The sequence below is a fragment of the Amblyomma mixtum genome, chromosome 1, assembly GCF_055824585.1.
Source record: "Amblyomma mixtum isolate Tamu chromosome 1, ASM5582458v1, whole genome shotgun sequence".
NCBI classification, from domain to species: domain Eukaryota; kingdom Metazoa; phylum Arthropoda; class Arachnida; order Ixodida; family Ixodidae; genus Amblyomma; species Amblyomma mixtum.
In genome coordinates, this window is record NC_143012.1 from 310,739,281 (window position 1) to 310,882,686 (window position 143,406).

A 143,406-nucleotide genomic window follows, 5' to 3' on the forward strand; every position below is an offset into this window, starting at 1 on the left:
CGAGTATTTTGCATTCCGCAGAAATGCCAATGACTGGATTCTTGACAGCTCGTATTAAATGATATAAAAAATATTTGCAGCAGCTGCGCGACTTTGACTGCCTGCTTGCCTGCTGAGAAAGTTTTTTTTATATTTTGATGTTGTCCGACATATAATACAGCTAGCACCGGCAGCGATGAACTGCTAAGGTCGCCTGAAACGGCGGCGCGCGGTTTGTTTTCTTAAAACGGACCTTCGAAAAGAAAACACATTGTATGTTGGTAATTAAATAACATTAATTAATTGGAACTTTGTAGCTGGAAGCTTTGTATCTGTTGAAAAACACAGAGAGATCGATGTGCATGTTCTCCAACAAAAAAAAAAAAAAAGGAAAAAGATATCTCCGTGATATTAACCGAAAGCTACTTCACCAATATAGGCTGTTTCTGAGTCGTTAAAGTAATACGGATCATGAAAAGCTGTCATTCCTTAAGCATGTATGCATTATATTGTAAAACGCTCTGCAAATGTTCCATAGCCCTATTAAACAACCACTGATCTCTCGTGCGACTTCCTCAAGCCAGGCTAATGACGCTCTTCTCGTGTGAAATCGGAAAAGTTTCGTTTATATACGGCTACTGGCTTGATGTAAACCAGGAACAGATGTTTGGTACCCGCAAATCGTCGTAGCTGTCCTAATCATTAGCTTAATTAAGCCTCCATCACCAAATCATCACTAAACCCTTGCTCTTTACACAACTGCCTTGTTCACGCCTACCTGTCTAATGTCAGAGACATCAAAATGGCTGCCCATGGCAGCCAACGAAAAAACGTTTGGTCATGCATGACGAAAGCATTTCACAAGGCCACACGATATGTCTGCCCGAGTTTTATCGTTTGGCCCGTCGCGCCCTAAATCAAAAGTTAGTGCGTGATTATCCATAGGCAGTGTCCCAAACATTCTCCAACTCACCGCATTTCCCACAACAGGAGGGTATGTTTCGCTGAAAAAGAACACAATAGAATAATAGGAAGTCCGTATATTGCATCAAGTACATTGGTGGGAGAAAGCGGGGTTGTTCAAGGACGAAAGTAGAAGGCTTAGGTGAGCTGACACGGGGATCCGACGCGAGTCCAGGCAGGCCGGTTGGCAGGTAGCAACAGAGCGATGCTGTACACAGGACGTGCGCGATCGGCAACGACGCAGGAGTACATAATACGCCCCGGAGAACAACACAACAGGCCCGACCGACCGGACTTCGGCGGCGACGGCGGCGACTCCCGTTTCGAACCGGCGCTCACGTAACCCGAGCGCTACCCGGGACTGGTCCTTCCTAGCACGGCGGCCGGCGCCGTCGCCGACGGGGCGTCCCGCGAGACGAACGTACCAAATGCGCACCGGAGCGGCCGGCTCTGGGTAATCGGTGAAGAGAAAGCCTCGCTTTGCATATATACTGTACACGCACCGGATAAAGAAATGCGGAGGGCGAGATGGGCTTTCACCCCGCGCGAAAAAAGTCCATGTTGTTATTGTTGATGATGATGATGAATTGACAGAGGGATTGGAAGTTAAAATAGCGTCGATACCCTGCACACGCACTCATGCACACATTACCCAGATATAATCTCATAATTATCATCATCACAGGCTCATTTGTGTGTAGTGCGCCGATGCTCCGCTAGGGCAGTGTTTGTGCCAACTATCAAAATTAGTGCGTGACAGCATTGCGCAACAAGTAGGCACTGTCGTGGAAAAAGACAATAACGACAAAATGGCGAAATGCCAAGCGAACAGAAGAAATTGAAACTGAAAAACCTTACTGATGCCCCATTTTTTGCACTTCTAGAGGTTGACTTCCGGGACAAGCTCATTTACTTCCGGTGGCTTCACTTCAGGGCGCCCGATGCGCCATCCAGCCCCCTAGTGGAGATCAGCGGTGCCAACTGTCAAGGTTAGTGCGTCACTGCAAGAGGAGGCAGAGAACAAGGACGAGATCAGGCAAGCCCGCGGCGATAGGATAACCGCGGTTGTCAGAGGACAGGTCTGATTGGATATCGCGATGGCAGCGAACGCAAACCGCCTAACGTGTTCACGATGATGCTGAAAAAATAAGGACGACAGTGGGGATAACGATAGTCTTTATTAAGCACTCTTGCAGAGCGGGCACACCTGGACGGTACCGTGAAGGAAATGATAAGGCGAGCAATTAAAAAAAAAACAGACAATGCCTTGCTCTGAGTTTCAAGACTTACGCAACATTGTTTAAGCGTAGTCTTTTCTCTTTTCTTTCTATAAATGATCGTAATTACGCTTGCTTTTCTTACTGTTAGCTTATTCCTGGATGGCGCCTGGTGTCTTCGTCTAGCATAGCCCGCTATTTTTTTACTTGTCACTCGTTTTTCCAGTTTTACTCCGCATCCGGCCGAAATTGGGCCGCACCCAAGACACGAGCGAAGCACAGCGTCCAAATTGCTCGAGCTAACCCCGCGTCACCCGACAGCCGCGCGCACGGTGGAGAGAGGCGCACATCCTGCTCACGCCGTTAACCGCAGGGACTGATTTGCAGAAACCTGAGCTTTAGGCCTTGCCACTGATGTCGTTCAAGTTGACACTAGCGCCACTTTGCAGCCCGTTTGCTTCGAAGCACCGAAAATGGCACTTGCAGAACCGTCTGTCTCAACCTTCAAGAGAGAAAACACCGAAATAAATTCGTATGGCGCGGCATAGTATGGTACGGTACGGTACGGTACGGTACGGTACGGTACGGTACGGTATGGTATGGAGTGTTCGGAAACTGCGCCTGTGCTATGAGAGATGCCATAGTGAAGTGTTCTAGATTAATTTCGGCCACCTGGGGTCGAAGTACGCTGTAAAGATTTTGTAAGCGATGGTTGGCGTCGTAACAGTGGAGGCGGCGGGTGATAATGATCGATGTGCCGAGGTTTCATTTTTGTCATTTGGAAGAACGCGCCTGCGTGCTGTGCTATGTCTGCACACGTAAAAGAAGCACAGAGGTCACCAGAGTTATGACCGAGGTGCAAACCTAACCTAACGCAGCGATCTAATAGTCGCCTTCAGCGCAAACCTACGCCAGGAAACCTCGACGCCATGGCTGTTCACGTCGCTAGCACGTCGATAGCGCCGGGGGTTCATGCACTCAGTGTACCAACAGCAGCGGAGCGACCGCCTCCGCTTCCCGTGAAAGCCTTTTCCGTGCGTATTCAAATGACGGAACGGGCGTGGTCAGCCGAGCGTGCGATATACGGATCGTCTCGCTGCCTCCCTCGCCTGCACATCAAGCTGTTTCTCCATATACGTTGCCCGCCGTCGGGGAAGTACTTTCCACAGAAAAACGGCTGAAGGCGACGAGATGAAGAGTTTGTTGTTCTTGCTCGGAGATGAGCGTGGTATTAATGGGTTATACACGCCGGGGTTTTCACCGTCGTGGAGAAACGATGCAGATTCGGAGAACAGCGCGTACAGGCTGCTTGCGGGTTGTAGACTGTGTCCCGAAAGGCCAAGTGATTCGTCGGCGCATATGCTCCAGTAGGCCGTTACGCGGGCGTTTCCGCAATTCGCCACCCTCTCCGCCACGCGGGGGAAGGAAGATTGACTCGTGTACGGTCGGTGGCTGTGGTGTATAGGACACACGCACTGTGCAGGGCCCTGGGCGGCAGAAATTGTTGCTTCCCCGACGCGACTCCTGTCACGTAGACGCCGGGGCGAATTCGGGGCGGCCGAGGTGTCATTAGCACGTGGAAGGAAAAGGGTGTTAGCATGTCAGGTGTATTCTTGCGAACGTTCTAGTTATACTTTGCTCTGCACGCGTTATATGCCAGCCTCTGCCGTGTTTCCCCGTTTCGCTCGCTGCCCACCAAGACTGTGGAGTACAAGTAGTTGAAATCAAGTGGTGGTTTGTGTGACCAACAAGAAGTTAGACGTAATTTAACGCGATGTGATTTGTGGGACGCCGTAGTGGAGGGTTAATTTCGTCCCCCTTGGGTTTTTTAACGAGCACTGAAATCGCACAGCGCACGGACGTGCTTTCATTTCGCCTCTAGCGAAATGTGGCCGCCACAGCCGAGATTCGGGATTCAAGTAATCGCGCTTGCGGATGAATGCGAAACCGCGATCTTTGAATATTTCGATGAAGCGTTTGTGCTTTCACGCGGCTAAGCGGGGTAGTAGTTACTAGAGCATTTAATATTGGTAAATTCGCGCCATATGGTGGCATTAGGCCAGAGTACACTCTTACAACTCAATTTCGCATGTGTCTATAATACTGGAAGTCTTGCTTTGATTACGCACGATTAAGAAAGAGAACTTTTTTTTTAATGAGTATGCTGTTGAAGCCTTTCCCCTTAACTATCCCCTTCGGTCAAGGTGTCATCTTCCGTGCACGTAACCAGTTTTGCACCGGTTTCGCGGTTACCGCTTTACGGTACGATATGCGGCGAATGGCTGGATATTGCATTTCGAACCATTTGTGTCAACCTTTGTAGAACCAGCTCAAGACAGGTGTGCGAAATGAACAAAGAAAGCTGATTTTAATGTGAACATCTCCGCGTTTTACATGAGTGCTATAGTGTGGCTCCGGGAAGTGTGTGCCCATGGGCGTCCGGAAGGGGGGGCAAGGGGGGGCGGTTGCCCCCCCTTGGAATTACGGATATTATTTATGCACTAGTAGAAAACAACTACATAGCTGCCGCCTCCCCCATAACCGGCCATCGGGTGCACCCCCCTGGAAAAAGTTCTGCGGACGCCCTTGTGTGTGCCTCTGTTTGTTTGGTTTGATCGCATCATCGTTTTCAAAGGTTTTGAAAGAAGAAAGCTGTATCGTTATCTGTAGTACCCAATGGCAAACCGATGAGTGCCTGGTGGCATTGGGCTTCGAGCCCAGCATCTTGCACATATGAGTCGACTGCACTGCTACGAACAGCAACTGCAATACACATATATGTTTTAACATAGAATGCATATAACTTATATAAAATTTGCGGCAGAGACTTAAACAACGCCCTTATGTTTTAGCACAAAAGAATAAAGCACGATAGTGGAATTCCGGGTCAGGCAGGTTGACGCCGTGAGAATCATAACGCTTTGCTGCACAAGATGATACCGGCGATGCAATACTGAACCGCGCGTCCTACTGTTGCCTCTACTGCGTAAAAGCTTTTACGTGTGAAAGCCTACTTTTGTTTCTCTCTGTCGCCTCGTCTTGGGTCAAGGAGTCTTATATAATTACCTCTTCGAGTGTGTATATATAACGGTGTGAACAATGCCTGGAGTGGATTGGACGGGTTTGTCCATCGAAGGAAAAACCAGCTGCTCGAAGACGCGCTAAGATCACGTAAGGCGAGCGATAGAAGCCCACTTCGACGCAACACATGGGAAACCGAGCTGTGCGGAAAGGTCAGCGTCTTCGCTCTGCGACCACCGGGCGAAGATAAGCCGGAGGTGTCACTCTGGCGGAGAAACACAGCTACAAGTGCTTCTTGGTGTAATCTGGGACATGGGAAATACCCGACACATGAGGAACAAAAAAGTGGTGCAATAGTTTCCAAATGAGGAAACGTAGGTGAAAAATTAATTGAAGAAATATTAAGGGTAGGTTTACTTTGGAGGAAGTAGCATGTAGAGCATCGCAGCAGTGATAGCTTTGAATGTAACGAATTAAGCATTGCACTCACTCACTCACTCACTCACTCACTCACTCACTCACTCACTCACTCACTCACTCACTCACTCACTCACTCACTCACTCACTCACTCACTCACTCACTCACTCACTCACTCACTCACTCACTCACTCACTTAAACGTATAACATCACAGGCCATAACGCCATCCTGCATTATATTTACGGCACTTCGTTTTCGGGTTTTATTTTTTTCCGAATTCGGGGAGTAAAAATCGGGCGATATAATATTTAGTTCAAATTCGGGTACATATCAGGTAATTCAGCAAAATTTTTCCATAAATCGGGTAGTAGTTAATGTGATACGTGTTTGTGCGTATGCTCGCGTCCTCACATTTTCAATGCGATGCTCAAGATCAGGCTAGAGTAATTCAAGGCCAGCGGAAAACAGCAAGCTCCACTTCGTACGATGCTGAAAGTTAGCTTCGGAAAGTTTCCACGCATGTGCTTTGAGAAGGCGCAACGCACATGGAGCAACGTTTGTCCATCTCCTGTGCCATGATCACATGCTAGTCCACGGTGGAAAAGTACGACGTTTTACGTTTCTAGGCTGTTTACCTCACATATGATTGAGGAGAGCTGTGTATAAGCGCAAAAAAAAAAAAAAAGTTAAAAGGATGGCGTAAAAAATAATAAAAGAAGGAAACGTACGAAGCACTGCTCTCACTAATAAACATGTGCTTGCTCGGATAGGACAAACATGCCCTCTGCGTAGTCCACGCCTGACGTCAGCAGCGCCATTTCTGCGTAGCAGAGCTCGCAGCTTTTTCGGAAATCTTTTATAAAAGATCGGCAAATAAGGTCACGTTCCTATTGCTTTTCTCTAGCGCACACAATAGCTTCGGCATAGAGCCATTTGCTCTATGACGTTTCCACTTATTTGCATCGCGCGTGACACGACTGAAAAATAATTCGACATTTTATTGCGGTATAGTTTTTCTGGACATCTTTCGAAGACGCGCTACCGCGGCGTACAAACAACCCGTAAAGATCGCCCCACTTGTGCCGCATCTGTATTCGAAAGACGGAGAAAAAGAAAAACGTGACTCTCGGACAGCGATGCACGTGCGTGTGACTTCAGCGGAGGGTCCGCTAGATTCGTGCCGATAGTGCGCAGCTGTTCACGACGATCGCGTAAACAATAGCACGTGGTCGTCACGTCACGAAAGTGACGAAGGCGCGGAAATGAATGCAAAAAGACGAAGGAGGAGTGAAAGTACGGCCGACAGCGGAGGTGGAGGAGGTTCGACCATGTGCACGAGGTTGCACATGGTCGACACCGCGACGCAATCCCTCGGGGACCCTTCGCGGGAACCAGAGCGTCCCAGGAACGTGCACCATACACTGTTTACCCGGGACGGTGGGGCAATTGCAGCTGAAACGTGTCAGCGCGTGGCGAGCAGAACCCCGTGCGCTGGCGGGGAAGCCAGGGGCAAACCACCACAGACCGACGGGCCTCTCCCCACCGTCTCCGGCGTCGACCTTGGTCGCTGCGCCGGCGGCCGCGTTGGAGAGAGAGAGGGAACGGGAGGATAGTGAGGGAAGGCAGAAAACCCGCGCCGGCGCTCGCCGCCGCGTCGTCGCTACCGCTTCTGGCGGGACCGATCCAGCCGCCGTCACGTGACCTGCGCCGGAGCGTTTGAAAAACGCCGCGCCGGCCCCTGTCGCAGCCAGATCGAGCCTCGACGGCGCAGTGATCGGATCGCACTCTCTGCGTCTCTCTTGTCTCTGCCAACCCTCTGCGTACTTCGCGCTTCACGCCGTGCTCAGCAGCGATGGAAGTCGCCATGCCTCCCGCTGTCCACCAACGCCTCTCGTTGCCCACCACCGCCCGGCTTCCGTGCATCGCGGAGGAATCCGCCTGGAGGCCCGACGCCGGAGAAGTTCTGTCCGGTCCCCTGGACATCATGGGCAACGTCCCCGGCGCCTCCAGGCGCGTGTTCGTTCGTGTCTACCGCACAAGCCGGGAGCACTTTGCCGTGCTGCTGCCGATGCGTGGCCTCGCTAGCGCCTGCAAGCCCTTAGCCAGCCTGAACCTGAGGACGTGCGCCATCCTGCAGACTTCGCACGACGAATTCCGCGTGTCCCCACGACCCCTGGAAGGCGCCACGCTGTGCTTCAAGTCGCCGACCGGATCGCCTCCGGTGGCCCTCTGGATCGCCGCTCTGCAGGAGCCGCGACACCAGCGTGGTCGGTGCCCCGGCTCGCCGCTTCTGTCTGTCCACAAGATGCCCGCCTTGCTCGAGGAGGATATGCAGCCCGTGTGTTGAAGAGCTTCAGCGAGAGCGGAACTAACGCCGCTTCTTTAATCCTGGGGACTGTGCAACTCCCAACAACCTCGAGTTCTTTTTTTTTTTTTCACCACGAACAAGTTGTCGGCTTCCACCTCCCGACAACCGTGGAGGCACGACTTGGTGAGCCTCGCGGACGTCCGTGGATGACCCACTTGGACGAGCAGTTGTTGTCTGACCACCACCACCAGCAACAATACTGCTGCTCCTAGACGCCCGGCCTGGTAGTCGGCCAACCCGTCCTCCACAAAACCGCCGATCGCGTCCTGGGCTACCAGCTGTACAAACGTTTCTTCGGGCATTCTCTGGAGCGGGCGACCTTTCCTCGGAGGCTTGACCTACTCTCCGCGGAAGAAAACCAAAGCTGCAAGGCCAAAGTGCGCGTGTGTTTGTTGTGTATATAGCTTGTTCGATAATGAGGGACCTGTTTTACACTGATATGGAACTCGCTACGCTTTCGGTGCCCCGGCGGACTCGAATGAACGCTCTCCTCCACAAGGTGCCGCAGGCGTTGTTGTTGGGCGCGCGCTCTTCGCTCCGTTGTCTGCTGCCGGTTTCTGACGACCTGCGCTGCTACCCGCAGCCAAGCCAGCCCTCGGATAGCGTGCGCTTCTGCCCGCCCTCTCCGTCGTCAGCCACGGCTGCGAGGAAAACAACTAGACGACGCAGCTGCTGGGGCGTGCAGTCGCCGGCCACCGTAGCGGAAGCCAGCCGCGATTAGGGCGGCATCCTGTGATAGAGACACCTGCACGGAGGGCATCGTTAGCAGTCAGCGTACGGACCATGTGGGAATAATAAAACCACTTTTCTTTTGTTAACTCTTGGTGTACTTGCACTTTTCTTCGAGCACTTGCTCTAGGAACTCGTTCGCAGCTATAGATTGCTCTCCTCAGCAGAGCCGGTGTTATGATGACCTCATACGACAATCGGCCGCTGCGGAAACGAACGTACGGGATGTGTGTGTTTTGACGGACGTAGCATATCAGGGGTCGAGCGACTCGTTGCTTTTTACGGACCGCATAGCTGCATGGGACGTTGCGGGGCCTCGTCTCAAACTGTCGCCAATACACGGTAGCAGAAATAGAAACACGAACGTAATTTCCCGGAACGCCAGATCAAACAACGGCTTCGGCTGGGACGTTTCAGGACACTAATGATACGCCACGGGAGTACGGATCAATACTAGAAATGCTAGACAGCTAGCTATCGAATCGCTATCGAACGCAGACAGGCTGCGACGGAGTATGCCATTTGTCTCGTCTGCCATGTAATTACGAGTCGGAAGGGAAAGTACAAGGAAAGCGGTTTCAGCGCCTACACGCGGGGTGCTGTTTTTTTTTTTAGCTCGACGAGCCGTGCACGTCTTCGAGAAAAGTAACGTTCTGCGATCGGACGTTCCGGCTGCTATCTGAAACCGTGCGTCGCACGTATGGGAGGGGCAAGGGCCATTCAGACGGTGCGAAAAACAGGCGAGGTGATAAACAGCTCCCTTATGGGCTGCTCCACGAATGCGCCAGCGTATCTTCCGATCGACAGCTCAGCCCTTTTGCTTTCTATTATCCGACAATGCGTCTCTGTGCGTGACTAACGACAGCGAAAACGAGCGAAGCTGGTCGCCGTTTAATGCGACGCAACAACAAGCGCTGTAATATGTCCACTACATAGACTGCCAACAGATTATATCTATCCTTCCACCTGTAAGCTTATTAACCTTATCGCACGTCATTATTTGTCGAAAGCAGAAAACAACAGATAGGTGAAGATTGCTTAGGTAAGGTGTTGCTTGCAGTGGAGATAGAAACAGAGGAAAACAAGGAAAAAGGCGAGCCAGTCAGCGCCCAAATGAATGTTCTGTACTTGCTGATGGAATTGTTTGGGTCAAGGGGCAATGTACAACCTACGCACTTGGGGAAAAGGACAGCGGCAGTTTCCAGAGTATCACAGCAATAACCACGTAGCTTTCTCAGACCGGACAAACTAATATCCGCAGATGAAATGGTGTACGGGATTTATAAGGGGTAATCCCCGGCGCAGTTCATTCAGAATACTCAGGTGTCCCGTTGACTGGGACTTTGGTTCTCTGTCTCCAGCGTTTTGTCTTTTCCGGGAGTAGTCCGACGCGCTTAATTAGCGTAGACGAACAAGAACTTGAATCGGGTGAACACTGTTCACGGTGTCGTCACAGAACTCGCAATGTGTTGCCTTAGAGCTAAACACCGTGATGTCATGCGTTATATGGATGTTTTGGGCCACTCCGTGTAAACGTTATCTTTCTCTCTTGCTCGGATTCCCTATATCTCTCGTTATCATTGTATATAATTCACAAAACAGTCTTGCTAATGGTTGCCACTATGTTTTTATTCTTTCTATCCATTTTCCTGGTCCTAACGCTGGAGCTCTGTGCGTGTTTTTTTTTTTTTTCATTCAGGTATGACCGATCATTTCAGAATTCTTTTTTCTTGCAGTGAGCCTAACTCGGCATGGCGGGTGATAATGAGCCATCAACAACGAAGGAAAAAAAAAACGCGTTGGAAAACGTTAGCCTCGTCAAGTTACGTTAAGATCAACCATGTCCAACATTCTCGGGAAAAAATTTTTAAAATTGAAAAATTGTAAGATACTGTTATGGAAATATATAGAAGGTAACGGTCCATTCTTCCGATATGTAGCAAAATCATTCTTTTAATTTGTTTCCATCAATCGCATCGAACAGCTATGATTGCCTTAGAAAACCAATAGGGAAAACTTGTGACGATAGCAAGAACGTTAATAAAAAAAATCAAGACTGCCGTCGGGTGATCTACGGGTATATTGATTGTTATAGTTAAATCTTTCATTCTATGAAACAAATTGCGTTCATCAATGGTTTCGCGTTCAAAAATGGGTTTGTCCAGAATTGATGGGTATGCCTAAAGGTATACTTCACTGCCTTGAAAAATATCCGGCTTCGCAAGAAATGTCCAAGTTTTTGTCGCAAGATCGCTTGTCGCTGCATTTAGGGCAAAAAAAAAGTTCTAGGTTATGCCCGATTGTGCTAACCGAACACCAAATCCTTTTCACGCCACCCTGGGCAGCTGAGTATTTTACCCTTTGGTCAAGGCATGTAGCCAGAACTGTTTGCGGGAGGGCCTAAGGAAAATTCTTGTATAGATGCCAGTCGGTGCTTTCCCAACGAGTGCATTATTGCCAAAAGAGAATCGGGAGGTTGGTGGAGATGCGCCTGACTCGGGGGGGGGGGGGGGGGGGGGGGCTTGGATTGGCCCTATGGAAATGACTGAAGAGCAGGTCGACCTCTACTCCCAATGGCACCACCGATTCTAAAGAATGCTGCTACCAACAGGAAATTTTCATTAGGAAAACCGCATGAGCCCTTATATTTCGAAGGAAGAAGGAAAGTTAAGTGCGTCCCCCCCCAAGAGTTGCCCATGGATCCGTCCCTGACTTCTACAAGTTTAAACCGCCTCACGCGGGGTGGTGAACTTTCTTGTAGTTGAATCGCAATATGCTTTCGCTGCAAGAAACAAAGCAAAATTTTAACTCAGATTTCTTTTATGCGCACAGAAAGACGACACAATAAGACAGGGTAGAAAGGACGGAGCGCTCCGTCCTGTCTACCTTGTCTTATTGTGTCGTCTTTCTGTGCGCATAAACGAAATCTGAGTTTGAACCAACTAGCCCCACAACGTATATTACCAAATTTTAACACAACAAAAACATCGTATTAGAGTACGAACACAAATATGCTCTCATACAATAAAAAATAATCCTTTTTTGTAGTCAGTAAAACACGAAGAGAGGGTTGCAAACTCGCCAGCAGAGGAGTCGCGCACTTAAGGTCATCACGTCGTGAGCTCTTCTACGCAGCAAGGGAAATGAGGCCAACGGAGCAGACCGGTGCATATGTTTAAGGGGCTTCATTTTGTTTTACGGGTTTCCGTTCGGTCGTTCTTTGTATCTCTCCTTTTGCCGTTGTTTTAATCGTGACCAAAGAGGATCAGGGAGAAGCCGTACGGAGATTGCGGAGCTCTGCTCGTTCTTACCCAGGGCTCTGCTGATGCCCGCCCATTCCGAGCTTTTGAACAAGACTACCATCAGAGGCCGATTAGCGGCGACTTCTGCGTAAACACAGTTTGAGCCATTATTTGTTGATGTATTGCGCAATAACTCTGGGAATTATTCCTGCTCAGAAATTTGCAATTTATCGTAATGTTAACAGCTTTAATTCTCTGTGCGACATATGGAATAGATTTATAAGTTGTTATGACTTAGAGAGGTGTTTTTTTACCGCAATATTACGATAAATCGCAGTGCATACAGCTTCGTTTAAATATCAGTTTACTGCTCAGTGCTACATAGCTTTGTGTAAAGATAGGAAGTTTCTTTTATCCCTGAATTTATGCCTGATTTGTCGGAATTACTTGCGACGTATGGCGAAGGAAATATAAGCTACGCGTAGTTCAGAATTACTCCTTCTCTGTGCGATATATTTAACGCATTTATAAGTTATGATTTAGAGAGGTGTTTTTAGGTTTGGTTTGGTGTATGGGGTTTAACGTCCCGAAGCGACTAAGGCTATGAGAGACGCCGTAGTGGAGGGCTCCGGAAATTTCGACCACCTGGGGTTCTTTAACGTGCACTGACATCGCACAGCACACAGGCCTCTAGAATTTCTCCTCCAAAGAAATTCGGCCGCCACGGCCGGGATCGAACCCGCGTCTTTCGGGTCAGCAGCCGAGCACCATAACCACTTAGCCACCGCGGCGGCCAGAGAGGTGTTTTTATACAGCAATATTACGATAAATCACAGTGCATTTAGCTTCATTTAATAATCAATTTACTGCTCAGTACTACTAGCTTCAAGTACAGGTAGGCAGTTGCTTTTACCGGAGTTTATATCTGATTTGTTGGAATTACTTGCGACGTATAGCGAAGGAAATATAAGCTAAGCATAGTCCAGAATTACTCCTTATGCCACAGCTTGAAACGCGCCACCAGAATGCGTCTCGCGAGGCAGGCTATCTAGCACTACAGCGTTCTGCCCTTACGCAACAGAGCGCGCAGGTGAAGCCTTTAAGAAGGCCGCTAGACTAAGCGCGCTAGACAGAGTATGTGCGTGTTTGTGTGTGTGTTTGTTGCAGAGGACGTTTTTGTTCCTAGTGCAGGCACTCTGAAATTGCAAAACGCTCGCGCTGTTGCATTTTGCATCTTTCTTGTGCCAAAATGCAACCGCCTGCGGCTGAAAATAGAGCGCACTGGACGCGAGGTCGTTCCTTCAGGCGCCCTAATCGTACCGTCTTTCGTCGTCCCGCTCACTGGAGGACGCGCAGAGGACGCACCCCTTTCACAAGCCGGAGTTGATGCTCAGTGTTTGCGGGAAGTTTATTCGGAGCGTCTACTCGAAATGAAATGTTGGTGGCTCAGCTAAGCTACAGTGGTCTGCGTCTCGCAGGAACAAACACAGTGCAAGATACGCAGTGCTTGGCGTGTGCGTGTGGAGCCGTCAGAATCCTTATCCAAAAGAGAGATAGCGCCGTCTCCGGCCAGCTAGATCCTCGTCGCCCAACTGAAAGTTTCCAGAGAGGAAATTGCACTCCTTTTCTTGGGGGTTTCACGGCGGCAGTGAGCGAGAAATAATCAGAGTGCGCTTAATATAGGCTCGATGCCGTCAGTATAGTAGCCAAGTGCACTTCACTTATTCGACGGTCATCCCTCCTTTCTTGATTTTCCCCTTCCAGCGCTGGATGCTCGAAATCAGGTGCTGACTGAAGCGCAGTGTGCGGCTCGAACCTTTCGTTGTGGGATGGCCTATAGGACTCTCGGCAAAGTTATTCACTTAATTGCGCAAGAAAATGCGAATAAATGTGCCCATTAAAGCAGTTTCTCATGACTACAATCAAGTTCTTGCGTACAGCCAGCCTTAAGGCACGTGCCTGCGCAGGCACATTTTATGCGCCCTTCTCGGTGATGATGCTCAACGCAGCGGTTGTTCACGTTGTTTACTCACTGCCCGATGACGTAGAATGAAAATTACTGTTAGCAGTCAGTCAGTCCGTTGTCATAGCTGGTTCAGTACACTTAGCGCAAACGCTGTCAAGCACGACACATGTATTTACTGTATATATATATATATATATATATATATATATATATATATATATATATACATAAACCGCTCATTAATGCCACAGGCGCGCAAGGTGTGACCACGCAGTGAGGTAGGCTGGCGGTAAACGTTACCAGTTGCTTTTTTTAAACTCTATTCGAATTTGTTAATAAATGCAGACAAAAAGACAACGAACGGAACAATAAAGAAGTGCAAAACTGCAACTGAAAGTTCCCACGCAAGTTCAGTGTCGCGTGACGCAGTCAGTTTTGTTCCATATGTGGCGCCCTGTTTAAAAAATCACAACAGAAAATTTTCTGTTCACACATCAGATCTTCCCATAGTATTTTGGGATCTGGCAACAGAAATTCTGTTGGCAAGAACAGGACTTTCTGTATTGTGCAGTTCCCTCTCGTAGCGACAAAGACAGTTCTGTCGCAACAACAGCTAACTTTGCAGTAGTAAAGAAAAATCTGTGCAAACGACAGGAGGACAAAAAATGGTGTATTTTAGGACCGACTCTGTCGATCGTATTGCAAAAGCATCGATTGCAGTCAATATTTTTGTGTTCTGTGCTGTAAACAGCAAACACAGACCGGATTTCAAGCCATATGATCTGTTTTCTCGAATAAACAAAAAAAAGAAAGCCAATAAATGGATTTGTTTAGGCAGTTAGTCCCTCACTGCGATTTTTCGGTATCGCACTGAAAAAAGACAGCCTGAACGAGACAGATGTTTTGGTTTATTGCTATCTCTCAGAACTCCAGACGAACTCGCACACATGACGACTGTTCGGTATGACAGACTTACGAAGGTACTATTGTGCGTTGTGGACTGCAGCCTTTTTAGTCTTATCACTGCCTACGTACGCATTCTTAAGAGCAGCAGCTTGAATGCATGAGTGGGGCAGAGATATGTGACACTCGTACGACTTAAGCTTGCGAAGCCTACCGTTGCCGATCCTATATGAACGGGCAGACGATGCGACCATCTATGGACTACCAAGTCAAGTCAGTTAATACTACTCTCAGTGAAATAATAGTGCAGAAATAGCATGCCTATCAAATTAATTAGCTGCGGCGGTTTTGAGTGTTTTGAAACGTGTTTCGTTATTTAGAGATAACGGGAAAAGATTCCTTGAAATGCTCGCCTTTAGCCTCGGTATTAGAAGCTCATGTTAAACTCAATAAAGCGAGTGATATTCTTAAAGTCGGTACGGGATTTTCACCACTGCGCAGGTCTGTCTTATCTGTGCCACACACTGTCTCTTGATATAATAAGTGTTTTTAACCGGTTCGTTAATTAACTCCTGCGAAGCAATAACTTGGTTATGTAGTAAGTGCACCGTTATATCCTTCATAGTTCTAGCATCTGGGCACCTTGACCGCCTTGAACAGAAGTACAGATGGTTTGAGTCGAACAAAGAAAATGCTGCTCAAAGAACGTACTTAAACGTTTCAAAATTGGATGCACTTTCCAGGTGGTCATCTATATTTACTTTTCGCCTGTTTCAACGGAAAGGGAAGCGAGGAAGTAACACGGAATCCTAAGAGACCAACGCGGTCGGGGTTGCCCTGAAGTTGGCCTTCACAACGCAACATCCGCGAAAACGACGACGCGACCGTTCTAAGTTGTCTAACAGACGCCGGAAGGCGCCCCCGCAATTCTCGCAATCATAAGGGCGCATGCAGTCTCGGCGCGACACGCCTACGGGAGTTCTTTCTTTCAGCCCACGGGCGCAAGGTTGTCGGACCCCGGTATAGAAACCGAGCGCTGACGCCTGCCTTCGCTGACGGTGACTCTGGGGCCCGCGGGAGTGTCCCCCACCGCGTCACGAGGCTGTCGCGATTGGCTATCAGCGCGACAACACTCAGCATTCCGCTGCTCCAGCGCACGATCTGTGCGGGCAATTGTGTGCAGTAAAGAGGAAAGCTGATTACCGAAACGGTCTCCATTCAGGGCAGGTACAGGCCATTCGGACCTGCACTGCTATCTTCGCACCATTGCCAGTGGATGGTTTTAATTGTTTCTGTGTCAAGTTACGCGTTTCCATGGAATCAAAGGGCCTTGCCTGATATGTGCCTGCAGCTGATATGAGCTGCAGCGGCGTACCAGACAAGCCTTTACTCTAAGTTGCAAGGTTTTCCTAATGCAATGCTGGGGCGGCATAACGCAATTCTTTTCATTCATTCCATTCAGCTGTTGTCATCGTTTGTGCCGATTGATTGATACCACCGATAGCGAGGGCGTGGTAGTGCCTGAGCCAGTTAGGACGAGCTGAAAGGAATAGGATTGGAATGGAATCGTTCCAGCACAGCATGCATTTCTTCACACAGGAACAGCTGCGTGTGCACAACCCCTCATGACACAGCAGCTATCCAGTCAAGATGTTCGTCCACCTTCATGCGTGAGATCGAACCCTGACAATTGACCAGTCCCCGCGTACTGACCAATCACGACAACCCGCGAGAGAGATGACCGGTGGCGCGATTAGTCCACGACTGGCCGGTAAGTGCATCAAACGAGGTGACAGCCAAGGCAACGGTCGGTCAAGTACCGATTCCACGCGCAGGATACCTTCAGTAAATCCAGCACCAGCGATGCCACTATGTACTGCGCGCAACTCTGGTGGGCTTTGGTGAGCGTGTGCATAGTGTGTGCACAAAGCGACGGCCCTTGTACCCGGCGGCCCTCGCGACCGGAGCGCTTCGGCGAGGCCGCGATAAGCGCTGCTGTGCGGCTTCGGGGGGCCCGGCCGGCAGCGCGTCGGGATTGCGCAGGCCTCGAGGAATGCGGCGGCGGAGGCGAGCGTCCCTCCGGAAACTTCGCGGCTACTCGCCACCGCAGAACGCGACGGGAATGCAGTGAAACGGCTACAAAAGAAGGGAAAAAATAAAAAAAAAAGAACGTGAAGAGATGATCGCAGCAAAAGGAAAAGTAGGAGCCAGAGCACGCGATGCGCTGGGTAGGAGGAACAGAAAGAAGACATCGGTGAATGAACGAATTTACGAGAAAATAAAAAAAAGAGAGGAGGAAAGAGGAAGAGTGCGGTGGCAATGGCGAATGCAGCTGTAGTGACCGGAAGGTTGTCGCTCGCAGGCTCTCAGAAAGCGCGTGTCCCGGGGGAGGCAATGAAAGCGTCATCGCGCTGTAATTAGGGGCGTGATCTTGGCCGGAGAGGCGCGTCGGGACACGTCATGCCAGCAGCGTCTGTCATGAAATTCGAGGAGTGAGTGCGATCTACAACCGTAACGTGTGGTCTCTCGAATGCACGGCATGCAGTCAGCAGACGTGGCGTAGCCAGAAATTTTGTTCGGAGGGGGGGGCTCATGCTGCAGCGCGACCTCCTCTTAGAATTTGTGGAGGGATAAAACGCAAGAATAATAACTGCACTGCCATTGGCAATGCCATTGTGTCATACATAACGCACGCTGCTTACTGTCTCGACAAGTGAATATATGTACTCGTATGCCGTAAAAATCGTGGCAGACATAACTGATACCAATGCTTCCATGTTTCTTGCGTATTTAATAAGTAAAGAAAATACCACACGAAGTCTACAACTATATCAGTCCGAAACCAGCAAAGTAGTGCATGTCGCTGATATGAAAAACGTAAAGGCGATGAAATGAGCAAGTAGAGGACAAATATTTTTATGAATCTTTATCGTTCAAGAGCCTTTGCGTTTTTCTACATATGCAACGGCCAGGGAAAAATCTCAATGACGCTGTCATTCGTTCCAGTGTACTGCGCAGCAGCAGCTGTCACCGGTCATGTACTGCGAGTAATTGCACCGAAATTTTAGTCGCATCAGCCAGCATATGTGTAAACGAGGAGTTCTGCAAAATATGTATTAGAAGTGCGAAGATAAAATGGAGTATTAGAAATGCGAAGATGCAATTTGATAAAGGACAAACAAGTGTCAATGGAAACAAAGTCACTTTATGTATACACAAAACCTCGCAACAAGATATTTAAATACACGTATATATGTCTCCATTAAATCTACATATCTAAGCAAAAGCCACTCAATATAATGCGCGAAACAAGGCAAATAAACAACTCACGCAGATCACAGATAGTAAATTTTACGCGTGGAAAGACATACGATCCAGGCAAGAACAAAACTATGATAGCAGAAGTCGCAATATGTACTTGGGCCATGCTGCGGTCGCGACAGCACCATATGGTTAGAATAATAGAGGAACAATGCAGACATCAATACGAAAGTACGTATTTTTTTAACTGCCTGCACGGCGACAATTATTCTGCACCTATAATTACTGCAGGGTATTCCTTTGGTTCAAAGAAAAAGTAAAAGCATTTAGCTAGAAAGGAAAGAGAAGGACAAACGAAAGCCATGAATGATGCCGCGAGTAGTAGTAGTAGTGGTTTTTATTTTGCATTGAATATGGAAGGTAAAAGAATTTTTGCTACCCCGGCATCTGCTATTGCGGCTGGAAGCACCTGAGCTGGGGCAGCGGAAATAAAGGATAGCAGGCAGTGTGTAGAAGTGAAAAGAAGGAAATAACCAATATCCGAGTGTGTATGTGGGGAAACGCCGCGTGGGCAGGGCTTTCAGTAAGCAAGGTCAATCAAGATCGGTTATTGATGTCCTCAAAGTTTTCGTATTTGCGTAGTAATTTAGATCAAGATGCTAACTGATGCTTGCGTTACGTGACTCCAGGTGCATGGGCGTTGCCACGAAATCCGACCCGAGTTAGCAATGTTCGCGCCAAAATGCCTTTTCTAGTCTGAAAAAGACATTCTAGGTGACAAAATCCAGAATGACTTCCGGCGCCGGTGGTTGTTTTTGTCAGCGGTGCGTGACAGTTCGAAAAAACTTCGGGGGAGAACTAAGCCCCATAAGAGCCCCCCCCCCCCCCCCCCCCCCCCCCCCCCCCCCCGTTCTTCTGGCTACGCCCCTGGTCAGCAGTGTTTGTACAAGATGCATGCGATACAGCAACCTTCAGTGGGGGCAACTGTTGACTCTATATACCGACCCCGCTTTTTTCCACGTGCAGTGGCTCTCGATCCTCCGTCCTTAACCCAGTTTTTTTTTCTCTCTCTTTTTTGAGCGTTGTCTCAAGTTACAAGTGCAGCTTCAACAAGGACACGCTGCGCTCGCCAACAAGCGGATCTTTAACAGCGTATGCACATTGAAGGTCTACTCAAGACGCTTCAAACGATTATACGATTTTCACTGCATGCAGTGCACATTCCTACAGCGGACACTTGATCTCGAGCAGCAGTAGAAAAATACTGCTCGAGTGGCGACAGCCAATTATCGAACGATGAAGAGGGCAAGGCTCGCTGCTATCTTGACTTCGGAACGCAGTGTTTCGACACGGAACGACGTGTTGACATTGGCGCGTGTCTTCTAGCTAACGAATACTCTCTTTGTTATTCGAGCTTGTTCCTGGAAATCATGCACAGCTCTTCGTCAGCTGCGGGGGCGAGATAACGGCGTGCCCAAACACGCCTCCGTCAGCGATATCTGGAGAGTGGCGTGCGCTGCGGAAAGAAAAACAAATATCCACGCACGAACGGAATGTAAGAAGATGTATGGCGTGTACAGTCGTGAGCAGTATCACAGGGAACAAACTTTTGCACAAGACTGCGAATTTTCTGGTTACTTCTCTAGAAAATTTGAGAGTTACTTTTGGGTGTTATACGCCAGGAGGAAAACTATTTAAAAAACACACAAAAAATTCTGCTTGCCATACTTGTCATACATAATTTGGAACAGTCAGTAAATGAATGTTCAAACTTTGTTCACTCTTATATTGCTCGTGTCTGTATACGCAGGACCAGCTTGGAAACGTCTATAGTGGAAGAGCGCTGATGTTCCTGCTTCACTTCTAATCCAGTTATTGCGCTGTTCCACAGTGTACTGAAAACACAGCCGGACATGCATCTGTATCGCGTTTCAGGCACTGAAACGCTTTAAAAAGCGGTAGCACGGAGTACAATAACTTTTTTCTTTCTGGAGAACCTACACGAACGTTGGCAAATAATTAATCATCATAATCATCATCAGCCTGACTATGCCCACTCCAGGGCAAAGGCCTCTCAAATGTCTGTCAAATTAACCCGTCGGTGGTTCAGTGGTATAGAATACTCGCCTGCCTGCCAAATAATTGTAATGACCAAAAATAAACAAAAATGCTTCAGTTAATCTCAGCTTTGTGACAAGGTTTCATAATATTGCCGGGCAAAAAGTTGGAGTAAATAGGGGTGATGGTTTAGCGATACTGGCTTCTAGTGGGGATGTGCGGTCTTCACTCTAGAAGAGCGAGTTGTCTACGTAACCCTAACGCGAAGCGGCTGGCTTGCCAGATCGAGAGCCCGTTGCTCCCGGCTTGGCGAAAATGAGAAATCGCAAGACGCAAGAAATCAGCGAGGGGCTTGTGGTATAATACAGCGCGCGATGATGCATGCAAGGCTCCGGGCGCGTCCTCGCTTTCTCCCAAGGTTGCAAGCACTGGTGAAGGATCAGGCTTCCTTCTCCTTCTTTGTTTGTTTGTATTTTTCTGCTAGACACGGTTCCATCATTCTGCAACGGCGCAGCAAGGACAAGGGTGCGCACACATGCTGGCAAACGAATAGGAGTGATTTCGACTTCCGAAGGGCTCTAAATACAAAGAAAAACCGAGTACAGGAAGTCCTGTTCGTGCCACAGCATGACTGTAGCAGGCTATGCCGGTTTGACATATGTACAGCGCTAAGTAAAATAAAGTGCAAATAAAGAAACGTAACCAGTTATCTTCATATTCATATTTTGGAGCGGAACACAAAAACGTATTCGAGTGTTATGCGTGAGTAGCGTGATTGAGCGTTACGTTGGGCGAGTTAGCAAACGAAATCCCCCCCCCCCCTCCCCCTCCTACTTTTTAAAACTGATTACAAGAGGTATGAGACTCAAATAAGAATTGAAGTTCTCTCAAACCTGTCTTCATACTGCGGTTTTAGTTTGTGGGATGCTTCAGTAATTTGCGTCTGCTGATGATACACTTCTTTGACTCCTAGTGGTTCTCATTTGGAGTTGAATGCATTCCTGCACTAAACGAAAGATAGGGCAGAGCTATTTGCCGCAGTCTATCGAGCCCTCACGCCCGCTCCACCAGAATCCAGATATCACAAATTTCGAACATATTGTTAGTGAATGACACGTGCCGGTCGAAGGATTCACTCCTCATAGAAAAAAAGAAAAAAAAGGAATAAAGGTTGCCTTTTTTCGTTTAAATCTCCATTCCTGGCTCAACTACTATCGCTGTCTCCATCTTGCACGATACTTTGAAACAATTGTCGATATGCAGGGTACAAGCAGATTTCAAAACGAGAGTATACTACTGGAGTCAGGGTAAATTTAAAATCCAGATGGTTTGGTTTATGGTTGATGGCGGTTCAACGTTCCAAAGCGACTCAGGCTATGAGGGACGCCGTAGCGAAGGGCTCCGGAAATTTCAACCATCTGGGGTTCTTTAACGTGCACTGACATCGCACAGTACACGGGCCTCTAGAATTTCCCCTCCATGGAAATTAGACCGCCGCGGCCGCGTGATCGAACCCGCGTCTTTCGGGTCAGCAGCCAAGCACCATAACCAAAAAGCCAACGCGGCGGCTAAAATCCAGTTGTCGTTCGTCTATTTATTAATGCTACTATTCCCGGATTTTTATCGAATGACCATCTATCGATCTGAGAGTTATGCAGGGTGGTGATCACGCATGCCGAAAAGAGAAGTCCCTGGGCGGACTTAGCTAAGTTTTCCTATAGTCGCGGGAAGCCCCGCACGATCAGTACGCGTACACGCAACACAGCAGGAAATTTCGGTGTTTACCGAAGCGCGCCGGGGAAGCACATACAAAACCAAGCGTGACGGATGCATATGTACTACGGCGCGATACATACACAAATACACGCGGAGAGGAAGGCATACGTGTGACACAGACGTTGTTTGAGACTTCGCTTGCTCGAGCACGTTCTCTGAAGCCTTGAGAGCCGTGTGCAGGGTCGGTATTTTACACACCTTATACTTGGAAACAGAAGGAATTTGTCGAAGCGTTGCGAACGAAAAATCGCAACGTTACCAGGGGACATACCCAGAAATTAGTTTTTTTTTTTTTTTTCATGGAACTTGTTTTGCGAACGCAGTTTTTCGCGCTCGTAAGGTTGCACCTTAACAATCAATATATCCACAGTCCCCTCCTCGGGACGCCTGCAGTTTTCTGGTATTCATTGTCAGGAACGCTCCCCATTGGTTTCTTGAGCAGTCTTAACTACTCGATGCGAGAGCAGGACAAACTTTAAAAGCAAGATTTTGTTAAGGTCGGAAGGTTAGGCCATTCCCATAATGGCTGTGATAGTGTCTTACAATATTCCATAGTTTCCTAATCCTCACAATTAAAAGTGATTTTCCAAGAAAGCTGACCTGCAATATTATATAATTACCAAAAAGGACTGGAAATATCTGGCAGGCACTATCTGGTTATGAATAGCAGCGTACCAACGCCGCGGTGGCTCTGTGGTTATGCTGTTCGGTTGCTGACCGGGAAGACGCGGGTTCGATCCCGGCCGCGGCGGTCTAATTTCGATGGAGGCGAAATGCTAGAGGCCCGTGTACTCTGCGATGTCAGAGCACGTTAAAGAACCCCAGGTGGTCGAAATTTCCGGAGCCCTCCACTACGGCGTCCCTCATAGCCTGAGTCGGCACCTTAAAGCCCATAAACTAAACCAAAACAAACCAACATCCCTCAGAAGAAAAGTCAATGGCTGTCGCACCGGGCGTATATTCAGCTATGAGGCCGGGTCTTGAAGGCTAGCGAAAATTTACGTATCAAGTAGAGGACACTGGATTTCGGTATGGGTTAACTTTAAGGGACAGAAAGAGAGTAGTGCGGGCTATAGACCAAACGTTAGCTAATTGTACTGTAATGGAAATCAAGAGACAGAAACGGACTTTGATTGGACGTGTACCGTAGTGTACAAAGAACTGATGGTATCTGTGGGCACCAGAGTGAATTCCAGGGGAAGGAAAACGTAGCAGACTGTGACAGATAACTCAAGTGGGGAGATAAGGTTAGAGGATTTTCTGGCATAGTATGGCCGTGGTTGGCGGAGGGAGGGAATAATTGGCAATCACTGATCCCCAATGACTGATTCTGAACTGAACTGATTCTGACTCCTTTTGTCTTGCGATATACGTAACATCGCTCACGATGAAGGTAAATCGCAACATCCATTTGAGAGGAGCCGTATAGGTGCAGAGGTGATACATATAGATGCTTCGAATTTTCTTAGTTGCAGGAAAGCCGGTAAGTCTCGGGATCTAATGGCCGGTCGATAAACCAATCGCTCTACAAAAAGGGCTAATGCACGTGTTTAACTGATGACTTGCTGAGGTCAAATCTATCCTACTCATAGAAGGTGTAATACTGCGACTTTGATGCGTTTATCTAGTCTTGTGTTAAATATTTACAAGCCTTCATCGTCACATCATACCCTTATGTGCCTCCACCCTCCCACCCCACGTCCCCTCATTTGATACTTATGGCTTGTCGGTCAGTTTGCTTACATTTAAATGGAAGTTTTATCAGCGAAAGCAAATAACGGACCCAGTTGTTTCTCGCGCGTTGGAACGCTGCATAACCCCACTTCTGCTAACGTAGGCAGAACTATCCTGATTTGTAAAAGGGGATGGGCAGAGCCATCTATGAGCTGCACGTTCTACGCGAGACGCTTTGAGCATTTGCCCCTCAACTGTTGGCATCAGATACGGCTTTCGCTTTATTGCGAGTAAATTTTTAGTCATTTATTGATTAGTGGTCGTACATTTTGTAACAATTCTTTACCTAGTCTATTCTTTGCCGTCTTCGCCACTGCTCAACCGCGTAGTAAAATCAGAACTGGCGAATGACAATGATGACTCACCATCAGCCCCGATGCCTTAATTATAAAGAATCCTAATTAAGCACTGACGACGGCGTAGAAGATACAAGGATGCAGAGAGACATACAGGCTCTAGTCCAGCACATATACACGTTTTAGTTGTCTATTTTACTACTGATTTCGGCTCCTAAAAGCAATTACAAACACAAACCACACAACAGATGCGCCCCAAAGCACAATGGCATTCCGAGACTATGATTCATGGCGTACACGGAAAGGCTTGCCATTGACTTCTATCAGCGTCCGGAATTCCTGTGTGCGCACCGCCGGACGCGAAAGGTCCTATACTTCGGCCTCGTTTGCGGAATCCGCGACCTGGCAGTGTGGCAGGAAGGAGCCACGTCATGAAGGGGATCAAAGCGAGCCGGCGGGGCTTCCAGATGCGCGCGCGGATGAAGCAGCATCCGCGCTTCCCGAATCCGGCTTCGGAGGCCGCTGCCGAGTGCATTGCTCTCTCACAGGCGCGCGCCCAAACCGTGCCGCATTCCATTGCCGCCGACTCTCTCGTGCACCGGCGCGAGCAGCCGCGGCCGCAGTTTATCTGGCCGCCAATCTCTCGACGGAGAAGAGCACCTATATACTCTTCGGCCCAGACCTGGGTCCGTTCTAGACTACACCTCCAGTGAACGTGGCTCTAATCAAACACGCAACGCAGTCAGCTTCTGTCTAACGGGCGTCATGTGAGGTGACGTCCAGCTTAGAACAGTTTACAGAGCTAGTAGGCGGTCATATTCCGTAATTTGTGAAGGGAGACACAGATGAAACCAATGACAGGTGATGACACTTTGATGGGGTGCGTGTCGTAGCAATCTCGTTTGCCCTCACTTTGTTGAAGGCAGAGCTTCGCTCACAAGAGCACTTTCCTTCTCCTTCGTAACCTATAGCTTCCCAGCTAAGACAGTTGTCACGATTCTCCGCCCCAAATGCTTCACAGCAGCCGTGCGCTGGGACAAGACAGCACCGCGCCTCAGTGCGCTAACCACGGCAAGCCTCCTTCCTATGTATTGTAGCACCACGCTCTGTACGCATCGGTGCCCTCCCTGCAGGTATAAAAGGGAAGCATGCGTGCGAGACCCAGTCACGTGGGCGCGACGTTCGGCTTCGGTAGCCCCGCCGCCGCGCATTTGTATCAGGGCCGATGAGTCAGCGGAGGAGCCGGCGAAAGCCGCCCAGGTGACTCGGTCCACGCCTTTTGTGTCCCGATTCGGCGCAGCGCATTACATCACGCGCGGACGCTCCTCCACCGAGCGAGTCTAGACTGGCCGCCGGAGCAGCCCGTCCACTCGCACGGCGCGAGCGCTTTTCTGCAGGCTTGGAGCGTCGTACAGGCATGAGTTGGCGGGGACACCGGATGCAGGTGGCCGGTGCGAAGAGTGCGCGGCGCGCCCACGTCAGCCCCGACACAATGCGGCGTAAGAGACAGCCCTATAAAGAAGGGCAGCAGACAGTCCTGCCTTGCGCGCACACTTACGGGTGCGCGAAGCCTTCAGCAAGGGCCTCGATAGCGCGCAAGACGCCTCTGCACTCGGAGAACGTCGCTAAACCGTCTGGAGCGAGACTCAAGAGACTTCACTTACGTCAGAGAGCCGCGTGACTGCCCGGCACTCGACTTGGGGACAATCTTGTTAGAAATTTGACGAGAATCACTGATCGTAGCCTGGCCCACCGGCAACATTGATTAAGCCGAAAAAAATTTCTCTTAATCTCAGCGTATACTCTTATACGCGACTTTCCATTGAGTCATGGCAAGATTGGTTTCTGGACTGGGATTAAATTTCGCCTCTCACATTCGTCGTGCCGTCGAGTGAAAACAATAAAACCTTTTTCTTTCAGAGAGTCGGTGTTCAAGATTAGAGCTCTCTGATGAGTTGTGCAGTATTGTTTGCGGACATGAGGATCGAAATTAAACCACTTTGAAAGATTACTGGGGCTCCTTTCGGAACGCTGCGCCGATGAAAAGATTAAGCAGAGCAAGTAAACCAGCCGGTCGCAATCAAGAATACAAATGGAGCGGCGCAGTTTCATCCCGTGCAACATCAACGTCCGCCACGTTCGTTCTCGGTGCCGCCTAAATCGTCATTCTTAATCAGTCTTGTACACGTTACAGAAAAGAAGTAACCATTATAGTTACTTCACCTGAAATGTAACTGATCTCAGTTCAGTTACAAGAGAGTAATCAGTTACAATAGTATTACGTTAATTGTCTTCCCACAATTATTAGCGTGAAACAAATATACAAGGACTAGAATGAGCCTATGCTGCTTCTTTTATATGTTGCCTGTTACAATTCATACGCTGCTAGCTTTTACCAGGAGTTGTTTCTCCAAGTTTTCGTTGCTATTTTTTCTGCGTTCCCTTGACAAAACATCAGCAGCGACATTGAAGATACTCTCAGTGTACGCGCTGGAGAGAACGACGGAGTTGTAACGTAGGAAGACTTTGTGCAACACCAGCTCGTAGTCAAAACCGCAAATGCTTCTTGGCATCTCACTTTTCTCATGTTATTATGCCCGTCACGTTATAGCTCACTTTACAGAGTGCATATTATGCGTATGATGTCGTTTTCAAATGTGAAGTTCGCGTGATTTCTACCTATAATTCACGCATGCATACTCAAAAAAATGCTTCATACTGCGAAGATGCTTCTGCAGATGCCATCATAAGTGTCACTCATTTTCATTAAATAAATTAAACGTTTAAATGCCGTCCTTGAAATAGTTATTGCCTGTTACACATGCTCACAGCTGTAAAGTTTGAGTGCAGCCAGTAAGCCCTGTAGTGCCTCTCTGCTTCAATCTTGCGTTCGTTGTTCTTTACTTTCGGCTCTGTGTTTTTGAACTCTTCACATAACAATTAAAGGAACGCCCTTGCTGCGTGGCATCAAAGAAGCCCATTCGCGCCATAAAAAGCACGCATAGAAAATTTCCTGCATTTCAAGAGCACGTGTGTTTGTAATTTCAGGCTTCAGAAAGAGAAAGGTATACGGCGAAGATGGGTTCGAAAACACTTCTATAAAACGGCGCACGCGGGCAACCCAGAAACTAAGCCATCGTCGTCAATGCGTGACCATCCGCGCATGTGGCTCGGATTCCCCTCAAGCCTTTCTCTTTTTCTTTCCTTGACTGTTCCCCTCCGCAGACAGCCTTCTGCACTACAGGACGTACAAGAAGAGGAGATTGGCTCTCTACTTGCTGGGAGGAAAAAATAAAACGCCCGTTCGGCTCGGTTTATGGCGTCCTCTGCACTCAATAACGAAGAAAGCAGAAGGCGACACGTGTCGTCTCACACTGCTCACTTCTCTCAGCAGGCTGTTGCCAAGCGAAAAAAAAAATAAAAACAAATCACTAAAAAAAAAGAAGTGCGCTCGCGCGTGGAGTAAGTTGGTCGAGGGCGAGCCAGCAGCGAAGCTCCCAGGTGGGTTCAGGGCTCCCACCCCCCTCCCCCCCTCGCCAGAGCTAGTTCTGTGGCATTGAAGTATTGAAGTGGAACTCATATACAGTCTGGCGCCAAAAAAAAAAAAAAAAAGAGTACAACTTACAAAACCGTTCACGGACCATCCTGTAAAGTGAATCCGTAATCAGCGCTTACAACCAGTATGGAAGCGTTCTGTATCGCGTCGCGTGAAGAAGGCTGTGCAAAGAACCACTCCTGGTGTGACTGTCGCTTGATATTACATATAGAAGTGACAGTGAAGGATAGAGGAACGGACGGGACAGTTGTGCCGAGGAATTTATTCAACCTTCTTTCAAAATGAACAGCGGGGGAGAGCTTGAATCACACTTCTAGTGATCAGCTTTCACATCGATTCTCGATAACTTAGGTTGTCATACATTGCGGTCAAAGTGACAGGATTTTGCCTGTTACGGGCTTTCTCACATGAGTGACGCTTTCAGCATGTAGCTGACGAACGGCTGTAAAATACTTAGTGGGTCTCACACTTAGAAGGACTGAACCGTCATCGTTGCCTGATCGAGATTATTCGCTGAACTTCTCACCCCTACATGAACGGATTGAATTTACAATCGGAGTTATGGGATGGTCGGTGTCAGTGTGTGAGAGTAGCCTACATATCACCTAAGAGAGGGAGAGAACTTTGTTGCATCCATTCCTGCACTCCCAAGTTTCCACTTTCATCGTCGAGCACGCTGCCGATGATGCTGTATCAAGAGCGACCAAATGATTCGGAACTGAAGCCATCCGAGGACTAAATGAAGGCGACTGTTTACAGTGTGAGGTGTAGAGAGGACAGACGCAATATGGGTTTGGGTCTTGGGGCAGCATCCGTTGTGCAAACTGTCTGTGTGGTTTTGAAGCTTTAAGACTTCGTGAAACACTAAAAACAGATTACACAGGACGTGGCCACAGCACTGGAACACAACGAGACACAAACACTTGAGCGCACTGGTGGCGGTGACCGCTAAGAACTCGTGCATGCAGACAAGTTTTTATCTTTCTCTATCGCTGGACTTCCTTTCTGCTCTTTCATCGCCAAGTGTCATTTGAGTCCAGTAATGTGTTTCTCAAGAGCCTTAACCCCTTTTTCGTGCGATGTGCGTGGTTCGCTTATTCGCGTAGTTGTTGAAACATAATAGAGTGATTGCTATGCGAGGGATCTTCCCCGGAGTAGACGGCGTCATCGTCGGTATCATAGTACGCTCAAAGCGAGCTCACTCTTCGAGGTTATGTTGCTCAGGTGGATTTCAGCCACAAGGAGTGTGTGTATCGGAAAGCATAACTTCTCAGAAGCACGCCACTTACTGTCACGTGGTTCAGGCTTACTGGTAAGGCGCCTACTCCAGGGGTAGCACAGAGTATAGCATGGTATAGATGTCCCTATTGCTCTCCCCTCGCGTGACTTCGAGAAAAACTAAATGTCGTTGAGTGCTTTTAACGTGCCGCATAAAGGTAAGGGGCAGCGGCATATATATCAACCTTTAGTCAAAAAAGACGCCCTTGGCTATAGCTCCGCCGTGAAACGAAGATAACCACGTATTACAAAAAAAAAAACGTGCATGGCAGTTTGTCAAAAATGAGTTTGTCAGGGCATTGCCCATTCGCATCGCGTGTTTTTAAGCCTCACGATGAAAATCGTGTTTTCGGGTCCACTGCTTCAAGGGTGATTGCACGAGTTCAGTGAGTAACAAACTTTGCGGATCCGCGCAGTCGGCACGCTTTTGTTGCTGGATCGTCTGTGGGTCGAACGGCGTCAGTGGTGGCGGCGTAAACAGATCACCTGACTGGAGAGAAGGACGAAGCTGTTCGCGCCTGGCACCGAACAGTGTGTTCGGTTGTTGAGAAGAGAAAGACGAAAACATTCGCACTCCCACGCTCCTGACTTCCGCAACCGCTTGACATTCGGCTTAGATGTAGACGTTATGCGTCGGTTAGGAAATAGAGCAAAATGGCTACAATATTTATACTCGATAATGCGTACTAAGACTGCAGATGATTTGCTAGTAGCATAAAATAAAACAAAATGTCTGCACAACCAAGGTACCACTTTGGAAGCGGCTCAGGCAGAAGCGAAGTGCCGGTGCAGCCAAGATTCCGCCGTTCGAGCCATCGAGAATGACGCGCCGCCAGTGATTGCGCTACACACTAAGTGAGGCCTGCGTGCCGGGGGCGGGGAGCAGTGTCTTTCCTGATGGAAGCAATGGTTTTTCAATCAATCAATCAATCAATCAATCAATCAATCAATCAATCAATCAATCAATCAATCAATCAATCGATCGATCGATCGATCGATCGATCAATCCCTACACACCCTGTTTTTTTAAGCCACCTCCTTAATTCATAACTTTTTATTTTAGACACAACGGGAAATTCTGTCATCTTTGCCATGAATGTTGGAGTCAAACATCGCTAAGCCTACGCGACACATCAACGACATTAAATATTAAATATGTGTTCTGCTTCTCCTCTACTCTCAACCCCCCACCATAATTTCGATTCCTGGGGAAACCCCTACACACAGCGCCGGCGTCAGCAGTGAGGACATATGAAAACAATTAAAATACATAAATGTCAGCACAACTGCGCTGTAATTACGCATTACCGAGTGTCGTAATAATCCAGTGATTTTTTTTTTTTTTTTTACGCACAGCTTCGAAAACAAAAACCGTTCAGACATTTCAGAAAACCTCGGACCATTTGCAGTTGCTTCAAATGGCTTTCTCCTTTCTTCCAGATGAAGGAATAAAATAATTTTAAGTTACTCATTAATTTAAGGACAAGTGCATCAACATTTAGAACTACACATATACCGGGTGTTTCAGCGAACACTTTGTAAAATTTTCAAAAATAGTCATTTTGGGGTAAAAATATGGCTTTTGCGACAGTGTCAGTGGACACCAGAAAACCGATTAATCGTTTTAAGTAGTAAGCTGATTAACTAATTTTTAATAACTAACTTTTTAACTAGTATAGTTAGGCACCTAGTTGCAATTAGAGATTTGTAGCCGCTCGTTAGTAATAGCCATATCAGTTTTCAGAACTTCGAAAACACGGTTACCTTTCGCGCTGTGATTCGACAAAATTAGGTTTTTTCGACTAGTTACGCGCACTGGAGGGGTTGCTTTGCCTACGTGCTTTCGAAAGCACACGTATTTCAGCACGATGCAGCCAAATTTTGTCGAGCCACAGGGGCGAGGGTAATCGCGTTTTTGAAATCCTAAAAACTGATATGGCTCTTACTAACGAGCGGCTACAAACCTCTAATTGCAACTAGGCGGCTAATTCAACTTGAACTAGCCGAGTTAGTTATTAAAGTAAAGTTAATTATTAAAAATTAGTTAACCAGCTTAGCACTTAAGACGATTCCTCGGTTTTCTGGTGTCCACCAACACTGGTGACACTATGCCGCGAAAGCCATATTTTTACCCCAGAGAGCCTACTTTTGAAAGTGTTCACTGCAACACCCGGTATCTGTTCATAAAGTTTATCTAATTTTCATAACCTCAGATCAAACACGCCAAAGAGGTCCGTGACGTCAGTTTACTTTGTGACCGGCTGAAGCAGGTGAGCTGGGCTCTCGACTTGCCCATTCGCATCCATTTGCATATTGCCCACTGACATTAATATAACTTGCATACTTACGAAAACCCTCGTCAATTTGTCCTCCGTTACAAAAACATTCACTTGCTTTCTGGAGATTTGGATGAAAAGTCAGATCTTATTGACATTAAAAGTTGTCATGCTTCTTTGAAACGGCCTGGTCCGCATCTTATATCACACTTGTGGACAGCCATGTATCGTCCAAGCGGCAAAGCTTACGCCGCACAAAGGATCTGACCAAAATTCCTATCCTGATTGAATGTTACGAAATATATTTTCGGAGTTTTTTCCCGTGAAACGAAAACAAAAAAACGACCAAGGAGGGAATGGGCTGTGTTGCGAAATTCCTGTTACGAACGTCAGATGTACGCATATATAGAAGGGGTATTGCTTTGGCGAGGCCTCAACAAGCTGGTTGCGGGAGGGGTTTCGTTCGTGTTCTGCGCGTGCTAGTTTGTGCGCATAAGCTGCAACAGCACTAGACGAAGACACTCGTACAGCCTTCCAGAGTTCTGCCTCGCGGTCCCCTGATCTCTTGCGAGGCAGATCAAGTATAGAATAAATTAAACGAGAAAAAGAAAAGCATACAAACGTGAAGAGAGCAGAATTACGTAATTTATTTACGACCGTACTTGCCCTTACGTGTTGTGTTGCTGTTATATATACGGATGCCCCCACGTGCCTAGACCAAACAGCGCCTGCGCAAGCGAGCAATTAACGAGGAGAGAGCCATAAAGCCGGTCCCGAGAAGACGCGGTGTCAGGCATCAGCTGAGCGACGCCTCCGAGTTGGACAACGATAAGGGCGCTGGGCGGGAATGGGGAGTGAGGGGGGGGGGGGGGGGGGGGGGCAGACATCGTTTCGCCACAAACAGGCTCCGACAGGGCTGGCTGCGCCATTATCCGTTATACGGCGTACAGCGTTTCCGCGAATTGCGTCACACGTCCAACGGCGAGGGGCTCACACACCGCGCGAGCGCGTGATAATTAGCGACGCCTGACTACACCACCAGAACTTCACCTGAGCATAAGGGTGCGATGCTGCCAGTGATGAAACCTTGCAGTGCTGTCCACGCCTGTGGTGCCGCAGCTCAGCTTTCGATCAGTCACATGTATTGACCAGTCGGTGCCGGCTTCGTGCTGCACATGCCGCTGCACGCTTTGTGTGGACCGTAGTTGCGTGCAGTAGCTTCAGTTCTATGCACTGGTACGGAAGCCGAGCCGAGAAAGTAACCAGGCAACAGGTCTTGCTTCTCTGCCGTATAGTGGAGTCCTTACAGTCTTTCACAGAGCAAAAAGGTCTCTCAAGGTGAAGATAAGGATTCTCCTTACCTTGCTGCGCTGATTCAGAGCTTAAGAGGTGCCATAAGTGCTCCACTATACGTTTAAGAAATAAATCTCGTTGGTTGGTTACTTCTGGAGAAAACAGTACTTCAGTAACACTAGCCTGAGGTTTATCCGTATATAAGTAGAGCCCGTCCTCACCCCCACCTCACCTTAGTGACTCCGATAAACGGGGAGAAGGACGGAGCACCAACCAAGCTGACTGGCTTTAAAAAAAATAATTAATTGTGGGGTTTAACGTCCCAAAACAACACATGGGCTATGAGGGACACCGCAGTGAAGGGCACCGGGCATTCCAGACTCGACCGCTTGTTTAATAAAATAGTGAGGTAATAAAGGTCCACTTATAGACTCATGTAAAGACGCACCTCTACGTCTTCGTTGAACCACGATGTTTCAGGCACGCTGGTCTTGTAAATGGCTTCCAAGCACTTTTACGACTAGGCAAATTTGCACGACCTAGGCTGAGCAGCAGAACGTAGCTGCACGTCAGGTCAAGACTTTCTTTGTGAAATGGCGCATTGAAATGCGCCACTTGCACGGATGCGAAATTTAAGGAAAATATGAGTGGCTTCAACAAAAAAAGTTTTTTTCCAAGAAAAATTGGAAATTTCGGAAGAAATTAAGAACACGACAAAATCAGATCTTTATTTGCTTAAAAGCAGAAACATCAATACTATTGCTCAGTAGTTCAGACGAATATGCAGGTATAAATGTCATATTTATGGAACGAAGTTCTTGCTTTACTGCATCGAGAAAGCAAACATAAAAATCCACCACTAAGGCACTCCATATCGGACTCGGAGCCACTGTCGCAAGATGCAGCACTACGTGCAGCAACACTGATTGAAATTGTGCCCACAGCTATAGGTTCGACTGTGCATACACAAGCTTTCGAACGCGTTCCGCTGTGAGCCTGTTGTGAAGCTTTATATAGACTTTTCCGAAATGTGAGCAGTTGCGTTCGCATCTGGCAGTTGTCGGTGGTATCTGCAGCAGTCTGCATGCCAGAGGCGTGAGCGGCTGGTTGCCGCCCCACCTTGTTTTGCTCGCATTTGCTTATCTAAAAAACGCTGTCTGACACCAGCGACGACGATAGCTCTCCAACCGTTCGTCGATGTACGCTGTAGTTGTTTTCAAACCAAAAAAATGAAGCAAAATATAAGCAAGAACACGTAAAACTTTAAAATGTTATTCGGAAATCTTCGATTTTTTTCGCCTTTTTCTCAGTTGAAAAGGGAAAAAAAAAACATTTTCTTTTTTTCAAGATTTCCGTGCTTTTTTTTTTTCCGCCGTCGCATCTCTACTTCTGCCACGTGTTGGGAACTTGGGAAGCTCTTGTGTTCGCTCTGAATCGCCTAAACGCAGCGAGAGGATTACCAAATGGCCCACAGTGTGCACTACTACCTGACTACGGCAACCGCAGCTTCTAATGGGTGAAAGCCAGGCATGCTAAGTAGGGACGGAAACGCACTTCACACAACGGAGCTATTTCCTGCCTCCTGTTTCTGTCCCTCTCTCCTTTCACCTGCCACCTGTCCCTGTTATGCACCTGCCATGTCCCTGTGCTGTGAATGTCTTGTCCTTGTCCTCTTTTTCTCGTCTTTAGTTCTCCGTTTTCATTGAATTATGATTGAGCCTTCGATATATGGCACCCTCAAAACAGCAAACTGAATTCTTGCCGGAGGACCGCTTGCTGACGACTGTGCAGACTCTCGAGGCGTTGTTATGTTTTGCCGTACTAGTAGCGTGTCCCACCAGGCATCGGGTCCAAGATCACCGCCGCACTGCCGAAGGAGGAAGGAAAGTGGGCCGGAGACGGGGAGTAGGGGAAGTGAAGGAAAAACGCTTTATACACTTATTTACATTATTTACATAGAGCGGGACTGAGAATGGCTCTCAGTGGAAGGGGAACGTCTTCGTCAACCGTAGTCGACTGGAGCTAGCAGGCTTCCCTCGGCCACACTCACGGCCGAGTTAAATATCGTTCGGTTTCCCCAGATCCCTGGCTGGGGAATAATGTTCGACGAGCACTGTCCAATCGTATGGACCGAAGGGGACGTTCTTGTTACCACCCACGGCTGGGCAGGTGCGGGCTTTTCCACTCTCTCGCAGCTGGGTCGATGAGAGGGGGAGATGCTGACTCATCCAGGAATCTCCCGAAGTCTTCCAGCAGGTGAATGAACTTGCTTCCCCGCCGAATGTCCAGAACACGAGACGGGAACACAGAAGTCTTCAATTAACTGCCAGCGTGACTGGCGCCGGCACGTCGCCTCCGCCGTGGTCGCTCGGACAATACCTCCGGCGCGTCTCCGGCCTTCGCCGCTATAGTGGTCACCTCCGCTCAAGGAATTTCGCTGGGGTTGCTGCTGACAATGGCCCTTGACATTCCTGCTACACTAATCCGCTGAGGCTCGGAGGGGCATTCCAAGCATCCCACTTCCCACCGCCGACGCGAGGTTGTCGGCCTCGTTGATTGTTCACGGTAGCTGCCTGATCAGGCCCACGTGGTCAGAAGTACGGTCACAACAGCGTACAGCATTGACGTAAGTAGTACATTCGCTTGTTCTTCGCACATTTCTGGTGCGGTAGAAACAGGCCACCCTTTGCAGAACCAAGCGGTTGTCCGTTGGCGCTGTACCCGTACGCTTCCTGTTTTGCGCGCCGCGATTGGCTCTAACCTCTCAGCGCACCCTTGCCATTACGCAACAGCTGCAGCCAACTTTTTCCTAGCACTTTTGTCACTCAACGAACATGCTGCCGCAGCTTACGGAGCACTGAACACGACTGCTGACGCGAAGCATTGCATGCGAGGCGTCGGCTTGCAGTATAGACGGGATGCGCGTTATGTTTGCACAGCGGGGCCCGCTGACGTCAGAGCGGAGGTAGCTGTTGCTGGGGTGTGCATGCGTGCAGACTCACGCGGTGCTGAGCTGCGGGACTCGCTGTGCCTGCTAATCCCGCTACTGCAACTAAATACTGCCCGGGGAAAGCTATTTGCGCCCGCCCGTCGGAAGGAGAGGATTGAGTGACGCGATGCAAAGCTTGGAGGCCAGGAGGCGAGGGGGCGAAGACACGTGTACCAACACGCGGACAATTGGATGCGTGTCTGATTGCGTCGTAATTAGGCACGTGCACCTCGTTTGAGCCCGAGAGCGTGACATCGCTTCTGACTGACAATACGCAATAAGCGTTAATGGAGGAAAGCAGGGCGCTATGAGCCAGCATGTCTGTGATATACAACGATGCGGTGGCGATGGCGGAAAAGTGTTGGATGCAGGGTTGACTTGACCCCTACCCCCATAGAACGGCATACGTCATAATTGATTCGTAGTATACTAAACACTGTGAAATATAGGCACGATGTAGGGGGGCCACATTGTATGCTAATAAACGATTTGTGCCCCGTTAACCCTGGCGTCCCTACTTCCGCAGCTTCCTCGAGGCGCGTAGGTCCTCGTATATAGAAACTACAGGCCCAAAAGAGGGCACAGATCAAGAAGACGGTCAAGCCTCACCTGAACAACCGTTACTTTGTTAGAGGCCACCTTGTTACCGGATGATTTACCACCTACTGAAGGAGTAAGTTGGGCTGCAGAAAATCTGCGCCCAACACTTTACCCCTCACGTTTGCACCTTACTGGACTGGATACTAACTCAGAGCTCGATCCGCTTGCGCCGGGGACACGCTTCTATCATTGCCGGATTTTGCTCGCGCCATCGGCGTTGACTGCCGTACGAGATCTTTCTTTTTATGCACCCCCTACCAATAACTTCGTTCTAATAAGTTCGTTACATCCGAGCTCCAGGCACGAAATTTCGTTATATATGCGAGGTGGCATACTTATGTTCGTTATATCCGAGATAACAAACGGAAGTTTCGTTATATCCTAGGCGGAATACTAAGGTTCATTACATCCGAGGTAGTATACTAAGTTCGTTCGTGGCCCTGTGGATCCCCTGCCACTGGCTACTGACAGACGGCGGTCGCCATTCCGGCTTAGCACAGACCCTTCTAATGTTAACGCTATAAAAGAGATTCAATCAATCATTCAAGAAGGAATAGTGATGATGTTGATGGGGTGCTGTTCTGGTGGTGATGATGGTTACAAACGAACATCGTGAAGATATATAAGTGCTTTTAGTAATAGTAAATTCATACCAGCGTAATCATTTTGAAGCGTCACTCTGTTAGGTAAAGCCGGGTACCACTGTGTGTGGAACATGAGTCTAGCAGGTGGTGTCCGAAGAGCAACCTAGGAGGCAGGTGGGCCAACTAGGTCACGCTTAACCGCTGCACCACTGTGCCAGGAGTGGAATGAGGACTCCGAGGGATCTGTGAATGTAAAGTATAGAATGACATTCCGCATATATGGTAATTAACCCACTAAGCTATCGCGTCATATTCTTAAGGCGGACCTTAAGTGTCCCCTCTTTTTTTACCATTGGTCAAGCTGGAGGATGAGTCACGATGCAGCTTAATCCACATTTAGACTGAATAGGTTAGAGCCCAGCAGTGAATGATGACTCCACGAAAAAGGCTCTTGTTTCCGCCGACTCCACATCCTAGCTCAAAAGACATATACGAACGGCCACACCCCCTAGATTGTTATTATGAGATGAAAATATTAACTACAGCATTGCGCCACTGGTCACGGCAGAAGAAAAACACTTCATTTTCGCAGAAAGGAGAGTAAACAAAGTCCTCTATCCAATCGTCCTACAGCTATGAGATCCTTTTTTTTTAAGATTGAGTTTGATATAAGATACCAAGATCTACAGGCCGGTTGTTATTACACGCACGCGTGCGGACGCAACAAATTTGAGGCTCCCAAGGTTCCAGGCAAGACGGCGCATTTGTGATGGCGCGTGTATGCAAAAGCAAGGACGAAACTTGCTGCAGCCAAGGTCAGTCGTTTTTTGGCACAAGACACCGAGAAAGCGCGGTGGCTTCCGTGGCCCGGACGCCGCTTTTGCTAGTGTGCAGTGGGGTTCTGTGGCCCTGTAAATCACTCTCACGCCGAGGGAGAAAGGTCGCGACCGACTGTCAAGCACAAAGCCCGTTAGAAAAAGAAAAAACTAAAGCCAAAAATGTATTGTTTTCACTTTATTTTCAAGGTGAGACAAGAGCACTGTGCTAGTCAATGGGTGAACAGCAGAGCACAAAGCGTTTGGCAATAGGCGACTGTTAGCCAATAGGCGTAGAAGAGGTATGTCAACCCGATACCTTTATTTGAAAGCAGTTAAAAATGTTATCGCGAAAACGGAAATGTTTCTCACTTGCGCGTCACGAGCACGAAGTACACAGCTTAGGACACGCCGGATGTGCACTTGGAGGGGAAATCCAGTCCTAACTTGCGGTTAGCAGGATATGCTCTGGGCGGAAACAGGCGGGATTTTCTGAACTTGTCTTGAAGAAGATTTCCGTTGGACCAGGTTTTTAACGCGATAGAATTAAAGGCCCCGTTTCGCAGAAAATCCGGTGTCGGCGCTGTCGTCGTTGAGAGCGATAAACAGGGTGGCGTAGGCGTAGCCACCACCAGAGAAGCAGCCTAGGTGGGCAACCCAGGTCACGTGACGTTGTGTGGCCATCACAACTTAGAGACCGCACTTTGAGAAAACTAACCATGCTGGCAGGCGGCAGTTAAATCAAAGCTTGCTCTGCGGGAGGTTTCATGGCAAGAGCAATTTGGGTCGCACGAGACACGACGGTGGCAACACCTACAATCGCAGTGCAGTGGCGCATCCCTTAACCGCTGCACCATTGCCCAGGGAGTGGTATGAGGACTCCCAGGGAGATATGAATTTGAAGGGAAGAATGGTCAACTCCCCATATATGGGCATCGCTCTAGCGTCATATCCTAAAGACGGAGTTTAAGTGTCCCCTCCATTTTTTTTTTGTACGCAGTTATTCAGCACAGTCCATTTTAGGAGACACAACGTCATTCTGGATTCATTGCTTTCACAAGGTTACACTTTTTATTGAGGCTGATTTTCTAATTTTCGTGCCTTTAAATTATTTTTAGTTGCAATGGTTGGATTTTTGCACCTAGGTCACGATGTCACGTGACCTTTCGACCAATCAGAGAATTTCATGATAGTGAAGCCGAATTTTTTTTTCTCCGTGAGATGACGGTTTTCGAATTAATAATCATTATTTTTGTGTGTGTGTGTGTGTGTGTGTGTGTGTGTGTGTGTGTGTGTGTGTGCGCGCGCGTGTGTGTGTGTGTGTGTGTGTGTGTGTGTGTGTGTGTGTGTGTGTGTGTGTGTGTGTGTGTGTGTGTGTGTGTGTGTGTGTGTGTGTGTGTGTGTGTGTGTGTGTGTGTGTGTGTGTGTGTGTGTGTGTGTGTGTGTGTGTGTGTTTCAATACAAATGCATTCACATGTCACTGTTCTATCACGGCATCAGAAGTACGTCAGCATGTGCAAGTTTTCACTCGGGTTCCCAACTGTGAGCAGCTGTAGTACTCATAGGCCGATGAGTGGGCAAGTTTTTCGGCAGCTTCTTTTCCGCATCTTTCGCCGCCTTTGTGGCTCTCTTGTTATCAAGGTATATGGTGGGCCAAATAAATTGTTGGCAGCTTGCCGAAGCTGAACGTACGTCATTCTGTTATCTTGACATGGAAGGAGAGACAAGCAGACCTGACGCCCATACTATCAGTTTATCGGATTAGTTTGCAGACAGAATGCCTGCCGTAAAGATTATTGATAGGACGAACTTAGGTGCAGATGCCCCTCCGAACCCGCTGCTCTTAATATCGGCGATAATGGTACGAAACTTGGGCACCTCGCAGAGCATGACTTTGTCTTCTAATCTGATTTAGTTATGGTTATATGATGGTATAAGTGAGGCTTCATGTATGCATTGCAAAAAAAGACACCCCGTGCTTTCCACCACTGCTGCTCCAAATGGTACCCACAAAGAGATTTAGCTTAGCGCAGACGTACTCACGCAAACGCACACACGATTAGTGGTAGCCTGCTGCTAGGGAGCAATTACTCTTTAACATTCGCCTCAGCGCAGCCATACGGCTACTATGAAAGCATACACAGCTTTGAAGGAAAACTCGCCCAGGTCCGCCGGTCGAACCCGAGACCACAACCTATTCGGGGCAGTCAGGTGAGATTCTCACCTTCCACTGTGCATTCGCAACAGGCTTCCGCTAACCAAAAGCTCTCATCTAAATCCTCCCTTTCTATACATCTGTGACAGCTCGTCCCTGAAGCGCGGGAAGCCGCAAGACTCCGACTGAACTGTTGATCACTATGACGTGTACAATATAGCGTTCCTGACTGCATCGACCGGACGGGGCTAGAACCCGCGATCTCGCTCCAGCAGAACGCCTTTTAGCCGCTAGCGACAACGTTCGTCGTGAGAGCGGCCGTGTTGCATGGTAGACCAACTTGTCCATGCTCCAGCTTCCACACCACACAACGGACCACCCACATCAGAACAACACGCACGCTTCCCGACACAACAAAAGCAGCCTCGCACGGGTTCCGCTTAGTGTTTCTCTCTTTCGACGCGAGGAAGCCTTCGTTACCAGGAAACGGAGACACCGCGCCGGCCTTGGCGCTAAGCCCCGGCGACGACGACGGGTCTTGCGGGCGGATTTCGCCTCTTCCCGGCGCAACGGCTCGGCGCATCGGCGGAGCTATTCTCGGAATATCAAAGCCGAAGGCTGCCATGAGCGGCCCTGGGTCGTGACCATGTGATGGCTAATCAGGAAGCGAGCGCGCTAATCGCCAGCGCGGGATGTGGCGAAAGACGACGGCGTCCGTTAATCGATGTTAACGACCTGCGCTTTTATGCGCCTCTCTGCGCACGCGCGTCTCCCATAAGGTGCGTCGCGCCTGTGCAATATGGTTGCAAAACGGAGAGAGATGCGAAGTTTGTTCGCGCGCCTTCCGTGAGAAGCTGTGAACCGGGGCTATATTGTGTCTGCATGGCAACAACTTCGGTTTATGCGAAAGTTGAACCTGCGCAATGTTTTCAAGGGCGCTCTAGTTGCCATGACAGCCGGATCTCTTTGTCACGGAAGCGCTCGGAATCACGGTTTCCTTTTTGTCGCCACGGAATGACTATACGACTGTCCCAGGCAAATTTTAACTATATTATCCACAGCGTCGCACCAAAATTTTGCATCGCCAGTGATTATAATACAGGGGGGGGGGGATAATAATATGTAATTCTGAGATTATTGATTGAGACAGCCCGTCGATTTGGTGAAACAAACCTCTTTTTTCAAACCCTCCTGCTATTGATTTGCCCTTCTGCGCGTATAGTCGTGCAATAACGAAGATTCCTTGGCTGTCCCCCCAAAATACCGGCACTCAGCAGACAATTTTTTTCTTTTTCTTTGGAGCAGATTCACGTAACGTCATTCAGTGTTTTAAATGCTGCCTCGACAGCTACGTGTATATTGATGAATGTATGTTTCGTACCGTGGCTGTCACGAACTCCAGACTGCGATAAAGCATCGCCAAACACTGCACGGGAACGTCCTGTCGCGTGCGCATATAGGCGACAGTCAACAATCGCAGCACCCATTGCCCGCTCAACTAATTCAGAAATTCGAATAAAAATTGTGAATTTCGGCTTTAACTTCTCGAGGCGACTCATGGGTTATAAGGGATTGGACTATTCAGTTTTTATTCTATTTTTTGAGAATTTTGCGACATTTTTCCGGAATTATCTCAGAACGCGAGCTTCTGTTTTTTTTTTTTCGAGCAACTAAGATTTTCGACGAATGAATTGCTGACTTCTTTCGCTCATATGACGTGAAAATCCTGTGCAGTTAAATGTCATTTAGAGTCTACCTTTGAATTTTTGTCAGCAGTTTTTTACTAGTGTAAAATGGAACCGTTGCAGTAATTGTAGCTGTTCTTGCAGAAGAAATTGCTATCGTCATTAAAAATTCCCGCGAGTTAAAGAGACACCGGCAGACAAAAAAATCAAGGGAAAACTTACGTGATCTAGTTTGACATGCTATTGCTGGGTTGTCTAACTGGGTTGAGCGAGAGGGCGGAGCGTCACGTGGTCTGCGTGCTGAAGGCAGCAATGGAGCTCCCGCTGAATTGTCGTGGTAGCCAGAACATGCGTTTTCTTGATGCACGCGTGCATTGTTTCGTCTAAGTGTCCTACATGCAGTTGATGAACGCCCTTAAACGACCAACTGCTCTAAGCAGATTATGATAGTGATTAAACAGTGTTTAGCTAGCAGGCGATTAGGAAGTGCTCCTTACCGGTCTGCAGAGGCGTGTAAACTACTGGAGCAATACCTCAAATAAAACAACTCCGCATGCTTATCCAATAATACCACCGCTGCATCACGCCACTGGCTTCCCTGCTTCGTTAATTTCAACTCTGGTGTCACTCGTACTCAACAGCCAGCTAGCAGAGAATGATGACCTTTTAGGGTTAAAACCAAATTTCAAAAACTAAATTCGGAGCACTTTTATCGGTCTATTCCGGTTTAAACCGAAAATCCCAAACCCCAGGTGTGAGCCGCCGTATGGTTGAAGGCTCGGGATTAATTAAACTGCTTATTGGGTTCTTTAACGAACACTGACATCGCTCAGCACACGGAGGCCTTTTTCGTGTCGCCTTCCCACGAAACGCGGCCGCTTCGGCCGAGATTGAATCCGGATCCGCCGGCTCAGTAGCCGAGGGCGTCTAACCTTTAAGCCACCGCGGCAATGCATGGCGACCTATAATGAGTCTTCGGACAGTGCTCCATTACGAGTGCATGTCCGCCCACGCTTAAATTCCCTGATCCGAAAATAAACCGTTCTAATTCAGCGCTGCTGTAGCTGCTCGCGTGAACTTATCCTACTCGCCGCTCATCAGCGGGGACGTCCAACTACTTTAAATGGAAATGCTGCATCCCTAACGGAACTCCTACATTTACATTTTCGTGGAAACTGCTCCCAGGCTCGCCCCAAACGTGTGCTGGAAGTAAAAAACCTTTGGCCTAACATTTGGCCTGAGGCAGACGATAAGAGTGGCGCTTGCCAGCCGTGACGTCACCTCTGAAGTTATGACGTAATATTAGGGAGGGTTACCAGTCTTATCCAACCACCCACGCTCGTTCGTCTCCACAACCGGCCTCCATTTTACGCCCACAGGGGTAATCACAGGCGTGCTTCTTCGCCGCACTGTGCGACAACAAACCGTGCTCTGGGAACGTGATGGGAAGCGACTCCCACGTGATGCTCATTACGAGGCCGATCCTCGGTGTCTGTTTGCCTTAGACAAGCCAAACACGAGACACGCGCAGAGACGAGAGAGAAAGCGTGTTGTAAACGGAAACGCAGTTGCAAAATTATTGTCTAAGCAGCGGGTTAGTACAGAGAAGCTGGAAAAGCTCCAAAAGGGATCTCTTGAGCACTGCAAGGTCCAAAGGCAAAGGAAAGCCTAAAGGCGAACAAAAGAAAGATAGAAAGAAAAGAAGAAAATATTCTTACGAAAGGACAAGAAAAAGAAAGAAAGAAAGAAAGAAAGAAAGAAAAGAAAGAAAGAAAGAAAGAAAGAAAGAAAAGAAAGAAAGAAAGGAAGAAAAGAAAGAAAGAAAGAAAGAAAGAAAGAAAGAAAGAAAGAAAGAAAGAAAGAAAGAAAGAAAGAAAGAAAGAAAGAAAGAAAGAAAGAAAGAAAGAAAGAAAGAAAGAAAGAAGGAAAGAAAGAAAGAAAGAAAGAGTCGCAAGTGGCTTGTTAACAAGCATGTCCAGATCATCGGCTAAACATACGGCAGCAAAGAATTGCTCGGGTTAACGCCGTCTCTGTTGCAACGAATGGTACTGAATGTTTCGTTGCAAGGCGGAGATGCAAATTTAGTGCCTTATGAAGCCACTCTTTCGAATTAATGAGAAGGGCTAGATCCAGCGACCACGAAGTGATGTAGCGAGCTAATTCTGTGTCGCAGTGTCGTTCTTAAGAATAATTTCGAGTATAAGATTTAGGCTGTGTGTATGTTCAAGAGAGCCAGAAAAGGAATGTAAATGAACTGCTCGTAATTCCGCGAACGGCGTCATCTTATAATTTTTAGTCTTTGATATATATACAGGCACTTTACAGCCCCGAGCTCCATAGAGTAAAAAATGAAGTTACTGAAAACGACATCTTTGTCGAACACCTCATAGCCGCCAGCATTGCCTCGTTACTGAGCTGAGCGGATGGTTTCCGATGCATAATTTCGGAACTTAACTCGTAAATTAAAAAGGTGGTGATAAAAATTAATATTTTAGTTTCTACTCCCAAATATGGCTCTTTTAGTGCACGCTGATAGACGCGTAGTGCAACCAAAAAAAAAAAAAAACCTTGTTGGATGTGCGCGTCGCACGACAATAATGCTCTTATGCTGTTTTCGCATTCACAAATGTTTTCCTAAGAAGTGCACATCTCCTAATGAAATCCCCCGTTATAGAGACAGCTCTCGTCCGTGCATATTTGTTTCTTGTCTTTTTATATCGCGCTGTCGTTGGAAATTGATGAAGCAGCACAAACTGTAGCCAACACTTGCATATCCCTCATCCGAAATATTACAAAACTGCTGCGTTCAAGGGAACTTCGTCAAGTTAGCTTGGGACGGCTGGTTTTGAGCCATTCGTCTTGACGGCGATCGTGTCGTCTACTTCATTGCTTTTGTCTTCCGCGCCGTTCAACATTAACGGGCGCAACTTCGATTTGCTCCCCTCAATGCAACAGCTCGTATGCTTTTAGAGGGGGTGTTGAAGTATGCACGATATATACACTCTAAACAAAAGGGAGTAAAAAGGGAGTGAACTGTCCTCTAGGGCACACCCTTTTGTAAAAGGGCGGGCGCTATAGGACAACTTACTCCATTTTTTACTCCCCCATGGACGTATTCGTGATTGGAGCGTAGTTGATCCGCCATTTTGAGAAAGGAGAACGGCGCACGACAATCAACGCACCGTAATGAAAGGCAGACAAGGACAAGCGCTGACTTACACCTGAATCTTATTTGTTCTAAAATTTCATCCATAAATGTTATGCTTTGAATCCATCCGTTAGCGGCCAATGACCCCCGTGGGCACACGCCATGTTTCAAGAGCACATGAACAACATTTCAATAGAACTGAGGTGCTTTGAGAATGCGATTGTCTTTTGTCTCCAGCTCATCTGGCTGAGTTTATTCTCGTTTATTCTTGAGAACAAACCGCGTTCCCAGCCGGCGCTGCAGTTCTCCGAAGCAGGACGACGCTTTCTTCTCCGCCTTGCGTGCAGATAAGAGCGAGGAGTGCCGGGCCTCGGCTGCTGCAGTCCGGCCTGCGCAAGCGGAGGAAACAAACCTTCGCGGAAGGAAGCTGTCACGCGCGGTGCGGCTCCCTTCTTCTCGGGACGGCGGCGAGACGGGCGCTAGACCAATGCCTCCTCGGGCTATTTGCGTGCGACACCGCGCTCTCCGAAGGGTGCTGACTGCTGCGACTGGCGCAACCGACCCACCCTGAGCGGGGCTTGCCAGAGCCTGGGTGCGCGATCGCTTTTCGCCCCAGCTGCGCCAATAGTTGTAAACAGTCCGCGACGCACATGTGCTACGCTATATCGAGTGTCACACTGCGCGCTGCGTGTGCGCAGTATACCCGCCCCGAGAGCGCGTCGTTTCGATAACCCCGTTCGCCTGCAGCTGTGTTTATCGAGATGAGATTTAACTCCCCGCCACGTGTACTACAAAATTGCACGCCAACGAGACGTCTCTTTGCTGGGTTAAACCCATGCGAATGTCAGCCAACCGCATGTTTAGTCTAGTCGGCGCGTGGAAGACGGTTATAAGTTTTGCGCAGCTAAGCTTACGCGTTCTTTTTTTGAATCCCGTCTGTCAGCCTACAGCGCTGTTTACCGGTGTGAGCGAGTATATATACTACGAGTTTCCATCTCCCCGTCTGCATCGCATAAGCATCTTCTCCTCATAACGCTGCGGATCGGAAGCCAACGCGCTTTATCGAATGCTGAGGCCGGCCTTAAGTATGTCAACCGAGTGCGATCAAGGTCGCGGCTTCGGTCGAACTATACGGCTGTGTCTTGATCAGATCAGTTTGCACGAGTTGCTCCCCATGAAAGAGCTCGAGGGCCCCAGAAGCCCTGAATTCTTTCGAACCCTTCAAGCCACAGCCGTTGATGAGCGCTTTATTTCTCTCGCAGTTTACAGTTGTAGGCAATCACGCATCTACGAAAGACAACTCATAAACTATATATACGTTATCCAAAGTTATCAAAAGGAGCATGCTGCAGGAGCATATGTATTTCTTCTTTCGCACTGACTTTCACTCTAAGGCATTGGGAGTCAAGTGCGTGTCAATTGGTCCCATTCATAGTTTCAGTACTTATTGGGCTTGCACTCATAACTAAGCATAAAACAACCGCAAATATACTGGCTGACTGCCGGCATGCAGTTCCCACAACAGGCACTAAGTAGAGTGATAGATATCACACAGTTTGCAACCGCCTGTTACAACTGCTATAGCATTCACTATACAGTGCAGAAATTGCGACAGGACCCCAGGGAAAGTCTCTGACAACACTACAAAACTAGGTCGATTCAGAAAGCTTATATATATATATATATATATATATATATATATATATATATATATATATATATATATATATATATATATATCCGAGACAACGCTAAGACGTCCTGAGTCTGACCTAAGGATGTCCGCGTCAGGACCCATTTGTCCTGAGATTCATTTGTTAATCCGTTGCGCATACTAGGGATGCCTTGAGGATCATGTTTGGGGACGTTTTCAGTACGTCTTCAGGATTTGTATCAAAAGCTTTTTTTTTCCTCGTGGGAGTGCCGTATTCAAAGTTAATGTAAGCGAAGGTAACCAGAATAAGCAAAAAGAACGGGTTTAGCAAGGGCTGCGGAGAGTATCTCTCTGGAGTTGAATTCTGCTGCCTGAAAAAAAAGATGAGTTGCCCCAAAATCTGAACAGTCCAACCCTATCAGAAGCATGCGATGCATAAGACCAGGTGTAAAAGCAAAAATATCTTAAGATACCTCTTCAAGACATATAATTTTTGGGGCCACAATGGTTTCTTTCATTAGATCACTATTGTACAAGCATATCGTTTAATAAACCTGCAGTTTTTAATTAATGAGAGGCAAGTGCGACAGATGAAGATGGCTTGATCTCAGGTCGGTTCCACAGTATTATCCTGCGACAGGACGATTGTAGGAAACTTGAGGAATTTTCATCCTCGAGCCGTCCAGCAAAGTAAATACTGAGGACATCCTGATGAGGAAATTTAGCCATCGATGCACTCGAAAGGTGCTCAGAATTTCCTGTTCGGGATTAGGACGTTCTGATTATTTGAGGACGTCCTCAGGACGTTTGATGTTGTCTGAGTGTATCGAAATTGGAAACTATATGTATGGAAGCGTATAAATATCGAAATTTTCACCCTTTTGCAAAGAAACTATAATAGGAGCATGGTGCGCGACAGTGCACTGCATGTTAAGTGGCTTTAGACCTGGGCAGAGACGGGCTTGCGCAATGACAAAGCAGGGGCAGAAAAATAATGCTCCACTAAGCTGTGCACGGGCACGTTAAACTTAGAGCAATCGACGCGGCGACTCGGTACCTCTGCTCGCCGCATCGGCCACTAGCGGAGTGGCGCGATAACAGCGTCGTCGTTCGCCCGCGTGACCGGTGACCGCAAGGATCCGGTTCTCATCCATATCTTTCGGTTTACTCAGCTCGAACAGGGCGTAGCTGAGCAACGAAGATTGGAATACGCGCTCTATTATTAGCAAGCTCGAGAGCTTTGGCAGCGAAAAGTACGAGAAACTAGAGAACAACGGAAGGCATTTGTTCGCGCCCCTAACACCGCGAAAGCGCTGCAGGCAGGCAGCTCGCTTCGCGGAACGCGAGCGATTCTAGGGCCTCTTTATTCCCAATAAAGTTTTCTCTCTCTCCTTCTTTCTTGGCACACTCACCCGCTCTGGGGGAAGGGGAAGAGGCGCGTACCTTGACCCGATTTATGCGTGCTTAGCGAGGAAGAGGCGTTCGGAATGCAGTACCAGTGGCTTGTTTCTACGCCACCATGGAACACCCGTACTGAGCCCTTGTATATACACGGCCGCTAGCACTGAACAATCGAGAGCACGCCTCTAGCTCGATATAGCGCCGAGTGGCAGGATTTCCCGAGTTTGCGGAGTTGGTCCTATCGTTCATTGGTCGGTAGAGTCGAGTGCACAGTGCGAGGCCGCGAGCAGTATCAGAAACGACACGAAAAAAGAGAAGAAGCTTGAGAACCGAAACTTCCGTGTGCGCACTCCGAGTCCAGTTATTTCCAGTTTTTGTTCTAACCCGCGGAGCGTCTTGAATTCGCAACCGACGCGGCGGCGGTCCCCTATCGGAACGGGAAGGGTCTTCGCGGCGTCATTTGTCTCTCAGCACGCAGTCCAGTCTCGTGTATATATATAGCAACCGGAAAATATTTATACACGTGTATAGCGCTGCGAGAAAAATAAAAGAAAAACGAAACATGCGCTTGCTTTTCTTCGCACGCTATATTACACGGGAAACTGTATACCATCGAGGCTTAGCATATGCGAGCAGACGAGCGAGGGTAAGAAACGCTTCACTGAGCATACTGATGCACATACGTCAGCGCCGCAGGAATCTGTAGCGGAAGAAAGAAGAAGCAAAAAAAAAAACGCATGCGGCTTCGCGCAGTTAATGCGGAGTTTTTATTCGTCTCAAAGCGTCGGATTTTGCCGGCCAACGGAACCTCTTAATTCAGAGTCAAGTTAGCGGAATTAATTGGCATGCAGAGGACTATACGAGAAGCATCCGAAGAAGGAAAGCAAGGGATCACGGAGATGGTGCAACACACGAAAGCTCGATTTGAAAAGCAATGCTGAAAAATCTTTTCCAGGAACGTCTGGACATTCACCGCTATTTAACATTACGATAACGTCAGGCTTTTGCGTAGCTAAAATAAGACTGAACCAGCCGGTGTTCGGATGACAAGGTCGGGGCAACGTATGAAGAATAAAGGAGCCTGGGAATTAACTGCGCGTTCTAAGGAAAAGGCCGTAGGAGTGACGACACAAGACAAGGATGGCTTGCAACCCCTAGAACGCTGTAATTTTCCTAGTAAGTTACGCCAACTAGCTCACGTAAAACCTATGAAAGGAGACAGTGCTTGCACTGTTCGTCGATATCTTTTTTCTTTCTATCTGTCATGCTGCACGGGGAATCTAGAAAAGGAAACGTGCAGTCTCCTCAAGAATGCAGCCCCCTGAAGCAATGAAGCTTCATCTTTCAAATCAAATGCGATACCGAAGACGCAAGAAATTCACGTCGGGAAAATATATGAGGCTGAGCTTAAGTATACCACTGACGACGGATGACGTGCATCGCCAGTCGGAATTAACATAACTTATGCGGCATTCCACAGCGCGCATCCCGAAGACAAGATACAAGTTATGGACCCACACAGAAGGACGCCTCTCCTCTGGTTCATCCAGATGCGCAACTGGAGGGCTACATCTAGGAGGGTCTGTCCTGCCTCCCACTTCCAGCACTAGTCTTCCTCCGCCTTTGCCTGGCATGCTCTCATTCTCTTCATAAATAATGTCGTCACATGCACACACATAGAAAAGCGGAGGAGGCGCTGAATGAACTTTCCGTCTCTCCTGATGCGACGGAAGGCTCACTGACGACAGTCTAAAGGCCTTTACTGGACAAAAATGTAAGGCCTACAGTTCATAGCAACGCTGTTAGCAAAGGTACTTTTATTTTACAAGGAATATGCTCGCGCATATAACGACTCCTTCTATTCGGTCACGCGCGATTGGCTGCAGCCACTCGGTTCGATGTAACTGCGCTTGCTTACCTCTAGCAGGTAGTTGTAGTGGCAGATTTGCCTTGAACGCGCTGGAAATGTGACATTTCACGGGTGAGGGGGCACAAAACTTAGGCTGCTACAAAGAGTTAACATTTTTTAGGCAAAACTGCGCCGTCATGCGGCTCCTCCTCTACGGTGCAAGTAAGGACAGCTCGGAGTAATCGACTCGCTATGGGCGTCCAAAGCCTACTCTGCTCGCCTGTGTGCCCTGTGCGCCGTACATTGAAAGCACGGATTTGCGCGAGCTGTGGCCCGCGCGGCACAAAACCGAATCTTTGCTGGTCCGGCGAACGGTGTCAAAGGGGGGGGGGGGGGGGGATGGAAGGGGAAGGTAGATGCGGTACATGCACGAGAAGAGACTGCTTTCTGGTTCAGCAGCAGAGAGGATTCTGCTGGAAAAGTCGTCGCAGTTTCAAGCAGTCCATCGCAGTTTTCAGAAATAGCTTACACGTGACACGAGGACTTTCAACATTGTCAGTCCGACAACAAGAGTTTTAATAATATTCGCACCCGATACAACAGGAATGTCATCGCTTGGACAGGGCATATCTGTGAACTGCGCTGCCCAAGGATATGCAAAGGCACCGAGTACGTATGAAACTCTTTTTCATTATCACCTGAGAGTGACTGTCATCAGAGAGCGGCTGTGAGCAGCTACTCACAATGTGCGCACGCAATGTTAGTTTCATATCAGCACGCCATATCATGAAGCCGAGTTCCAGGCTCTGCATACGTCGCCGAAAATGAGACTAGAAACACTAATTTACCACGTACATGGGCTTAAGTGGGCCTGCTTGAGCTAACAAAGAACATGGGGTCACATGAGCCATGGACCAAAAATTCAAAGGGCACTTAATACTGCTTACGCGCTGTGAAGGTCAAAGCATTACTGTGTCATCGTGAGCATTCGGCCTCGACGCAGGTTGTGCACTGAGAAATGAAACGAAGAAGCGCCTCCGAACGCTGATTCCGCAAAGGTCCGAGTGGAACATTCGCGCACTGGGTTCGAATACCTGCCGCAAGCTGGCCTCCAGATATGGCTAAGAGGAGTATGCTATATGCAACCATAAATCGAATGGCACCACCCGCAAAAGTGCACGATGAACGGTTGCGACACAATTCTGAAACGAAAATTCGTTTTTGAGGGAAGGAATTGCGCACTAACTGTCTCGCATCTCGGTGGGCACCTCAATCGCGCCTCAAGGGAAGTGGTAGTCTGGGAAGGCAAACAATTTAGGTACAGATTTCGTCGGTTCGAATCCCTGTCGCAAGCTAGCCTTCAACTTGACTTGCACATGCAAGCTATGCAACGAGAAATCGTATATATGACACCACTTGCAACGCTGTACAACAAACGATTGCTGACAATTTCGGTACGTATGTAGTCTGGAAAACTGGCGCCATATTGACGTCAGCCAGCGGGGTATATATAGACGAACGAACACGAACATTTTATGACTGTCGTAGCAATGGGATCGTGGGGTGATTAGTCTTGTTACAGCCGGCACCGTCGCTTCGGCGGACGCGGTTGTTGCGACACGCGCCTGTTCTTTACCTAGCCGCCGTGGTGGCTCAGCGGTTATGGTGCTCGGCTGCTGACCCGAAAGACGCGGGTTCGAACCCGGCCGCGGCGGTTGAATTTCTTTGGAGGAGAAATTCTAGAGGCCCGTGTACTGTGCGATGTCAGTGCACGTTAAAGAACCCCAGGTGGTCGAAATTTCCGGAGCCCTCCACTACGGCGTCTCCCATAGCCTTAGTCGCTTTGGGACGTTAAACCCCATAAACTAAACTATCCTTCAACTCTCCTCTGTCTGTCTGCACGTGGCAGCGATAGTGGCTCAGCTCGAGCAAGTCGGCAGGCCCGTGCACTTTCCTTTTCAACATTCCTTCAGTCGCAACAACATGAGTATGACTGTCTGAAATGTTGCTCGGCTTGCCGTGTGCGCCCGACGGCCGCTTGATGCCGTCGTCCTATTTTTCTTGCCATCACAGATTAAATGCACCACCCGATAGTACACACATACTAAAATACCGACACACGCCGCCGGCTTTTTCTTTAAATTTCATGAAATATAAATGAGTACATATTAAGCGTGCGGATTTTCATGCTCATGCGCATGTGATCGATCGAATGTAAGTTTGCGTCATTGCAGCAGATTTGCATGTGCACGTGCAGGTGCGCGCATAGCAGTGAGTGAGTGTGGGTCTGATGAAGCATGTAGTTGAACGAACATATAATCAAAGAAAAGTCACGTGTGCTTATTTCAGCTGCTCGTAATTTCGTTCATACATTTCGACAAATCCTGGCTCGTTATCACTTTTCGCCTATTTCAGACGGACAGTCCCGGTGGCCGCTTTTTTAAGACAGATCAGGCACTGTGAGTATAAGAGCAATATTTAGGCACCACGGTGCTGGAATGCTAGTGAATGAATATCGATGGGTGTAGTTGAATACTCGGGAATTTGTCTGAGCAAATTTCTTCCAAAAATAAACTAAAACTATTCTGATCTACAGTATTAAGCGTCTATTCTGCCTCGAGTACATTAAGGTTGTTCCCCAGTGGATCAAAGGCTGGCGCAAGAGACTGCGGGATCCTAACTGAGCAACCTTCCATTACTTTTTCTGCTGCACCATGGCACACGCGGGATGAGCCTGAACAGCAGCGGGGCTGTCGATAATCCGCGCGTGCAGCACACTGCCCGCGGAGGGCGACTTGGCGCCGCTGCAGCGCTTGGTCAGCGTCTCCTTGAGGCTACTGAGCATGGGCGACTTGGGCCGGAAGATGCTGCGCTCCGCCAGCAGAGCCTCGGCCAGCCGGGTGTGCCGCTCGGACCGGATGGCCGCGTCCATCAGCAGCAGGTCGAAGACGTCGCGCTGCGCGTTGCTGCCGCCGATGCGCAGCATGTCGTAGCGTACGGCCGCCAACTTCTCGGCCGCGTCGTCGAAGCGCCGCTGGCTGTGGGCCACCATGGCTTGCATGACCGGAACGCCAACTTCGGCCATGATCCGCTGCTGGTCGGCGGGCCATCCTCCGTCCTCGCGTCTGCCTAGGTCCCGTAGCGGCGGCAGGTTCATCAGGGTCTCGGGGTCGTCGCCGATGCCCAGGTAGGCCATGAGGAAGTGCAGTTGGTTGAAGACTAGGATGCGGTCGTCGTGGTGTCCCTGCGCCACATCCCAGACGCCCGGCCAGCGGGTCGCCAGCTTCTCCTGAGGCACGTTGCGCAGCTGCAGCCGGTAAAGCAGAGACGCGGCGTCCACGTAGTCCAGCATGGCGCCCGAGCCGTGCAGCCGCTTGGTGACCTGACCGTCGAAGAGGTCCAACGCCGCCTCCACCTCGCCCTTCTCGACGTGGTAGACGGCCCAGTGCCAGAAGTTGTGGCATGCGAGCATGGCGCACGGCTCCCAGTCGGTCAGCGTGCGGCTCATGAAGGCGATGCCGCCATCCGGGTCGCCCTGCATCTCGTGCACGTGTGCCAGCGCGTGCGTCGCCCATGCATCATGGCGGTTCAGGTGCAGTGCCTCCTCGGCCGACTTGCGCGCGTCTTCGAACAGGTTCGTCTCGCACTGACCAAAGGCCAGCATGCCATGCAGGTATGAGTACAGCGGCGCCGACGGCTTATACCGCGGAAGCACGCGCGCGACAGAGTCGCGCATCTGGCGCTGGTAGCCCAGGTAAAAGTAGGTGTCGTGCGCGAACTTGAGCGCCAGCATGTCGGTCGGGTTGTCGATCAGAATGTCTTCCCAAAGCGACGCGGCTCGTGACATTCGGCCCCGGGACCAGGCCAGCACGGCGTCGACGTGAAGCTGCTCGCGGTGCGGCAGTAGGCCTCGGCTAGCGACTGAGTCCAGTACATCGAGGTCACCGGAGAGTTGTGCGTTCTTGAACACGGAGTCTCCGGAGCCTATGAGTGTCAGTCCAACGTTCAGTACCTGCCCCATGGTGAAGTGTGGGTCGGCTTTTTTCAGGCTGTCCAGGGTTCCCGACAGCCCGCCCAGGGCCGGGTCATCGTACCAGCCCACGTACTGGCTGAGCGCCGCGTCAAACAGCTTGCAGGCTTCATCGCTCGTCGTGTTGAGCGGCAGGTTTTCCGCCTTCCAAGCAGCGCAATCGCGCCAGTTTTGGCGTAGCGTTAGCGTGCCAGACATGGCGTAGAATTCGACTACACTTTAAGAATCTGGCCTGTAAACGTAGATTCGAACGTTTTAACGAGGCTCTGTGCCCTATGGTCTGATGTGATAAGCGGTTCACATAACTCACAGTTCTTATCGGGCTGGAGGCGTCCTCCGCGAGCAGTCGACGCGTTCTTCACAGTGTTAACAACTGATCAGCTCACAGGGTCTTCTACAGCTGCTGCGCCTTGAACATATCACTCGTAATAATATCAATAACGCACTGATATGCAAAGTTATTTTGGTTTGCAAATTTTTTTTAGTATATCGAAGCAGCTTTTAAACAAATATAATGAATTGTCATTTGGTTTTGTTTAGCGGCATGCTGACGTTCTGTTGGCAACGCAGGTATGCGATCTCTGTTGAAGGAGTTGTGGGTTCGCCACATGTTTCATAGGGGACTAGGAAATTAAAAGTTTAAATGTAATCAGCATGACCTTATGACAATGTATGCGTCACTTCGTGTTACGGCGCATTTAGCCCGCTGTTGCGTGGTGTGCTCGAAGTTCAACGGAGTGCTACCGCGAATTGCATCATGTGAAATTGGTTAGTGCACTCTCTCTTAATTATTGCTCACAACTTCGAATGCAGTAGTTTGTATGAAATAACCGCAACTTAAGGGGGTTTGTTTGTGCAGGCAATGCCTCCAACTGTCTTGTGGCCGGCCCGCAAAGAAGACAGTTTCATGTCTCATCGAGCCTTCTGAAAAAGGACTACTACGATGTCCTTGGAGTGCCTAGGAATGCAAGTCAAAAAGATATTAAAAAAGCCTATTATCAAGTAAGTAGACGCGAATAGAATAAAAAGGAACGTTGGGTTCTACAAACAGAGGCTTTAAGAAATATCTCTCACACTTGTTGACTACGAACATTATGCAAATGCTTTCACGTGTGTCGCTGTGAAAGTTGACGGTGAATAGAATTTTGGTTGTGATTTTATATTCCCTATCTACTGAATTGTTGGTACGTGTCGTATGATTTGAGGCAGTCGCATTTAATTGCATAGTGGTATTGTTTTCGCGGTGGTCTGATGAATACACACTGACTTGTTCACATCTCTTTCCGATGCAGCTCGCCAAGAAGTATCATCCAGACACCAACAAAGGAGACCCTGAGGCAGCAAAAAAGTTCCAAGAAGTCTCCGAAGCATATGAAGTAAGAAATCTGTCAGCCTGTTGCTGACAGATTCAAACTCGATTCACACGATTCACTCGATCGAGGTTCACTCGATTCAAACTCGTGAGATCAAGACCAAAAAGGACTTCTTGATCAATGTTTGGAAGTGAATGTTGTGGTAGCCTAGCCTTTAGGATCTGCATGTAAAAAACTTTTCTGACGTCATTGCAGTTTGCTTGTGAAGACAGCCAGCAGTGATGCCTGTACTAGATTTTTGGCCTTTTCTAGCTTGTGAAAGCTCAGTTTTTAAAAAAAGTGGCCACATTCTCGTTAAAACAAGGTAATATATCAACACAGTTCAACTTAGTTTGTTCTCAGTGTCCCTTTAATAGGACCAGTGAACGCTAGTTTTCTTCTCTCAGTGAACCTTAGTCTGCTACCTCTGTTAGATTTAGTTTCAGAAGACAAAACATTACAAGCTAGCACAATATAAAAGTGGGAAAGGTCCATGCTGGCGTGTTTCTGCTGCAGATTGTCCTAGTGGCAGCACCTTCATTGTATTCAAGCAGGCATTACGTGGGTAAAGGAGGATATGGCCTAGCTCACTTGTTAGGTTCACAGTATGTGAAGCAGAGTGAACAAGAACACCTGCAACTGCTGTAGCTCCAATAGGTTGCATTAGAGTTTGTTCTCTTCTGGTACTACGTTATGATTATTAAGTTATTTTGAGAGCTGAACATAAGGAACCTATGGGTGCTTGATAGTAAATGTGTTTGCGGTTTTGGATTCATGGCAGATGAGAGTCAGGAACTGGCTATTAGAGAGGCAGTTGACCAAATCTAAGTCACAGTGCTCAGGCTCTGACTGTTGTCCTTTAGCCAAAGAGAAAGCTTTGAGTTCTACTGTGGGAACCTTCGTGTGCCTTCCACGTATTTCAGGAGCTTAGTCGCAGCTTGCCCGACCACACTGTCGCATTTGAAAACATGAATAAAGCACCTAGTTACTTATGAGGTTCTGTGATGTATACAGTGGCAGAGTACTAGCCATTCTCTATCTGGTCCCACATTATGCTTCTTTCACTACCTATCATAATAATGTGTGAAGTTGCAGGCACTGTAGTGGGAATGAAAACAAAAACAGTATGATGGATGGCCTTGCAGGTGTTGAGTGATGACGGTAAGAGGCAGCAGTACGACAGCTGGGGCTCGACGTCAGGCTTTGCCGGCAGCAGTGGTGGTGCTGCGGGAGGCCCCCAGGGCACATGGGGACCAGAGGGTTTCCATTCAACCATTGATCCAGAAGAGCTGTTCCGCAAGATATTTGGGGACCTTGGTGGCCGGACAGGATTCTCTGACTTTGACTTCTCAGAGTCTCAGTTTGGCTTCGGTGGAGCCCAGGAGGTGAGTGCTCTGGATGTGTTGAGCAGCAGTGGCCTTGTTGGTGCATGTAATTTGAAAAGTACGGAGCAGTGCAGAGACGGGAAAACAGGAGGCAAGCATTATGGGATGGCTGTCAGCGTACCATTTTAAAGCACAGCTCTTAGGCACCCGTTCCCGGGTTGAGCGGCACGGTTGGTGTAATCAAGCGCGGAGTGCAGCGGAGGATGAAGGACGGTGATAGCAAAGAGAGCATGAGGAGGAAACTGGAGTAGGAGAGTACCGCAGTGGCATGAAGGCAGGTTGCGTGGCTGCGACCTGCAGCACCAAAGTTGTGCACGCTGTCGTCTGCTCACCGATGATGTCATCGACAAGATATGCATCGCTCGCCAGAGATGGCGCCAGGGTAGTGCACGCTGTAAGCATGCCGGTCGTTCGCCCGAGGCGAGGCTCATCGGCGGCGGAAATGCTGTACGCTCTGCCCAAGGTGAAACCCAGAGCCGCCTCCGTTGCTGCCTCCGTGCCTCCTGCAGTTTGAGTTCTGCAGCAGCTGCGCTCAAAAAACGCATTACCGAGAAGCGTAATTGTCAGAAAATTTTGTCCTTTTTTGCAACCAATTTTGCCACCAATTTTGCCACCAAATTTGTCTCATCTCTTTGCTGTTTTTTAAGCTGTGTGGCTAAAAGTGGGGGTGTTCAAAGGGCCACCAAGCAGCTTGCTCAGCATGTGCTCTTGGTACTGAGTGCCGCTTCGTACCCACCGGTGATACATTGGGTACAAGCTTCCCCCTGGTCTGATGCTCGGCTTATTTAGGGTGAAATACTTGGGAAATAAGTCTTTGACCCTACCGTGAGTAGATGAAAACACCTTGTGCCATGGCGCTCTTTGGCCGCAGATGCCTTTGCGCCATAAAAGTCCATCATCATCATCATAAGTTGTGTTCCTTTTCACTTGTCCAAATTCTGCAGGTGATCCTGAACCTGACCTTCCAACAAGCTGCCCGAGGAGTCAACAAGGATGTGACGATCAACGTAGTTGACACCTGCCGCCGTTGTCAGGGCACCCGTAGTGAGCCTGGCACCAAACTAGTCCGGTGCCCGTTTTGCAATGGAAGCGGCATGGTTAGTGATTGTGAAATGTTTGTTGCCACTTTGCTTTGCTATCAGGGAATAGAAAGAAAGGATCGTCTGGGGCTTCTGAGTACAAAATCTAGGCCTTCCTTTTTCTTGTCTGCTCCATTCTCCAAATTTGAGACAGGCAGACTTTGACCTACGAGTATTTCAACTTTACAGATTCTGCTGAAACCATAAAGTTTCAACATGACACCATTCTGTTAATTGGATTCCCACATAAGGAGTGAAAGGGCGTCGTACAGTTAAAGTAAGGTGCTGAAATATCAGCAGCTGGGTAAACTGGCATGGCTTTCAGACATGTATAAATGAGGTTGATGTGTAATCATTACAGTGGGTACAAGCTTTCCGCAGGCCTGGTGTTCAGCTTCTTTAGAGTGTATTGGTTGGGAAATGGGTCTTTGACCACACCCTGGGTAAACGAAGACACCTTGTGCCATGGGGCTCCTTGGCTGCAGATGCCCTTGTGGTATAAAAAAATTGTATCATCATCATCACTGTGTAAACACTGCAGAGGATGCAGAAAAGCAGTGAAACAGTGAGTTAAACGAATCAGTATACAGTCGAAGGCTGATCTTTCGAACTGCCTGGCGACCATGAAAGCATCTGAAAAATTGGGCAGTCCGAAAAATCAAATTTCACCGTAAGAATTTTTTTTACCTCACCTTCTGATTGTCAGTGTGGTGTAGGAAGGGTCAGCAGTTTTGTGCGCATTTTGATGGTTTACATGATTCAGAATCTCGTCACGCATTGTGTACACAGATGACAGGCGGCGACCACTTTCATGACCTCACTGTTCGATGGCTGTGTTGCTGTTGGCACATCACGGATGAGTGTGCGGTTTGGGGTGTAGTCCAGACGCGAAAACGAGCCCACTGTACCGAGGGTTTGTAACAAAAAGGCCCTAATGGCGTTAGAAATAAGGAAGTGCCGACAAACGGCTGAAGGAGAAGGAGGAAAAAGGTTTATTGAAGTACAAAGGGAAGAATGTTTGTGGCTTGAGGGTCCGGTCAGGTGGTCAGGAGCCGTTGCTCTGATGACCTCTATATCTCTCTTGGTGGCCTGGTGCTGGGTTTCCGCGTCCAAGTTAAACAATGCGCGGCCTCCCACTTCTTGGGATTACTGAGCTGCAGCTGCTCAATTGGGAGGGGGGGTGGCTTTGGGGCATGCCCATAGGATATGTGCTATATTGGCTCTGAGGCCGCAACAAGTGCTTCATTGGCATTGGCCTTCGTATTTAGGCCTAGCTTTTAAGCCAAAAACCAGTCTCTGAGCAGGCGATATGTACATTATTGTACTATGCACATTGCTATGGTTTGTGTATAATGAAAAATGTTTTGCCTGTCATCGAGACTCAAGTTTTGACGCTGTTGCAATAGAACGGTTAGGGCTGCAGTGCGTGTTGTCGCTGGTATGTGCTCCTTGCTTTGAAAATGCACCTCTATTTTATTCCACTTGCCATCGCTTTGAAGCCGTACACCTTCCATGTGCTTCGCTGCTGCATCTTTATATATTCAAGACCAAAGAAATCAACACAAATGAGCTCTGCAAATCTTAATTACTATTCAAGTTTTTGAAGCGGACGACATGGAGAATGCTACCAACTCACAACCACGTATGTGCGATGTGCGAACCTGCTGAGAATATTTGCCCGGCTTTAGAAGAGGCACCCTTTCAGTTTGAATTCCGCTATTATTGGGACTCCACATACCACTGCTGCTGCAGTGGTGCAGCGGTTAAGGTGCTGCCACCGGTGGGGCTTGTGAGCCCCACATTGTTCTTCCCAAGGAATCTATTGCTACCAGTCATAATTTAACTGCCATCTGTCATGGTCGGCAGTTTGCTCACAATCCGGTGGGCTAGTTGAGATGATGTCACAATGTCATGAGACCTAGGTGGCCCACCTGCCCCCTAGGTTGCTTCTTTGGTAATTTTTAGTGGATTTTTTGCTTATAGTCGACGACGGTGACGATGGCGCCGGCTTTTCTGTGACACGGGCCCTTAACACTGTTGCGTGAAAATTAAGCAGTCACTTGTGGCGCGTCCAAAATTTCAGACACTCTTATGAATTTGCTCTGTGGGGCATGTTGCGGTGCCCCAAGGAAGTCCGAATAATCAAGCGTGTTCGAAAAATTAGTGGTCCAAATTTTTGGTTCTTGATATATCAAACAGGTTCCTTGCACGCTGAGGGTCCTATTAGTTTATAGTACTTAGGCTTTCTTTCTTTCCTTAAATTTTTTTGCTTTTCTGCCTTCTTACCTTTCCATGCTGTACCTTCATCACCCAGAAGTTCTGCTGTGCCTTGCTAGTGTTAAGAAACCTGTCCCCACCCTCTTCGCAATGCTCCCCTGTGCAGGAGACGATCAGCACTGGTCCCTTTGTGATGCGAAGTACGTGTCGGCATTGCCACGGCACCCGCATGCATGTCCAGAACCCCTGCCAGGAGTGCCACGCCAAGGGCACCACCGTGCAGCGCAAGACGGTCACTGTCCCTGTGCCGGCAGGTGCGTCAAACGAACCCCCTGCCATTTCAAGCAACATTTTCACCAAAACTAACATTGGTGTTGTTGGTGTTACATTTTATATATATGTGGTGTAGTGCAGGTTACATCCCAAATAGCAGATTGAATAACAAACAAACATAAACAGCCTGGTTAGGTGGACTGCATATGCGACACAGAATGGGAGAGGGCTCCTTACTGCTGATGCAGGTACTATGTGTGATGGCTGCAAGAGTAGGGGCATATTGTAAAATAGGTTTTCACTTGTCCATTCCGAGTAAGATGGTGTGTGTTGTATTGAATGAACTTTTAGTTTTGTTATTGTTGCTGTGAAAAAGGTATACTTGGCGCAAACTTCCTATTTCGACTAGGATGTCACTGACCCTTTGGTTGTTCCCTGGCCCACTCATTTTCCTTTCCATAGCTTGCTGTGTTGTCCTCAGTTAGGTGACAGAAGCTGCTGTATGAGATTTGGTTACTCTGATTACATGTTGACTTATATTGGTGAACAAATTTGAGAGCTATGTTTATGTAGCTATTTAGTCATTTCTGTTTGGTTTAATGGTTTTGTGTAATTTCTGTTGTGATGAAATGTAATTTTTGGCCTAAAAGCTGGAACGGTGAGTAGTTCTTGTGCACTTGTCTTACTGTAAGCACTGAAAAAGGAAAAGAAATGTGAAACAAGCGCACAAAGAAAGAAAGTCTTAGTAGTCAAGTGACCTAGCAGCACTGGTAGTGGTAGTTAGTGATGGCATGAATGATTGTGCCGACAAAATTATTCTATCTTCTGTGTATTCAAAATTTCTGCAGTTTTTACTGCTAATTTTAACCTTTATAGAAATAGCTCTCTTGCTTGCTAATTCAATTTGTTACACAGCATGCATGAATGACTTGATAGGTAGGTTGACATGCTTGGGGCTGTTTTGATGTCTATGGCTGCTTCAGTGGGCTTGGGGGTCCCATGGGCAGCTAAAAAAATTTAATGACTAATGATGTGTCATGTAGGCTGTTTGGTGTTAGATGCTAGTCTGGCATAGGCAGTGGTGCCCTCGCTGTTTAACTTCCTCTTGTAATGTGTTTTGGCACTAATATGGAAGTTTAGTTTCTTTCTGGCTTTGCTCTTGTGTTGTTCAGACTAAAAGTAAGTGGGATGTTACCATTGTCAATCTTTACTACAAGTTCCAATGAATTAAATCTTTTATATTTACAAGTTTTACTTGATGCTACCATTCTGCCTGCAGTCACTTTGGCTACTGTCTTGCTTGAGCACTCATGACGGTTCTGATCTTTTTTCTTTAGTTAGGTTGTTGTAACCTTATTAGCATCATTTTTCAATCATTTTTATTCAATAAACAGCACTTTTGTCATTAACTCGTTTTGCATCCAACATTATGGATGAATCATTTTGCTTGAGAATAGGGGAAACATTCTTTTGCAGCCTAATATAGCAAGCAGTATGGTCTTTTACCTTGACTGCTAAATGGCGGTTTTGGTGAGGCGCACAGTGTGCTGTGCGAACTATAATAATGGATTCCACCAGCACTGGAATGTATCCTGAAAGCAGATTGCAAAACGAATCATTACAGAATACTCAGCTGAAGAAAATATGTGAAATGAGTTGTCAAAAGAAACTTCAGTGGCAGGATGTCAAAGTATATTTTGCAAAATTTTTTGAGTAATAAAGGGAGTTGGGCATTGCAACCTGTTTTTAATGGCTTTTCATATTGGTCTTTTTGTTGAGCAGTGTCATATTGCTGAGTTCTAGCAGTATATTTTGTTTTTCTCACGACAGTACCGTAAAAACCTGCGTATAATACGAACCCGAATATAATACGAGGTGAAGTTTTAGAGACGCGAAATGGGAAAAAAAAAGTTTTACCCGCGTATAATACGAGTGACGCAAGCTCATAGAAGACATTTATTCAAATCGCATCCCGCACTTCACTTCAATCACTTTCTTCTTCAGCAGCGCTTTCTTCGGACATTTCTTTATCCGACAAATCATTCCAAATGTACTCATCTTCCGTGCCACCGAGGGCGTTCTAGATGCCGCACTTATTAAGCCCGCTTCAGCCGCCCGGTTGGCGCCACTGCAGGCTCACCTGAGCGCATCCGCTCTGCGTAGCACCGCTTGACTGCGTCCTTGAACGGTTTGTTTACACAAACATCAAGGGGCCGCGAAAGCTTCGTCGCGTTCCGCTGCACGCGAAAAGGGCTTCTTTCTGTCGTCGCCATCCACGAATGCTTCCTTTCGACAACACCAAACTGCCTCCCGGCCGCACTGTTGCTGATGTTCTCCGCGGCTAAAATCACTTTTCACTTGAAAGCAGCCGAGTACTGTTTTTGAGACCCTGGCATCGTGTTCCCCAAAACAATATCCACTTCACAAAGTGTGCCTTACATAAGAGCACGTGCATTGTCAACAGGCACACAGCACACCGCGACCCCCCGGCACACCCAACGGATCAACAAAGCAACGACGCCGGGACGTCGTTTGTCGAGAGTAACGAAGCCAAGCTGTAGCCATGCGCCAATAGCAAAGCGAAGCCGTAGCCATGCCGCAATAACGAAACCAAAACTTCGAGCAACTTTGAAAATTTTTGTTCGGATCCGCAAAGAGTACGTGGTGGAATTTTAGGACGCTAATTATGGGGAAAAAAACCTCGTATTATATGTGGGTTTTTACCGTAACATGCGGTGGACATGTTGAAGCTTTTACTTTGCCATAACTGCAGGCTGACAGTTCTGTTTGTTTCCTCTTTTTCAGGTGTGGAGGATGGACAAACAGTGCGCATGCAAGTGGGCAAAAAAGAACTCTTTGTCACATTCAAGGTTAGCTAAAGCTCTTCATTTGAAGTGTCCACGTTTGCTATATTTACCCGAATGTAGTGTGACCATGACTGTAATGCTAGGGCCACTTCTGTGGGTACAAAATATGAAAAAAATAATGTGCATTCGGCCATATGATGTGATGCGATAAATCTGCATTAGCGGTATTGGTTTTGCATTTCACTCTAAATTGATTGCCTTCTCGTTGTGTCTTTGAATCTGTTTTTTCCACGAGCTTCTGGTGGGTGGAGGTGTGGAGGTCGGAGGTTAGGTGGAGGCTCGTAAGTGGAGGATGCATTTCTACAGGGTGTGCACATCTGGGCACCCACTGGAAGGTTCCTCGAAGGTGAAGGTTTCACGCAGACAGATAATGGGTTTCCGCTGACAGAGAACTATACTGCTAATGCAGTAAAAAGTACACAATGCAATTCAAGGAAAAGGCTACAGAATACTCTATTTGGGCTGAGGTTTAATAGCAGTGCCTCAAAAAGTGGCTTTTCTGTTTTTTTGTCTTTGGGGGAGGGCATCCTAGGCTGTGTGGTGGCGTCATGCGGCTTTTAGTTTTCTAGAGAGCCTTACTAAACATTATCAGGAGACAAACACGAAGTCCCACCGTGCCATCAATCACTTTTACAATGCGCTTCAGAGGCCTCATCGTAGAAGTGAAAATTCGCTCAGGCACATAACCGTACTGCAAGTCATGCCTCCCTAACTTTGGTGGCTGTCCTCGGTAGTGAACCTATCGAGAAGAATTGTGTGGCAGCACACAAGTTTAATGTCGCCAAAAAGTGTGTTAGATACCGATACTGAAGAAGACAGCAAAAGCACCTTTTCAAGTGCAATAGCACTGCCAGGCTTTCCGTGCACCCGAATAGTGTTACTGCTGTTAACATGCAACATCAGTGGCACTGCTGTCATTGAGGGTGTCCGCTGAATAGAACAAAATGAAGACGTTTACATCGTGTGCATTCTATGCGCATTCATCAGGACGAAGCGTTGAATTTGCACTCTGTACACAAGCGAGCTATCTCCGGTGATTACATTCGAGTAAAAATGGTATGTCTGTGCAAAATGGATCATGCGTTTTCAAATAGTTGGAAGGTGAGCCCAGAAGAAAAAGATGCAGGATATGGCTGACCAGAACATTGTTTCTGTTCAGCTAGCTTATTGCTGGTATATCCTGCAGTGACGCAGCAAAAGAGGTTGAGCTGTCGCGGTGGCTTAGTGGCTACAGTACTCGGCTGCTGACCCGAAAGACGTGGGTTCGATCCCAGCCGTGGCGGTTGAATTTCGATTGAGGCGAAATTCTAGAGGCTCGTGTTCTGTCAGTGCACGTTCGAGAACCCCAGGTGGTCGAAATTTCCGGAGTCTTTCACTACGGCATCCCTCATAGCCTGAGTCACTTTGGGACATTAAGCACCCATAAACCATGAAAGAGATTGTGAACAAGAGGCCATTTTAGAAGTCGTTCTGAGGGCTTCTGCTCGCCCCTTTCTCATACCTTTACATGTTTTTGTGCCTTTTAAAAGCATGCGATGTTCTTAAATGGGGCTTCTTCCATTTTAGTCTGTTATGCTGTTAGCAGTACTCTTTGCTTGTTGAAATTGGCTGTTCTTGGGATTACTGACTATTAGGGATTACTGTTGAACGCATCCCACTCTAAGTGAAGTGTTGGTAGCACTGCAACTGTGCATGTGGCATGGCCATCAAAGTTGCGGCTTATGATTGTAACTTGATAGTGCGACTTACAAGTCTGTCCTGACGTGTAGTTACCGTGCAGTTGTGCACATCTTTTATATAAAACAGTGTGCCACTGTAGCTTTCAGGAGGGGAGGAGCATTTTGCATAACATCGAGTGCATGTGTGGGTGACTACTGCTGCTGCTTTGACTTCTCCATTCTCCTAATGCTCATTATGGCATTTGCACCGTTCTTGTTTGTATGCGTTAAGGTTTTGTGATCGGTGAAGCTGTTACAAACGAGCTTTCGTGACTGTACTGCAGTAGTTCCACAAAGTCATTTGTGCTTTGCAGCAGCTAACATTGTTCTATGTTCCATCTACATAATCTAACCTTACCTTATAGTTCAGTTGTCTCGCAGTCACAGTCAAAAAGACATGGGGCACATTCTATCACTGTGCATGAAAGGGAGTGCTGTCTGCTTGTTGTTTGCTGCAGGTTGCACGAAGTGACTACTTCCGTCGGGATGGCGCCGACATTCACACAGATGCTGGCATCACCCTTTCCCAAGCCGTCCTTGGTGGCACTGTGCGTGTACAGGGACTCTATGACGACATCATGCTGAAGGTTGGCCTGAACACTTCATTTTGTGGCTTTTGGTACCTAACGCAGATGCATTCATGCAAGCTCGAGAAGGCCTAGTTAAAAGTGAAACTTTTGTTCTTTTAGTGAAACAAACTTTAGGTCAGAAAACGATTTCCACAGTATTGCTGGTGTCTATGTTAACATGAACAGTTTCACTTTTGTACTCCACAGGGTCCGAAACATCGGTTGTGAACATGTACGCGTTCCTATGAGATGCATGATGGTTCCTCGGTGAAGTCCGAATAGTGGTGGAAGTCTGAATTATGCCTTTTTATGCATAGTTAGGGCTGCCAAGCTTGACTACATTCATGAGTACTAATTCTGGTGCTGATATTATTTATTTTATTTTTTGCCTTAATTAACTCTTTGGGATAGCAAGGCTGTATCAGTTTGTGCATAGCATAGCACAACATAGCGTAGCGTAGCATAGCATAGCATAGCAAGGAACGGTGAACATTCCCCTCAGTCTCCCGTATATCCCCTTCAGGCACTGTATACATATTTGTGCACGACATGGACGCTATCAAATTCTTGTCCTGCATGGTGCAGTGTCCTCTAATGTGGATGCAGCAGTTTTACAGTAGTTCTAATTCGGCTCCTCCAGTCGGGGTGTGTTTTAATTTGCTTGTTTTGCTATAGGCTGAGTGCTTTAAATTGCTAATTTTAATTTGTTTACATAACTTCATATGACAAGCATCGGTTAAAGGAAGTACCATATTTACTTGCGTCATGGACCCACTCACATATGCTGGGGTAGTTTACTTCTTTTTTTTTTTTTGAGCACATAAAAAGTGCACACCTGCATAGTCGCTTTATCCCACTATGATCGGTTGCAGCCGTTGACTGTCGCAAAATCATCAGAGTGGGCCTTGATGCAGTATACACTTTTGAAGTGAATGATGCTCAACGCCAGCCACACACGAATGCAAGTGATGCGGGGACACAACTTGTTGACTGTGCACTTTTCTTTGTTGTTTTTGTTGTTGATGGATAGAGGGACGGGTGGGAAAGTTGACAGAAGGGCTAGTGGACAGGCGGCCAGATGGGCGTATGGTATGAAATTTCGACTCTTACAAAATACATGTCAGCTTTTTCTTCCATTATAAATCCTCCTTCCAAATCGATGGCAACTTTTCTGTCAATGCCAAGTAAATGTGGCATGGTAATTGGGACCTTGAAAGCAATTTTGAGTCTATTTGTTGATATATTAGGACTGAGCAGAAACTGCAGAAATAATCGTCAGAGAAGGAGGGAATTTTTCCTGTGGACTCTTGGCATGCTGGTTACAAAAACATGAAAATTCCCTTCTGAAACATGAAAATTCGTTATTCCCTTCTGGGGATAACGGTTAGTGCCTAAAGGGGATGTGCTCATTTCTGCTCGTAGAGGACTCTCTACTTCAACCTTTATTGTCATGCTTATAGAAGTACTAAGTCAAATGTTATCTGCTTTTGCCTACAGATCCCCATGGGAACATCATCACACACCAAAATTAGGCTCGCAAACAAGGGTGTCAAGCGGTTAAATAGTTCCGGATATGGTGACCATTACATCCACATCAAGATCCGGATACCACAGTGAGTTGAATGTTTTAAATCTGTTGGGTCATCACATGTGCTGAAAGTTTTTGCCATCTGTACAGACACTGTTAGCTTTTAATGTCACTTTTATTGCTTATAGACATGCAAGTAAAACGCACTATGAACCCATACTCTAAAATTTAAGTGCACCATGACAGCTTAAACATGTACAGTAAAACCTCGTTAACCCGGATCTCACGGGACTGGGAAAAATGTGCGAGTTAACCGAATTCCGGATTATCGAATGTACCAAGAAAACGGGAAACAAATGTACGCAGCATGAACATACCTTTATTGCTTGAAAAACTGCGTTATTTTCGTTTGTTTCGTCGCCGGAATCTGCGCTACAACGATCTTTCTCAACCCCATCAGGTGATGGTTCGCACGCTCACTGTCACGGGATTCTACGCAGAATTCCTCTAGAACGGCGAGAGCCTCGGCGGCCTCCCGCACAGTGCGACGTCGCGGCGGCTGATCTGGATTTTCATCATCGGAACACTCATTCTCCTCCACGCCGAGCACTTCCGATATGATGTCATCATCAGTCAGCTGGCCAGCCACAGCAACACCATCGTCAATGGCTATGTAGTCGGCAAGCTGGACATCAGCAGGCAGGAGAAAGTCCAAGCTCCTGTCATCCGTCGCTTCGTCACCCATCCTTTCAGCGTCCTCGGGAGACACATCTACATCACAATCGTCAGGGCGGACAAACCCGCTGTGCCTGAAGGAGTTCGCAATGACCTCCGCCGACGTGTTGCTCCAGACATGGGCTAAGATGTGGACCGCGCTGAGGAGGGTTATGTCATATTCTCGCTCTGCCTCCTTGTAGAGCAGCATCCTTTCCATCACATGCCATCTGTACTTTGTCTTCACGTGCTGGATGATGCCCTGGTCCAGCGGCTGTAGAGCAGCCGTCGTGTTTGGCAGCAGGAATGCAAGCTCGATGCATTCCAGCCCTGTCACATTGGTGTGTGCGCTGCAGTTGTCCACGACAAACAAAGCCTTGCGGTTTTTGTCGGAGAAGCGGCGGTCGAGCTGCCGCAGCCAGGTTTGAAAAATATCCATGGTCATCCACGCCTTTCTGTTAGCTTTGTATTCTACAGGCAGGCGGCGAACGTTCTTAAAGCACCTAGGGTGACAACAAAGCGTGAAGGCAGAGACAGCAAAGCGTGACGGCAGAGACAGCACACACCAGTCCGCGCGCAATGCGGCTTATCACACTCGCAACTCAAAAAAAAAAGCAGCTGCAGTGTCAGCGTAGACGTGGCGGCAGTTACAGCACGCACCAGAAGTCAAATGCAATGGGCACGAGTCCGCACACAACACGGCTTTTTGCACACTCGCAAAACAACACAGCTGCAGCGCAGGTGTAGCGTGGGTCGAATGGGCTGAGCAGCACGCGCGTAGATCCGGTGACAAAGTAAGCCTAGCAAGCCGTCCCGTCGTCCTTTGCAACTTTTAGTGGTTGCTGGATGGCTGAATGCTCGACCAGTGCGCTGGGTGGTGGCTGGCGCCACCTGGCCACTGATCGCTCTCTCACTATCATCATCACATCTCTCACCTCCTGTGGCCGTTTCTCGTCTTGTTTCGGTTTGTGTGGCTCTCCTCGGCTGCGCCGGCTTCGTCGTCGGTTAGGGGTGTTTGAACATTCGGGCCGCCCAGTATGGACGTTTCGATAGCTCTCGCCGGGGTTGTCCGATTTAACCGATACGCGGCTAAATGCTGCCGAGTTAACAAGCGTTTAACCCCATTGAACTACACACAATTTTGCCGGGACCGCGGTGCGTGTCTGAGTTAACCGAATTTCCGAGTTATCGAGATCCGGGTAAGCGAGGTTTTACTAGTACATTACAGACACTGATGGTGGAATTTTGCACCTTTGTGCTACAAAGGAAAGCTGCATAGCACTAGTGTCATTTCTCTTGCTCGCAGCACAATGCATTTTCTCTGCTTTCTTTTCATGTGCATACACTGCAGTTTTTTTTTTGGAAATCTTAATTTGCTATATACAGTCAGTGGGCTCACACATGGTTATAGGTTGGAATTTGGCACTTTGTGAATTGTATATAGGTGCGGACTACACAGTATGGTTTGTTCAGTGGCATGAAATTTCCAAGGCTTCCTGCGGCTTGTACCGGGAGTGGACAGTGTAGTAAAAAAAGAAAGTAAAAATTTAATCCTGTGGGCTATGCACTGGGCACAAACTGGAGACTGGAAATACTTGAAATGGCCCATAATACACACCAACTTTTTTGCATGTAATCTATGATTTTCTGTTCAAATAAACTTTGTTTGAGGCAAGAAAAAAAATTTTGAATTCAGCAAACATCCTCTTCGGTATTCTGCCAAACTCTCTTCACTGAGGAACACGCATGTGCCTGTAGTGCTTACGGTACATCGCTTACTATGTATTTATAGTGATTTCAGCACAGCATATATTCACTTGGCAGAGAGTCACAGTTCATATTAGTCCTAGGAAAATAGGTGGCAGCACGTACTATTGTGCTCATAATGGCTTGCCACACTTCTGATGGGAATCAACTAAGGTTTCTCCTCTATGGTGAATAAGTGGCCCATGTCAAAGCTCCGCACTCGACTTGCACAAACATTCAGCGTACTGTGGTGTTTGCATCAACAGCTAACTCCAACAGTTTCTAGCACCATTGGGCATGCGTGGCTTTGAGAGCTGAGCTCCTATTTCATCTTCTGGTTTGCATTTCATATTGAGCATGATATTATGTGTTCTGCAGTGCTGACACAGTTTGGCGTTGCCTACCGTTGGGGCTGCTGCGGGACTTTAAGAATTTTTTCTTGCCCCAAACAAAATTTACTCAGATTAAAATTTCAGATTACAAGCAACAAAGTTGGTGTGTATTATGAGTCAGTTCACTTATCTTTATCTGGAGGGCCTTGATCCTTGATTTAGTTCTGAATATCAAGTTACTTTTCACTATCTTTTGAAGTAATTGTCTTAAAATGTTCTCTGTTTAACTATATTAAATTATTTTTAGCAGGAACTAATGTAACAGGGCTGAGATGTTAACAACGTTTATACAAAAAAAAAAGTTAAAACGCCGCATTTTTTTTTTTACTGAACCAAGAAATGCAGAAAATTCTTGCACCGCTTCGTTAATGAGGTCAAATGAAAAAACAATTCAAGGGAAATATTCTAAAATAAGATATGTCATTGCACTCTGTTTCACATTTGATTTTTAAATTTTTAACTCCAACCAACTTTTGCTTCTTCGTGGAAACTTCAAAGAGCACTCAAGTGAACAAACTTTCTTTTTTTTTTTTTGAGAAAAATACTTTGTTGAAACTTCACACAATCGCCAACTAGCCCATTTTTTTTTATTATTTGAAAAGAATCTGTGGCCGTCTCTTTTGGGGTCTGGGACACGTTGAGTGGAATGACCGTCCTTTGGTGAATTCCGATGTGTGGGAAAGACCAGTTGCAAAATTTTGTACAAGGTCTCATAATTCCTCAAAGAAATCTTTGATGGAAAGAAACACTTTTCCAGCAACACGTGTGTGTGTGGATATTACTGATATCCTAGAGAGTATTCAATGGATTCGTGTGAGTGGTGAACTTTTTTAAGGACTCCTCTTGAGAGCTCTGTGTTTCGTCAACCTGCAGGCACCTAAATGAAAAGCAAAAGGCCTTGATCCAGGCATATGCTGAGCTGGAGGCTGACACCCCTGGCACAATCGACGGCATAGTCAACACAAGGCAAGGTAGGAGCATATGTTCTGGCAGAAGTGGGCCAGTTAATATCCCCAGTTAATATCACCAAGCATGATTAATCTGGTACCTAAAAGATGACATTGCATATATTCAAGCGTGGAGTCGTGATCACTTGAGGGTCTGCGATAAACGCAGCCTACCACAACAGAACAGGAACCAAGTATCAGTTTGGAAAAAATTGGTTATACGCCTTCGATATCCGGAAGTTCAGTGAATTGTATTTCTTGTTAACAAAAATGGCCACACCGCCTCCACGAGTTTTTCTATTCTTGCGAATTATTGTGTAATTGGGAGGCGATTACTGTTTCATTTATATACCACAGGCCATAATCGTTTTTAAAAATTAGAACTATGTTCAGATCAGACTGTCAGTGGCATCACTAGCGCATGACTTGTTGGGTGCATTTTTTTGGCTACCATGAGTGCTACTATGACTGTGAAGATAAAGTATAACTGCACTCCCTCTTGTAATTGCTGCAAAGGTATAATTACTTAGAGAGCAGCAGAATCAGTTTCACCAGCAGATTTTGATTGTCAAGCTTTTTTTTCTACATTTAGCCTCATCTTGCTTTACCTCTGTCTTTCTTGTGGGGCCCATCTGACTTTTCAGTATATGAGACATACGTGCAATCTTCATTGCGGTAGACGTTTTTAAGGGTCAGTAATATTCCCTGGTAATTGCATTCAGTATGATTTCTCATGCCTCCTGCATTGCCACCTTGCTTTATGGTAATGCTTCTGAAAGCTATTCATTACAACTTTTCACCCAGCTTACAGTTAGGGCTTGGCAGATAAATTTTCATAAAATTGCTTTACACCATTTAATTAGGAAAGTGCAGCATAAAGACAGTACATTGACAGAGTTACTTCTGCTTCTGCCAGCATGTTTTACTGAAAGGTTTTTTTTTTTTGTCACCAATGGGGTGACTCCCTTTTGAAAAATAAAGAAAAGAAGAAAATTTCGTTTTCTCCTTTTTTTGTTTTGTAGGCGAGAAGAAAACGTATGCTGGCAAAGATGAGACCCCACAAGAAGGAGACATTGGTATTCTTGGGAAAATTAAAAAGGCTATTTTCGGCTGAGCTTCTTCTTTTAGGCTTTACTTTGAGGTATGCCTTATAGTCTGCTTCTGAATGTCACTTGTCTTGCTGCCTTTTGAATGTGTGACATTGATTTATGTGCTTATTGTGTTCCGCAGGAAGAACTGCAATGGATGACCCGAGTGGTTTAGTGAGACAGATTCGAACTGCACTGGATGAACCTGTGGCAGAGCCAGTAGAAGACCAAAATAACAGCAAAGCATAGCGTCTTATTTGTTTTGTCCCCATGAGACATTGTTCTTAGGCCCAATTACAACTTCCAAGCCTTCATTTTTGTTGAACCGGCATTAATAAATGAAACATGTCGTTAGAGTCATTGATTATTTCTTGTCATATTGTGTGTTTATTTTGCAGAAATGCGAGTCTAAATATATTCAAGCAGATGATCACACCTCCACGTAGTTGGGTTCATGTAACGTAGATGGGACTGGTGTAGGATTACATTTTTGTTATCTTCACCCAGTGGCATTCACTGTAATAAATGTAATGCACTTGATTGAGCTTTTTTTTACCGAGTTTCTTTGTAACTCTGATTGCTGCCTTTCTCCACGGCTCACACAAATGCAAAAAAGATATAGTGCTTGGCTTATACACCTTGGTTTATGCTTCCATTAGAGCTTTAAATTCATTATTCATTGCCAGAGGAAGTCCTGACTTTTGTTGCATTTAGTTGCCTGGAGACCACTGGAAAGCAACTATCTCTGGTGTGGATGCCTATACATACAAATGTGGCATGGCATTGATCTGTTTCTTAGAGTGCACATCATTCTTGCCTTTTAGGCAGGTGTTAACATCGATGTTTCGTGTGGGGCAGGATCTTCTTTTTTTATTGCTACCCTTCAGTAGTAGTTCGTTGTTATTAAAGTTTTCAGTTATATAGTTAATGCTCGATTTAACGAAGTCAGTAAAATCGGCAGTTTACTTCATAATACTGAAATTTCGCTACATCGAAATTAGTCTCCTAGCATGCTAAGAATCCACTATTGTGATTAATGTGGTTTTTTACTTACGTGCGTCTTGCTTATATATTGCAAGCTCACGAGGTGCCCTGGCACATCTGTTGCACCAGCCACCAACCGTGGATGACGGGGACGACGCACCCATCTTGAGTTTTAGTTTTGCTGTTATCATCATCCTTTTGTAAGTGCCCCAAGCACACCGCCGACAAGATGACACGTTCCACCGCTGCCGCCAGCCTCGCGTGGGCAAGAGGAACCGCTGTTGCGTCGTACCCCTAAAGGCAGAGCTCAGTGTCCCCCCCAATTTTTCCTCAGGTTTGTTTCCAGCCAGCAATGAAATTTTATTGCATTGAAAGTGCAGCAAAATCCACTTTGCTTTATGTTGAGGCTACAAATACAAGGTGTTCTATGGACATGAATTTATAAGAACTACAATACATCGTTACATCGAGGATTTTACTACATTGAAGTTTGTTTCATCGGGGTTTAACTGTATACTGATGTCGCTATTGTGCTGCATTGACTGAATGACGATGACATTTATGGCGAAAAATAGTTGTGCCAAAGACCTTGCTCTTGGAGTGCATAGTGCCGAGCATCATGGTCATTCAGGTCATACTCACTGCAGGGTGAAGGCCTCTTCCATTGGCCTGCACTTAACCCTATCCCAAGAAATTTCCTAAGCTCATCACCCTATCTGATCCTCTGATTCCCTTGGCTGCATTTACCTTCTCTTGGAAAACACTCTGGTATCCTAACAGGACATCAGCCTCCTCTTCCCTGCATTATGTGTGCTACCCAAGCACTATTCCTCCGCTTGATTTATTGAACACGTTGCACCTTCTAAATGTAAATTCAAGCTATTTCGTTAGCCTTTCAGCTTTAGCCCACAGGTGAGTACTGGATAGTTGAGTTGAGATGCTGAAAGCTACAGATGTGGTTAGCCACCTGTAGCTGTCTTTTTCGGCAGGGATTAGGCCCAGCATCCTTGTTTCAAGTATGAAGCTCCTGATTGTCCCTCAGTCCCAAGCATCCTCGGGACTGACGCACACTGCACCGAGAATTTTCCAGTGTATACTCTATGTTACACATTGTGAGCCTTTTACTTATACTCCCTTTATTGCTGTTATTTGCCAGGCTCCTGCAGCTCTGATTTCTTTGGCTTGCTCATGGACCCTGTTTTCATTCCGCCTACAGACTTATGGAATCATTTGGTGGCTGCTGCTCTCACGTACTGAAGCCTTTTAATATTCCATTTGTCATCACAGTCTCTACCACTTGAAAAAAGTCTTGTCAGTCCAGCCAACTAGCTATATACTACCAGCTATGTTCCATGCCAGCACAAGATTTGTGCACTGACTTTTGTCAGAAGCCCATTTCATTGAATTCTTGCACTTTGCTTGCCACTTGGCTGGTTTATTTGCGTCATGCCAGTTCAGCTTGTCTGTTGAGGTACGCATGCTGAGCTGCGTGCTAAGTGTAGCATCCTCAGCTTGGCATGAATACTCTGATGTGATCATAATCTCACTTTGTGCACATTGCTGAGATGCCAACAGGCTTTCTGTAAACAATCACAGGCTTGCTGTACCATCACAAGGATACTCAACGGCATGTAGCTCGTAAGGCTTTTAAAACACTGTATGCTGCTATATGCACAAAAGAAGCCTCACAAATTAGCCTTGAAAACGCGACTTCTTGAGAAGTACATTCGTTATTACCTAACATATTTGCGTAATGCTCACTTTGCATAATGATGGCAGATCTAGTAGATTAGTGTGGCCTTTCTGAAGATGTTAGCAACATGATACGCTCACTCCGTTTGCTTGTTTTTGCTGTCACAGGTTCATTATTGAATTCAGTACGTTCATTCAACCAGCAAGCGCCACTGGCTCGAACTATAGAGTCCTATGTGTGGTATATATAAGCTCATTGAAACTCTGTCGTGCGAATGTGTATTCAGTACGTTGAAGTATCATGGCTTTTTCTGTTTCATAGTGTTTCTGTATGTGTTGCTTATGCTTTTCTATTTCACTTCACCCACTTTCAAAACATCGGCACTCATCCAGGCTAAGCGTCTTCCTTGTAATCAGCTGTGACATCATTTCTTATTTCTTTTCACATTTTACCTTTTTAGCTGCTGAGGTAGCTCAGTGGTTATGGTGCTCGGCTGCTCACCCAAAAGATGCGGGTTCGATCCCGGCCACCAGCGGTCGAATTTCGATAGAGGCGAAATTCTAGAGGCCCATGTACTGTGCATTGTCAGTGCACGTTAAAGAACCCCACGTGGTCGGAATGTCCAGAGCCCTTCACTACAGCTTCCCTCATAGCCTGAGTTGCTTAGGGACATTAAACCCCCAATAAACCAGACCAAACGAAACCAAACATTTTACCTTTTTAGAAGATGGATACAATGTAATGCAGCTGAGCTATAATATTGTCTGCTGAGATATACTCTGGCTTTCCGAAAGCTGTGTACTAAGGTCGACACCCTCGGATGGTCATTTGTAACTGATTGTGATATATCGCTACATCGGTGCTGAAAGTTTGGTTCCATTGAAGGAGGGTCTTTAGTGATTCCAGTTGGAGAAGGAAATGGAAAGGCTCGGAGAGAAAAAGCAGCTAGTGTCCTATTTAAATATCATTTTATAAAGTAGGGAGAAGTCATTTTTAAAGGTTGTTGTTTGCTTAGTGACATGATACCCATGCTCTGCCAGCGCGCTCGCTGTTGGGTAGCCTTGGAGCTGAGTAGCCAGCTCTGGACTGAATCTTGGCGTGAGGGCACAGCGCCCGCCCTGTCTTGTGTGTTCCCTCTTGTCTATGTTTTATTCGCGCTGTATTTTCGTCAATTATAGGGCACTGGTTTCCCTTTTAGTGCAGTAGTGCTACTATCCGCATTCTCGCAAAAACCCATGTCTGAAGCCTGCCTTGCCCACCGGGCTGTTGGCGACTCGCCAGTTGTATGCGTGTGTGCGTGCTTGTGCATCTGACTGTTCGCTAGAGGTTGGTTGGTCGGGAAGAGCAACCTGGGTCTCATCGCTGCACCATTGTGCCATAATGGTATGAGGATTCTCGAGGATCTATGAATGTAAAGTAGAGAATGACCGATTCCGCGTATATGGGCACTGACCCATTTTCGCTATCCAAATGATTCACAACAGAACCAAACACCTGAACCAAAGTGAAAACGAAAGTGCTACCACACCTAATCTACAGTTGGCCTGTAAACTATGCAAATCGACTGTCAATTTTTTTCTTCCAGCCTTTGTGCAGTGCTGCCAACTTTTTAGTTTTCTTTGTCTGAGGTTTTAGACAATATGCTAATGATTCTTACTAAAAATCAGTGAAATTTCCGAAACAATAGAAACATTCTGACCATCATTGACAAGAGGAATAAAAAATGGTTGCCTGCTTCGGATTCATGCAGTCCCAGTATTCTTCCATGAGGGGTCTTGGATCCTTGTCAGTACTGATGAGGGGCCTGAGATCCCTCGAGACTCACTTAGCTGTAAGCTTTTCCCCTACTGCTTCTAGGCAGCATTTCTATGAGGGGATAAATGCAGAATGCATGCTGATGTACTGCTTTACCATCTCTTTTAACATGGTTCAGGGAGGCTATTCCTATAGCTGGATGCTACAGATATGAGGGGGTGCTGAGAAGTTCCTGTCTTTGCACAAAAAGAATAGAATCAGAGTTTTGAAACTTATGTGATAGGTCGTCGAACCAGCTCTCAGCAGCATGTTTGACGCCAACAGTGTAGTCACAATGAGGACCCTTCAGATGTTTCTTCAAGTTAGGAAACAGATGGTAGTCAGAAGGGGCTCAGAAGGGGCCATATCAGGTGAATATGGGGATCGTGCACCACCTGTAAAGCCGGGGTCTCCAATCTGACAGCCACAACTTTGGACGCATGTGCAGGTGCATTAATTGTCCTGCAACAAAAGGATCCCTTTGTTCAGCTTTCCCCGTGTTTTGCTTTAATTGCCTCTTTCAGCTGGTCAAGGAGGCTGGTGTAATACTCTCTGCTTATACTACAGCCCTGAGGTAGCTAGTCCATCAATAGAACACCATCTTTGTCGCAGAATGGACGCCATGACTTTTTGGCCGATTTCTGGGTGCAAAATTTCTTCACTTGCAAAGACCCACTGTGGCGCTATTCCTTTGTCTGTTCCTTGGTTTTGGGATCATAACTGTAGAGCCAGGTTTCATCCTCGGTCACTAATCCATCCAGAGTCCTTTGTAACATTAAATGGGCCAAAACAGCTCTGGATGCCTCAACTCATGCCTCCTTCTGTTCACTGTCCAAACATTTCAGCGCCCACTTCGCTGAGAGCTTGAGAATCTCTAGGATATTAGTATTAATGAAACCAACACGCTCTCGGGAAATGTCCAGTATCTGGGTTACCTTTTTGGTGGATACTCGCCAGCCCTCAAAAATCAGCTTATAGACAGAATCGCTTGTTGCAGAGTCTGTTGAGATTGTGTTGCACCCGCTGTGGGGTTCACCTTCAACATTGAAATGCCTAGTCTTGAAATGAGAAACCCAGGTTTTGTCTGTGCCGTAGGAAGGACACTTCTCTCCTAGTGTTTGTGACATCTCAGTATGAATGTCCTTTGCAGACTTTCCCTGGAGAAACAAAACTTCATGATGACAGACTCCACAGACGAGAAACTTGCTTTTGCCTCCGCCATCTCAGGTTCTACCTAAAATTAAAAAAAAATATATATAAAAATAAGAAACATTGATGTGATACTTGCACATATGCATAAAAAGATATCATGCTTCTCTATGGTACAAAAATAATTTTTCAGTTCCAACTGAAAGGGGAGGCAAAGCCACTGGAACTTCTCGGCACCCCCTCGTATGTTGACTGGCATTTGCTCACCCCTTACTTTATATGTTATGCTATAATAATCGTTAGAACAGCAGTTTTGCTTGATGTGGCTTGTGGCTGATTGAATACTGCCCTTAGCAGATGACTCTTGTGCGCTCAAGTCCGTATTTTCTTCTTTTTCGGTAGGGGGTTTATCTTCAAAAAAAAAAAAGTTTTTCCAGAAAACTTGCTCACCCCTACTGACACACACAGTTGCATCAGACTTTTGCTTATTTCTGGTGCTTTTGTTCTAACAGCAAACACACGCGCTGAGGCTTTCAATTTAAGCCAAGTACGTAGGTATTTGCTCTACAATCCAACTCAATGAGCTCATTGTATATGAATCTCCTAAACAAGAGTTTTTTCTGTTTATTTATTTGGAGGACTCTGTGCCTTCCCACAGCATGTTCACCACTTCACTGTACTCAAAATAAATGAATGAATGAATTCAGTTATGGATAATTGTGTCCAGCTTGAAGAATAACTGCTTCCCTTTCCTTTCATTTCTCTCTTTCGTGTACTGACAGCACCTGGCAGCACGCCCCGAGCTGTTTTTCTCCCGTTTCCTCTGTACCCTATCCACTTTCCTTTTAAACGAGGATGATAATGCGGTTAAGACAAGGATGATTGCGTTTGGTTTGAAAAAGAAACTGCTTCCATTTTCTTTTATTCGCTTCTCTTGCGCATGTGTGGGGTGAGTGCAGGGCACTGACAGCCATGCTGACAGCATCTCCCTCCTCTCGAAATCAACGTGAACAGCCCCGAGGTCTTCCTAATTCTCATAATCAAAACGCAGCTTATTGTTGCATAAAATTTAAATATTATTAACTTTATTTATTTCAAAAAACGACTTAAATTGCAAAATTGTTTTAAGATACGAGACTGACGAAGAAAATGTTGCGAATGGTGGCCGATTCTGGCTGAGGGCAACGGTGTTTTGAGCGGGACATTGAAGCGAGGCCACCGTTTTGAAGAATTCAAATTTTCGTCTCTTAATTCAAGCTATGAAGCCTGTTCCACTGTAAATCACGGTGCCGAGGTAAGTTATCAGCGTCGACTATTACTTCTACTCTTGCCATGCTGTGTTGTCTTGAGGCTGGTTGTTTATCGCTTCGAAGAGAGACAGGTGCCCCGAGATTGTGTTCACATGTGACATCGTGATCCTTCCTGTGCGCCACTTAGTTTTCAGTGCATTATTCGGTACAAATGTGCACATTGAAAGCAAATTTGAGTCCTGATTAGGACTAACATTTTTGAAGTAAACCGTTCACTCTTGTATCTTCAGCCCTAATTTGCACTTCTGTGCTTGCTTGGCGGTACGACGAAAGGTCTGCATTCAGAAGTGTCAAGGTGCCGTTTATCACTGAATGGTGCTTTAGCTCAAAGCTCGCATTTTCTGCTCATATCATACGCTACATATCTGCTCCGCCTTGTGTACTTCGGTAAGTGACGCCGCCCGCTGGTTTAGAGAGAGAGTTGTATTTCCTGACATTTTCTACTAAGAGGCTTCGAACATCCGCAAGAGAAACTGTTGAGAGCTACTAGCATCTTCTCTTTAATGAGAAGTAAATGTAGCAGCAAAGACTGCATGTTTTAGCAAACTGCAATTGCTGCTGAAAAAAAAAAAATTAAAACACGTCGTTTCCATCCCTCCAAGAAATAGCATGCTTGTGTTCGCATATTGTTTCATGTTGGCTTCTCGCACTTCCAAGGCACAGAAATGGCTGCTTCGGCGAAAGACACACCTGAAGGCTCGAACCTACAGCCCGGCGACGTCCAAAGCGATGTGTCCGAGGACCATGGAGCAGATCTGTCAGTAGCTACATGCACGACACAGACCAGTGACAGTAGTGGTGGAAGAAAGGAAGGTGATGAGCCTCAGAGCACTAGACACCTTGACGAAGCACCGTTGGGCGCACCAGGAACGGAGCGGGTAATGAGCCAAGGCATCTTGCGCTACATGTGTTTTGGTTTCCTATGACTCAGACAGGAAATGCATTGTCTAGTGCAGGTATTTTATAATTTAATGCTGTGTAATAGAATTCTGTAGTGATTGTGTGGGTACTGCAGGCAGAAAGGCCTAAGGGCTCTTCAATTTGGCTGCAACCAACATCAAACTATTTGATTCAGATAAATAGCAGTTATCAGGGGCTTGTTGAGGGCAGCAAGTACCATGTTACCTTGATTCGACGCATTAACTTGCTCTGTGTAGTTATTAAGCGGAGCCAATGTAGATGGCATGCAGCTGGCTGTTCTATGGCAGCAATGCCATAGTGAGCAGACATCAAGGCCTGCACTTAATGATCTGTTTTGTTAAAGGGACACTGAGGAGAAATTGAAGTTGGCTTGTATCGTATCGGCAGAATACCAGCTTCTGATTACAAAAACGCCACTCATACTGACAACAAAGCTTTTGTAACGTAGAAAAGAGCAAGAACCAAAATACAGGTATCGCCACCACAGGCCAAACTCACAAGTACAAGCGTGATGACGTCATAGGACAAAGCAGTGTTGCTAGAACCAATGGTTCTAGCAACTCTAGGACCCGAGAAGCCACAAATCACTGAGGCGCAGCCAATGCATGCGCAAATCTCCTTGATGTCGCCAGATGGCGCCACGTGCCCGGCAGCTACGCGCGCGCCTGAAGCCACCGTTTATAAAGCTGATGCCTGAAGCATCAGGACCAATCAGTGCCTGCTCACCGGCGTTAGGGGGGCTCCCGGTATTCCGCTAGCGGTAACAAGGTACACGGTATGCTAAAGGTGTCTATTTGCGAGAACTCCATTGACGACTTCGAGAACGAGATCCATCGTAACGCTGGCAAAACGCCAGTGCAAACGTAAGCGAAGCGACTGTAGCGACGGCCGCAATAGCCAATAGATGCCTTCAACGTGCGGCCGGCGGTAGCTTTCATTTCGGCTGCTGCTAGGCAGCGCTGGCCGCTAGAAATCACGGAGTCTGCGTTACGTCATGTTTCACATCACTTAGTCCTGTGTCGTCTTAGGAGAATCCCAAGTTTGAATCAGAGCGGCGGGAAAAACTTTTTCAACTTCGAATCCAAATTTCTTGGAAATAAATGCACCTTTCGCTGCCGGCCAAGTGGCAACAAAGCCATGACATGCTGAACGATTGGATTTTGCTATAAAAAAAATATTAATAGTGCTCTCCTCACTGTCCCTTTAATGTCTCGCTGGGCTTGAACTGCCTAAACCAGTGCCTTAGAGCTCTTTGGAATCGGTGTAGTGCAGCCGGATTAAGGAGGCTTGCAATCAGGTGCAGCGGGCTCACCAGGAACTATAAGATAAGGAACTACACAATGATATATAGAACTGAAAGGTGTTTCATTCAAATGAAAATTTGGAATGGTCGTGGGGGCACTCTTGCCACTGGCATGCTAGTGTCTACATGATGGCATGGCAAAGGAGAATGGTGGTGGCTGTTGACACCAATGGTGTATTGCACCTTACAGGCACCAGTTGTTCTGCCTAGTTACAGCCTATGGTTGGGACTTTAGGTTGTTTCCTCAGTGGGGGAACATCTGAGTAGTTCACGGTTCTTGTCCTACTGCGACTTCATCTATGCAGTGCGCTGCTTTTGTTGTCAACAGCCACTTTCATTCTTTCACGACAGCATGCGTACTAGTGCACCAGCGGTAGAAGTTGACAGTTGCCTGTGTGGACTTATGCTGAAAAGGGCGACATTCAGTACATTTGAGTACAACACCTTTTGGTTCTTTGAAGTAAAGCGCAACAGGAACAGGACACATGATGACACAATCGCAAGCATCTTCTTCTCATCACATGCCTCATCTCTGTTGTGCTTTTTTTCTAATTATTCATGCAGTACAATCCAAGATGCAAAACTTATTGAAAACCCCTCGAAATTGAGGATCATTGAAAAGTTTTTTCCTACATTCTGTAGCTGCTGATGGTGGTGATGGGTTTTGTGGTACAAGTTTTCACTGTAGTGCATTGCATGTAAATATAGCGAGCTAGCTTTATAGGAATTCAGCTCTTGTTCACGAGAGCTAATACAGGCATTTGTTTTCCACACCTAAGACACTTGTGGTTGTAGTGAGTTCACACGGCTGCCTAGTCCTTTGTAGGCTAGAGGTAACAAAGCAACACATCTTATGGGCCTGGTGCAAAAACAAAACAGCTTGCATTTCACTTGCTGCTTTTGCTTGGCTGCTAAAATTAGATGAGCGGCACAGACTGTGCCAGTTGGAAGTGCGAAAATTTTCCTTGTGTGTTGTTTAATCGTATGAAAGGAAACTTAAAGGCACTTTCAGTTGATACTCTTGCCATAAGCTGCAGCATAAGATATTGGGCTAGGAACATTCTCTTATTCGCTTATTTATTTCAGTACCTTCACTGCTCAAAGACACAAGGGTGGTTGGTGCAATAAAAATATAGAAAAAGGCATATAGGGGGTAGTCAAGGATTCGATGATTTTGAGGAAAGGAATTTTCAAAGAAGGGACAAAAATGTTTTCTGGAAAAAATTCTTCAAAAGGTTCTGCTGTTGCAGAGTTGCTAAGCACATGCTGGTGGGCGAGTTGGTTCGACATTCTTGCAAAAAGGTGCCAAAAAATACATGGCAGACAGAGAACAGGACAGAGTTGCACAAGAGTTGTACATTTTTTGAAGAAGTGTGGGGTTTTAACATCCTGAAGCGATACATGGGCTATGAGAAATGCCGTAGTGGAGGCCGCTGGATTAATTTATAGTACCCAGGGTTTTTTGATGTGTGCTGACATCGCACAGCACACGGTCGTTTTTGTATGTCACCTCTGTCAAAGTAAGGCTGGTCACGGTTGGGATCATACTTGCCACCTTGGGATGAGCAGCCAAACGCCAAATCCACAGAGCCACTGCGGGAGATGCGCATGTTTGAATCAGTTTAACTAATCTGATATGCGTTGGCGACAATTAACACCACAAGGTTTGTGACTTACGCGGAGAGTGCTCCAGCACAAAAGCACCCTCGTCTCAGTTTTTGCTGCTGGCAGTACACAAGGAGGTCAATGCCACTGTAGGATGGCTGCATACAGTGTGGAACTTGTGGACCCTTCATGATTTGCCGGGAAGTAACGATTGGCCACTCTCACCAAAAGTTCCATTTTCGAAGAGAGTTCTCTCTTTGGGATTAAAATGCTGCACCCTGTTGACAGAGAGGCCAAGTTGTGTCCTGATTGTCCCTTTAAGCCTAATCTTTCTCAGATACGTTTGTTTTTGCTGAACAGAAATCAAATGGATTTGTCTTCAGTGTCTCTTTTAAATATTAAAGCATATTTAGCAGGGAACATCTGCACCCCAACAGCCACATCTTTATGCTTAGAGGACTGATGAAACCTAACCCTGGGTCTCTGCTTTTCAAAATTTCTGCTGATAAGGAGTCCAGTGATGATGAGGAGCTGGAGGTGCTGCTTTGTTTGCTCGAGCAGCGGCTATCTGCATCTGCGGGCCCCCCAACGAATGAGCAAAACCAACAGCTGTGGGAGACGCTGCAGTCCCTGGTACCCACGTACAGGGGCCACGTGAAACTGCTCAAGCAGCGGATCACAGAGGTGAGAGGCACGGTTAAGTGATAAAACTGGATGTCATAACGGTGCAAAAGTGCTGTATGTTAGGTGTTGATGAAGAAAGCTGTCAGGCTAATAAAACATGCAAGATAGAAGGAATCTTTGAGTGAATGACACTTTTAAAAGCCCAGTGTAAGCATGCAGTGAACAGTGGAAAATTTCTGTGTCAGTTTTTGGAGCAAAAGTGTGTCAGTGCAGCAACCAAGAATCTTTTTTTTTTAGTGTAGTTTTTTTGTGTGTGTGTAATGTAGTTGCGTTTTAGTTTGCGTCACACAAACCCTTTTGGACGGTAAGTTGAGGCTGATGCACTTGGCTTTCGTATCTGGTTCACCCGACTCTGTATTGCACCTTGCTAGCTCATTTGCATTAAGCAGCTTTGATGACGCATGTAAACTGTTAAAGAAGGAAAGGCATTGTATGTGAAGTCTCAGCCACTGCTGTGTATCATGTTTTTCCTAGCTGGAGTTTATTTGTTTGCTCTGTAGAATACTAGTTCACAAGCAAATACAGTTCATCTGTTGTAATGGATGTAGTATTGAATAAACTGAATAAATAAATAAATAAATAAATAATGGATGTAGTATATATTGTATATTATGCATTGCTCTTGAAAGGGCCGAAAACTTCATCATGAAGTGATGCTTGACTAATGGATTACCTCAGGGTTGTTAAGTATGCACATTTCACAGGACAGGCCCTTGTTAAGGGGGAAATAGTCTTGCAAGTAAGTTGATTTATTATACACTTCTGCAAGCCCTTAGTCTGAGTCAAATGTGTATGAGAAAACTTGAGTTGAAGGAGATGACAAAAGCTGAGTACTGTACATTTGATTTCACCTTAATAATTGCACGTTGAGAAAAATTCTTTCAGGAAGACAATGCTTCTAAGGCACCCTGCAGTCTTTGAGACGTTTCTCGAGATTGTCGTAAGAGTGTTTCAGAGGCCCTATAAATAAAAAATGACCAACAACTATTGCAGTGTTTATCAAAGTACAGATCACAGTCCAAATCCGCATGATTAACAGTGACGCCTTAGCTTTTAAGCTTAAAGGGGCCCAGAAACACAATCTTAGTTGACTGTTTTGCCAGTTGATCGCGTACAGTGAGTTATAATGGTGATATTAGCGTCAGTAATACCACATATATTCCGTTTTTTAATATTTTAATGTCCTCCCAGAAACAAATTCATGGCTCTGATGGTGTCCCCACACAGTGGCGGGTTTTAGCAGCAGATATGACATCACCAGGCGCGAGCTTGATGATTGAACAAACAGTAAATACTATACTGCAAATTGTGTGAATAAATAGAGACACATTTTGTCACCTGTTTGCATTTTGTATTAGGTCAACAAAAACAACTTGTTTGTCTTAGATAAAAGCCCTGCAAAGCAAGTAAAATAAAAATATGCCACCAGGGGCTCTGGCGTGGAAACGACGCTGCCAGTCTCAGCAAGAACGAGTTACAGAGAGCAGGCAACCATGGAGTGCAAACTTCTGCGACGTGCTCTGGCAGGCTGTTTTGATTGGTTGCGCCAGGTGCCGTCATTGGGAGAGCGAAATAGGAGTGGGAAGCCCCGCCAAAATCGAGTTGAGGGCAGCGTTTTGTTTGCTTTTATTTTGAAATTTCTTCACTGAATAACTCCCGTTCCTGTGCATCGATGCCTGTAATTCTTTTTGAGTCAGCATCTGTCTGACATAAAGAATCCACCTGAAGTATAGCTGGTATCCCCCCAAGCAGTGTTTCGCAGCCCCTTTAATGTCTTGTTTATTGCTGATTTCGTCTGCCTTTCTTGTAGCTTGAGCGGCGTCTGGAGAAAAGTCAACAGGAGTACCTTCAATGGCGGGAGAACCTCTTGGATGAACACAGACACAGGTCTGTTCTATTTATCAAACCACTGTTCTTTTCTTTCTGTACTAGATATGTAACAGCTTGACATCAAATTTCTAAACTAGTAGCTGGCTCAGCACCTGTGCTAATCTGCTTTCTAGCCTAAAGGCATAGGTTTGACGCTTGCCTGGGATATTTGTGTTTCAATGAGGGTGAGATGCAAAATCGCCTCTATTAAGATTTCCATGCCTGCTTAGGAAGGCTAGCTAGCTGAAGTTAATCCAGAACCTTCACTTATTCTTTCTTTATAGTCCACATTGTATCTCTGGAACAGAAAAATGACATGGAATCTTGGAACTTTGAAGCTGCAAGTTCTAAAGCAGAAGGCAGTGCTAAGCAGTCAGTGACTAATTTCTTTGTGGTTTGCTGCAATCTTCTTGCCTTTGCTATTTTATACCTTACTTAACTGGCCTGTAGTCAAAAGATGGCACGAAGGCAGTGCCAAATTGGGCTAGAACAGTAGATGATAAGCACAGGCAATGATGTCAGATATTCACAGTGAATATTTTACATTATATATCTTAGCAGCCTACCCAAGCAGCCGTCCTTTTGCAACAAAATATGAGTGGTGAATGTGAGTGAAGATAAGAATGAGGAAAGGCAGGTCCCCAAGTTGAGTCCATATTTCTGGTGTCATCATTCATGAGTTACTTGTTACGTGCTTCTGAGTTTAACTTCACAGCATGAAACAGGGTGTTCTTCACATTGGGCATGATTTACGCTTAATACTCGTCCATTGGTATTTGTAGATTAAAGGCTGTGGAGGAGGACTACGAGAGGCAACACAGGCTGGACCTGGAACGGGCAAGCAATGCAAGGCAGCAAGCTGAGAGCCTGCTGCTGCAGCTCGCCGATGCACAGTTGAGTATGCGGGCAATGTTCTACTGTTGGGAATATCAAAGCAGAACTGCTCCAAAAGCCTTCTGTGGCTTCCTTCACAGGTGTGACGCATTAGTGGTAGAGCCTCCTCACAAACGATGTTGTAAGGAGGCTTCACCAAAAACAGTTCTCAGGTCGCGATGAACGTGCATTTTTGGCGCACAAGGCCACGCAGACAGAAGCGAGGGGAATGCACATTTATGCCAGAATGGCGACGTGCCTCCTAAAAGGAAAGTAGTCCACTTACACACCAGTCAGCACCCAAACCGGCGTGCAGCTGGGCTTGGCTTGCTGAAGTGCGACTGATAGCCACTATTGCCACAGGCTGGCAGCACAGCTCAGAAAATGAAACTGCGCTGACTACGCAGCGATGGTGCCCCTCCGATCGCTTGGAGTACCGATCGGACCTTGACACGGGCCCCCCTTTGGACCGTGCCTGAGTTAATTGATTGGCGGAGCCGAATTTTCAGCTCATGTGGCACTGCAAACCTGACATATCCAACCTCGGCTGCAGCCCTTTCACGCTTCGGGGGTGGCAAAAAAGGCAAAAAAGTTTTAACTTTGAACTAACTGAAACCGCGGTACGAATTAAGCGGCTTTAAAATGTGTTGAAAATATACGTGGCTAACCATTTTTGAAATTTTTTTAATGAACTGAAAGTGCGAATGATAAAATTTGAATTATTGCAAGCCCACTGCTGGTGAATGCAGTGAGTTGGTTATCTGTTTATGGGTAGTTTGAACAATGGCAAGGCCTGGTTGGAATGAGCACTCTTCAGTTTGTTCTTTTCCCATTTTCGGCTCTTGCAGCTTTTAATTGTGAGCATTTTTCCTAACCTGACCTTTACTGATTCATATATTTCGCTTCACAGAGCAGAGATCAAACATCTAGAGACCAAGATGAAGTCAAAAATACAGCAGCTGAAGAGTGAACACCTGAAGGAAATGCAGGCTTTGACTGAAGAAATGCAAGTGGAGGTATGAATCTTATTCCCTATTCACACAGACATTTTGAGCGGCAGTTCAATTCAGCATCAGTTGAACTGCACAGCAGCCAGCGGTGTTACACGGCAGCTCAAACTGCCATTGAGATCTCAACAGCAGTTTAGTTGTACTGAAGTTGGTAGTCTGCTGCACTGGTCAACCTACAGGACGGTAGTTGACATACCCACCACTTTTGTTGATCCAGTGGCATATCCTGCTGCCATTTGTGCTCAGGTTGCTCGAAAGGTCACTGTTCTGACTAGTATAATACCCGTGCCACACGGACAGATTTAATGCCATTAAGTGCTTACTGCCTTAAGTTTTAATGGCATTCGTGTGGTGTCACACGCATAAATTTAATGGCATTAGCCTTATGGCCATTCGCAACCTACTGAGTTCACCACAACTCATTCGCCCGTTGCAATGCGTACTCTCGTTACCATTCCACACGCAGAAAAGCATAAGTAACAACTTCGTAACCAGTAGCAAATGGTTAATTTGTAACTTTGTCAGATCAAGCATCTATATATGCCGCGTTTTCGATGCGAGGAGCGCCATTTTAACCAGCCTTTTTGACAGTACTCTCGACTTGTGTACCGACATGCGAGTTTATGGCTACTTTTTCGACTTGTAAAGCAAAAAGAACCGTATTTTCTGGAAAATCATATTTACATTACATTTGAACAACATTCTTGATATATTGTGCTCATTGTAACACTGTTTACATTCAGATAAAACTTTTGACTGCCTTTCAAGTGTTATCGTCAACCTCACTTTCGATAATGGCATTAAGCGTGGACGTGTAGCACCAACTCCGAAAATAATGGCACTAACAAGCTTAAGGCCTTAAGCATTTACTGCCATTTCTTGTGCGCGTGTGGCACGGGTATAAGTCCAATAAAACGGAGAGTTGAGCTAGTTGGTACATGTTTCTTGGAAAAAACAGCGCTGAACGAAAGGACAACGGAAAAGAGCCGGTCCTGTTGTACTCTTTTCCGTTGTCCTTTCATTTAGCGCTGTTTTTTCCAAGAAACGGGTATAAGTCTCAACTTGTAACTCACTTTCTGTGTAAGATTAACCATGCAAACACATGAAGCAGTATCAAAACTGCAGCCAAGCGGTGAAGCATGTTATGCCTCTACTGATTTTTCTTCACTATGTGTGATGCTCAGCTGAGGTATATGCAGAGCACAAAAATTGTGCAGAAATTGTGATTAAGTGATGTAAAGTATGAAATGAATCTTTAAAGTGAGGGATACCGAAATATAGACATTATTTATTGATAAATTGCCTGCACACAGTGTGATCACATGACCCAGAGGTTGAACTGAGTAGCACAGAACATGCCATGTAACTGCCGCTAACCGTTGTTCAGGTCATCCTTGTTTGGAAAGCTAAACTGCTGTTGATATGAATGGCAGTTGAAATCGCCTGTGTAACAGGGATTATTACTCTGAAGTATTCCTTTCACTTTACATGCTTTCTTACTACATGGGATCTTCCCTCCTTCATTGACTGATATCTTAGATAGGTGCATCCTTATGGTTGATATCAATACTGAGGTTTTCTCTAGTAGAGCAGATGCTTGGGCAAGCTGGTGTAGCTTCATGATGAAAAAAAAAAAAAAAAAACAGCGCACACTTGGACAGGACACAAAGAACAAGAAGGGAGATGTCACCAGTGCTTCTTTTTTTTTTTTTTTATCATGAGCACAGCACTGATGGTGTCTCCCGCTGGTGGTTTTATTTCATCTGAGGTTTTCTATTTTTTTATTTATCTTGAGCTGCCATCATCACCATCAGGCTCATTGCATCTCAATGTATTATGCAGACATATTTCTTTCATGACGCCTCCTGTGGTTGGCAAAACACAGCGTAGTGTTTTCTGACTGTTTGTTTCTTGTAAAATTTCATGGAAGAACGTGCAGTTTAACATGCAGCTGCGCAGATGGGTTTGTCACACACACTGATTGCTTTCTGTGAGCAGTCTTGCGCAATAGCTTGATGCAGAAAATGCGTTTCTGCACACGATGTCAGAAGATCTACAATAATGGGCAAACATGTAGAGACCAACAAGGAGGCTCTTTTTGGACTGGCTTGTTGTCAATGGTAGGAGCAGTTCTGAAAGGCCTGGTACAATCTAGCATTGTGCAGACAAATTTGGGGTGAGGGTCTTACCTTTATTATCGCTTTATAATGTTGCTTGCTACTACAACTGCTCGCAGGTGTACATCAATCCTGGTGCAATGCCTGCCTTGAAGCATATAGGGCAAGGGACCAAACACACAGCATTGTGCGAAGCAAAATCATATTGTTGTGTACTTGGGGCTTGGTTTTGTACAAGATACATGCAGACTGTGGTGTCTTGAGACTGTTGCACTTCTTGTTGCAGTTGCGCACTAATAAATCACTGTATGAGGAAGCTGCAAAACTAAGCAGGGACTTGCAGCAGCAGAATTTGGCAGACAAGGCCAAACACGATGCAGAACTGTCTTCTCTTCTGGAAGAAAAAGTGAGTTGCATCGATTGGATTGACATGTTTTCCCTTTTGTGACTGCCTCAAGAAAACTGCCGGAATGCTAACCTGTCGGAGCAGTTGTGTGTGGGGTTGGAAAATCCACAGCTCTGTCTTCTCATTTTGAGTCAGAGAAGCATGTAGAAGCATTTCGCCCTCTGCATAACCATTAACCTTACCCTTATCATTTCGTGTGCTTCCTTGCATCCATAAGGTTTGAAGGAGCAGTTGGCACATAGCCCAGGTGCGTCAGCAGTCTTGGCGGTTGACACACCTGGCTTTCGCAATGCAGCATGAAGCTAAAGGGATGCCATCACGCTTTCCAAAAAATTGAGCTGGGCGTGTTTTTCCAAGGCTATCTTCTAGGCTTTTGATACCTCCACTGTATGGTGCTTATAAGCGACAAGAGCAATTCAGAAACATAAAATGGCATACCTCGTCTTCAGAGCTGGTGCCTTTTCCAGTCAGTCCGTGATGAGGATGTAACCCTTGTGCTCCAGCATAGTTCTTTTCAGCCCATGTATGGGTTTCAAGGTGTGTCTGCGTGAATGGAGCGCTAAAGCAAGATTACGTTAAACTTTATCAGCTGCTGATTAGCTTTACCTTAGGTACTGGAAAATTTTTGTTATAAACAATTTTAAAACTTGTGGTTTGACATCTCGCAAGGCAGGGACATGTTGCAAGCCCATCCATGGGCCCCCTCATCGCTCTAAGTACCATTTGGCACTGCATGGATAAAGTAGTGCATGAAGTATATAAACTGCCTCTGCCATTGCTTTTTTTTTTTTTATGCTTGAACTCTGCGGTTTTTTTCTGCAAAAGCCTTGTCAGATTTCCCTAACTTTTTGGTTTGCCCCAATTGTTGCCTACCTTATTCCAGTTCAGGTAACATGATGCTTGTGCAGTTTTGCTGAATCACAGTGACTAATATTGAAAAGGAAAAGCTTGTCCTGATGGTTAGTTTGGCCTTGACACATGTGCTCTGACCTTGTGTTCAATTCACTGCTTATTTCGAAAGGTATCCTGCATTTTAAAGATTGCTATGGTGAGTTTCCCTCCAGTAACTGACTGTACAGGTGACTTCAGAATCAATAATATGCCGAAGCTTTACTTGTAGAAAAGCACCTAGATAAACTACAAAGTTCTGCAGAGTACCAGGCAGCCTTTATGAAGAAAACAAGCCATAAATTTCGAGACGGTGACCAACATGGTAAACTATATAGAGACAAGTCCTTACACCTTGGGTGCATCCTTGCTGGTTGTTAAGGTAAATTAGAATTGAGCATGCACTGGAAGCAGGCATCGTAGTCAGTCTTTGTCAGAGTGTGAGAGCTTGCTGCAAGCACAAATCACTATGGTTACATTTCCCATCAGCTTCAGTTCATGTAAATTATGCATGCTGATTGGACACAGGGAAATGTGAGCATTCTTTCTTTCGTTCGACATTTGCTGCTCCCAGATGTGGAAACCAAACAGCTTAAAACCATCTGTCAAGCCTGTTTTGCACTAGCAAGAAAAGTGATCAAGTGTTGGCCCTGAACAGTGAAGCTTGCTTCTGGTGCCATTGGTACTCGTTGTATAGCTCAGCCTAGAAGCTTGAAGGGTCTTATCCAACCCTAGGATGTAATAAAGGCCACAGTGCCAGTCTTCTCTGAATTGCACTACGTAAAGTGCCTGCTATTACTGCTTTGATCCATTACCAAGCTGCTGCTAGGCCGGAGCAAGCTGCACTGTAGTGTTGCTTGGTAGCCGTTGCTGTGTGCAGACAATAATATACCAGTGTAAACTGATTGTGAAACTGAAGCCTTTTAAGCATGTCTCTCAATATAGCAACAGATCACATATTGTTTCTAACGGCATATTTGCTGAGTGTATTATGATCCAAGAAACATTACAGGTTGTTGATAATATAATGCTAGCTTTGGCAGGATTTCCTCACTGGTAATGCTACTGTAGATGGGCTATGTCTCATCCAAAAACCTCCATGCTAGTAAGTTGTTGCATAGTATGCTTGCATGAACGTGTTTTCGTGCATTCAACGAATACACCCAGAGTGAATGTCATAATCTGATCAATGTTGCAGATTCCTTTATTTATATAAACAAAAAAGAGAGAGAGAGGCAGATTTGTAGCTTCTTTATACATGGCTATGGCTTCTACACAGTTGTGATGTCAGCATGGTTATCTGAGTGGCTGCTTAGATGTGCTTAGTTGAACACGGTAACACTTGACTACTCGGAGGTTCTTGCATGATGTTTCTTCCCATGATACTGGAGGCTGCAGAGTTTTTAGGGGATCAGTAAGGTCACTGCATCAAGTGCCTCTAGGCAATAGCGCAGGTGTTGATATTTCATTGGCCAGTCAGCTGGTGCTTTTGGTGCAACTCAACTGCCACAAGCACTTCCACAGCTTTAGCCGTCCGTGCATGGTGCAGGAAACAGTACTGGCTAATTTTCTCTCATGTGATGGTTCAGTGCCCTGCAGAGTAAAATCTCTAACTATGGTTGTATTGATTAATTCATTCATTAATATCACTTGCAGGCTGAACTCGAAGCCCAGCTGAAGGGACAGGAGGCTCTGAATGAAGATCTAATGTCTGTGCTCGAGAAAGAGCGAGGCCTGAACCAAGAGCTTACTTCAGCCATGGGCCAGCGTGAGAAGCAGATTTCTGTCTTGGAGCATGAGGTCTACACGTTGCGATCAGAAGAGAAACACAAGAATGCTCTACTTCAGGTGCTAAGCAGCAAGGTCTCCCGTGACATCACTCTGGAAGGAGAAGCTGCTGCAAGGCACGGAACTTTGCCACAGCTTGTCTGCCAGGGAACTCCTCCTGCCGGCAGCAGCCACAAAAGTGACAGTGGTGTGCAAGGCATGTCTTCCAGTGGCAGAAGCCACGAGGAGGTCTCTGTGTGCAGCGTTGCCTCTCAGGTATCACCGCAAGAACTGTCAGATTTAGACCAGATGCTAAAGAATGTCACAGCAAAACTTGATGAGAAGAAGGCTGCCGTGGTTCAGGCAAAACAACTGCTTCGGAGCACAACCAACGAGCTTCACAAGCTGACCAAACTGGCGGAAGAGAGGGCAGAGCAGTTGAGGCGGTTGCAGCATCGAATGCAGAGTTCCTCGACGAGAGCATCCACTCCCAGTGGTTGCGGATACAAGGCTGGTGAAGACATGCACGACATTCGCACCACCAGCTATGGGTTTGTGCCTTGCCCAAGTGCTCCTTCCGCCAAAGCTGTTAGGAAAGTGTGTTACAAGAAACTGACTCCAACTCCAAAAGAATCGCTGAGCACACTTGCTAATGTGTCTAGCATACAAAACAACTGCGAGAGTTCTGGAGGTCTGCCTCGTTTTGAGTTTCACTCGGAAGGGATGTCTTGTGCGTCTGATAATGTCTTTGAGTCCACTCGTCTCCGTGAAAAGTACTCAGCTGTGAAGTATGCTTCTAGCAAGGCAGCACATTCTGACTCACAACTGTTAAGTAATGCACGTATGAATGGAGGCACTGAGAAGCCACTACACCGCACGGAGGATTGCTTTGAATGCGACAGGGAGCTGAAGGAGGACTCCTACATGCCTGAAACAGTGTTAAAGTCAGACGTAGGTGATCAAGATCAAAGGTCAGATCGTACATTCAATTTTGGCTACAGGCAGGCGACATCAGTGTTGGATGGACCAGTTCAGAACACTACTCCGGTCAAGGGCTCAGCAGGAATTAATGACCCAAGAAAACAAGTCAGGCTCAGCGGTTCTACCGTGGAAGAAAAGAGTCCAGGTCAGAAAACAATATCACGCAGCCCTTGGGAGCGCGACCAGTGCTGCGGTAAGAATGGTAGGAGTCATACCGTTCAGTCCACACCCTCATACGATTTCCCATTGCTGGGTAAGAACAAGATCTGGAGCTACGCCCCTTGTGACTGTAGCAAACTACCTGCAAAGCCTGCCAGTGACAGCCCATGGCCAGTCGCATCGAGAGAAGAGAAGAAAGGAGCGCGGAGGTCCCTCACGTTTCCAGATGAAGCATCGTTGCCTGCGGTGCCGCTTGCGTGCTGCACTGGAACAAACTCGGACACCTCACTAGGTGTCTCAAGAGAGCTTTCTTACCGCACCGCCCCCTTCTCCGCACCAGTAAACGTCACAGTTCACGTGCAAGCTTACCCGGAACCAAAGGATTTTCGCAGATAGCAGTTGGCTGATGGGCCTTCTTTTCCTTTTGTTTCTTTTTTTAGGTGGCGCTTGTGAGTTTATATGCTTCCAATTCCTTTCCTGTGGAGGCCGTTGTACATAAAGGCTGCCACGTTTTTGTATTTTCCTGTAAATAAGGTTTTTACTGGCTTTCTATCAAGTATATTGCACTATGCATAGTATAGAACGCTGTTAAGTGATTTTTTAAGGGGACTTCAGTAAATTATAATGCCCACAATACTCTCATAAAAGGGATGGGGGGAGGTGCCAGTGGTAGGTAGTGGTAAATAATTTAATGATTTCTGGGCTGCATAATGTGCTACTGTGACCTTTTGTATTTGAAATGAGAGAAGCACATTAGTAGCCACGCATGAAGGCTGTAAAATTTCGGAAATAAACTGAGTGACAATCTTTTCTTGAATGTTTCCATCAGTTCCTGTAGCTGTCTCCACTCTACTACAAATGTGGGGCACATATGCTACCTGTATTGGGACGACAGCTTTGTTTGCATATGAACAGGGCTGTGGTATGTAGTCGTAGGAAGGCTTTTAAAGGAGAAAAGGGAGTGCGAGTTGTCAGAGTAACATGCATATGTCATAAACAGTACCGAGCTACAATTATGTATAAAGAAAAAGCCTGTTGACTTCTTTGGCAGCCTGTTGATTTTGTTGGCATGAACATGTCTAGCATATTGCAGCAACGTGGTAAATTGGAAACTAGCAAAGAAGTGAAAAATATGGCTTTTGCATTAGTAGCAACTGAAATGGATCACTGCAATGTGTATATTTGTGGCAGGCGATATATGCATGAAGTAGCCTATAGTTTGCACCTGTGGGTTGTAGCAAGTGTTTAACTTTGTTTGGCTTGTGATTTGAGCCTTGCTTAATTATTTTCAATACCGCCTGGCTTGATCTCTGACCATAATAGGTGGGAAAACAAAATCAAAAAAAGGATTTCAAACAGATCACTCGCGGATTGAGTTTCAAAAAGTCAAAGGTAGACATAAACAGGTTAGAATGATAAAACACCAATAAAAAAAAATTTATAGTATCTTGGAGGTGTGGCATTCCAGTGAAAAGTTCAAAGAAAGAACTTCAGACAGAAAGAGAAAAAATAAGTGCCCTTAGACAAATTAAGAATTCATCGAGGTGTGAGATGTTTGAATGTATGTATACATGACTGTGTTACTGGTAAGTATGAACTCTGTCTGTGATGAGAACTGAGATGAGTCTGCAGTAATGATTGAAGAGTAGAGGCGATTCCATTCTCGGTTGAATTTCTTTGGAGGAGAAATTCTAGAGACCCGTGTACTGTGTGATGTCAGTGCACGTTAAAGAACCCCAGGTGGTCGAAATTTCCGGAGCCCTTCACTACGGCGTCTCTTATAGCCTAAGTCGCTTAGGGACGTTAAACCCCATAAACCGACCAACCAGCCATTCTCTGATCACCAGGAGAAGTAAGAATACATGAACACATCATTATCGCACGAGTATGCTCTTGTAGCGCATGCTGAAATAAAAATTTGTTGCGCTTGTCGCTCTCTGGATGACAGTGTCGCTAGACCCAAAATAGCTGTGGGTGAACCGGTGCGCTTATATTTGTTATGGATAAACCACTACACTTTCTGCTGTACTTTTTCTAGTTTAATTATATTAGTCGCTAAGTGAGGGAGCTTCTCTGTATTACTGTACTCAAAGACTGGTCTCGCGAAAGTAGTATACCGTAAAGTTACGAGCACCCACCTTGCTCGAATTAGAATCCATCCCCCTTTCCTTGACGTATTTAATTTTCAAATGTGTCCCATGTCCACGAGAAGTTCAAAAACACTATCAAGCACCCTTGTTCGGTATCTCTGCGACGTTCATTGCAAAGGGAGGGTGAACACGGCAACCAGGTAATTCAGACAGTACGCCGAAATTCAAGGTCAAGCACCTTCCAAAGAAAGGGGTGAACAAGGCAATCGGATAATTCAGACAGTATGCTGAAGCTCAAGGTCAAACGTCTTCCAAAGAAAAACTTGAAAAGGTCGAAAGATGGAACCTGAAATATTTTGGGAGCTCCATCAGTGTGACAAAAGGAACATAGGAAAGGGCAGGCAACAAATTATGAGCCGTACGCAGTGGTGTTGGTGGAGGGCCTCCGAGCGCGTGGTAAGGTTATCTTTCGGTTTACTTTCTACCCACACGAATTTGTTTATGTTTGTTCATGTTTGGCCACCATCTTCAATTTAATGATCGGTCATTAAGCCAAGCAAGAGCCACACTCCACCGTGTGCCCGTTCTGGATTTCGGTGTACCACTGGTCATATGGTCGGTGCTCAGTGGTCATGTTAGGGGTTCCCACAACAAAATTCGATGACGTATTAAATGCCGGCATTGTTGTCCCGATTATACACATTGGTCGATGGTATGCGACAATTGCGACCAAGGTTGCCTAGCGCTATCATGAAGAAATTGCGGCCCCTTCGACTTTGTTATAACAAGCGGGAGGGACGTCCTTACCGAAAAGGATGGGCTGCCACCGTTTTGAAATGAAAGACGGTGTAGTTTAGCCTCTGGAATCTGTGCACAAAAATCAGCGTCAACGCACGCTTTTTGCTTGCGAAAGTGAACACAGACGGCGACAGCTGTTTTTAGTTTTTTTCAGCAAAAGCTGTAATACCTTTGTACATGCCATTTAGGGGGTACAATGGGAGCCATGTAATGCATTCACACTTTCCCGTCGACAGGAGGACATGAGAGCAATGCCACCTATACCTCATCTCACAAGTTTGCAGCACTGCGAAAGGTAGAGTGCTCTCATCCATTCGGAGTCTAGGAAGATAACAAATAGTCCCTGAGATATTTGAATAGTGCTACCACTATTTTTAAACAATTATTGCAGTAACTGAAAGGAAGGTGTTTTGAAAGTACAGCGAGCGTTTCAGTCACTGGTTAAATTAGTGCAGAAAGTCCGCACGAACACAGCGCTGCGTAGGCCAGCTGCGAAATGGTGCGCCGCCATTCGTTTGCGTGCAGCAGCTCTACACCAGTGCTCTTACCTTCCCAATGATGGAGGCATCAGCCACGACGGTACCGGGGAACACTTTCTGCAGCGCACACTGTTCTGATTGGCTCACATCGCCGCAGCATTCATAACGCTGTTAATAACTTGTGAGATTGGCTGTAGACATGCATACTGCACCTCCACATGGTTCAAATGAGACCGACCCCTCCAAGAAAAAAAGCAATGTAATGTGAAAACATTTCACATTACATCATTTTCTTGCTCGTTGGTACACGTTACTTAAACGGCGCGTAGTATAGACCGTTAACAGCGCGCAGTTCTTCCGTTTGAAAACAGATGGTGCCACAGGCGCACCCGGAACACGGCGCCATTACGGGCCTCGTAAGTCGCCGGCGTGTACGCCTCGATGCAGCAGTGGAAATATCGCTGGTGCCTGACGAATGTGTTCTTTCTATGAAGATGTGGAAAGGCAGAGGAAATACGTGTTGTGTTTTGGATTGCAAGAATTGCAATCCAAAACACAACACGTAAAAGGTTAAAGGTGCGGGATTCGATCGCTTGCGAGCTTCACGGAACCGAACTGCACAAGGACGTACTGCCGTTGTTCGCGCGCCCGTTCGCCAGCGCTAGATATCCAACATAGAAAAAAAAATTCGATCAGGAAAATCTACGAGGGTAAGTGCACAACATGGCCGCATGAAGAAGCTATGCTGCCACTGAAACCGTCACTTCGTGCTTCGTGCTTGTGCAGTGCACAGCCGAGCGAGCGGACAACGCTTACCGTCAGTTCGGGTATTACGTATACATGCCGTCTTGGTGCTACTGTTGAACTTCGCACCAAGTACCACGGTTTTCGTGGACCATATTCGGAATAAAGCATTTGCGTTACGGCTGATGTGCAGGGTGGTGGTCACCTCCTCGCATTCTATGCGAGACAGTCTCTATAAAAGTGACTGCGCTGGCCATCAAGTGAAGCTGATTGCTTACCACCAACGAGACCTCGAGCATTTTCATGTCCGCATATCGAGCGCGGAGCGTACCACAATTGTATATATGAGGCTTACATAATTGTGAGCTCCGTGTAGTATGAACGCGTTGTAACAATTCTATCGCCGAACCCTTCGAAACGATTTCACGCCAGCTCGTGCACGCTGCTTGATGCATGATACTACTGATAGAGCATGATAGAGCAGCGCCAAAGCATGCAACCACAGACGAAGAAAGGAGACATTGTGTGTATATTTGTCGCCTTTCTGTGACGTTTAACAAACCAGTAGAAAATATTTTAGGTTTCCGAAGCACCTGCGCTGCCGCAGGCATTGAACGCTGCCGTTTTCGATAATAACAAAAACGTTCAGCAAAGCCACTCAGGAAATGCAAAGAAGCATTTTGGCGATCTATCCGTTGGATCGAAGAGCGGCTCTCCGCGACATAAAGCTCGGTCACGTTTTCACGCCTCAAGTGATCAAGTCAGAGGCTCGCACATGTCTTTTGAAGCTTTGGCCAAACCATAGCGTCGTCTTCCCTCTCCTTTACAACCGTATCAGCCGAAGCACTGCCTGTCGGAACCGAACCATAAGACGTAGCAGCCATCGCGACGAGGCGCGCGCCGAGCAGTCAGGAGGCGTGTAATGGCGGTGTCATCATACGATCAAAGATGGAAACCCCCAGACAAACACGATGATCGAAAGCTTTATAGCGTACACATAGTCGTATAGCGTGACAGCCCAACTGTCACAGCGGGATTTCTGCGCAATCATTGCTCGTGAGTAATACTCCCACACTGCGCCTGGTGCATCTGAAGGTGGGCGTGCGACCAAAAAGCCGTCGTATCGTCACCAGTGCGATAGACCTGGGAAGGTCAGGAACGGCACCGCCACCGTCGTGTTAGCACCGGCTACCCCGGCTGCTGGGACGTGCTGTCGGGACGAGCGCCGCCTGGCCTTCTCATGAGTGGCCACTGCTTGGAGTAGGTGCACAAATGGGTCGCCTATGTCCATCGGGGATGCATCTTGAGCTTCCAGGCCGAAGTTGCCGACAGCCGCTTCTGGAGCGCTGGAAGCCCGCTGTGAGAAACCGGTGAACACGGGCAGCGACGGCACGATGATGTAGCGCCGCCACTGCTCGTCCTGGGTCACCTAATGGTGGGAAGAGTGGGAATCACTATTCACATAAGGCGAATGCATTACAAAAAAAAAAATGGCACTGGAGCGCTTTTCTTGTCTTCGTTTTCGTACTTTTGACCTCCCTTTCGCGCTGCCTATTTCTAAATGGTACAGGCGACAATTAACCATCAAGACCATTCTGATTAGGCCCGCGACCCTTTGACGCTCACGTTACAGGAAGGTCACGTTCTTCAGTAAAGTAACAACAGCGCGAAGCAAGGATGCAACGATGAAAGACCACGTAGTGAAAAAGCGAAACTGCTGAACATTTTGTCTGTCAGTTGTGTTTGCAAACTTCCGCTCGTTTGGTTGTCACTTTCTTTGGTTTTGTCCTTATTCCGCGCTGCTTATCGTGTAGAACTGAACCACTAATGCGTCCGAATTTGTTGTTTACTAAGCTTTACTTATCCACAGGGCTGTCTTCGTTGGCAGTGCTTTCATTCATACATCTCATATTATATCCTTTCGCCCTTCTGGTTGTTTCCTTTTGGCGATGGCATGCATTACTGCAGGTAGTAGAGGAGGCTTGCCTCAGGATGCAATGAACTAATGGCGAAGGTAGAATATTCTTGCGGGCTAGTTGGATCATTTCAAGGAAAGGTAAGACTGCGCAAAAGACGAGGACATGCAACCGCGATCGTTTTATGGAGAAAGGAAATGCGCAATAAATGGCGCACTCTCGGTGGGCACCTGAACCGCACCAGGATGTAAGGGATGAAAGAGCGAAAGGAAGCAGAAGAGCAAGGCGGAAATTTGGGCGAGTTGGCAAGTAAGCATGATTTTGTACACAGCGCAACAAGAACGGGACAGGAGACGAAAGAGTGACACAAACAGCGCTTGTTTGTGTCACTTTCGTCTCCTGTCCCGTTCTTGTTGCGCTGTGAACAAAATCATGAAGCAGAAAGAGGCTCCGTAGTGCAGGCCCCCAGATTAAATTCAACCACGTGGGGTTGTTAAACATGCACTCAGAATCCCGACCGCAGCTTTCGGCTGCTGGGGGATTCTCGTGCCCAGCAGCCGAACTCGACAACCACCGAGCCATTATAGCTGCGGCAAGAAAGCACGGGTGAACTCATCGTGCCAATTAGCTGCAGCAACGTGGATATGCAATGATTTTATTTGAATGGCGCAAGGGCAGCTTGGCAAAAGAAGGTCATGGCTAACTGTTTGGTCTGCTCGAGATGGAGGGTTCAACATAGATTCATTTTTTCCGAGCATTTCTCCTCTGTGTAGCCGAGTACAAGGCCATTGAAAAGCCTCGCATCTCACATACGATGCCGATGCTCAAACCATAAGCCACCGCTGCGGAATCCAGAAATGTAACAAGCGAGAATCTTGCTCTGACCGTGTTGGCTGCTAGAGAAGGCCGGCCCGCTACGGCTGTGCAGTCATCTGCGTTGCCGCTCCTGCACTTGTCGGTGGTCGTGTCGTGGTCGGCCCGCTCAATCGGCCGGGTTCGCGTGCGCGTGAAGATGGTGGGGACCTGCTCGGTAGTGATTGTGCGGTAGAACTCCCTCACTTCGTCCGGGTTTTCGTCCAGCTTGTAGGCAATGAAGCCGACCGAGTAGAGCAGGAACGTGCTGACCACGATGCCATAGTAGACGAGCACGTTCAAGCAGCGGACTTCGTGGTGTCGCTGCCGTTGCGGAATCCTGCCGCCGTAGCGACCGAGATCCTCGACGGCGGCTCCACGGTCCTGCGGTTGGCTCTGGGAAGGGCGGTTGCCAGTGCTGCCTGGACTGTGGGCACCGGGTACGCCGTGCAAGCTTTCTTTGCTTCCGCTACTTCCCGAACCGCGGGAGCTTGCAGAGTTTGCGTTCTCTCGCTTGCTGGCAGAGCTATCGCGGTGGTGGTGGTGGTGGTGATGATGGCGGTGGTGGTGGTGATGGTGGTGGTTAGGCGATTCAGAGCCACCTTCGGGATCGTGCTGCTTCGCTGAACGCTTGTCGTCCTCCATTCTCTCCCGTGTGTGTTCGGTTCTCGGTTCAGGTCGCCCCTTGGCCGATCTCGCCACCACCGCACCGATTAGGTATAGTATATGGGCTGACGCCTGGGTGTCGAAAACGCGCATTCGCGCGCGCCGTGCGAAGATGAGGAAAAACATGATTTCACATTCTAGCGCAGCAGGATAAATTGTAGCGGTGTATTTTTCTTCTATTTGCTCCAAAGGGCGAATTTGCCCAATAAAAAAACATAGTTGCGTGAAAAGATGCGTGTGCCAGCATTCCCTCTTTATATCTGATGGTAGAGAAATCGTGCATTTGAATCGGAAGCAGCGAGCGCACGACTGTAGTGGCTCCTCAAGTGACTACGGTTTCTTTTTAATGCCATAGCATTATGAGGGTCATGCGAGAGACGACGTCTGGATCCAGGAAAAGCACCCAAACTTTCCAAAAAACTGCATCAGCATATCGGCTCTCGCGGACCCTCATCTACCCGCGCACAAGTAGCTGACCAAAACTCAAGCGAACGCGTGGCGACGGTTGCAAATACCTACCCGCACCCGCTTCTACCCTCCAGAATACACCCAGATAGATAACATGTCAATTTTGCAGACCCACTACCGCGCTTCCTACGAGAATGCCAACACCTACCCTTCACACCCTCAACAATCACCACGACCGAACAGTGGGAGGCACTTGCACAGAGGAGGGTCATCTGGGCTGGAAGCCGCCGCGGCGCAAGGGCTTGCGGCCGTCTAATCTCCAGCCCCTCCCTAAAATAAAAATGAAATTGTTACCTACCTACTTAGGAGGGTCATGAAGGCAAAAATTGTCTGGTGGCGCCGGCGTCTGTGTGAAGCTTCCACCTGCTTGCTAGGTGATTTTTAGGGGAATATGCCTCTTCCATCTCTCAACTGTCTTATACAATGACAATAATATTAATAATGTGGTGCATTGGACACACGCGGCCGGTAGCAAAAAAACAACGATGACCCTTAGCGTGAGGCCGCTTCTAGAACGAACGCTTGGAGTGGCCTGTTTGAGTTTCACTATTCCATTCATTCAGATAATACTCTTCACAAGGATATTTACGTTTTATTACCCCTTAATTTCTTGATACAGCTGCTACCACTCCTATAAACACGCAGAATTTGTAGGTTGGTGGCAGATCAGTGTAGACAGCAGGCAGATCGCTTCATCGTCCACTTATACATCTTTATTTTATCCTTTATTTCAAAAGCCATGCTGCAGCACTAAAAAAAATCTTCACAAAGTAATAGCGTTTGTCTCTGCAGTCATTTACGACCCCACGTTTATGAATCGGGCTTCTTTGCAACGTCTCTGTCTTCTAATGTGTGACCCAAGTTGCGAAATGTCGCGGTCTATGAGATCCTCTAAAAGGCATAGCCGTCTTTCCTGCTTGGTCAGTTCTCTGCGCTGTTTGCCTCGCCTGTGCAGTGGCCGATCACACATTACAGGTAAGTGCAGCGGTTACCGGAGAAAGCAGATGAAGAAGAAGAAAACCGCTGTTCTCCCAGAAGAAGAGACAGAAAACGTGTCACATTTCGCAAATCCCGAAGCCTTCTTTTCCGGACTGTAGTGAGTATACATTTAGTGTGGCTTGAAAAATATGTTGAATTATTGGCTGGATTAGGGCATCAAGCGACGATCGTGACACATATTGTAATTGAATAGACACAATTACCAAATTATGCGCTCCTTTAAAAAAAAAAAAAACTGCAAAAGGCTAGGACACATTCCACTCGATGCAAATTGGTAAGTTACATGCTTAAACTAATATTTACCTATAGGGAAGAAACTTGGATGCTAACAAAAACACTTGCAATTAAACTGAGGACAGTGCAGCGAGCTACGCAGAGGAAAAATAGGCGTAAAGTTGAGTTTCAGGAAGAAAGCAGAGAGAACAAACGCGAAGTGATGATATCCTAGATGAAACCAAAAACTCACAGGGACATATAATTTCATTACATGTTGGCAACGCGATAACATTCAAAGCTGTCGATGCATTTGCCGGAGGTGACTGGTGGGGCTTGTAACGTGTTGTTGTTATTATCATTTTTATTATTGTTAATCATGTTGCTCTTTCCGAGATCTTCCCGTGCACCAACTGCCACCGTCGGCAGGTGGATGCTTCACACAGACGAACCATGGACTGCTGACCTCGCTTCCCTCCAGCCAGTTGGCATTCTCCGATCTGGTGACGTCACGTCCGTTCAGCCAATGGGATTTCTCCGCTCTGGTGGCGTCACTGCCCTCCGGCCAATGAGCATTTTTCTGGACGACGCCGAGCTTTTGCCCCTTTGATTGTTCTATGCTATCACGTAATAGAGGAAACGGGTATGGGCAGGGGTGTGATACGGAGAGCATATAACCGACGGACTCTTGGGGTAATGGAGTGGACTCCACTGGAAGGCGAGCGTCGGTAGGCGAAAAAGGGTCAGGTGGGCGGATGAGATTACGAAGTCTGCGGGGATAGGTTGGCCGCGGCTAGCACAGGGCGCGGTTAATTGGAGACCATTGGGAGAGGCGTTTGTCCTGAAGTGGGCGTAGTCTGGCTGATGATAACGATGAAGAGTGCCTTGTGGTGTTCAGGTGGTCATCGCGGTGTCATTTTGATGCAGTCGAAGTGCATTATGAAAGCACTCGTGTATTTCGGTGCATGCTAAGAACCCCCAGTGGTTAATTAAGGATTAAATTGAAGCAAGTTCTTCAACTGATTTCTATTCATGACTACTTATGCGCAGAAACACACAAGGCGGAAGGAAAGAACACATGCGCTGATTCGCAACAGCAGTTTTTATTCACAGTATCACCACTTATTTAGACAAAAAACTACGAGAAAATGTGCTCCGTATGGGACCGGCAATTTCTAATAGTCTGTACTGCTTTTAGTTTCTCGTTTAAATTTCTTTTAACGAGGCATTCCATTAGCAAGAACTTCGCTTGCAAGTCAGCACGCGCCCATCGTTCTTCCCGTCTCCGACTGTTTAAAGTAAACGCGGAGCCCTGCACTGCTGTATACGAGGTCTGTTAGAAAAGTATCCGACCTTTGGCCGAAGAAAAAAAAACTGGCATAACTGGAGCGTTAGAAACCTCATAACCTTCAAAGTAGTCTCCTTGGGGCTCCATATACATCTCCCAGCGGTGCTGCCATTGTTGGAAGTATTCCGAAAAGGCCCTTTTCGGAATGAAATTTAGCTCTGCTGTCGTTGCAGCCATAATGTCCTTTCTTTTCTGAAATCGCGCTCCTTCCAATGGCCTCTTGATTTTAGGAAACAGCCTGAAGTCGTAGGGGGACATATCAGGAGAGTAAGGAGCCTGTTGAACTACAGGATGCTGGTTTTTCGCCAGAAAAGTCTGAATCAAATGCGAGGAATGTGCAGGAGCAATGCCGCTAGGGATGCGCCAATTTCTTGTCGACCTCAATTCCGGTCTCTTGCGCCGCACAGCACCACGTAGGCGATGGAGGACATCCCTGTAGTACTCTTTAGTCATTCTTTGACCCTGTGGGGTGTGTACTCGTGGTGTGCCACACAGAGGGAGTCAAAAAAGCAGTCAGCATCACTTTGACATTGCTGCGCACTTGGCGGGCCTTCTTTGGTCTTGGTGACGTGGAATGCGTCCTCTGTGACGACTGGAATTTGGTTTCCGGGTCGTACCCGTACACCCAAGACTCGTCACTAGTGATTACGGCGTCGGTGAAGTCAGGGTAACTGTTTGTGGAATCCAGCATCTTCTGTGAGACTTCAACACGAAGCTGCTGTTTCTCCACCGTCAGCAGCTTCGGCACGAATTTCGCTGCCACTCTCTCCATGGCCAAATCTTCGGTGATAAGGGAATGTGCAGAAAAATTGCTGATGTCCACCTCTCCCGCAATTTCTCGGATAGTCACACAACAGTCCCGCATCACCACAGCGTTCCCTTCGGAAATTACCTGGTCATTTCGGCATGTTGATGGTCGACCGGAGCGTGGCTCTCTCTCCACGGATGTGCGGCCGTCTTTAAACCAGTTGCGCCACAGCTTAATCTGTGTGCTGCTCATAGCATCATCACTGAAAGCCGTCTGAACATTTCGAATGGTTTCCACTTGGCTATCGCCAAGTTTCTGGCAAAATTTGAGGTAGTAGCACTGCTCCTCTCGCTCCGCCATTTTCCTTGCAACAAAAAACCGACGAGAGCACTGCGCACTGCCTCACTCAAACGCTGCTTCCCAGCGACTGACGCTATCGGCAGGCGGGTAAAAAATTCGTGCATGCGCACGAGGGTTCAAGGTCGGCTGCTGTAAGCTCACTTGTTTTATATCCATCAGGTGTTCGCAAAAAAAAAAATAAAGTCGGATACTTTTCTAACAGACCTCGTATATCACCTCATAACCCGTTGAACCTGCTTGAGAATGGAGCCATCCGTGATAGGCAGAATGCAGAACAGGAGTGCGCGTGTTTTGCCCAGCCGAACGTGTGTAATAATGCGTCACAGCATATTGCCAAAGTGTGCCAAATACCGTCCTCTGGTGTCTGCGCAGCTCAAACACTCGGGGAGGAACCGCCCTGCATTTGTAGCAGCCTTCGCCACAGAGGCGCGCCATGCAGTTCTACAACAAAGAGGACCCCAACGACACCCGTGCCCAGGGGCTGACCGGCTCGCTGGTCGCGTACTTCGTCATCATGATCGCCATCATGTTCATCTTTACCTTCGCCATTTTCGTCTACGCGCAGAAAAAGAAAAACTGCAAGGACGCCGGCCTCACCAGCACAACAATGGACAAGGTATAGAGCACGCGCATGTCTGTCCGCAGGGCTAACGAGGCCAACGAAGTGTTCGCGGCCTGTGGTCACTTTCAGCGTCGGAGAGAACGTTACTGCCGTAATGCATTTACTGCCATTGATATCGCGAATGTACGTAATTATTTGGATCACTACTTGTGGGCAATCCGATTTTGGGCAACAACGCTTTACATAACTTTTACTAAGTACCGGTCACTCACCCGTCGTCGCAACATCTCTGCTTGACTCACTCAACCGCGACAAGCGCGAGACGAGCTACCAACCCGACTAATGCACATCAAGAATGTTCTGACAATAAACTGGTGAGCACGAAAACAGTACTGCTGGAGATGATGATATTTTCAATAAAATGTATTTCATCGCACGCTCTATAGTCGCAAAGCCAAGTGACCTATAGCTTCAGGCATGGGGTCAACCATTTCTCAGTGTGCGTGTAAAACTGCGGCAGCTGCCGTGCATGCACCCTTTTTCATGTCGTATATCGAGCTCTCCAGATTTACTAGGCTTTCTTGGTTAGCCAAAAAGGAGAAGAGCAACGCGGGTCTCGAAGGAAATACTTCTCAACTGTTTTAATTAGCTATAGTTGCGGCTACGCAACGCGGCTAATTGGAGATCACCGAGAACAGAGAGAGGAGCCGTTGTCCTACGGTGGCAGGGGGTAAAGTGTGGAGAGGAGGTTGCGCTGACCGTCTGCAACTCCGTCATGGTAATGCCAAGAAGGCTTCACAAGAAGAGAGAATGAACTACTTAGCGTTTCCACAAACGTCGAAGAATATTTTTTTTTCAGGCACCGTGGTCATGAAAACATTGCGGAATGTTGTTTGTAGCGGCCATGATGTTATCGTTTAGGACCCAAGGGTCTCTGTAACCGGGGTGCGGAGGGGGGCAAGCGGAAATGCTTCAAGAACTTGCATTCAGATCAGATTTCTGACAAGCGCTTCACGTTTAGGACGTTGGTAATGCAAAGCACGGTGTTATGCCCGAGCACACGTTCCGCTGGCCTCCTTGGAAACCAGCGCGGTGCGCCCGCCATTGCGTAAAGCAAGCCCGGATTCTCAGACATGTCGCGGCTTGCAGCATGATTCATCCTGGCTCGTCCGGCGCAGTCCCTTCCCCCTCTCCTCGCTAGCGTCGGCTCGAGACTGGTGGTGGGGAAAACTTTATGTGGAACAGGGTAGTTTGGGACACGTAGGTCCTTGGGCCCCCGCACGGCCCCAGTGCACTCAAACGTTCATGTCCCGGAGGCTCATGACGCTGGCAGCCCGGCCTGCGGCGATGGCTTGTTTGGCCGGGTTCTCGGAGCGCAGTAGGGTCTCCCAAGCCTTCCAAGTGGTAAGGTGTTCCAGGCCCTGCGGTGGAAGATCCGCCGGGCAGAGGAAAATGTTATGATCGAGAGTGGCTTTGGGGTGGTGGCAGAGGGTACAGGAGGGGTTTGTGTGGATTTGGTGATAGCGCGAGCGTATATACAGGGTCTGTTCTGAAAGTAGTAGGACTGGTTTTTTTCTGGGCGAACGGGCGGGCGAGAGGTGGTCTGCGCGTGCAGGATCGTTGAAGCGGGATATTGGGTATGCTGGGGAAAATCGGCAGTGGGCTCTCGGCCGTTGAAGAGAGGAGGTCGCTTGTACTGTGAACCCCTGTCGAAAGTCTCGTCACGCAGAATCATCGAGCGTTTACTGGATCAGCGATACGCGATCAAATTTTGAGTAAGTCTTGGTAAAACGGGCAAATAGACTCACAAAATGATTAAGGAGGCCTACGGTGACGCTTCCATGGGTAGATCAGATGTTTTTTGAGTGGCACAAGCTGTTCCGAGAAGGTAAGGAAAGAGTGGAGGAAGACGACCGCTCCAGACGCTCTTCCACCAGCAATACCAACGAAAATGTGTAGCGAGTGAACCATTTACTTAACAGTGATCGTAGAATGAGTATCAGAATGATTGCTGATGACTTGAGCATTCCTCAAACCCAAGTTTTTGAGATCGTGACAGAAAACTTATCCATGAGGAAAGCGTGCGCGAAGTTGGTGCCGGTAGTGTTGTCAGAGGAGAAAAAGGCCAACCGGTGGAATTTCTTCATCATGTGAATGAGGACCCCGATTTTTTGGCCAGCACAAGGCGGCAACGCTGCCTCAGCCCCCCTACAGTCTCGACTTGGCCCCGGCAGACTTTTTTCTATTCCCGAGAATAAAATCGACGCTCAAGGGGAAACATTACGGATCGGTAGAGGTGGTTCAGCAGGCCGTGACGAGGGAGTTAAACAGCACTCCGGTCCAGGCGTTCCTGGAGGCGTACGAAAACTGTGAAACTCATTGGCAGCAGCGTGTAGGTGCGGACGGGTGCTACCTTGAAAAATTGTAATCGTATGTACTATTCTCTTGAATAAATTTTGTTTAAAAAAATGAGTCCTACTACTTTCAGAACAGGCCATGTAGACCTTTGCATCGGGCAAGGGAGCTGTCAAAACGTCTCCTCTCTGGACTGCAGTGTTGGAAACCGGTTCCGCCGCAACCTCCACCGTGCTAGTGAGAGGTGGTCACGACATTCCAGTGAACAATATGGCAGCGCCCAGGGCGCCCTTACTACAAAGGTATATAAGGGAAGGGTAAAGTGCGTGTTTGGAGCCGCCTCCAAAGTGTCTGATGATAATTGTCGAGGGAGGGATGGGGTGGAGGGTAGATCCGACGCTCGGCTTTGCAGGCCTGCGTCATTTCACTGAATGAGTGCATTCGCTCCCGCGAGAACCTCAGATCAGAGGCCGCCAGTGCCCAGTTGAGAGAACCTCGGGCTAAAGCGTTGGCGGCCTAGTTTCCGGGATTCCCGGAGTGGGCAGGCACCCACATCAGCTCCAAGTGGCGTGGCGGGTGTGCGGCGAGGGAGTTCAGTATGCGAAATGCAGGGACGTGAACTCTCCCACGAGCAAAATTTAGTATATCGGGCCTCCGTGAGTGTGATGGCCAGGGTCGTTGGACTTGTTCTGGGCACTAGCTGCAATCGTGAGATGGCTTCCGTGCGTATAGCAGCCATTTGGAAAGAAAAGGACGCAGATCGTACTCCTCCGAAGTGGCAGCGGGGGATATGTGAAGGTTGGCACTCGGTTGGAGGGAGGGGTTCGGGATGGCTACAACCGCGTCCTCACCTGTGCATGCGGCATCCACCATACGGTTCCGTGCCACAGTGTTTGTGGAGCGCCCGTACGCGAGCTCTGCGGCGGGGTTCGTACTTTCAACGGCCGAACGCCTCTCGTCCATTCGTCCAATTCAAGCAGTGGTCAGTGGCGTGACCTGATTGGAGGGTTCAAACGGCTGGCTGCTGGAACCGTCACTGGAGGCTATAAAAACGGAGCCGCGCTGAGCCGCAGCAGCCGGATAGCAGATAGACATCACGCCAGAGAGACGCTCTCCCGGGGCATTGCCCTACCCCTTTGTGCTAGCCCGTTGTGCTCTCGGCCCTTGTGCCGATTATGTAAAGCCCTTGTACATACTGTGCATAAACGTCCGTTGACTCACCGTCGCCTCGACCGTTTCTTCGCTCAGCTCTGCGCAACAGCATTAGGCTGAGATGCTCCAGTCCCAACAGTGAGACAGGCTCGGATGCCCATTCGTAACAGTGGTGGCAGCGGTGGGATCCCCATGCGTAACAGCGGTGAGGCTGAGCTATAGTTGGCTTCGCTGCGAGTTGCAAAGCGTTTAATTTCAGAAGCTTAAACCAGTCAAGTCCCAACAGAAGTTGTTGATTGACTGGCCCCTGTTCATGAACATGGTTAGTAGAATTGAAACAGTACGCGCAAGCTTTTTTTAATGCAGTAATCGCTCCTCGTATGTACACCTTTCTAAAGCTGCAAACTTCATTTTAAGCTTTATATTAGAAAATGCCCTTTTGAACAATGGAATATAAAACATAAACAAAACTGAATAAATATTCAAATAGCTAAACAAACTCGAAGCCCGGCCCCCTCCCACTCGAAAAAAATTCTCCGGGGTCCCTGTTAGGACCACGTGATCTTAAAAATTATCGTGCTTGCCAGGTCAGTAAGCCCTGAATTTCGTCCGCAGAGTAACGGCTGGCTTTAAATAGGCGTTACCAAAACGGATGCCACCACGGTTATAATGAAAGGACAATGTGTGCATGGCAGTGCGGCCGCCGCTTTCTCTTGGCGCCTGTGGACTTCACTCTGCTGATGATGATGGCAAGAAGATGCGCCTATATAGGAGGCATTACTGCCGACAACAGCCCGATTTTTTCACTCGCGTGGAACGCTTTGTTGTTGTTTTTACGTTTCTTAGTGTGCGCACACATTTAGTGTGAAAAATTTTCACAGCTTCTGAACTATTTCAAAGCTGCAGGACTCTTCTTGTAGTCTCTTGGCCGCCTGTTACGAATTTTGGCATGTGTGACTAACAATATTTTATTTGTTGCGCGTTATACATATCCGTAATCTTACGGCGATCTCAATAATACTAATTGCGTTGAATTCGCGCATATAGCGCCTGAGAACTTACACCTAACTTGCTCTTAGTAATGCATGTGATTCCAAGGCCACGACGGGGACTTTAGCGGCCATATTTATTGCTCAGTCATCCCCCTTCGCCTTTTTTTCTTCACGGTTGTCGCATAAAGCGTCACATGCATTCTTTTTTGCCCAATATAGGTATTCCACGCACGCACCAAAGAAAAATAGTCTGCCTTATTTTTGCTGAAAGAATGAACGCTTTTTTTTTTTTGCTGCACATTGAAGTAGAACGCCATTCTCGGCAGATATTATTCTACTGTTTCTATTCTGCTCTACTGTTCTATATTAGTACAGAAGCCAAATGATTTCAAACGAGCCTACTGTTGGCAAACTTTGGGAGTTTGTAGACTTGAGGTTATATAAACTCGTTATTTGGGCCCGCGCATTTCGGCTGGAAGCCTGTCTGTTGCAGTTATGCCTGTCGTCTCTGTGCAGGACTCCATAGCGAGAGAGGCTCGGGAGTCAATGACGTCGAAGCCTGGTGACGTTACACCTAAAGTTCGCCACACTACGGAGAGCAGAACGTTGGAAACGTTTCCGAACTTACTTCACTGGTGAAAGCTAGTGTTGTCTCCAGACTGCTTCCGTTGTTTACCTCTGGACCATTTCTGTTATTTACCATAAAGTGGACCGGGCAGTCTGTCACTGAGAGCTACCTGCTTCAGACTCGTTTCTATAAAGGCTTCTTGACTCGGTTTCCTTGTGGTGCGTTTGTAAAGAGCCGAAGTTTGTGTCTTGAGTTACTTGAGTGGCAAGGAAGATTTTCGCGGTGGCGCACAAAATTTATTTGCACATTCGCTGTTTGATCTGGGTGGTGTTGACACTAAGAGAAAATGCTTGTGCAATGAAAAAGCACATCGCTTTTAACAGAAAGGAAAATAATTGTGTCTTAATGACCATAAAACTCGTTATAAAGAGATGGGCGAGATGGCGTTAGAAGCAGTTTTTCGGAGCCGTATACGAAAGCACGCATATACTCCACTAATTTCTTTTCTAACTCTCTCATTTTAAAGTTTCCACCGCCTCTTTGACATACAGCTTCGAAGCATGAGGTTCCACTCTACTGCCTGCAATATTATTTGCTGCTCTTTTATTTTTAACGCTTGAAAATAAAATGCTCGTAATTACGTTTAATTTTTCTCTGATACTGTTACAACTGTGCATGCAATAAAGTGCTATGCGATAAAATTTGTGTCATCGAAAAGATTTCTTTTTTTTTATTTAAAACGCAGCAGTGTAATTTCCAACATTTCGCTTCATTAAGTAAGCACAAATTACAGAAAATTCTCGTTTATGGCGTCGCGTTCACGAAGCAGCTTATAAAAATCAGTTCGGCATCACTCCCATTTGGAAAGGTGTAGAAATTAATACACTTGCTTTGGTCCATGGCATTAAGAGTAAAATAAACGTGAATTTCTAAGTCATTTATGAATTCCTAAAACTCGCACGTTTTTTTTTGCAGCAGCTGAGTGATCAGCGATCCCTTATACTGCCGAAAACCTTAGCAATGTTTGCTCATGCTCAAAATTAACCGGCCGCGCACAGCTTTGTTTGTGACGAGGGATGCGACGAGATTTATCTGGAATGTCTGTAGCCATGCGTAATGGTTTGTTCACAAGATTGTCGTATTTTTTTTTTCGCGCATTTTCTGGAAACTTTGTCAACCTTAAACTGAGCGCGGCCGAGAGCTGCAGTGACTCCATTCTTCGACGACCGTCGGACCCGCTTGTTGCTATCGCCGCCATAAATAAGTAAATGATTTCTTCTGCTCTCCTGTCTGCCGGATTGCTGTCACCACCTCGTCAAAACATATTAGTAGGAATGTACGCGGTCATTCTAACTGTACTTTTGCTGTCATACATACGTAACCATGATGGTTAAAATTTTTCAGATGGATTTTCTTAAACCATTTGCAACTTTGGACATTCCTCCTACATTAACTTATTTGAATGGAAATTGTAGTTTATGCTGTACCTATAGGTCGCAGTCTGTTCAGCATTTTTTCTTTTTGTTTTTACCTTGTTCCCAGCATCTTCGTCTAAATTAGAATTGATATATTATATATAATTAAAGCTTCAGTGTCGTAACTTCGCCACAAATGCTCCAAAACGGCGTGTACCCCAGTGTATACGAAGGAAGCCAACAATCATTGACACCAAGTTCCTTGGTTTGACCGTGGACCCTAGTGGATCGCATACCATGCAAACCCAGGTATCGCGAGAGAGAGGGAGAGAGAGAAAGAGAAACACTTTTTATTGAAAAGCAGAGAGCTTAGCTAGCATAAAAAATTCCCTTACATAATGCTCTGCATGGGGAAGGAAATTGAGGATAGAAAGACAGAAAGAGAGAGGCACACAAAATTATTAAGTAATGAAGTAAAAGAATAAAAAAACATATAGTTAAAAGGAAAATAAATGAATGGGAAAGCATAAATAAATGAATGGCCGTGCAGCATTAACGAGTAATGCTCATTCATTTATTTATGCTTGCCCATTCATTTATTTTCCTTTTCAGTAATGTTGCACGATAATGAATGGTGATGTCCTGCAAAGCTGCAAAGGGGCTGGGAAAGTTCGCTGCATGAAGAGTTCTTATGGTGGAAGGCAAGGAAATCTTATAGAGTTTGCCGAGCAGACCAACATCGAGCAAATAGGCAATTAAAAATTTGATTGCAAATATCTACTGCTTAAAGCAGGCTAAGGGACCTAACTCATTGTCCACTGTTAGTGGAACTTGTGTGAGCAACTCCAGGAAACGTTCTTAGTACGCACGCTCGTCGGCACACGCTGGGCATTCGAATAAAGTTGTACTGTTTCTCTTGAGCCGCAGTTGCCGGAGGTATAGCTATTACAGCGCCACCAGCGGCATACGGCAGGTAGCATCGAGCTTGGTGCCAGCACTGGGCTACACGCAGGATGCGTGCAGGCTGGGTAATATTACGCTGCTGCTGCAAAACACAACGATTAATTAAAAGAAGATGCGCCATGATTATAGAGAAGTTTTGGCTCGCAAAAATGCCGCTGCTTCTACATCTCCTGACGCTCTACCATGCGTAGTGTTTATGGTCGTTTCGCAGAAGAAAATGACTGCCGCCGTATGTCACGCGCTCTCGAGTAACGGCCTGCGAGCCGCATTTGATTCGAACGACGCCCACCGGTCGGACGTTTGGGACAGCGCTACGGATTTCAAGACCATTCCCCTTCTATCGGCAGTCCACTCAGGCGTCGCATTCTCAGCCGAGACATGGGAGACTCCAGCAACGACATGTCCGAGTCCCGCGATGGCCGCAGCTCGCGCCGACGACGCGGCGTGGAAGACGAGACCTCGCTCCGCTACATTCTGTGCAACCAGAACCTCTTCCTCCTGGTGTTTCTGATCATCGGCGTGCTCACAGTATCCTGCGCGTGCGTCGCCATCGTGGCGGCAGTGGTCGAGCACTTCTGGACGTCCATCGACTCCGACGAACCGCTGGGAGCCGGAGGCTTGGTCGGCGGCCAACACGACCACGGCGGTGGCGGCAAGTCCGCCGCCCGCTTCGTCATGCAGCGGCAGTCCGGCGTAGATAACAGCCGCTCCGTATTCTGCTTCATCAACTTCACCGTGGCGTCCGGGTCTCCGCACCGGTTCGAAGTGGACAACGCGTCCGCTGCCCTCTGCGACGCGCTCGTCTTCGTCTCGGTCGGCCTGCACCTGGCGCAGAAGAGTGTGCGCTTCAGGCGGCCCGCGGAAGATGCCGAGCTGCTCCAGGGCCTGGTGTCACTGCCCACACCAACCTGGGCCTGCGTCGGCGGTGAGCCCTCGGACTCGCGCGACTTCCGGAGGCTGGTGCACGACAAGCGGACGCGCCTCTCCGTCGTTCACAAAGCGGCGACCTGGGCGCGCCGCATGGGACTCGTCGGGCTGGTCTTCTACTGGAAGTACCCGACCTGGGAGCACCGCTCCAATTACAGCATATTCGTGAACACCATGCGCATCGTGTTCGACCGGGAAGGGCTGCGCCTGAGCGTCGTCATCCCGTGGGAGACGGGCAAGCGACGCGAGGGCTACTACATCCACTCGATATACAGCCGGCTGGACTTCGTCGTCGTGGACACCCACCGGACCGTGGAACCGGCGTCGTTCCCGGTGACCACGTGCCAGAGCCCGATGAGGTCTGTGCTCAGGGCGCGGCACAACGGCCAGATGGGGCTGTCCTCGGTCCTGGACGAGCTGTCCATGGTGACCGAGCACCTGCTCGGCAAGACTGTGCTGAGCGTCTCGTTCGCCAGCGCCACTTTCACCCTGAAGAGGCCCTGGATGAGACGAGTCCGCGTCGGCATGCGGGCACTTGGACCTGGCCGGCCCTTCGGTCACACCAACCACTCAGGCCTGGCCAGTTACTACGAGGTGACCGAAGCGCTGAAGCGCAATGCGTCCTGGAGCCGCGAGACGCATGGCTTCTCTCGATGTTCGGTGGTCCACTTGGGGGACCAGTGGATCGGCTTCGAGGACCGCGTGAGCCTGCGCTCCAAGCGGCCAGTGGTCCGCAAAACTGCGGGGCTCGCCGTGTGGGACCTACCCATGGACGACTTCGCGGGTGATCTGGGCCCCACCTGGCCGCTGCTCCGCGAAGCTCACGACGTGGTGCATGGTTGAGAGAGCGAGAAGAAAGGAAGAGAAACTGTTCCCTCCTTTTATTTTCTACATTTTGTTTCTATATTTATGTTGAAATTATGTCGCCTGCCAGCCCACACGGCGTGTACAGTAAAAACTCTTCATGCAGTGGTAATACCATGCGCCTTACGCCTGTTGACTCATTGACTCTTTGTTCGTATTTTCAAGCATACAAGTCTAATTTGGCGTTCTTTTTTTTTTTTAGTGAGTTGTCGTACTGTGTTAGCACTTGGTGCTATGTAAGACCACTCTTGTGGCAGTTCTGTCAGCCTCTCATCGTCGTGATAAAAGTATCAACGTCGAAAAGTCGCGGCTGTTTAGCCATTATTTCGAATGCCGTTTCTTTTACCCAACGTACTGCAAACAAAAAAAAATAATACTACGATTACATACTACAACGTCCGCCGAAGTGAGAAAGCAATTTGGACGCTCCGAAATCTGCAAAAACTGCTCCTTTATTTAGTTCCTACCAGGTACCCTTTTTTCCAGGTCTGGATAGTTCCCATGCACAGCCTTGTTCGAAAGTCTTCATGTCAGAGGGCCTGATATTGAGTCATGCAGTGGGGCACTAAGGACGACTCAGGAACTCGAATGGTTCTGAAGGGTGAGAGCAGGAGTTTCCGCCCTTTCATAAGGTCCGGAAGTACAGGTGTGCCGTCACACCTGAACTGCACGGCCCAACTACACTCACTACTCGGAAACAAGCTGCGGCCTGAAGCCGCTTGACGAAAGACGTATACATGAATATTTTACCAACACTCAACAAGCTTTATTTGCCCCGCGATGCAGCAGACCATGGTATCGATTTGTCTGAAAGCAATTTTCAGATGTTAAGCTGCCGCGTCACTACCGTGGCGTATCACAAGTAAAGCATGCAGTCACATTGTCACAAATGAGCGCTTTACTTGTTGATATACGGTAAGCTTGGCTTCTTTTAAGGCAGTTGCGTCACTCGTATTTTCTTGCTTTTTTGTTTGGACAGGCCGTCAGTAAAGTCATGTTTTGTTTTCATATTTCGCGCGTGTAGCCGTGCATGCTGGTTTGAATGGATTAATGTAAATCGATTTCCCTAAATTTACTGGGTCGTGAATTAACGTACAAATTTACACTACAAACAGGGCTACGATAAATAAATTTGACCAGCTTCGAAATGAAAAAAAAAAGTGTCGTTTTATACCAAGGACACTCGATCCTCGGCTGACTGGTGCAAAGACAGATCAGCGGATATTGGAAGGATAGAACCTGCACGAGCGGAAGACGTGATCGAGGAAAAAGGTCGTTTACGCATCAGAGACACGCTTCTGCAAGGTTGCGTAGGAACCGGCGATACAAAGTTGCGAGAAAACCTGAGAGACATCGGGCCACGGGACGAGGCGCACTACCGTCCAAGGACACTGCAAGCTCTCGTATGCATCGAGAGTCTAATCAAGGTGCCATTTCGCCACCCGTGTGTCGCTTGTGTTGTCACTGTACAGAAACGTCGACAAAATGCGCGATCAGTCGAGATCTATAGCGAGAACGAGGTTGGTGGGGGTCGCTAGCGCAGCGTCTGCACGAAGATAACCCATCAGGCAGTAAGGGCCGAAGACTGACAGCATGCAGAACAGCGGCTTTGCGAGCAAGATGAAGCCCTATCGGGAGCACAGATCAGTGCATTACGACTGGCGCGTGTCGCATGCTTCACGGCCGTCAAGAATCTCCTCCTGGGCTGCGCGGACGGCGGTGCCGCAGGCAAGTGAAAGGTGCGCTTCGCGAATGTTCCAGGGACTTGATTTACTTGACCTTTTGTGCCCTACGGGCATCGCCGAGGACTCGCTCTCAAAATGCGCCTAATGGCGTCACATTACCAAATGTATACGCTCTAAAAACTGGCTCACTCTCTAAAAAAGTTTAGAGATGCATTAAGTAATTCTTGGTTCCAAGCTAATTTGTGGGCTTTCGAAAGGTTATTCATCGGTGGATTTAAAGACACGGAAAGGCCTGTGGGCACCGTATTTTATTCGAGGTATTTTATAAGGGACTTTACTTGGAGATGTGCCTGATCTGATGGTCGATGTTTTTTTCTTTATTTAAAGAAATTTTGAGAATATATGTCATGAGCTGTGGGGGAAGCAGTAGGCGAGTGAACTCGGCCAACTCGTCAGTCCTGTTTTACCCGCTGGGTGGAGCCACAGCGTCGCCCGAGCGCTGAGTTTCGTGTAATCTCTCCGCCCCAAGGTTGTTCCAATGGAAGGTGTTTGTTGGCGTTCTTCAGTCGTTTGGTCTGGGGTTTGCCTGGGAGCCATCGATGGTCTAGTGGTTGAATTTGAGGTTCTCGGTGTGGCATCCGGTGACGTTTACTTAGTTTTGCTGAAACTGTTTTTGGGGCGAGCTTTTGGCGCAGCGGCGTAATACAGATCGGGGTCCACAGTGCGAGGCGGTTGTTGCTGTATAGAATTAGAGGGATCTGGAGTGAAGTAGGAGCTTTTCGAAATTCTTCGAATTCTACTTCGAACTAGGTGCATGTGATTGTATTTTAGCTGTCATATTGGCATGATGCAAGCATGTCTTCAATTATCAACTTCGTTTGCATTACGTTCAACGTTAATAAATCCCCTGTTTCGTGTAATCTCTCTAAGTCTTGCTAATGACAGCAAAAAAAAAAAAAAAGAGATGTTCTGTCCTTCCTAACCGGAATGTTCTGATGTTATTTTATTGTTTAGTTCTTGTTAGTATTGTTTAATTAATGCATGTCTTTATGTATTTCCGTTTTAATGAATTTTATTTTACCGGTGACTCCTCGCACAAATTACTATTTACGCGTTTTAAGAAAGCGACTTTTCCATTGTGAACATCAGTACTTCATCATTACATCAGACCACTTTTAACTGGTCGATCAATGTACAAGCCGGAGCGGGCTCAGGTATTACTTCCTGGAGTTCATTTACAGGACATTGGCAGCCAGCATACCTATTGTGCGTCATGCCTATTCTTCTTAGCATTCTTAGAAAATGCGACTTATTGCCCTGTGTGGCTGATTTCCCTAATTAAATCGAATTAACGTATTACTCCGCCGATGGCAGAGCGGTATTAAGATCGACGTCAACAAGTCTCGCCGGGTGGCCGCCAGTACGCCTGCTTCACAGTAACTTGAGTGTGATTACCTTCGGGCCTGCCGCCACGGACCGCACGCACGGAGAGGACCCAGGTGACAGCTGGCTTCAATTACGGAGTTTGCCCGGTTGGAGTGCAGGACCAAAACCAGACCCCCTTCACAAAGTGCCTGCACGTGTAGAACGCCGCCGCCGCCTCGGGGAGACGAACGTTATCTTCCCCATTTGCCGTGGCCATGCCGGGGAACAAAGGGCCTCGTTTCGTGTGGCTCTGTGGCGTGCCAAGCACCGCGACAGGCCGGCGGGCATCCTCTCCGACCCTCGCGAACTTCTCCAGGCATGGGGAACCACTTTCGGCCTTTTCGCGACCTCGCTTTCCGGCCTCGAGCGGCGGGTGTCTGATTATCAGCAGAAGTCGGTGACCCGCAGAAACCTTCGGCTGGCCGGAGGCCATCACCTACCACAGTCTACCCTACCTCGACGACGACCTTCTTTCCCTCAGACTCAACATGTGACGGGGGCGTGGCCCTAGTGCAGTGGTGTTTGTGCACACAAGTTTGTGTTGTTTGTGCTCTGGGCCCCTCCCACCCCTGCGTGGGCGTCCTCAACCTAGGGAATTTGGGGAACGAGAAGGCTATAAATGTCGAGAACGAATGTGACGGAGCAGCCTCCCATAGAGCCTCATTTGGAGCCTCTCTTCGCCCCATCAGAGCCTCCCATAGAGCCTCATTTGGAACCTCACTTCCAACCATGATGTAAAAAGATGTAAATAAACCCTCTTGTAATATTCCTCCCATCACTTAACTCTTTGACTTGGCGGCACTCCTGTCCTGGTGGTGGTGGGAACGGGTGTCGAAGCTTGACCGCGGTCCCGTCAAGCAGCGAGCAGCAGCAGCGAGCTAGCAACGACTTCCGAACCGACCCATCTTCGCCAACAACTGGTGGCAGAGCCAACAGCGGCAAGCCGCCACGGGACTGGCTGAAAGGCGCTCCACGCGTTGGTCGACTCCGCCCACCGTACGAGGGAGAATTCAAAAAAAAAAAAGGCGGGAGCCGGACGTTAATTCGATTTAATTAGGGAAATCGGCCACACAGGGCAATAAATCGAAGTTTCTAAGAATGCTCGGAACGTGTAGATTGAGTTCCCGCGGCAAAAAGACGAGTTCAGATTCCTCTTCAGTGCACCTTAAAAATCCATGGATACCGCATGAGTGGCGTCTTGCGGAAATAGTTCCACTACTTTAAAAACAAGGGGAGGGTTTCACTTCTGACAACGTACGCCCGATTTCATTAACATCGAATTTAGTGAAATTGGTGGAACGGGTCCTGCTTCGTCGTATCATGTATTCCATTTCTGCAAATATCTTGAATCCATGTCAAATTGGTTTCAGGCCGGGCTGTTCGCTTTGGTGTGCTCATACTGACCTTGAGAGACGTATTAAATTAGCTCGCAGCACTAAACAGTTTGCCGCGCTTGTCACTCTGGATATCAGTAAAACTTACGACAGCGTCGAGTACTCGACGCTGTTACCCAGATTACAGGACCTTAATTTCCCAAACTATTTCGTAGCCTGGACCTTTGCTTTCCTGGAAAACAGAGAATTTTATTGCTGACGAAATGGTGTTTCGTCTAGGAAATTTCGACAGACAAGAGGTGTACCGCAAGGCTCAGTTCTTTCTCCTGTTCTTTTTAACATCTTTCTAAGCTCCATTCCATGCCTCTGTTTGCGACTTCCAAAATACGTAGCTAATGTTGTCCTGCACCTTGAGGCGCGAATTCCATGTTTATTAGCCAGATTTCGTCTTTTAACAGTCCAAACCTTTTTAAATTTGTGCGACTCTCCTCTCCACACATCCAATGTAATATTTCTGCAAAAGATATTCACTCTCTGTATCAAATCTTGCAGGATTACCTCAATATTCTTGACAACTGGGTTAGGAAGTATTCATCTGTCCCTTAAAGGGGCCCAGAAACACAATCTTAGTTGACTGTTCTGCCTGTTGATCGCATACAGTGAGTTACAATGGTGCTATTAGCGTCGGTAATATTGCGTATATTCCGTTTTTTAATATCTTAATGTCCTCCCAAAAAAAATTCATGGCTCTGATGGTGTCCCCACACAGTGGCGGGTTTTAGCAGCGGATATGACATCACCTGGCGCGAGCTTGATGATTGGACAAACAGTAAATATACTGCAAATTGTGTGAATAAATAGAGACACATTCTGTCACCTGTCTGCGTTTTCAATTAGATCAACAAAAACAACTTGTTTCTCTTAGATAAAAGCCCTGCAAAGCAAGTAAAATAAAAATACACCACCAGGGGCTCTGGCATCGAAACGACGCTGCCAGTCTCAGCAAGAACGAGTTACAGAGAGTAGGCAACTATGAAGAGCAAACTTCCGCGACGTGCTCTGGCAGGCTGTTTTGATTGGTTGCGCCAGGTGCGGTCATTGGGAGAGCGAAATAGGAGTGGGAAGCACCGCCAAGATCGAGTTGAGGGCAGCATTTTGTTTGCTTGTATTTTGAAATTTCTTCACTGAATAACTCCCGTTCCTGTGCATCGATTCCTGAAATTCTTTTTAAGTCAGCATCTGTGTGACATAAAGAATCCACCTGAAGTATGGCTGGTATCCCCCCAAGCAGTGTTTTGCAGCCCCTTTAATGTGAACAAATGCGCCTTGTTGGTCTTCCCGGTTTCTCATCCTGTAAATATCTGCGTTGCTTATAGAAATCATATAGTTCCTCAGGTTCAAACAGTGAAGTATCTCGGAGTGATATACGACTCTACTCTTTCCTGGCGGGCTCACATTGAGCAAGTTTCTGTAAAAGTAGTTCGGGCCATTGGCATCCTGCGTCGGCTTTGCAGCGCTAGGTCAGGGATGAGAAGGCACACACTTCTGCTGATCTATAAAATGTATGTCCGCCCAATTTTCGAGTTCGGATGTGTTTTATTCTCAGGAGCTCCTGCCTATAAACTTCGCCCGCTTGTGCTCTTGGAGCGTGAGGCGTTGCGCCTCTGTTTGCGACTTCCAAAATACGTAGCTAATGTTGTCCTGCACCTTGAGGCGCGAATTCCATGTTTATTAGCCAGATTTCGTCTTTTAACAGTCCAAACCTTTTTAAATGTGTGCGACTCTCCTCTCCACACATCCAATGTAATATTTCTTAGTCAACCCGCAGTCTTTTTAAATGCCACCTGGTGTCGTTTGCATACTCCGCAGATATGTTTCGTGCAGTCTCTCCTCGATCCCTTAAACATTCATCTCACAGATATCCATCCACTGTATAACATCTCACCTTCAGTCAAGATTGAATTTGATGACATTTTCCCATCGAATGCCAAGCTCCAGCCCATTCCTCTCCTTCACGGTTTGTTGTAGGACCACCTAAGGTCCTTTCCTTTTCATATTCTCATTGCTACTGATGCCTCGCAGGATCGTGAAAAGGCAGGTGTGGGCATTTTTTCACCTGCATTGGGATGGTCCTTTTCTCTCCGTCTCCCTGACTTCACTCCAATTTCTCTGGCCGAATTATTAGCTGTAATTCTAGCCTTACGTAAATTAGATCCTGCCGTTTCCCAAGTCATAGTTATGACGGACTCTCTATCTATTTGCTCTTCATTATCATCACCCACTGAGTCTCGGGTATTACGTCTCTTTAAGCAGCTGATCCCGCTCCATATAAATTCGGTGCGGTTGCTTTGGGTACCCGGTCACGTGGGCATTCAGTTAAATGAGGTTGCTGATTCCTTAGCAAGGGCCTCTCTTTGTGGCCCAATAATTGCTGTGCTGCCAACCTGCGCATATACAGCTGCGGTGATGTTTTGCAGTTACACATTGTTTCAGGAATTTTCAGCCTCGGCGCTTACTTCATCTCCCGAATATCAGCACCTTCTGCACCCTTGGAGTAGCAAAGACTGACGCTCGCGCAGGCTGGAAGTCTCTTTCACGCGTTTGCGATGCCGAGTTCCTCTGCTGAATTTTTACCTTCACAAATCTGGTCTGGCGGTTTCTCCACTGTGCCCATTTTGTGCCGAGCCTGAGACAGTGGATCACTACCTGCTGTTCTGCCGCCGATTCTCTTCTTTGAGGAGGCGCATATTAGAAATTGGTTTGGTTTGGTTTGGTTTATGGGGTTTAACGTCCCAAAGCGACTAAGGCTATGAGAGACGCCGTAGTGGAGGGCTCCGGAAATTTCGACCACCTGGGGTTCTTTAACGTGCACTGACATCGCACAGTACACGGGCCTATATATAGAATTTCTCCTCCAAAGAAATTCTAGCCGCCGCGGCCGGGATCGAACCCGCGTCTTTCGGGCCAGCAGCCGAGCACCATAACCACTGAGCCACTGCGGCGGCAGAGAGAGAGAAAGAAAGAAAGAAAGAAAGGAAGGAAGAAAGGAAGAAAGAAGGAAAGAAAGAAAGAAAGAAAGAAAGAAAGAAAGAAAGAAAGAAAGAAAGAAAGTAAGAAAGAAAGAAAAAGAAAGAAAGAAAGAAAGAAAGAAAGAGAGAAAGAAAGAAAGAAAGAAAGAAAGAAAGAAAGAAAGAAAGAAAGAAAGAAAGAAAGAAAGAAAGAAAGAAAGAAAGAAAGAAAGAAGGAAAGAAAGAAAGAAAGAAAGAAGGTTGTTCTTGCCTTTGGCGCTACTTCGCTTGGGCGAAGCAACAGGAGTGCGCGCTGTGCTGTTCAAAAGTTTCTTCTAAAAACACAGCGACTCCCATGATAATATTAATTTTATTTATTTATTTTTCTATTTGTTTTCATTTTTCTGATTATCAAACAGTTCATTTATAATTATTTTTATTTTTATTATTATTTATTTTTATTTTTCTCTCTTTCAGTCAATACAAAATTGAACCATTCCATGTGTTGCCTTCGAATTTGCACATAAAGCCGTCGTCCCATCTTCGATCTCCCATCTAACAGGACCCCTTTCGCTGCGCCGTCCAATGAGTCAGCCTATACCCTATTACTACTCCTTTTCCTCTAAAATTGTTAATCTTACCAACAGTTCACCGCCTGTGTCTTGGCCACTCCCCCGTAGTGGGTATGTGCCATTTTACTCGAGGCCAACCAACCAACCAGTATTACAGGTTCTCATCCTTGCATATTGCCTCTTAGTTTTAGGCTCTCTCCAAACTTCAGGAGAAGCTCTTTGGAATCGTTCCTCAGGTTTTCTGTTCTGCTCATTGTGAGAGAAGTGTGTTTTGTCTCGGTGCCCGGTCATTCGAGTCTCTATTTTAATAAGGTGGCTGATTCATTAGCAAGGTCGGCTCTCACTGTCCCTGTAATATCCATCATGTTTTTTAGATTAATGAACAATGCACTTTCTTTTGAATTTATCGACAAATGTTTTTGAAAAATTGTAACCCTACGAGATTTGCGGTTCAAAAATATTTTTTGCTTCCCCAAGTTTTTACTAATTATGGAAAACGTCATTCTCATTTTTCATGCATTTTCCTGTGGAATAATTTACCCCCGAGTTTAAAATCGCCTATGTCTTTGTCTATGTTTAAATCGAATTTAAAAAGTTTTCTTTTGCAGCAAAATGTGGAGTGAACTGCTTCTATTCCCTGTAGAAAATTCTTGTACTTAATTATTTGCTAGAAATTTCTACTTTGTTTCTTTGTTTCTTGACAACTGTATCCTTGTATTCTCAATTGTTTCTTTACATGTCTTTTCACAACGCGGTATTTTGTACAATATTATTTATAGTGGGTTGTTATTCTAGTTTTGCTTGTCTGTTTGTTTTTGCCCTGCTAATCTATTTCATTCTCATTATATAAATGTTACTTATTTAAAATACCATTGTTATTACTGCTAATTGTACCTGTCTGTGATACTGCTTGTTGTTTTTTAATCAAGTTAGTATTAATCTACCGGGGGTCCCGTGACAGTCGCTTGACTTTGGGACCCTCGCCTGTATACTGAATTTATGTAACCGATTTTTACTCAATAAATTCTTATCTTATCTTAATTCTGTTGGAGATTTCCCGTTTCCAGCGGTTCCAACGTATCTCAGCCAGCTTCAGTGAAACGTAGCTCAATACCACGGATTCTCAGCCCTTAAAGTACCCTTGGAAAGTCCGGTCATGTAAATCAAGGCTTTTCGAGGTATCAGTGACACTTCTGCGATGCAGGATCCTCACCTAAATTTGTATTTATATAGATGCGGATTCGCTACGACAAACCTTTGTGACACATTCGGGGAAGTTGAAACAATAGAACATTTTTTCCTCTTTTGCCGGTGGTTCGCATGTAATAGAAATACTTATCTGGAGGGCTTATCTAGGGGACTTATCTGGCTGGAGGCCCTCTATCGATGTTCAGTCTCCCTGTGTCACCCTCAGCCTTCTGTCGTTCGGTGCGAGCGCCAAGGGATTAAGTAGGTAAAGCAAGCTGTTGGGCGAGTTTGATACGATCTTCCATAGTTACAGTGCGAAAGGCAGGACAAGAGAGGACGACAGAACAAGTAGTGTTTGCGGGTAGCTTCATGATTGCATTATTGCAACTGGAAGGCTTCCTTATTAACTGTATTCACAATTCTTTTTACTCGTACTTTCGTCGTAATTTTCCTCATACTTCAAGATCGTTTTATTTATTCTTTAATTATATTTTTCTAGTTTCAATCATTTCACTATTCTACTTCTCCGCCTCAAGGCTATCTTTTCCTCGCAATCGCCTATATGATTTTCCTTGACATTCACTACCAAATCGTGGCCAATCACTCTGCTTGGGCAAGTGCCATGTCTACTGAGGTCAACAACAACAACAGTTAGAGGGGAAAATTCAGCTCATCGGTACACATACCAAAGGTTTCGCAGGCTTTTCTGCACTCGATGCAGGTGGTACGAGGGGCCTCAGTTATCTATGAATCTAAAGTAGATTAAGACCAATTCCGCGTATATGGGCATTAACTCACTATAGCTATCGCGTCATACCGCTAAGGCGGCACTTCAGTGTCTCCTCCCATTTTTTCTCTGGAAGTGCACTGCGCCACCTGATAGGTACTATCAATCTCCCGCGAGAGGCTTGAAAAGCCTTTGGAACTAATTAAAAACTCATTCCTTAATTTAGCAGCGCGAAAAGGCACCTTAGAAGAAGAAGAAGAAGAAGACATTAATAAACTCATGGTCTAATTCCGGGGCAGGAAAGAAAGACTCCGTACCACGACGGAAACTGCGGTTTCGGCACATACGGTAGCGTAGCACATTTCGCAGTCCACGCTTTTAAACGGGCAGATCTCAGCCACTATAATCGTGACGCCAGCTTCATAGCAAGAGGAAGCGTGTTGATCTCGATAAAGCGGAACGTCGTGCCAGTCAGACCATCATCATAAGTTATTCGGGGCTCGTGAAAAACAAAACAGCTGGTTTCTTACGTTCGAGCAGAAAAAAAAAATGCACAGTTTGAGCACTGCCCTTTCTTTGAGGACCGGCTGTATATGGTCCATTGGCATATTTGATCTATCTTGGCTTCTTCACACACACATAGCGTTCCTATTTGAGAAACGTCCGTCCGGAGCAAAATATAATATAGAGCCGCGAACTGGTTCCTCTGCTATCTGGCCTATATTTAAAACGCCGCTCACTGCCACCAGTCACGAACTGCAATCGGGCACAGAATGAAGACAACACGCACTGAAATTGTGTTTGCTTTTTCTTTCTTTTCTTTCGCAAGGTCCGCCGCGTTTCTTTGACGTTCCGGCTCTCGAAGGACGATGTTTTCTCTGTGCGGCCTGCATGCTAAGTTCGCGGACGCTGCGCTGCGCCGACGATATCACGCTTTAATTCATTTATTTTTTTTTCTTCTCCGCCGATATAGTCCCGTATAGCGACTTCAACCAAGTTTTGATGTTGCACATTCACGTGTTGCAGGTTTGATTTATTGTCTTCGGTCCCTTGGCTGCAGAAATCCGGCTTGCGTGGTGTTTATTGTGCCTGACTTCATTTGAATACCACCAGAGTAGTCGACATGTAATTCATTGAGTTTTCTCGATTAAATTTCTTATACGTATATTGTTGTTATTGTTAGTGTTGTTGTTCTCGAATGCTGTTTCTACCGGCAAAGTCTCGTGCCAGCGCTGCCCGCCTGACATGGTTTAATTCATTCCGCCGCTGCGTCTGTCTAGACGCAAACGAGGAGCATTTAACGGGTTTTTAATCAGTCTGCACTTGTTTCTCTGAGCTATCGACGAGTGGGAGCTTGCCTTCCCTTCTTGTGCAAAGTCTTGTGCCTTACTTTTGATTGTTATTATCTCATTCACTGGAATAACCAATCTTTGCACCTACGAGAGAACATCGGCCATTTATTGACGTGCTTCTTATACATAGTAATCATTCTCCTCTTACACCAGATGCAGAAAGTATAGTACACCACTCACTCTCCTAAACTCGATATCATTCCGAGTTCTCTATTTTGACTTTCTAAAGATCTCAAAAAATACACTAGCGTTTAAATAGTTTCGTCTTATGTGTTCCTTCCTTCCATTCTATAAGGTTTATTTTTTCTTATATGAACTGTTCTGTTGCTTTTGTATGCTTCCTCTTTTCTTCTTTCTTATGACAGCACTCGTATACGCGCCATATGATGGCTCTTATTCTTACCATCTCCTGGTGAGGGGCTCCTGTTTAACTTGGTTACCGCTTCGTTCTGTCGCCGAATATTTTCCGCGCCCAGCTACTTTGCGCTTTCCACTTACGCCGTTTCTCGCCATTGCGTTTTTTTTTGTAATTTATTAGTTATTGAAATTTTCATTGCGTTCCACTGCTGAAGCCGCAGGCTGTTCCTGGGCACATCAAATAAACATCGATTCTTTCTCTTTTTTTTTGTAATGTTGATGGAGGAGATCTCGAAAAGCGCTCAACAAGCGTTAACGTAATGGAACATTTGTTGTTCAAAGAATGCACAAAGGGGTATTGTTGCGGCGTCATACCAGATTTGTATGAGGAAACACAGCTAAAAACTTCCCTCCCGCATGAGAACCCTATGCACAGAATTCGGATATTTTCTAATATCGCCTTTCCCATGCACGATCTTGATGCTCCCTGATGGGAAGGTTTTGTGTCCCAGGGATTATGCGTCGTCTAAAAGCGCATGGCATATAGAAGAAAGATATAGTATAAATTGTCCTAAAAGTCCTCTTTGCCATTTCATTCATAATTGTTTCACATATGTTTCACAAGGAAAGAACATTCCCTCTAATTCAAACACGCTGTTTTTAACCAATACAAACGAGCAAGAGGTGATCACAACTGTGCTGAACCTAAACAGTAGCAGTGCATGTGACGCTGAAGGAATCCAAATCAAATCAATAAAGTATGTCATTGACTTAATGGGGCAGCCCCTGGCACACATATATAATTTAATTATAGAAACCGGTGTGTTCCCGAAACGAATGCAGACTGCGAAAGTTACTTTAGTATTTAAGGGTGGCGACAGCAACATGCTGAAAAACTACAGGCCAATATCAATTTTACCTGTTTTTTCAAAGCCAATCGAAAAACTACTTCACTCCAGGGTATCACAGTATTTATATAAGTATAGCTTATTAAACGATTTTCAGCATGGCTTCCGAAAGGGCTGCTCGACCGAAACTGCGTTACTAAACCAAAAAGAAAAAATCTTGAAAAATTTAAATGACAACATGCTAACGTTAGGAATTTATGTTGACTTATCTAAGGCATTTGATTCTTTGAACCACGAAATCTTACTCACTAAACTACTCTCATATGGAATACGTGGTGTCGCTTTTCACCTTATGGCTTCTTACCTGGAGCGCCGGCAACAGTACATAGCACTCGGTAATTTTTCATCTGAATTTAAAAGCATTAAAGCAGGAGTCCCCCAAGGCAGTATATTAGGACCACTTTTATTTACAATATATATAAATGACCTACATTATGTGCTTAATCATCCTGATGTTTCCTTCATATGTTACGCTGATGACACAACTCTTTTGATAACCGGTGAGACTACGGTAGACATCGAGCAAACAATTCAACAGGTCTTGCCTAATTTCCTTAAGTGGACTAATGAAAATGCTCTTTATATAAACACCACGAAGACAAAAGCTGTGCTTTACCGGCCCAAAAACAAGACTGTACAGCCACTGAATATACTACTGGGCGGAGAAACTGTAGACCTAGTCGATAAATTTGATGTGTTGGGTGTTGAATTTTCAAATAAACTTAGCTGGGATGGTCATGTCAATGAAATCCACAAAAAACTGTGCAAAGTTAGTGGCATTCTAAACAAAGCTCGCTATATATTGCCTCAACGTGTAAAGATCCTGCTTTATAACGCCCTCTTTCTTCCGCACTTGACCTATTGTAATCTGATTTGGGGAACAACCACGAAATCAAACATTGACAAATTAGTACGAATGCAAAAGAAAGTGGTAAGGATTATTGCTAATGCACCATTTGCTTCACACACGCAGGAACTATTCGACCAATATAAAATAATTAAAGCAAGTAATTTATACCAATACAGATTACTCCAGACCTACTGCAGAGCAATTAAGAACACAAATACATTTTATACAGACTTATCACAATTGAGCCCCAACCCAAGTACGTATGCAACTCGATTGACAAACAAATGGTACACTCCAACGCCGAAAAATAATTACGCCTTGCAGTCATTACGATATAATCTCCCAATGCTGCTAAACAAGTTTAATAACTCTGGAATAAATGTCTGTCGCCTTCCCAAAAAATGCTTGAAGACCCCGTTTCTTGTGAAATAATGTTTTGTAAAAGAACCTCCCGCTTTATCTTACTGTTTAAAATTCACCTGTGTTCAAAATACGCAGAAGCGTGCGTGAATTTGTCTTTATATATTTTGCAGGTATTTTTTGTATTTCCATTTTTCCTTTTTTGTGTTTGCTTTCATGTATGTTACCGTTCGTCGTTTCTTTCCTGCTTAATTACATCGTATCAGTTATCATTTCAGTTATCGTTTTCAAATGTGTGAGAACTATGCATGATGTGATGCCAACTGCTGCCAAGATGTAGGGGCAGTCGCCTCGTCAAGCTGCCACTTCGAGCAGCTTTTTGCGACTGCCCCATCCTTATTCCAAGGAAAATAAAGATTTGATTCGATTTGATTTGATATATTAACGCAAGAGCGTTAAAGGCTTCGTTCTCCAGAAAAATCGGTGTTGGCGTGCGTTGTGAGTGAAAAATCACGGGCATGGTTCTCTCTGGCAGGTGGTCCTCAAAGAGCAACCTGGGAGACAAGTGGGCCACCTAGGGCACGTGACCTTCCGGCGTCATCGCAACCAGCCCACCGTGGCAGTTAAATTAATGATTGGTCGCTCGCGAAGAGCAACCTGGGCGCACAAGGCCCACCGCTGGGAGCACCTGTCATCGCAGGGCAGTGACGCATCGCTTAACCACTGCACCACTGTGCCAGGAGTGGTATGAGTACTCCCAAGCATCTATGAATGTATGAGTAGGTATTCTGCGTCTTTCGGAATCAACATGAAATCTGCATGATTAGTCTCGTATCGTAAGCAATTTCCACAGCATAATAGCGAGAAGTAAACAATGCAATGTGACTCGACAGGTGTAGTATGTCTTCGGATGCAACATCGAGAATGGCAACGTAAGGATGGAGCAACATAGGGGTGCAATATGTGAGGGCGACCTAACAACAGCCGGTACAGGGCGCCTCGGTTGCTGAGTGCACGCACCCAACACTGAAGCGAAATCGTTGCGCCTTTGTACCGGACTGGCAAGCCTCCTGGCCTAGAACTTGCGCCCACTGCCTTTGTTCGAGGACGCCGACAACTGTGAAGCCGCGAAACGGCTGGCGCTAATGCAATCCGCACAGGTATGACAGCGTGAGAGCTAAGCCATCTGAGAGTTTTAGTTTCTTCAGCGGAAGTGAGTTCAAATGAAGTACCGCTTTCATTTCATCTGGCAAGAACTGCGTACTAGAAGACAGCTAGTTTTAGCCACCAGACGTGACATCCCACCTCGTAGCGGGGCGCAAGCCTTTTGCTGAGATTTTATCGGCGGGTAAAATGCACAGAAGTGCTGTCGTACATCGCTGCGCCGCCTTCACGGCTTGTCCTCAAAGCCAGGCCTGTGGAGGCGAGGCTTTCGTACTAGTCGCCTGCACGCGACTTCCAGGAAGCCCATAGAGGCGCCCAGTGTCCTCGAAGACTCCATGGGCGGCTTCGCGCGTGGGTGTCACACCCGGTTTCTGTATGCGCATTCGTATATGCTGAATTTCAATTCGTGCCCTTGTTTCCCGCCGTTCAACGAGTGCCCGTTGTGTTTGCCGCGCCGTGCTTCCGAGTGGGGTGCGGGACTCGATAATGTCTGACACACTGAACGCACCGCTCCGAGGCAAGTGTTGGCGGCCGACGGAGCCAGCCACTGAACCGAAACGCCCCTCCCATAGAAAGCTGCCTGCACTCTCGTAGCGTCGATCGAATTACTTAGGCTATTTAGCGAGCTAGCCCTATTGTTACCGTTGAAGTGCGACGGCGCGTGAGAGCTGCTCCAGAAGCGAGGTGCCCTTGGTCTTCTCGGAGGCAGCGGAGCGCCTCATGTGCACTTCGTGGGCGTTTAACCGCCGTCATTATCATCTCAAGTGCACCTCGCTACGAGCTTTCTTGCTCTGTTTACACATGGCGTGTGAGGAGCTGTCAGCACGTTGCGTGAGCGTTATTAGCGCACATCTGGACGCAGTCTCCTTTTTTCTTTCTCAAAGGTACTGTTGATGAAAGTGGTCGAGTACTCATCCGAAATTAATGTGATTCATCCTTTATTTAGAAGGATAGGTAGCAATATTGAGTTTCAGGATTGAAATGTCTGCTGCTGGTAAAGCGGGATTAAGGATGGTATCGACAGCTCATTTCCTTGTTTATATGTGTGAAAACAGGAATGTCACCAATGTCAGTGACGGACCGCTCACTCTGGAAGTAGTGTCCTTGTGATCCGACGGCAGTCTATTGGCAGGACGAATGGCACCTTCATTTTTGTCCATCCTTCCCCGTGCAGCGGCAGCGCTCCGCAGTGCGTGTCAGGGCACACGCTTCTTTTGTTTTTCTTTCCTCCCAGGGGTGAAAGTGGCCGCGCCGATCGCTGTCGCCGTTGCCCCGCCGCAGAGGCGGACCGAATCCCGCCGGTCTGCCCAGCCAGCGGCAGCAGCAGCAGCCATCCGGCGGCGGCGAAACCAGTTTGTTTATTGGTGATTGCGATGCGCCGCTTATCCCCCCACCCGTCGGCGGCCCTCCTTGCCCCGGCGCACTTCCCCCCTGTCACTCGCGGCGGCAGCCCTCGGGGCGGCGGTGTGGCGTAGCCGGCAGCAGCTGCACGCAGCAGCACCCTCACGCCCTGCCAGCAGCTAGCGCACGTTTCGCTCGCATTCCCACAACGGGACACCGACGGCGAGCGCGCGGCGGCCTTTGGCACCACGCTCGACGAGCCTTGTCGGAGCGGCAGCAACGGCTGCCGTGTGCGACCAGCGGCGGCGGCAGCCCACCGTCACCTCCGCGAACCCACGTGGTCGGGCCGAAAGGCACGCAGCGACGACGTCCTCGACCCCGTAGCGGCCTCGGGCGGATGCCGCCTCGGCATGGCTACCGCCGCGGCGTGCTCCCACCACCACCAACGGCCGGCGAAGAAGCCCTGCAGACGTGTGTCGTTCCCGAAGCCTGGATGGGCGCTGCTCGCCCGGTGTCCGACGGTGGCGCGTGTGCGGGTGTTGTGACTACTGCCGTACCCGGGGAGCCGAGGCCATGTGGTGGTGCGCGTCGTCGTCGTGCGATGAAGGCGCCGCCGACCTGCCCCTGTCCGGCTGCCGGTCGGCGGTGCTCAAAGGAGGCGCCCCGTGGGGATTCCAGCTGGACAGGGCGCCTGGAGGACTGCCCGCCGTCGTCGTGTCGCAGGTCAGTGATGAGACAGCAGCGGCAGCCTTCACTTTCGCTCGAACTTGTCGCACTCCGTCGCTGCCTTCGCTACTTTCTGGCATCAGATGGGTGCAACAGGGCAAAAAATTGAGCAAGTTGGTATACGTTCATTGTGGAATACTTCAAACGCTAGCAAAAAACGACACAGAAGATGACTCAGCGCTGTGTCCCCTCTGTGTCGTTTTGTGCTAGCGCTTGAAGCACTCTACACTGATCAAATGGGTGGATGAGCGTACTACATTGTGGTTTCGGTATACACCAGTGGGAGCAATTTTATGGCACCGGCACTTTTTAATTGTGCGCTGAAGGGTGGCGCTGTAGTGCAGACTGTGTATACAGCACTGTCACCGCTGTCACTTTTGAGATCGCGTCACTTGAGTCGAAGCAGCGCCGTAGCAGGCGCGAATTTTGGCGTGTGGCCAGACTGCTAGCCATTTTCTTTCGTTATTCACCTTTTTTTGTTATCGTTCATGCTGCATTTCTTGCTTTTAAGGACCAGGACGAACTTTTGTTCAATTGCGAAGGTTCTTAAAGAAAACTGTGTAACTTTCGTTTGTACTCGCACGGCTGTTATGACCTACGAGTAACAATTGTCATATTACGAATGTACTCCACCTTGGGAATTTCCCTAAATACATTGAATCTTTGTTGCATGCATGGGTTAAATTGTCGTGATGCAAAGATGCGACTGAATAAACACTCCGAGGATGTGGCAGTTTTTCTTCCTCTTGTTGCGTGGCGGCCATCGGAGAATACCGCTCGGTAAGACTGAGAGTAAAACGAATTTAGTGTTCTAAGTGAAGCATACAAACTAGGGGTGTTGCATTAATGAATTAGCCTTTTGGCTTAGTGATGCTCACACAACTGTCCCTTATATTCATGCGTCCGGCATTGTCGCTGATTTGAAACATTGCAGGCTTAATAAGGAGTAATTACTCCCTGGCATCCACCAAAGCGCAGCCATACGGCTACAAAAGAAACGGTGTACAGTTTCCACAGAAACTTCGCGAAGTCTCTGTGGACTCTGTATAGTTTTCCTTTGAAGCCGTATGGCTGCCCTTGGGTGGATGCCAATGAGTAATTATACTCCCTTATTGCAAACCTGCTCTACCCTGGGGCATTCTCCTAACCGCAGGACCATTACAAGCTTAAGTAGCCCGTCTTTCTGAAGCACACTGTTAAGCGTTCGAATCGAATAAGCGTCTCTCGGCCGGTGTCGGTAGCTGGATGCCAGACTCAAATAATTATGTTCACAGCTTCGTTTGTCTTGGTCTCTGCTTTGGCACCACCGTCTTCCGGCCGAGCGCATGCCAACGAACTGGACGCGAATGACACCAAGCCGAGCTATCGACAAGAACCGTATTGGCGCGTCACCAAGTCTGAACGGATGTCGGCATTGTGTACTTTCACATCGTTCGAAAGGTTGTAATAGGCATCGACGAAGCTATCAATTCAACTAATCAGTCATCGGAAAAATCTCCAAGTTTAGCGAAGTTTTAAAATTAATTCCACTCCACACTATCCGCCCTGTTCTGCGTCATTCTACTCATCACAACCCGCACGCAAAAATTCAGGGGGGCACTTTACTGACCTAAAGTGCGGGGAGGCGAAAACCTTTAGCGCGGTGTTGCTGCTTGTGCCACTGATGTGTGGTTAAGATGTTAATTAAGTGCACAATTGTTTGTGAATCTTAAATGCTGGAGACACTGGAAGGCGTTTCGGAGGCATCCGTCTGATTCGACGCCTTTCTGCAAACACTCTCCAGCGTCCTAGACAATGAGAACTACATATTGTTGGCAATGGGGGTCGCCCTTGCAGATGTTCGCGAGGGTTGGGGATGATGCCCGCCAGCTCGTCGCGGTGTTCGGCACGCCGAATAGCCATAGGAAACGAGGCCCTTTGTTCCCCGGCACGGTCACGGCAATTGGGGAAGATAACGTCCGTCTCCCCGTGGCGGCGGCAGCGTTCGACACGTGAAGAGACTTCGGAAAGGCTGTCTGGTATTGGCCCAAACTTCAGCCCCTTCTTTTTGGTTCTGTACTCCGACCGGACAGGGCTCGGTAATTGGAATCAGCTGTCACCTGGACCCTCTCCGTGTGGGCCATGACGGCAGGCCTGGGGCAACCGCCGTCGAGTTGCCCTGTAGCCACCCAGTAGAAACATGTGTGCTGGCTGCTTCCAAAGCGAGACTGACTGACGCCGATCTCAACAATATGCGTTGGCAAGAAGTAGCGTAGCCATTAGCACGCTCGGCTGCGGAACGGAAGGATGTTGGTTCGAATTCCATCGTACACAAAGATTTTTTTTCTGGTCTGACTAGAAAAGCGTGACACCTCTTGTGACAACCTCCTGTCGACAACGATGAGGCATTAAAGGCTTTCGCCTTAAAAACGTACTTAAACTCAAGCATGCTGCAGCCCTAAAGGCCGGAGCGCACTTGCATCCTTTGGTCACACTGACCACATTTCTTCCCGTTGTACTCGATAAACTGCGGGCTAGCTGTGACTGAAAAAACTTCGGCGCAATGATGACAACAAGAGAAAGAAAAGGACAACGACAAGGTCGTAGCGCCGCAGTTTTGTCAGTCATGCGCCAACTAGTCCCAAAGGCCGTGATGTTCACTTTTCGCGTTGACCGTATACACCATTTTACGAGGAGCGGGCAGGAGAGGGAGAAATACTCTCAAACACGTGCGCTGCGCGACACCCCACTGTTGCCGTCCTCCCCTGGGCTGATAATCAGGCGCGCGGAGCAACGTCCGCGGCTGCTTAGCTACCGGTCAAGCGCGTGTTTGCGTCTGTACAACAAAAGCAGCAATGTTGTACGAAACACCAACGTCTTCTAGACATCATTGTTTTATTGTCGGTTGCTGAAATAGTCGACGAAAGTAGAAAAAAAACAAACGCCGCCAGTATGTACGCGCACCATGTTATGCGAAGGTCTCAGCACGTCTGCGGTGTCCATTTGTTCACCGCTTTTCCGCCGGTTCCAAGTTCCATTGGCAGTGGGCGTAGTTGTGGAACAAAAAATACTTGCGCCAACAAAAAGCTTAAACGTTAGCGCACTTAGTGAACGAAATGCAGACAGAAACAAACCCACTGCCTGCGCCTAATATCGGGCGCGGAACGAAGCGCAGCGTTCGGGGTTAACAAACTATAATCTGTGCAGAATTTTAAGAGATCAAGTATTTGGACGGCCTTGGCAGAGTTCTTTTAATACAAGAGTACACTGTGTGAGGACTTCATAAATTTGGCCACAACTTCGTTTCGCCGCCCCACATGATCGTCAATATCGGGAGGGTGTGGGGATCGCCACCTGAAAAAAATAAACATGTCGTTAGTGCAAAAATACTAATTTAATTTGCACAGTATGGCATGAATAGAAGCGGCGACATGAACTTTCACCCAACTGCAAAGTGAGGAAAAATGCAGCCATGGCAACGTAAGAATAAAAAATACACGGCATGCACAGGACGGTAAACTCTGCCATGCATTGTAATAAATTATTCGACTGAAATCGCATCGAATGCACTGTAAAAAAAAATCCACACTATGCATAACCGTGCCAGAGATACAACAAACGCAGCGACTTGAGCAGTGCCCCGACCCGATTGAGATTGGAATTCTCAACACAGGTGCGGCGACTCTGCCTGTCAGTAAGTGGTAATAGCGTTTCATTAGCGTACCAACCTATTAGATCGTGTAATTGCACATTTTCTGGTATTTGTGCACCAGTGAGTACTGGCGGGAGCGGAGAAGGCGAGAATGCGAATTGCTTTCAGTCAACTGGCTTGTATCGCTCGTAGTACGAACAGCCCTACGCAAGCGGCAGGAGGGGCCGAATTTCAATTTCATCGCGCGTATCTCCGCAAACAAACATTCTAATCATCAGAAGTGGATTCGTTTCGGTCACGTACTCACTGTTTCCAAAATGTTCAGTTTGTAAACGGGGTACTCTGTCGCAAGCTCAGCATCTAAACTGTCACACTCGCCATGTCCAAGCAGGCAGCGAAAGCGTTCATGAAAAACTGCGCTTCACGAAAAACTAGATATTCATTGCTCTCCGCGATCTTGTGTTTCAACACATTTTGCTTTCGTTTTTCTAACATGCAACACCGTGCCGCATTCGCCCTAGAGGCAACCGGCGACAAAAAAGCACGCGTGAACTGCGAGCATGACACTCACCGATGCTGATCGTTCGCTGCGTCGAGGAATGGTCGCTTGCTCCCAGTTGGTTATTGCAGGAGCTAATGGCATAGCACACACGAGGATAGACACGAGACGAACGCCCATCCAAAATTTCTAGGCTTGGCAGGAATAAAACGGGCGAATGACACTTTCAGAGATCGCACGCTGCTTCGTCTGCAGCCCACCGGCTGCAAATTATCAGCCCAAGATGGCGTCGGCGGTAGGCGGCGCTCGAGTAAAACAAACATGGCGGCGCCCAGGTATCGAAACTAAAATCATGTATAAACGTATCCGGCTTTGCGCATACTGCAGGCATACTTCGCACGCCTTGTTTCCACAGGCGACACTGCGAATATATGACCTCCACGCTGTTTGGCGTCCTTGGAATGTATCTTCATGACTCTCGCCAAACACAACCGTACTTGGGAATGGTTGCACGAACCCTTACCTAAACGCCCTGTGACAACAAGAAACAAGCGAAATGCATATATATTTTTAATTTTCCTGCCGTAGAATTGCGCGTTGTTATTACGCCGACTAGAGCTACGCCTAATTACTTAATTCCCTCACGCTCAGTATGCCCAAGTGCTCTGTCCCACTTCCCTGCTCGTCGTTGCCAACCGTTCGGTGGCCGAGACTTCGCATATCCTTCTCGACGATAAGCGAACAATGCAGTGTTTTTGCGCCACCGGGCTTCCTGCTCGCTGGGCAGACGCGCAGTGCATACGCTAGACAACACCGCGCAGCGTGCGGCGTCTGTTGCGACGGCGTCAGCTCATCGCGCCTTCCCGCCTCGCATGTCACGACCAACAGCTCGCGCGCGTCTTCCTTGTTTTTGTCCTGGGCGACAGGCAACAAGCGCGTGCTGTTGCGTCCGCGGCAGCGAAAACGTGCCCACCGGCCGAAGGGAGCGTGCTTCGTTCTTTCTCCTTATTTTCTTAACGACGTCCTTGCTCCAAATGCGGCCGGATTTTCCTTCGCGCGTGTGTGTGTATACTGTATACGTATGCACGCAGGACTCGTGTGCAAGCTGGCGCAGTCGGTCGCTTTCTTTTCTCGGCGCGTTATAGTGAATAGGAAAAACAAAAATCAAGAAAGGAGGGACAAGAAGGCCGCGATGGTTGTTGGCAAGGCGCTGAAATGGTTATGCAAAATTATACAACGCGCCGAATGGACAACGGCTCGCGCGGTTCTTTAGCTCCGCTGTGCACGGGCATGCAGGAAATATATCTTCGCCCGATCGTTAACTGTAAGGAATCTCTCGCCCGCTCCGCGACAGAGCTTGGATGGCGGGCATTTTTTTTTTATTTTATGCATCTTTATACGCTCTTGGATCACTGTTCGCCTCTTCATCAAGCGTGTGAGAATTATGCGTTAGTTAAAAAGGCTCCCGCTAACTGGGAGAAAAAAAAGCAAAACAAAGTAAGGCAGCGCAGCTATCGTGCTTGAGTGGTTTTAAGCATTAGCTTTAAGACCAGGCAAGTAGATTAACCGAACACGAAGATGGAGAGCCAAGATGTAAAGTCCTTTGTTGTAAAACTGAATTACAAGGAGTGATTGCGGAAACGACGAGACACGGCCACATAGAAAACACAAGCCATACGTTTGCCACGACTGGTTCGCCGGCAGCCTCTGGATCGCAGTAAAAGGCAAGCAATCCGGATAGCATAGAACCGGAGAGAACCATTGCTTCTCTTCTTGTGCGGATATATTTATGTATGTATATATATTCCGTCTCTTCGAAATTCTACACGAGTCCTTCGTTGATGCTGGATTGAATTCAGTTCTTTACTTCTTTCTGAGACGAGTAAGCAGGACTAAAGGCTACGGCATTGGCTTACGTGGGTCTCGGCCGCTTACATATTGGCGAATTAGGGCAGGTCAGAAAAAGCACAAGAACTGTAAGCACACGCCTCAATAATAAATGAGCATTCAGCGTTAGTTTAATTTGAAACACAATAAAATAAAGGAAAATTTCAGTTACTGAACACTGAATAGTAAGTACATGGGCGCTGAAGCATATTACATACATCACTTCTGCAAGCACAATAAAAACGAACTAATTTAATAATGCGAATTCAAAAAGGACCGAAGGATCCTTGGTACGACCGATTTAATAAAGAAGGTAGGGCATACTTTAAAGATTGCTTGCAATAGTTCGCTCGCGGCGTGAGAACATAACATGCTTCACCACGTCGGCTGTGACGAATGAATTCATTGTTTTCCAAAGTTGGCAAGTTGTGCAACGAGGTTATCATTGTATTTAACTAAAGATTTTATAGCATACCAATAGTATATGCATTTTAAACATTTGGGATATGTTATATCGTAAAAATAAGCCGTGAGGAAGATGACGGAGGAACATTCGCTATATATCGCAAAGTTTTTTTCTGAAGGAAGTTCACATTACACTGACTGGTGATAGCAGTCGTACTCCAAACGCGGCAGCTGTATTGTACTACAGAAGACACGAAGAAATTACGGAGCATAATTATAGCTTTCCCGAGAAGGATACGCTTCTCTAAAATTCCTTTAACTCTTTTCGATATATATCTCTCTTAAAATTTTTAGGAGAAAGGGGGAGAGGAGGTGGTTATGAGGACAGGAAAAGCGCACTTACTGTCTCACTCACGGTAGAAACCTTCGCGGCTTCTGGTCGTCGCAGTTTCCTATGCGCAACATCTGGAAGACGTTAATTTCTCCGCATGCACTGTGATGTGGCGGCGAACGTGACGGGGCGAACGCGATGCATTTTTTGTTCTGTATTTTATTATTTGTTACCTATCCATACTGCTAACCTCCTGTGAAAGGAACGGTTGCTTCTACAGCAGAACCTTTGCGTGGAATCTCAATCCTCGAACGCAGTCGCGACATATGGTGGAGTAGGCACGAAGTAACGGCTTATGTGGAACTGGTGCTCATGTCCAGACGCTAAGGAGGTGAACACGCGACATAAGTATAGGAACGGTTATATACGTAATGAATAGTGCGCAGTGGGTAGCAATCATAAACGGGCTGCGGGCACTGTTTGGTCACCTGATCGCGGGGAAGAGCTTCGCGCGGCCGGCGGCGGAAGGTGTCCCATAAACAGCTTTCACTGCGATAAACTATTGCATGTGCAAGGCTATACGAGGACCAGCTGGTTAAGTGCTGTGAGGCTGTATAGAAAGCATTTCCACACTTACGCAACACACGTAAATGGTAATAAGACACCTTTGCAGAGGAGTTTATTCGCTCTTTTTGTTATGTGCCAAAGCAATTCTTTGTTGGAGGGTTCTTCAATCAGCCTTCACATCGGCTGATTGTGCGCGCGATAATAAACTGCCCTGATATGAATGATTTAGTCACCCGTGTCGAAGAAATCGGACTGCGAGGTTTAATCAGCAGTAAATTTTATATTGAAGAAAAACACTGATCCCCCCTTTTTTTTGTTTGTGTACGTATTAAGCTCAACAACTGCATTATACGTATACAACCCCTCCTCCCCAATCACGCTGTTCGGGAGTTGCCCATAAGTACGCTTTTGACAGCTACTATTAGGTTGAGTTCAGTCCCGTTTTGGTCCGAAAAGAATTTCTGCTTTCGTCTGCTGGGAGCAGGTGGAGAAGTATAGCAAAACATCTGCGAAGCGATCATATGCGCTTATTAGCGAGAGCGCCAAAATCCGTCATCGCGGCACTTAACGCGGCGAATACGCTTACTGATATATTCACGCCAAACATCCAAATCCAGATTGCAGCATAATTTCTTGCGAAAAACCGCACGGCATAAAAGTCTGCTGATACACATTTACGGCGCCATTCAAATGGGAGGCATTCGTATCTTCGAAGGAAATAGGCGGTGAAGAATGCTCGTCTCTCTGCATACGATATCCTTGAACTCTTTTTCCGTCCTTTGTTTCCTTTCCTTTTTAACATATCCGCCTTTACGAGCTGTTATCAAGGGATGCACTCAACAAAAGTTTATTTTTACGGGCAGAGTGCCATTCGGACGATTTACGATAGTAGTTGTAATGGAAAAAAAAATAAACGAAATAAAATACCTGCTTGCTGAGAGCGCCTTCTCCTGGCATCAGTAATGATCGAATCACTTGACCGGTTGGCTTCATTTGCCTCTATTTTTTTTCTTTATTGAGTTGGCTTCGTTTGCCGGTGGTCCAGAGTCTGTTCACTCGGTGCCTTCGATTGCGTTCTGCATGCAAATAGGCTGTGCATGCCGCAGTTTTACTGGTCGTTTCATGAGCGCAAAAAAAAAAAAAAAGAACTCACATCCAGAACTGCGAGACGAAGACGACCGATAGTGCGCTCGGCTGAAATACGATACCGCAATATTATGCCGCAGAGAATAAATTCCTGCGTGCCGGGAACTACAGTGTACAGGCAGATAACGCAGTAGTGCCAGTCACGCTTTTTTTTTAATTTTAACTTTTGCGTACGTGGAGCCCGTGACTGGCGCCCATTACGAAGACTTCGCTGGGCTTCGTAAAGGTCTGTAGCTTTCAGTTTTACAAACGGAGAGAGTTCATAGTGCAAAGTTCTTGGTTGGTTGGTTTGGTTTATGGGGTTTAACGTCCCAAAGCGACTAAGGCTATGAGAGACGCCGTAGTGGAGGACTCCGGAAATTTCGACCACCTGGGGTTCTTTAACGTGCACTGACATCGCACAGTACACGGGCCTCTAGAATTTCTCCTCCAAAGAAATTCCAGCCGCCGCGGCCGGGATCGAACCCACGTCTTTCGGGTCAGTAGCCGAGCACCATAGCCACTGAGCCACCGCGGCGGCCGCAAAGTTCTTCATTACGTTGATTACCCTTCCGTCGCAAGATTGTCTCGAGTAACTGATGTTTGACAAAGCTGGAAGATAAAAAGCGTATTCATACTGCAACCTACGAATGTCACGTGGCTTGTTGTGGCATCGAAATCAGCGGTGATAAAGCGTAGAAGCAAGTTTCGTAGATTCTTTATACGTAATCGGAAGGCTGAAAGTTTTCCTACTCCACCTTGGGGGCTTCCCCTACAACATTTGACCAACACAGTTCCCACTTTTGACCAACACAGTTCCCACTTTTGACCAACACAGTTTCCACTTTTGACCAACACAATTCCCGAGTTATTGATCAATTAGCTCTCGCCCTACCCTAAGCTTGCCGTCCCGGTTAGCTCAATTGGTAGAGCGACTGCTCTGGTGAAGCGGTGGTCCTGGTTTCGAACCTCGGACCAGGACGAATTTCTTTTTAACTACGAAGATTCTCAGAAAGCTGTATAGCTTTTCCTTGTAGCCGTATGGCTGCGCTCGGGTGGATGTAATTAATTACTCCCTTATTACGAATCTACTCCTCTTTGGGGGCTTCCCCTAAAACATTTGGCCAACATCTTAGCTGTATTCTGATGTAATAACCGCTGACAATGCTATGCCGAAAAAAGCGCTCTTCGAATTCAGGAAGCCTATTTTTAAAAATTATGTAAAGTCTTAGGTGAAACACCCTGTTCGTGCGAAGGGCCCTCGAAGTAGGTGTTGAATGTCGGAAAATTTGTTACCGTTACATCTGCTTTCAAATCTGCAATGTATCAGGCGTTCCTTGATGCGAAGGATTACATAATACCCAGCAACCGTGCAAATTGCAGCAACATTATGAACGCCTGTCCTATGCCGCCATGTGACCCTGTTAGCGGCGATCTTTGCAATGCCTTATAAGGAGACCCAGTATTTCATGATCTCCGGTGATGAATTACACGAGAACTGTACAAGTGAGCTTGGAGAAAAACAGAAACCTCCACTTCATCTATAGGATGATCTTAACTTGCTCTGCACGGGGTCTGGAAGGCAATAATTTATTTGTCTAAGATCCAAAAGTATTTATACACCTGCACGGCGGCGAAGCACATTTTCCTTCTCGTCCAGTTTTTGGTGCGAACTTTTTCTTTAGCTTCGTGTGCAGGAACGCAGTCGCCTTTAACGCGGGCGTATTGCGAGAAAATTGTGTCCTCGATGGACGTAAGTGACGAATGAGGAAAAAAAGAAAATCTCTGGCGACTTGCTGGCCTTTTCCTCACACGTTTTGCGTCCGGTCTTTAACCTTGTGACGCCCAGCGTATCGCGTGACCTATATACCTGTATGGTACAAACATCAGTAGTCCTCGTTCCTGCTCACGCAAGGAGATAAATTATCACGGTATTATCTAACGGCATTTCTCAACATATTTCTCAAAATGATGCCAACAAAGAGAAATCGTATAGGACATGCTGCTGATCACTCACTGTGCAGCGAAAACCTTTGAGGCAGGACTATCCAAAATATCAGCTACATCAGCAGGCGATGGCTTTTCACTACTGATTTATTGTACGTGCTTGATTATATGTGCACGGGTTTATCGTTTTTAGACATTCAGAGATCACACTTGTTTACTAAATTTACTTACACAACAGTACTATTTTCCGCAGTAAACGCGCCACTTTTTGCGATATTATGGACAGTTCGCAACAAAGTAAGCATGTTACCAGGAAAGTTCCGAATCATATTTGTGGTTTTATGCCTTTATGAGGTTTAACTTCCCAAGAGACTCAGGCTACGAGGGACACCGTAGTAGAGGACTCCGAATAATTTCGACCACCTGGGGTTCTTTAAGGTGCACTAACATCGCACAGTACACGGGCCTCTAGAATTTCTCCTCCAAAGAAATTCAACCGCCGCGGCCGGGATCGAACCCGCGTCTTTCGGGTCAGCAGCCGAGCGCAATAACCACTGTCTAAAAACAAGCACACTGCAAGTTGACGCAACACCTCTCACTTATTTCCACTTGTTTTTTTGTCGTTGCCAAGGGTAGCAATTAGTTCAGAAAAGAAAAATTCTGACCTTACAGACGTCATGATTCGACCTATTTTTGCCCCCCACGCTTGATCTTCGTGCTCTGACCCGACCTACTTATTGCTTTACCTGGTCGCAACAGGCGCCCTATCCGGCGAAGCAGTTCAAAAGCGACATCCTTGTGGGCTCAGTCATGTGTAGAAAGTCGCGTACACGCGGGCCGACGCCGGTAATGCATCTTGTCTCAGTGGTGCCCGGTGCTCGAGACATGGCCGATTTCTACGCGATTACTGGAGCAGAACGACGCATACACGCTCAAGACTATTTATAACCAACCTTCGGCTTTGAGGGCACCCGCTGTCATTTCTGTTCGTTTTTATCGTTTTTTTAACGTATAACCTTTTTTTGCGTCTGTGTGTTTGTTTGAAAGTGCGTGGTTATACACCGACGGTCCATATTTCAGAATGCAGTCGGGGCAAGCTCGGCGCAGATAAAGCGGAGCTCCGTCCGGGTGCGGAGCTCTGTACGCAGGCGCCACGGCGCCACTCTCGGACGATTCATTTCGACGCGGTCTTCTGTTGTCCGCGGCACACGAATTCCGGGAGGCCCCCAGAGGACGACGCGGCCGGTCGCGTATACATTATTTTGTTTTCCCGTCGGCCTTGCGCCGCCGGAATGCGCCGTCGCTCGCTTTCCGTTTCGCGACATAAGCGGGGCGGCCCCCGGAACCTACCAGTCTCCCTTCCCCTCCTCCTGACTGCTGAAGACCTCCTCGACGTTCCGCATCGCCCTCCCTGCTGCATGATGGCGTCGATGGCAGACTACCTAAGTGTGGCACATGGGATTGTTGTTGGGCGAACTGGTGGACGTGCTTCGGTGTTACCGTTGGGCTAAGTGACAATGGTCACCGGATGGACTCCGCCTGTGTCCTCAGTACCATGCAGTGTTCATCTCTGGGCCAGACTCCTCTTCTTAACCGTGCAGTCCTCAGTACCAAGCACGTGTTTATCTGTGCGCCAGATTCCTCAGTACCAAGCATGTGTTCACCTATGTGCCAGATTCATCTTCTTAACCGTGCAGTCCTCTGTACCAAGCATATGTTCATCTCTGCGCCGGTTTCCTCTTCTTAACCGTGCAGTCCTCTGTACCAAGCATGTGTTCATCTGTGCGCCAGATTCCTCTGTACCAAGAATGTGTTCATCTCCGCGCCTGATTCCTCTTCTTAACTGCGGAGTCCTCTGTACCAACCATGTGCTGTCATCTCTGCGCCAGATTCCTCTTCTTGAC

The 143,406-nt window shown here is 47.2% G+C and overlaps 6 protein-coding genes across 8 annotated transcripts in view; 5 read left to right on the top strand and 1 right to left on the bottom strand.

The window, feature by feature from the left end:
• Positions 1–1,744: 1,744 nt before the first annotated feature.
• On the top strand, positions 1,745–71,488 carry LOC149372423 (dnaJ homolog l(2)tid, mitochondrial). Of its 3 annotated transcripts, XM_089566900.1 has the most exons (12): positions 1,745–1,931; positions 54,106–54,248; positions 54,539–54,622; positions 55,744–55,983; positions 56,928–57,080; positions 59,446–59,593; positions 62,358–62,422; positions 64,596–64,724; positions 66,204–66,319; positions 69,960–70,057; positions 71,056–71,174; positions 71,264–71,488. In XM_089566900.1, exons 1-11 carry the CDS (start codon positions 1,760–1,762, stop codon positions 71,145–71,147), a joined length of 1,440 nt encoding a protein of 479 aa, XP_089423026.1. In that variant the 5' UTR covers positions 1,745–1,759; the 3' UTR covers positions 71,148–71,174; positions 71,264–71,488. The 3 variants fall into 3 exon arrangements, with proteins under 3 accessions (XP_089423026.1, XP_089423025.1, XP_089423027.1); XM_089566899.1 differs by lacking the exon at positions 71,056–71,174; XM_089566901.1 differs by lacking the exons at positions 1,745–1,931; positions 71,056–71,174 and adding an exon at positions 53,808–54,014.
• Positions 48,112–53,611, bottom strand: LOC149372424 (tetratricopeptide repeat protein 38-like). Its single transcript, XM_089566898.1, has one exon. The coding sequence runs from the start codon at positions 53,442–53,444 to the stop codon at positions 51,912–51,914; it is 1,533 nt and encodes a 510-aa protein (XP_089423024.1). The 5' UTR covers positions 53,445–53,611; the 3' UTR covers positions 48,112–51,911.
• A 6,417-nt stretch (positions 71,489–77,905) lies between the features above and the next one.
• LOC149372425 (uncharacterized) lies at positions 77,906–93,423 on the top strand. Its single transcript, XM_089566903.1, has 8 exons — positions 77,906–78,035; positions 78,709–78,929; positions 82,391–82,564; positions 84,375–84,451; positions 85,216–85,326; positions 86,217–86,322; positions 88,720–88,839; positions 91,384–93,423. The coding sequence occupies exons 2-8, from the start codon at positions 78,717–78,719 to the stop codon at positions 93,028–93,030; spliced, it is 2,448 nt and encodes an 815-aa protein (XP_089423029.1). The 5' UTR covers positions 77,906–78,035; positions 78,709–78,716; the 3' UTR covers positions 93,031–93,423.
• An 11,325-nt stretch (positions 93,424–104,748) lies between these two features.
• Positions 104,749–110,015, top strand: LOC149372426 (uncharacterized). The gene is made up of 2 exons (XM_089586295.1): positions 104,749–104,931; positions 109,893–110,015. The coding sequence occupies exons 1-2, from the start codon at positions 104,749–104,751 to the stop codon at positions 110,013–110,015; spliced, it is 306 nt and encodes a 101-aa protein (XP_089442421.1).
• A 2,685-nt stretch (positions 110,016–112,700) lies between these two features.
• LOC149372427 (chitinase-3-like protein 1) lies at positions 112,701–114,092 on the top strand. Its single transcript, XM_089586310.1, has one exon. It carries the CDS (start codon positions 112,701–112,703, stop codon positions 114,090–114,092), a length of 1,392 nt encoding a protein of 463 aa, XP_089442436.1.
• A 16,376-nt stretch (positions 114,093–130,468) lies between these two features.
• Positions 130,469–143,406, top strand: part of Shrm (shroom) — a 444,260-nt gene continuing 431,322 nt past the window's right edge. Inside the window, exon 1 of the mRNA XM_089566904.1 lies at positions 130,469–131,107. Coding sequence (XP_089423030.1) covers positions 130,958–131,107 — 150 coding nt within the window. The 5' untranslated portion in view covers positions 130,469–130,957. The remainder of the gene's footprint in view (positions 131,108–143,406) is intronic.

Coding starts and splice junctions, on each gene's coding strand:
- LOC149372424 (XM_089566898.1), bottom strand. CDS start 53,444: ATGTCTGGCACGCTAACGCTACGCCAAAACTGGCGCGATTGCGCTGCT.
- LOC149372426 (XM_089586295.1), top strand. CDS start 104,749: ATGCAGTTCTACAACAAAGAGGACCCCAACGACACCCGTGCCCAGGGG. Junction 104,932..109,892: donor CCAGCACAACAATGGACAAG/GTATAGAGCACG, acceptor GTCTCTGTGCAG/GACTCCATAGCGAGAGAGGC.
- LOC149372427 (XM_089586310.1), top strand. CDS start 112,701: ATGGGAGACTCCAGCAACGACATGTCCGAGTCCCGCGATGGCCGCAGC.
- LOC149372423 (XM_089566899.1), top strand. CDS start 1,760: ATGCCAAGCGAACAGAAGAAATTGAAACTGAAAAACCTTACTGATGCC. Junction 55,984..56,927: donor GCTTCGGTGGAGCCCAGGAG/GTGAGTGCTCTG, acceptor CAAATTCTGCAG/GTGATCCTGAACCTGACCTT. Junction 57,081..59,445: donor TTTGCAATGGAAGCGGCATG/GTTAGTGATTGT, acceptor TCCCCTGTGCAG/GAGACGATCAGCACTGGTCC.
- LOC149372425 (XM_089566903.1), top strand. CDS start 78,717: ATGGCTGCTTCGGCGAAAGACACACCTGAAGGCTCGAACCTACAGCCC. Junction 85,327..86,216: donor CTGCAGCTCGCCGATGCACA/GTTGAGTATGCG, acceptor TTCGCTTCACAG/AGCAGAGATCAAACATCTAG. Junction 88,840..91,383: donor CTTCTCTTCTGGAAGAAAAA/GTGAGTTGCATC, acceptor TATCACTTGCAG/GCTGAACTCGAAGCCCAGCT.